The sequence below is a fragment of the Gobius niger genome, assembly GCF_951799975.1.
Source record: "Gobius niger genome assembly, chromosome: 20".
Taxonomy (NCBI): Eukaryota; Metazoa; Chordata; class Actinopteri; order Gobiiformes; family Gobiidae; genus Gobius; species Gobius niger.
This window is the reverse complement of record NC_136871.1, coordinates 4,168,296-4,312,474: the sequence shown is the minus strand read 5'-3', so window position 1 is coordinate 4,312,474 and position 144,179 is coordinate 4,168,296. Positions and strand designations below refer to the sequence as shown.

General features: G+C 41.1%; 3 protein-coding genes across 3 annotated transcripts in view; all 3 read right to left on the bottom strand.

The window, feature by feature from the left end:
- The window catches only part of LOC306980068 (serine/threonine-protein kinase 4-like), a 55,395-nt gene extending 9,171 nt beyond the window's left edge, over positions 1-46,224 (bottom strand). Inside the window, exons 1-10 of the mRNA XM_079579301.1 lie at positions 45,863-46,224; positions 37,935-38,015; positions 34,253-34,381; positions 30,889-31,003; positions 29,819-29,983; positions 29,515-29,682; positions 25,941-26,078; positions 22,871-23,002; positions 22,593-22,794; positions 6,763-6,905 (exon numbers count right to left, since the gene is read on the bottom strand). Coding sequence (XP_079435427.1) covers positions 6,763-6,905; positions 22,593-22,794; positions 22,871-23,002; positions 25,941-26,078; positions 29,515-29,682; positions 29,819-29,983; positions 30,889-31,003; positions 34,253-34,381; positions 37,935-38,015; positions 45,863-45,909 — 1,320 coding nt within the window. The 5' untranslated portion in view covers positions 45,910-46,224. The remainder of the gene's footprint in view (positions 1-6,762; positions 6,906-22,592; positions 22,795-22,870; positions 23,003-25,940; positions 26,079-29,514; positions 29,683-29,818; positions 29,984-30,888; positions 31,004-34,252; positions 34,382-37,934; positions 38,016-45,862) is intronic.
- Positions 46,225-48,664: 2,440 nt separating this feature from the next.
- On the bottom strand, positions 48,665-49,261 carry LOC306979837 (cytochrome c oxidase subunit 6C-1). The gene is made up of 3 exons (XM_079578970.1): positions 49,117-49,261; positions 48,897-49,027; positions 48,665-48,788 (listed from the first exon to the last, which is right to left on the bottom strand). The coding sequence occupies exons 1-2, from the start codon at positions 49,219-49,221 to the stop codon at positions 48,902-48,904; spliced, it is 231 nt and encodes a 76-aa protein (XP_079435096.1). The 5' UTR covers positions 49,222-49,261; the 3' UTR covers positions 48,665-48,788; positions 48,897-48,901.
- Positions 49,262-52,965: 3,704 nt separating this feature from the next.
- angpt4 (angiopoietin 4) lies at positions 52,966-128,145 on the bottom strand. The gene is made up of 10 exons (XM_079579295.1): positions 127,459-128,145; positions 67,459-67,614; positions 67,267-67,388; positions 65,156-65,240; positions 63,595-63,742; positions 61,841-61,953; positions 61,667-61,768; positions 59,351-59,517; positions 59,071-59,204; positions 52,966-53,232 (listed from the first exon to the last, which is right to left on the bottom strand). Exons 1-10 carry the CDS (start codon positions 127,837-127,839, stop codon positions 53,072-53,074), a joined length of 1,569 nt encoding a protein of 522 aa, XP_079435421.1. The 5' UTR covers positions 127,840-128,145; the 3' UTR covers positions 52,966-53,071.
- Between the last annotated feature and the right edge of the window lie 16,034 nt (positions 128,146-144,179).

The following is a 144,179-nucleotide window of genomic DNA, read 5'->3' as shown; positions in this document are numbered from 1 at the left end:
GTTAGTGACCAAATCTTATCTAGTGTTTAATTGAGAGCGTGCTGATATTTAACATAGTCTCTTGGTTTGGTCATTTAACTGTCAAAAACAAAGCTAAACTTGGCAGAGTTGTTAAACAGGGCAGTAAAATAACAGGCCAAGAACAAACCAGTTTATCTCAGCATTATAGTAAAGCAGTGCGTCGTGTCTGTATTAAGATCACAGATGACGATCGCCGCCCATTGTCCCATCACTTTGAGCTCCTTCCATCAGGGCAGAGATACAGACTTCCTTGTGCCAAGAAAATGTGTACAGGAATTCTTTTGTTCCCTTTGCCATCAAGGAGCTGAATAAGTTGTAAGTATTAATGTCGTTCAGCCAGTCTGTTCCTTTTTCCTCTCCTTTAATGAAGTGTACCTGCTGCTACTGTGTCTGCAGTGAACTGATTTTATAATGAACTGATTTTATTATGTACATTGCTGGGCAAATGTATTAGAATGTATGAGCAAGCCAAAGGCAAATTTCTGCCATCATTGTGTATGGTAGACAATAACGTTTTTTCTATTCTATATTGTCACTCCGGAGTCACTACCAAACTATGAAAAAAGTCCGGCAGATACAGTAGATAACCTAAGGCAGTCTCTACGGTACTGCTGACAGGGCAAGGTCTATAACCTAGGTCTATATAAACCTTTAGGGAGCGAGTGCCCTCTTTTACAGTTTAATGGTGTGTCATTGTTTATGCATCGCTCAGAGGTCTTGTCCCCTCTGTCACTTCACTACAGTAGGTCATGTGTTTGCTGAACCCAAGGGACAACATCCTGCTCCATGTACGAACATGTACAGCCAAACCTGCTTCTTAAAAGTGTAGTGAAGAGGCTTTTAACACGAATCCAGAGCAGATCACTTTGCCAGAAGACTATTCGTGCCAAGGTATGAAGGATGGATCTTACTTCCTGATCCATCAACATTTTCAGTGAGTCAGTTGATCTGTCTGTATTAGGGCTGGGAGAATATGGAAAAAGCTCCTCCAAAGTGTTACTGCCAGAAAACTGACCTAAAGATTAAAAGCCCCATCACAATTATTGAGATTGATGCTTTGATTCAGCCACAGCCCATGCTAGTACAGTGGCTTCGTATGACTGTCCGCCTTTATAGTGTACCGAGAGCTGTGTTTCGACCCACTCGCACTCCCACTCACATTTGAGCAATCTTTCAATCTTCCCTCAAGGCTATTCTAAGCAATGTAGTGGCAGCTATAGGAAAAAACTCCTCCTGTTCCCAAACAGCCCTTCCTGAGGTCCTAGGTATCCAGGAAAAGCTTTCCTCACCTCTCGATCTCTTGCTAAGCTTAATCCTTCCATCACTTAAAGAACACTCACATTAGCTTTACTCGCATGGCCAGTTTATATTTCTTCTTTTCCTATATTTTTCCTATATTAAAAAAGCTGTGCAACCAAGATGATAGAGGAGGGGGCTGTGGGTGACATATGAGGAGATCTATAAAACGGTTTAACGGTTTTAGATATTACATTTTCTAAGCAGCAAAGTGCATGAAGATGTGTTTGAGATCAATACCATATACCTGCAAAAAGCACAATACCCCCTCTTTAAGAATGGAAGCAGAACTTAGCCATGTGCTCTGGGGATTTGCTTTTTGGCCTCTTATCTTCAATAATGAATGAATGCTACAATCGACTCACCGTGCCTTCTATTCATTGTGATTAGCCAAACTATTGTATATTGTCCAACCCCCAGTCTGCTTGTGTCGAAACAAAGCTCCCTCTGATTGAAAAGACATACCTCGACATTTGTGCGACTGTGATGGAACCGTCCTAAAAGTAAATTCTGACTGTGTGAGGGTCTGTGTACATTCTTGCATTTGCTCAGCTTTAAACCAGTTTGCTGAGGGTTTAGAAAAGCAATAACAGCATCATAAAGAACCACCAAACAGCGAGAAGTCCTAGAGAAATGAATTACTCGAGCCTCTTACGATGTTTCTTTGTTGTTTATGAAAGAGAGCCCATAGGAGTTTCTCAGTGACCTGAATCTGTCACGTTTCCCTTAACGTGTGCAGGGTACGTGGATGGGAACTAACATGAGCGGGTTTGTCACTGCAACACCTGTGAAGACAAGTGTGTTATGGAACCAGGGAAGGAGCCATGAAGAAAAGGGTCATCCGGCGGTTACCTGTCAGTGGGAGTTACACAAGCAAGTCTCAGTGGGAACGTCTGCAATACTATGTACACACAGGAGACTAAACAGACGTCACATGAAGTCATTCAAAGTCCTACGGAAGGCTTTGGTCTAATGCAGGAGGAATTTCTTTGAAGATGGCGTGTCCTTGTCATGGCAAACTCAACGCACGTATAAGCTTCAGTGGGAAAGGGTGTTATGTCAAAGACTTAATAACCTTGAACTCCAATATACATCACCAATATATTGTCAAACCAAAAAAATAAAAGTGTGGTGCCCCCCAAGGTTTACAACACTGCGGTCATGCACTCCTGGAGACCAACAAATCTACAAAAAATGATCTTTGATGCCACCAGACATGACATAAATATACAGCATTGAGGTGGACTGGGGATCTCGTTGTCCTAAGCTGTGGCGTCATTGTTCTCACTTGATTCGTGTATATGTCGGAAAGTAGGGATTTTGATTTCACCAAATAAAAAAAGGCTTTTAACTAAGCTAAACATCTCAATTTGGTGACCGTGTCTCAAAAACTGAACTTTGGTTTGTTGGTTTTATAAAACATCATGTAGGTTTTCCTTTTCTCTTGCAATTATGTTAAAACGACAGCTCACACTGATCAAGAAACTAACTTAAAAGCTCTTATACCATGGTCTGGGTGAATACTCGATTCTGATTGGCTGGTGCATTATTTTCGTATAACCGCACACGTAGTCCGGTAGTTAAATCACTGGGATATCACTCCGCTGTGGGCATCGTCATAGCAACGCATGACACAGCTGAATCAGATAAACACGTAATTAGTGAAAGGAACGTATGAGATGGATTTCGTTTAATTTCAACGTTTTTGGCCAAAACATAATGTTTTATAAACGTGAAGTAGAGGAGAGTGAGCAGCTCGGTTAGCTACTGTTAATAACATATGAGCTTTACATTTCACATTGTTGTGTCGTTGAGCCTGACTGAGATCCTCGTAATAGCTGCGGAGAATGACTCGCTCTGAGACGAGCCTTGAGTGACCGGCTAATAACCCACCGAAAATAGTCCCGGTGGTCTGGCATATTTAGTGAGTTTAGTAAATGAAACAAATATTTATTATAAATGTTACGTTTGTGGGACCCTGGTATAAGCGGATTAAACAACGAGGAGCCGCATTAGACGTTATAATGCACTTCGCGGAGTAACACCACTCCGTTGCACGTTGTGGTGTTCTTGACTCCGCGTCGTGCATTATAACCGTCTAATGCACAGCTCCTCGTTGTTTAATCCTTACATATTAAACGATAAATAAACAATTCAGCCGATTTACTCTTCAGAAAAGCACAAGATATTATAAGATAAGACTATTTTGTAACAGTGCAAACGACAATAAATTCTATTCTATTTCCGAAATCAGGTGTGAAGTTCGGGAAGCCCAGTTTTCCCCATTTGTGCATTTTCCAGTTACTGAGGACCGCGTGAACGCAGCAATACATACATATAAAATGAACATATTTACGTCATGCTTTCATTGTTGTGCCTGTTATGCCTGAAGTAACTCACAAAGTATGAATGTATCATGCATTTTTAACCAGAAACTAAATAACTAAACAATTCACTAAGCCGGGACAAGACTAGAGATGCACCGATCCAGCTTTTTTGCTTCCAATACCGACACTGGGGGTTTGAGTGTCTGCCGATGTCCGATGTTAACCAATACCAAGAGACTTTCTGAAAAGTGGCTGCTGTGAGTGAAAAAAGTGAAGGGTCCTCGTTTCTCCAGAGAGAGATCAATAAAGTCTTATCTTTTCTTGCGAAGGAGATATTACATATCAGTTATATCTATTAATAAACTAATGGAAAAACATTACACAACGATCACTGGACTTTTCTACCTCAAATATCCTTGAGTAAAAGACAGGCTTTAGCTTACATTACTCACAACTCACATTAAGTGATCTGATCATTACACCTTGAGCATTACAAATAACCAATGCTACATCAGTTATTCATTAAAGGGGGGGTATTATGCAAAATGGACTTTTTCAAGCTTTACATCATGTTATTATGTCATTATGTTATTATGTACAGCCATTTTGAAAGAGCAATTTTATACAAGGCAGTTATTCTAATTTACTGCATTTACAGACCAACAGAAGGTTTGGTCATCATTGTAGTGTGATATAGACTGGTGCTATGTGATTGAAAAAAGCATAATACCCCCTCTTTAAGTGATCTGATCATTATACCTTGAGCATTACAAATAACCAATGCTACATCAGTTATTCATTAAAGGAACAGGCCACCATTTTGCCATATTGAGATATGTTCTTACCTGAGCTTAGACGAGTTGATGCGTACCTGTCTGGTCTTTGTGCGTGCGCTCAGTCACACAAAACAACCAAAGATGTTGTTAGCATTTGGCCTCTCCCAATGTATCTATAGCTCCAAACGGGGTGAAGTTTCCACGGGCACGCACAAAGACCAGACAGGTACGTATCAACTCGTCTAAGCTCGGGTAAGAACATATCACAGTATGTAAAAATGGTGTTCCTTTAACAGCATTTCATAAACTATAATACAAACACTTGGCCGCTCCGGCAGAGGCTACTTTATTCTATTAGATGATCCAATTAGAATTTCTGTCCCAACTTCGTGTAGTTAACAGGCTGCGACTAGCATTAGCATACTGTTGCTAACCGCAGCATTTTGCATAGCGATCAAAAATACGTAGTTCTAAGGTTCAAAATTACATTTACTGAGATCTAGTTGGTGAAAGTTGTGTTTTTAAAACGGTGAGACAAAACAGGTATCAGATCTGTGTTGGATATTTGTAGCCGATACCCGATATATTTCTTCCAGTATCGGATCGGCGCATCCCTATACAAGACAAGCACTAAACTGGAATACAAGTGGATACTTCCAGCCTCAAATCCAATTTCCTTGCGTAATGACACAATGACAATAAAGCTGATTCTGATTCTAAAAAGCTGCAGTTACTTACGTTTTGATGATATTTGAGCAAATATGAAACCAACGTCCCAAGAAAAAGAAAATCAATGCAATTTCCTATTAATACGTTGCTATATTTAGCAAATCTATGGCAAATATAACTCTGTCATTTGGCACTCTAAAAGAAAACATGTCAATAAATGTGACTTTGTTAAGCGAGTTGCTCAGCCCAGCAATGTAGAAATAGCCTTTAAGAAGCTTCTTGGAAATGACTTCTAGGCTTCAAGCTGTAGAATTCCTCAACATCTTCTAATGTTGTCATTGACACATTCATTTTTATTGTCTATACTGAGTGCTTCGCCTTCCCCCAGAGCAGAGGCAGCAGCGGGAGGCAGGAGCGGGAGGTCCAGGAAAAGCAGCACCTAGATTTAAAGGTCACATACTTAATATTTAATTGTAGCCGCAGTCATTTGTCCCGCTTAAGCGCTGTCGGCCGAAGACAAACAGCTGCTCTTTCCCCCTTAAATGCATCCTGTTTAAACTAAGACTGTGGTGCTTTCAGACAAGCAGGCAACTGAGACCAATGACAGTACTTAACCTTGGCTTTCAAATGCCACGCGAGACACAGAAGATTACGGCTTTGAAGCAATCATTCAATAGCAACAAAAACAGACAGGATTTCATCATAATAACAGCTTTTTTTGCTGAAAAACTAGTTAGTTAAAACCATATCTTGCTTGGTTGAGCAATATTGCAACGGCATATCACAAGTTACTTCTACATCATTCAGCCCTATAGTTAAGCAACTTCTTATTCCGTCCAACCATCCATTTTCTTCCGCTTTATCCGGGGCCGGGTCACGGGGCAGCAGTCTCAGCAGAGATGCCCAGACTTCCCGATCCACACACACCTCCTCCAGCGGTTCTGACCCCGAGGCGACGCCAGGCCAGCTCGGAGACACAGTCCCACCAGCGTGTTCTGGGTCTTCCACGAGGCCTTGTCCCAGGCGACCAGGCAACTTCTTATAATTTGCTATAATATGCTTTAAAATAGACTGCATTACCTAGCTGTACGTTTTTAAGTTTCCAGGGGTTTAAATTTGGCAAACTATTTGTGTTTCTGAATGAAGAAATTACAAACTCAGACACACAAGAAGTGTTCTTGTAATAAATGCTACCAAATAATTAATTAATCTAGTACCAATTATTGAAGCAGTGACCTGTAAATGACTGTTATTAATCTTCTTGTGAGTGCTTTGTCACTCTGGGGGAGAGATGATGATTGAGAGAAAGAAAAAGCCACGATCATCAACTCCTCACGTCACTGTTGTTAAATGCACACATTTAGACGCTGATTATGATGTTCGCTTTGCCATACCATGGGGCTGTAACTTTTCCAGCACAAGATAGGCTGAAAGAAAGTTTCTCCCCTTGTGTTCGGACAGTCTCCCACCTGTTTCAGAGGCTGCTGCTCTCTGTCGCAGGTCCTTTGTTCATTCTAGGTTTAAAAATGTAGCTCTAACGTGTTTAATGCCTTGGAAAAACCCCATATCGGACGATCTTCATCATAAATGTATCAGTTCAAACCCATTCCAGTATCACAGTTGATGCAAAAACTCCAAATAACTGATTTCCAACACAGCTGTGCAGGACTCACCACTTCCAGATCTCCGTCCGCGGGAAGTTTGCGGTGGTCTGCGTTGTTCTCTCCAGCCTCGTTGTGAACATTGGCCTCTTTCTCCTTCTGCTCAAAGTACTCCAGGAACGAGGGCTTGGCCGGCTGCATGGTCTCATCTCTCCCTAAAACACACCCCAAAAAAAAAAGAAAAAGAGTCAGCAGATGCACAGAGATTTGTGTCATTAACTCCAAAGATAAACGATATTGGCTTCGTTGAGAGAATCAGAAATTGTTACTCATCAGTGAATCCCTTTAATAATGTTTGTTCTGTCCTCGTCGGATCTGAGCTTGATCCAGAAGACGTTTAAGCTACAAGAGTGAGTAATGGTCTTACAGATGGCAGGATTTAAATCATTTAGTTTAGTGATTTCTGTTATTAAAACAAAAGGTTAACATAGCAGAGCACAGCTTCAGAGTCCAGAAGCAGTAACATTTGAGAGCGACATGGTTAAGCTAATGCAACAAGCACATTTAATAATAATAACAATAATACATCAAACTTGTATAGCGCTTTTTTGGACACTCAAAGACGCTTTACATGTGGAGTAAAACAAAACAAAAAAGGGGGTTTAGGAAAAAGCTAGTTTGAACATGTGGGTTTTGAGTACTGATTTGAAGGTTGGTATTGAGTCAGAGTTTCTGATGGGCTGCATTTCAGAAGATTATTAGAGAGTTCCCCTCCTGGAACCGCCACCTTAACATGGTGGAGGGGTTTAAGCGTCCGAATGATCCTGGGAGCTCTGTTGTCGGGGGCTTCGTGCCCCTGGTAGGGTCTACCATGGCAAACAGGTCCTAGGTGATGGTTCAGAAGCCCCTTATGAGAGACCAACAGGCCCGTTTAATCATGAGGTCGTCCTCCCGTGGACCCACCACCTGCAGGAGGAGCCATAAGGGGCTGGTGCAGTGTGATTTGGGCATTATATTTGCATTAAAGAGGACTGGTCAACAATGTAATCCAATATTTTCTCTTCATCTCAATTTCTCGAAACAAAACAAACAAAATCCTTGGTTTGCTGCTGTTTAATCAGAAACTACATTTACCAGTCCAAGAGATTGCTTATCAGAATAAAAGTGTCACAGAACTTAATTCAAACTACATCTGAAAATAAAACAAAACAAAATCAAACGTGAGGACCACTCCCCTTGAAACAACAGAGATACTCTAACCATTGGGAACCACTGCTATAAAGATCGAATGAAAATGCATCGAGCAATGTTCCCGTTGCTCCAGAATAAAAATGAAAAAGAGCACGTGGATTTAAGATGAGTCCAGGTGGCTTCATGAACGCACTGTATATGTTGCTCTCGAGACGACACAATAAAAACAACAGTTAGCCGTAATTAGCTTTGGGGCTTACTAAACAGCTTTTCCCTTTATTGGTTGTATGCAGCACGCCTCCTTAAAGTGGCCCCTGTGAGTCTATGGAAAGGCAAAGTGGTCCAATGCGCCTCACAGTGATTCATGGCTTTAATAACCGTCTGGCTCGAGCCTCCACCACTGCAATATACCTACAGAAATTGCATTATGTTTACATAGGGCCGCACAGAAAATAGTCCAGTAATGCCACTCGATCTCCGGCTTCCACATATCGCTTTCCCCCCAAGCACCTTTACCGTATAATTCTTATATTTCCATTTCCATTTTTACACCATGGCATGTACACACTGACACCTCGTAATCAAAATGCTAAGGCGAGAAACAAACCGTGGAATAAGGTTTTGGTTGACTGAATGTTCAATGATTACGAAAATAAAAAATCTACATCTACACTGCCTCGCCAAAAGAAGAAAAAAAAGGTTGCACGTGCTAATATTTTGTTTGAACGCCCTCATCTTATGATCACAGCACACATTCGCTGTGGTTGTTTCAAAAAGCTTTCAGAAAGATTTCAGATTCGATATAATTTGTCTGGCAAACATGATAAATTTACAAAAATATGGGGATCCTTTATTGAACATATCAAACAGAAGAGAACTTGTTGCTTCTTCTGCTTCTAGTGGTATGGACTGATAAGAAATATTTGCTGTACGGCACTGGCAGTGTTTGTGTTTTATTGAATTAGAAAAAAGAAAAAGAAAAAAAGAGAAAGATTTCAGATTTTAGGAAAAAAAAAGTCAGCACATATTTTAAGTCTTCACCTCTTACCCCCCGCCTGAACTGAGTGCATTTTCACCAGTTTGGCTTTACCCAAATCTAAAGGCTTCTGGACTGGACAGCAACAGAGGAACAATTTGAAAGCTAAGACCTACAAAAGTTACTCTAACTTTTTGTCACATTGTCGCCGCATTTTTGTCAAATTTTTGCCATGTTTTTGTTGCTTTTACATTCCTTGTTTGTGGCTTTTTGGCGAGTCATTCATTGCTTTGTCGTCGCGTTTTCGTCACTTCTTTGTTGCGTCTTTGTTGTGTTTCCGTCGCGTTTTCTGCGCTATTTTGCTTTTCCTTTGAGGTTTTTAGATTTGGGTAAAGCTCAGTTAAAGCGGGGGGCAAGCAGTTAAGAGGAACAGAAGAAAGAGAACCGAACAAAAATACATTTAGATTAAAAACCACTTAGAATATAATGCTTTTCAGTGACATTTAAGGCCTCGATTTAGCACAATTCATTCATTTAATGACTTCTAATGCCCCGCGGAAACCTTGTTATTCTATAAGCCAGTGGTTCTCAACCTGGGGGTCGGGACCCCCAAGGGGTCACGAGACAAATCTGGGGGGTCGCCAGATCATTTAGATAAAATAGCCATATTTTCATTAGCATGTAATCTAATGTTTTATTGTGGCATGTGTTTGCTATTTTACCAGAGTGACATTATTTGTTGCTGTTTGATGAATTTCATTTTAGCCATTTGTTTTTTTCCTTTTTTATTTTAAGAACTATGTGGGCCTATTTCTCACGGTGTCACGAACCCCCTAAACTGTTATAAAGGGGTCGCGGCTCCAAAAGGTTGAGAACCACTGCTATAAGCTACCGTATATAAACAGCTTTTGCTTTAGTCGACTAAAGCTAGACTAAAACTAAAAATGACTAAATCTAAGATCTAACTAAGACTAAACTAAAATAAGTTGTCAAAATAAGCACTGATTCGCAGGTGTATGGTGGGTGAAGTGTTTTGCCCGAGAACACAAGAGCAGTACGCAACGGTTGAAGCTGGGATTAAATCTGGCGAAATAGCAAAGCTTTGTTGTCGGGTAATTCACATAAAAAAGGCTAAGGTTCATATTATTTGAACATAACTAACGTGTGCAGCTCTAAATATTCATTTGAGTTGGACGACGTGAACATCTTGCTTTTACGAGTTCTGCAACGGGTTAAAATGAAGTCATAATGAAAGTAAATGAAGGCTGGTTTATCAGTAAAATTTGTGAATATTATTCAAAGTCCCCAAAAAACAAATATCAGCTGAAATGAAGCGCTGCGTCAGAGCTGTGGCAGTGATCAAAGACCAGATTAGATCTGCCCTCACAGGGTCGGTGCCTTCGTCATTTCACTGCTATTAAATAGATGAGAGTGTGTTTGGCTGCTGATGAAGTTCAACTAAAAATACTTATTCATTAACTTTTATATGAGCGCATCATGGCCTGAAGGTTTATCTCATTAAAAAGGCAAAAACACCAAACTAAATCTGAAAAAAAGTCCAAAGTTGGAGCATTGTTTTAGTCATAGCAGCAAATGGAGAATGTAATGGTTGTTTATCAGTGTATTTGGAGAAGCGTCTTTTTTCTTGAGGTTCTGGTTAGATTTGATAATAAAGATACATTTAACGGAAATACTGTAAGTGCATAAAATGACAAAATGACTTGAAAATTGAAAAAGTGAAAGGGCTCCTATTCAAAGTAAGAAACCATAATCACACTCTACCTCTAAGTACTTTTCCATTACATGTTCAGGAAAATGTTCAGGTAATGTCCTGTTTCAGATCAATACAGTTGTGCTTCATGTTTGCAGACATATTAAGGATACAGTCAATACACTCAGACTAAACTCATAAAGATGTAGTAGTTAAAGTACTGTTAAAAGTTGTAGTATTACAGTATTCTTTGTTTTAAATTTTGGGTTGAGCAACATGTCGGGGTTTGGTTACATCTTTTCATGATATTAATTTTTATTGAATGTTTCCCTTTTCTATGTTTAGTATGTCTGTTTTTGTTGGCACATTGAGCTACTTATATAAGAAATACGCCCGATAAATAAAGTTTGCTTTGCCTTGTTGTAAAATGTGTTCGTGCATTAGTGGTTTTTGTAATTGTTATTGTATTGGGGATCAGGTAGCCTGGCTTTACCAGACCCTCGTACTTACTTCGTTTCGTACAAGGGTCTGGAACTTCACAATTGAGCTCTGTTATCAGGTGGGAGGGGAGAACTCCTTTGAAACGATTGGATCTAATTTTCGCTAGCGTTCGGTCGTGACGTATGTAATGCGCCAAAGTGAGTGAAGCAACTCTATCATAGCTCTATCATAGCTCTATCATAGCTCTATCATAGCTCTATCATAGCTCTATCATAGCTCTATCATAGCACTATCATAGCTCTATCATAACTCTATCATAGCTCTATCATAGCTCTATCATAGCTCTATCATAACTCTATCATAGCTCTATCATAGCTCTATCATAGCTCTATCATAGCTCTATCATAACACTATCATAACACTATCATAGCTCTATCATAGCTCTATCATAGCTCTATCATAGCTCTATCATAGCTCTATCATAACTCTATCATAACTCTATCATAGCTCTATCATAGCTCTATCATAGCTCTATCATAGCTCTATCATAACTCTATCATAGCTCTATCATAGCTCTATCATAGCTCTATCATAGCTCTATCATAACTCTATCATAGCTCTATCATAACACTATCATAGCTCTATCATAGCTCTATCATAGCTCTATCATAGCTCTATCATAACACTATCATAGCTCTATCATAACACTATCATAACACTATCATAGCTCTATCATAGCTCTATCATAGCTCTATCATAGCTCTATCATAGCTCTATCATAACTCTATCATAACTCTATCATAGCTCTATCATAGCTCTATCATAGCTCTATCATAGCTCTATCATAACTCTATCATAGCTCTATCATAGCTCTATCATAGCTCTATCATAGCTCTATCATAACTCTATCATAGCTCTATCATAACACTATCATAGCTCTATCATAGCTCTATCATAACACTATCATAACACTATCATAGCTCTATCATAGCTCTATCATAGCTCTATCATAGCTCTATCATAACTCTATCATAGCTCTATCATAGCTCTATCATAGCTCTATCATAGCTCTATCATAGCTCTATCATAACACTATCATAACACTATCATAGCTCTATCATAGCTCTATCATAGCTCTATCATAGCTCTATCATAGCTCTATCATAGCTCTATCATAACACTATCATAGCTATCATAACTCTATCTTAACACTATCATAACTCTATCATAACACTATCATAACTCTATCATAACACTATCATAACACTATCATAACACTATCATAGCTCTATCATAACTCTATCATAACACTATCATAACACTATCATAGCTCTATCATAGCTCTATCATAACACTATCATAACACTATCATAGCTCTATCATAACTCTATCATAACACTATCATAACACTATCATAGCTCTATCATAGCTCTATCATAACACTATCATAACACTATCATAGCTCTATCATAACTCTATCATAACTCTATCATAACACTATCATAACACTATCATAGCTCTATCACAGCTCTATCACAACTCTATCATAACTCTATCATAGCTCTATCATAGCTCTATCATAACACTATCATAGCTCTATCATAGCTCTATCATAGCTCTATCATAGCTCTATCATAACTCTATCATAACACTATCATAGCTCTATCATAGCTCTATCATAGCTCTTTCATAGCTCTATCATAACTCTATCATAACACTATCATAGCTCTATCATAACTCTATCATAACACTATCATAGCTCTATCATAACACTATCATAGCTCTATCATAGCTCTATCATAGCTCTTTCATAGCTCTATCATAACTCTATCATAACACTATCATAGCTCTATCATAGCTCTATCATAGCTCTATCATAACTCTATCATAGCTCTATCATAGCTCTATCATAGCTCTTTCATAGCTCTATCATAGCTCTTTCATAGCTCTATCATAACTCTATCATAGCTCTATCATAACACTATCATAGCTCTATCATAGCTCTATCATAGCTCTATCATAGCTCTATCATAACTCTATCATAGCTCTTTCATAGCTCTATCATAACTCTATCATAGCTCTATCATAACTCTATCATAGCTCTTTCATAGCTCTATCATAGCTCTTTCATAGCTCTATCATAACTCTATCATAGCTCTATCATAACACTATCATAGCTCTATCATAGCTCTATCATAGCTCTATCATAGCTCTATCATAATGGAAGGTAGAAAATCGAAAGATGTAACGCGGCCACTGAGATCAAGCCCAGACGTACATGTAGGGAAATGATAATTGACCGGAGTTTACGGATGGCGAAGGCCAGGCTAGGGATCAGGATTTGGAGTAAAAATTAAAGCAGTACCGGTCGTCATTTTTCTTGCAGTAATCGCTACCGCAGTTTGGTTTAACGGTGTCCAGCCCTATTGGTAACGTCTGGTAAATGTTTATCAGGGTGTGTTTGTGCCTCACGTCTCTTTAATGATAACAAATGTGGAAAGGGCATTTTGCAGGCAGTTGTCCGCTCAGTTTAGCCTCCTCTTAAAACGCCTTATTGATCGAGTGCTGTGTGTTCACTGGGTCATAACAGCTTAAAGTGCTGCTCTCGTCTGTATGCACACACTTACAGGTTGTTTAGTCTCTGATTTTCGTCTCCTTACCAGAGAAATGAACTCCTTGTTTAGGGAAAATGCTGTAGCTTTAGAGGCACACTGCGTAACATTTTGGACTATACTGTTGCCATCCGTATAAAACATGCTCCTAATGACCAGCTCAACACAGAAAATGCTATTTTTGCAGTGGGTAATCAAAGAATGGATTTGGATGAAAACCTATTTAAAACTCATATTCTGCTGATTTCAGTCACATCTCCATGGAGACGAGTTGGAGACGTACCCACTCTGGTTAATGTTACAGTCTTAGGAGTGGTGAGCCGCTCACAGCAAAAGCACATGGGTAAAATTCTACGTGGTGTGGCTTTAAATAATAGGATGACTTCTCCAAAAAATATTCTGAAAGAAAGAAAAGCTGTAGGGAGCTAATGTCGGCCAGAGAGGGCTTGTTAAATCAGTCCCTCCAGGATTTCGCGACGTTGCGATCGCAACTATTAACGCAACATCAAGCAAACTCCGCGAAATCAGTGCGGAGTTGCAACTTTTCCAAAAGCCCGCAACTTTCCCGCAACTATTCCAAAAATCCGCAATTTCCTTCGCAACTTTTCCTTAAAGGAATAGGCGACCGTTTTTACATACTGAGATATGTTCTTACCTTAGCTTTGACGAGTTCTTTAGGACCTGTCTGATCTTCACCCGTGCCTTCTATCACGTAAACACAGCGCAGACGGCGTTAGCATCTAGCCTCTCCCTCTCTCCTCTATAGCTCCAAAACAGGTCAAGATAGAAGCTACCAAGCTCTTCCACGTTTTCCCTATTTAAAAATGGTTACGTGAAGTGTTACACAAGTGTTACAGTGTAGGCACATTGAGTTGCCTTGTGTACGAACTGCCTTGCTTTGCCTTACACTACAAAGTATAATCACACAAAATTAAACAATGTGGATTTTCTAAGCGGATAAAAGGGGGAACTATATTGTAAGGCGTAATAATACCAGGAGTAGTTTGGCATCGGCACAGTAAAGTGAAGATTACTGCGCAGTAAAGTGAAGATTACTGCGCGGATTTCAAATTACTCCTGGTATTATTACGCCTTACAATATAGTTCCCCCTTTTATCCGCTTAGAAAATCCACATTGTTTAATTTTGTGTAATTATACTTTGTAGTGGAACACTTCACGTAACCATATTTAAATAGGGAAAACGTGGAAGAGCTTGGTAGCTTCTATCTTGACCTGTTTTGGAGCTATAGAGGAGAGAGGGAGAGGCTAAATGCTAACGCCGTCTGCGATGTGTTTACGTGACTGAAGGCACGGGTGAAGATCAGACAGGTCCTATAGAACTCGTCAAAGCTAAGGTAAGAACATATCTCAGTATGTAAAAACGGTGGCCTATTCCTTTTTACATCGCAACTTATGCACAACTAAAGTGAGTTTCTGATCATTGAAATATATTTTACTTGTTACATTTTTGCGCATATGCCCAGCACCTCCGCCTCAGACTGAAGGACTTTCACATCTGCTCCGCCTCCTCCCACTCGGGCCTTTACAGCCTGACCCGCTTTGTGATCCTACCGCGCTCTGTCCAAGTTGCTTCTCTGCTACTGGATCTTTATTTGGTGATATAGGCTTTATCTTACAGATAAACGCTGCGTGTTAGTGTAGACGCTTCTTTCCCCCGTGATGCGGTGGTGTATGTGTGAGTGGTGCTTTTACTGCGTGAGCTTTAGAAGTCACAGTCCTGTTGAACCGGAGCCGAAGCTCAATGTGGATGTGTGAAATAAACATTCGTCCTTTGGTCTGTTCTCCTCAGATTCTCATTCATGGCTCTATCTTATCAGATTTGTGTGGAGTCAGACCCTGCGCTCACAGAAACAGGCAGGCGCCTTTTAGCCCCGCCCACTTTCTGTAGCTGAGTGGAGGAGTAGAGAGGGGAGGGGCGCACATGGTTCTGTTATTTTTTTTTTAATGATACAATTATCTAAAATAACTGATACTTTAAGTCTTTTGTTCTTCCCCAGAGTCTCTTTGGTTAAAACTGATGTAAAATACAAAGAAAAGGTAATTTTTTAATGTAAAAATATATTGTTTTAAGCAGAAAAAAAAAATCGCAACTTTTCATCGCAACTTTTGGAAAAATGGCCCGCGAAATCAGGCGTTTTACCCCGCAACAATCACAAAAAATGCCCGCAATATCCTGGAGGGACTGTTAAATCGAGAGTGAGAGGGACAAACTATGCAGAATAACTGAATTAAACAAAACGCAAGTCGAGAAACGGTTTTGTTGAGGGGAAAACATTGTTTGGGATATTTATTTTTGTAATAGGTTCAAGTGTAGCCCAATCTGTTGTTTTAGACCAGTGTGCCATTGATTGTTTATACTACACACGTTTCTAATTAGTAGTTGCCGGCAATCTATTCTAGTCGAAGCTCCTTCCTGAAATCACCACATTCACTTTAAATTTAATGCGCTTTCCCCCCTTGATAACGCTTGGCAATGAATAAAACATACACGCATTACGTTTACTCATCCGCCACTAAATCAAATAGACTCAAAACAGAGGGCGGTAATTATCGTATTTAAAAATCCATTGTGTTTGTGCATGGTTAAACTCTTCAAAAGAAAAGTACGCAAGTCTCTGAAGCAACTGTTTAAAAGCTTTAACAAGTTTTAAATTGAAGGGAGAAAAACAAAAGCGGAGTGCACAGGAGCGGCTGAACAACCCCACACAGAATGAAACTTTAATGACTTCAAATACGCAGGGCCTGTGCATAAAGGAGTCGTTAATGCCGTATCCTCAAAGCAGGTTCAAGTGCGCCACGGCTGAATGTGTGCAATACATTGGAAAGCATTAAGACAATTGAAAAGTCAAGGCTTTGACTAGATTATAATGTGAATTATTCATCCAATGTAAGCATAATGGAAGTGTCCCTGTGAATTTCAAATAACGACGATGCCTCTGGCTGCTCAGACAGTTCTATATTGTGCTTTATTCAGGCTTTTGTAAATACTTTTAGACAACACTGCAAAGGGATTTCTTGTTTAGTAAATTGCATGCTACCCGTCGATAAATGGTAAATGATCTCAACTTATAGCGCTTTTCCATCCACGATAACCCCAGATTTGAAATAAACATGTATATTGGGTGTTGGTCAATTGGACAAATAGCTTCTGTCAGCCTAAACTAGAGCTGCTCCATTACTGAAAAAATAGTAATCAAGCTTATTTTGGTCATAATTGAAAACCCGATTATTCAAGATTATTTGTTGAATTTAAATAAAAAGTCTGGCTTCATTTTATTTTATTTATTCATTAATCAAAAAACTATGCTGAATATTCTAGGTTTTTTGAACAGTCATAAAAGTACAAATGATTTCAAGATTGGCTTGATTAAGGAGAGGTCTCTGTTTCACACCCGCCCCCTGCTGGCCAGCCCGCACACCTGCGCAAGTAAACTGAGCAGCGCGGCCTGATGACATCATCACACAGCGCAGTTTGTTTTTGAGCCATGAAGGGAAAATAATCCCAGCGGCAAGAAATAATGTAAGCCTGCTTTGCAAAATAAATAAATAAATAAATAAATAAAAAATAAAAAGTTGTATTATTATTTTTTCTATTATGCTAATTTCATAAATCCATCCATCCATTTTCTTCCACTCGTCCGTTTCCGGGTCGTGGGAGCAGCTGTTGGAGTTGGACTCACATTGCACCAGCCCCTATTGCTCCTCCTGCAGGTGGTGGGTCCACAGAAGGACGACCTCATGGTTCTAACCGGGCCTGTTGGTCTCTCATAAGGACCTGTTTGCCCTGGGAGACCCTACCAGGGGCACGACAATATAGCTCCGAGGATCATTCGGGTGCTCAAACCCGTCCACCACATTAAGGTGGCGGTTCCAGGGGGGGTAATTTCATAAATCGTTTAGTTTAATAATTGAAATCATAATCGAATTTCAATTAAGCCCAAACCTAAACCACTTCCCCTCTAAAGAAGGCCTCCCCATATCTGGTCAGAGGGTCAGGCAATCATCCACGAGCTCAATATAGAAGGTGCAGTTACACATATGACCTGAGGTGGCAGTAGTGAGCATAAAATGGCCAACCTGAACAACGGAACAAACGGAAATCTTGACATCATAAATAACATTTTCTTTATGTACAGTATGTGTGAAGAGCACATCATATGACCTAAAAAATAGTGGTCTTCATTGTAACCATTAAAATAGCGATTTCAATGTCATTATTATGCGGCAGATTCATTGTTTTTCTAAATTGCAAATGACACAGATGAAAATTGTCTCTCCTCTTTGGAGCCAGCTGGATGACATTTTGTTGCTTTGACAGTCAGATATTAAATGTCTTTTCATTATTCCAATCAATTACCAAAGGATCGATATGTGAATGTTCTAATACTGTGGCCCACTAGAGAGGCATTCTTTCGGGACGCGTTACTTCGCAGACGACGGGGGGGCGGGCAAACTCTCCAGCAGCGGGTGAACAGGGATATCGGAGAAAAGTAATGTAATTATATTCAGCTCAATGTTCCTGTGTTAATGTGGTTTAAAGGGCCAGCACTGGAGATCCATACTAATACAATGAGAGCGCATAAAGCAGAAGAGGGGGAATATAGGGTCGGTTTGTGACTGAGCAAAATATGCTTCTATCATCGCTTCCTTCTAAAGTAGATACCGGGAAATCATTTTCAAGAGGTGCAATTCGCAAATCACAAAACAGGCAGTAAATAAGAAACAAAATCCTCGGCCATAAACTAAATATTCTCCCCTGAGGTCTACATAAATCTGGTGCTTGTAGTTTGTAGTTAGACCCTATACAAACGTATTCTGAAATGAATGTGATTATTTTGTTAGTTTTTTGATAAAAAATAAATCAATACATTTAATTTGCACTATAATTTCACTAGAATTATTCAACAATACGCCCAGGGTCCCATCTCCAGATGTGGAGCCAGGCTAATGGTCAGAATCACCTGGCTGGAGGATTCACCTATTGTATACATGCCTGTCAATGGTGTGACTTTTGTTGTTATGGCGGCCATTTTGAATACCGAAGTAGAATTATGCAGTACTACAACATGTAACAATATCTCTACTCAGGATATAAATGAAAGAGAACTAATTGACAGTGGCATTTTTATGTAAGGCAAGGCAAGGCAAGTTTATTTATACCGCGCATTTCGTACACAAGGCAACTCAATGCGCTATGTTCTTGTAATCATTGTTCAAGAAGAAAACACGGCCTCAGAGACGCACTTCTATGTGAAGAAACCATTGAGTAAGTGTTTAAACAGCTCAAGACGTTAGCATGCAGCTTCAACACGATAGACTAATAGTAACAGCTCAGCTCCGTTACTGTAGTATTTCCTCAGTGTTCATAGATGTGAGCCACACATGTGTTTATCGTTTTGAAGCCATTGACAGTTAATGAACTGTCATTGGTTGACAGTTGCTAACCGGTAGCATGCTAACGTCTTGAGCAGCTTAAACACTGACTCAGACTGAGACTCTGCTGACATGACAAACTGCAAAAATCACAGAGAAAGGTTTTCTGTTTCCTCTTTAATTAATTTAGTCTGTGGAGAGAAGCAGATCTTTAGTAAATCCCGCTGTAGCTCGACAGACAGAGCAGCTACGTCTGTATCACATTTGCTGGTTTCTTCACATAAAAGTGCGTCTCTGGGGCCGTGTTTTAACTGTTATTTTCTTGAGCAATGATTACGATGTACATAAAAATGCCACTGTCAGTCAGCTGTCTTTCATTTTCATCCTGAGTAAAGATATTGTTACATGTTATACTACTGCATAATTATACTTCGGTATTCAAAATGGCTACCGGAACAATGCGTGAGGTCATTGTAGGGATGCACCGATACCACTTTTTCTAAAACCGATACGAGTACGAGTACGAGTACTTTGATTTAAGTACTTGCCGATACCGGATACCGATACGAGTACAAGGCATTTATAGCAGCTATATTAGAATTGTGCTGATGCCATTTATTTATTTTATTTTTTTCATTCAATATAATTTTTAATTTTTATTGCACTGTCCATCATAGACAGAAAAGCGCATGTTCTAAAGCTCCCAATGCCTGAGCTTTATTCATTTATGTGTTTTTATTCAACAATAGTATTGAGATGTTACTTAAATGGTCTCTTTTCGTCTTTACTTCAGCTCCTGTAGATTTTCTCGTGTGTTTGTAGTAACTTAGCGAGTAGCTACAGCGTTTTCATTGTTCTGCTGCAGCTCATTTTCCCTCAATATAAACATGCTGTATCTCTTTAATTTGAATTTTCTGAGGACTTTTTGGTCGCTGGGTTAGTTTTTCAGATGAATAAACCCCTGGGCATAAAACGGCGTCAGAATGGCCAAAACTGCTAGATGCGAGTTAGCAACGTTAGCCTGTATGTTGCAGACGCTGCAGCACTAACAACATTAAGCTCTGGTTAAATCCAGCTCAGACTCTGATTTAGAGAGTGCAGTCTGTAATAAAGTCAGATCTATGTGGATTATTTATTTACACTTCTCTCCTCAGCTGAGAGCTGCGCCTCGTAGCTGCGCCTCTGTGCACTGGCCACATGTCAAATGGTATCGGTTTCTGGTATCGGGACCTCATGAATGAGTACGAGTACGAGTACAAGCATGTGGTATCGGCCCGATACCTGATACTGGTATCGGTGCATCTCTATGTCATTGGAAACAAATTTATGTTTTTTAGTGGTAGGGGACACTGGAGTAACCCAGAGGAAACCTCCGCAGACACGGGGAGAACATGCAAACTCCACACAGAAAGGCCCCGTTCAGGTGGGAATCGAACCCAGGTCCTTTTTGTTGTAAAGCACAAGCGCTGTGCAGAGTGGGCGGCGCCTTAACCACAAGCTCAAGTGGAACTTCAACTAGTTTCAAAAATGTTCACAGCCGCCTTTAGTCGCTCGGCTCAGTAAGTTTGGATTCACGCAGAGAGGAACATCATAATCAGTGCAGCGTCTCTTCGGGAGCCTATTCCTCGTGAGTGAAACAAACGCTTTAACGACACCTACAGACTGGAGGCACCACGTACTCGGTCCAACTCTGAGAATACACGGGCTCGGTGTCCAAAATCATCCAACGCTAAAACCTCCCACTCCACACAAAGGCTCCGACAGGCTCAAAAAGCATGTCTGATTTACATTTAATCACAAGAACTTCACTATAGAAGACTCATTTTCTACAGAATAACACACGCTTTATAACAATTCACATCTGAGTTCTGTGTGTGTATTAAAGAGCCTGCTCCTGTGCTACTCGCATTGCACTTGAGTAAACGCTTGGTAAATGACTGCCATAGTGCTGTAAAAAAAAGTCACTACAGCTGAACTTGGTTGGCTGTGGAAGCTCATTTGAAAGCAAAGAACCTCCAAAGTTAAGCACTGACACTGATTGGGACTTTATCGGGGACAAGCAGTAGGGTTGGGTCAGAATATAGTGACCACCAAGTATGGGGTGAATGAATAATGCAATGTAAAGCGTCTTTGAGTGTCTAGAAAAGTGCTATATACAAAACTAATTATTATTATTAATTGGTTTTGCAAGCGCTGGGGTTTTCTTTATTTCCAAACTAGTCCAAACTATAGGAGTAAACAATATGTTGAGTTGAGCTAATTCTGCTTTCTGATTGAATAATTGTCCTGAGACACATTTAATTTAATCACATTTACAAGGTATTAACACTCTACAGACCCAAAGTTGGAAAACAAATAGAAAATACTACATTTTCATATATTATTTTGTATTGTGTGATTGTATAAACCAGAAAACGATTAATCAATTAAAATAGAAGCCCTGTTGATAATCCTTGCCATCTTTATTTAATGAAATAGTCAACTTTACATAAAATTATAGCAGAATTAATAAGATTAAAAAATAAAGACAGGTTGGTTTTAATTTAAATTCCACGCAAAAGAATCTAATGCCAATTGAGCCATCGATTTTCCCCTTTACACAGTGGACAGGACAAATTCACCTGGAGGATAACTTGTAGTGGTCATTATGCGCCCTCTGGTGGTAAAAAGAGGTACTAGTAATTCTCAAAATGCTTTGAAAACATTGTAAGCAGAATCTTTGTCTGACTCATTTACAGAATATTTTGAACTGTCAATGGTCTGACTACTATGTTGCCTGTGATTTATAATGTAAAGCCTGTGTGACAGTGTTAATTTTGACAACATATTTTATTTTAGTTTTAGTCTTTTGACTAAAATGTAATTTAATTTTAGTCGAGATTTAGTCAAAAAAAACGTTTCAATTTTAGTCTAGTTTTAGTCGACTAAAATTGCATGTCAATTTAGTCGACTAAATTTAAGACTAATTTAGTCGACTTTGCATTTATAATATTCATTATAATCATATTAAATCAAGGTCCTCGACTTCATGGAGCTGCTCCCACATGAATAAAGCACAAACCTGTTCATTTGGCAATGAATTTAAAGGATCTGAGGCTCTTTCAGACTATCAATAGAAGTTTGGATGATTTTAGTCTCTCCTTTTAATTTTTATTTAGTCTTATTTTAGTCGACTAAAATATCTGGACATTTTAGTCATAGTTTTAGTCTCAAGAGGAACGTTTAATTTAGTTTTGGTCCAATTTTAGTCACAAAAATATCACTTTGACTAAAATTACACTGCTGTGTGAGCACAAAGACAAGGCGGTGGCACTAGTAAAGTCACTTCAGAGGTTTGAGTTTGAGCACAGCACTTCATTGTTTTATCTATATATCTATAAATGCATCTTCCTCATCTAAATCACCTTCCTCATCTGTTGTTCCCCATGCTCTATTGTGAACAACCCATTTGAAAACAGATCATTTTTCAACATGTTACAGGCAAGTGAACATTACTGTCACTAGCATCGTGTCTGCTAATGAGTAAGAAATAAAAGTTATTGTTTGAAAAAAAAAAAAAAGGCCTGTGTGCCTTACGTTTCATGGTGCCGCCGCCCTCCTCCTCCTCGTCATCGTCCGAGTTGATGACCATCGTCCCCACCATGGTCCCGGTGTTGTCGTCGTCGTCGTGTTCGATCATGGTGCGGGACGTCCCACTGAGGGAGCCTGTGGAGATGATGGTCCCCGTGTCCCCCGTGCCCGCCCGGACCATCGTCCCCTGGTCCACCTCATCTTCGTCCTCAAACGGGAAGAGAAAGAAAAGTCAACATGGAAAGTGGGTTGAGGGTTTTAACCTTGTGAGGAGATCATTTTACCGAGTTGTCGTCGTCGTCCGCGTCCTGCTCCCGTTGCTCCGCCTCCTCTTGCCTCTTCAGTTTGATCTCCATGGCGTCTGTGATCAGGGCCCTCAGTATCGAGCTGGGTCTGGACGACTTGATGAACGGATGCTGATCAGGAAAAAAGACAAAAGTCAAGAAACAACCACAAAGTAGGAGGAGAAATAGACAGACAAAACTAACATAACAGATAAAAATGAAGAAAAGGTTCATGTCAAATGACTTTAGTGGCTACATACACTAGATCTGGTACTAATCTCCAATGTTCATTTTGACAACATATTTTAATTTAGTTTTAGTCTTAGTCTTTTGACTAAAATGTAATGTCATTTTAGTCGAGATTTAGTCGAAAAAATCTTTTCAATTTTAGTCTAGTTTTAGTCGACTAAAATTGCATGTCAATTTAGTCGACTAAATGTAAGACTAATTTAGTCGACTTTGCTTTTATAATATTCATTATAATTAGTGATGCACGATAATGCCAATTTGAACCGATAACCGATAAGTCCGCATGTCCCGATACCGATAATGACACCGATAATTATGTATATATATTTGCACTTTATTTTGTGACAAGAACTCAATGTAACAGTTCACAGTTCTGCCCAAAATGTATTAACTCTACCAAGCAACATACAAGTGTATAAATATAAATCAAATAATGAGTTTTACTTTGGGTTTGAGTCTCCACATTTTTCTAAAGCTCTGGGTTTTTACAGTTCCATCATCTGAGCAGGTCTGTCTCTGTTCATCTGTGCCACATAAAAAAATAATAATAATAATATTACTACCACTACTACTTCCTTCCTAGTGTTTTTCTTTTTGTGGACATCATACTAATGAATTCTTATTTACAATACGGGAATATAGACAGTATTACAGTATTTCACTGAGTCTCGAGGCGTCTCTGACACAAGAGAGAAGTGATGCCAAATCTGTGACAGATTCAAGTTTGACTAATAATACGATGCTACAGCACAAAAACAAGACTATATAATTTATAATAATATTTAATCTTGTTCCTCTGCTTCATGGAGCTGCTTCCACATGAACAAAGCTCAGAGCTGATCCTTTGGCAGTGAATTTACATGATCTGAGGCTCTTTCAGACGGTCAATAGAAGTTTGGCTGATTTTAGTCTCTTCCTTTCATTTTTATTTAGTCTTAGTTTAGTCGACTAAAATATCTGGACATTTTAGTCATAGTTTTAGTCTCATGAAAAACTTTTAATTCTTAGTCGTCAAAATTAACACTGCTAATCTCAAACACATCTTTATCATTATCTTGCATTTTTTTTGGATAGAAAATGCCATACTGATCTAAAACGGCAAAAACTACAATATCCAGATGTTTCATGCAATCCCCCTTCTCTTGCTCCCCTTCATTGTGCAGCTGCTTCAATAAAAAAGGGAAAAAAGTCCCTGTGGTTCAAGTGAAGTGATGGCGAGTGTCTTAACATTGTGATGAGAGCATAAAATGGACACGTCATGCAGATGGAGCTTAAAAATAGACGTATTTACCGTATTTTCCGGACAATAAGTCGCAATTATTTTCATAGTTCGACAGGAGGTGCATCTTATACTCCGGAGTGACTAATATGTGATTCTTTTTTATAACTTTTTCAAATATATAATTTCACATGCCGCTAGAGGGCGCTGTAAGCTAATCGAGCAGCAGAAAGAAAGTTTGGAGTGAGCAAGAAAGCTGAGGCTACTCTCTTACCTCTCTTACAGCAAAGAAGAAAACAAAACAAAGCTAATCACGGGCTAAAAGCTCGATGGCCACAGCTAGAGGAACGAGTTCGCATATGAGAGCTACCACTTCTTTATGCTACACGGTAACATGCCAGACACCTATTTAGTTTGTTGCTTATGCTTCATGTAGCTAACAATCAATGTGCTACGTTAGCATACCATACGCCTATTCGGCATGTTGTTTTTTTCTTCATTAGGAATTTTATGGTTAGTGCGTCTTATACTTCGCAGCAAATTATAGTCCAGAAAACACGGTATATATTTTATTATTGGAGCCTCAGCTTTGATATTTTAAGTTTTATAATTTGAAAATATGTCTCTGTAAGAATTAATTAGTAACAATGAAATGCAGGAGACAGAGCAGGAGAAAAACTTGACTGGGGCTCCTCCTGCTGGCAGCTATAGGGATAATTTTCTAAAAAAACAAAACACAGAACGAGGCGCTGACACCGTAGAAGAAGAAACAGCTAAATTGAACAGCTTTGACCAGGGATTACTCAAAATTGTGTGAATGTTGTGAAATACTACTCCAGGCCTGTCTTTGACGAGGGAACAATGTTAAAACACGGTTTGAAGAGGGGGTATTCTGCTTTTTTCAGTCCCATAGCACCAGTCTATATCACACTACAATGATGACCAAACCTTCTGTTGGTCTGTAAATGCAGTAAATTAGAATAACTGCCTTGTATAAAATTGCTCTCTCAAAATGGCTGTAGCGAATGTCTTGAAATAGGCCTCTGTCTCTTTAAGAACCTCTGAGCCTTTCCGACACGCCCCCTCCACACGCTGTCTGTGGCATCAGTGGGGAGGGGGTTCTGCTGAGGAGCAGTGGTTGGTTACTCGGTTGGTGACGAAAGCTCGGAGGCGTCTCCAGGAGGTGGGGGCGTTCCTAGGAGGACTCAGGCAAACCTATCCCTAAAATGGCCGCCATCAGAGTTTTTACAGATTACTCAAAAATACGTGAATGTGCCAAGGCAACACTTCAGGCAGGTTTTTAATGAGGGAATGACATAATAACATGATGTAAAGCTTGAAAAAGTCGATTTTGCATAATACCCCCCCTTTAAACCTCAAGAAAGTTGATTTTGCATGATATGTCCACTTTAAGTTTAGCGATGTATTGAGAGGTGTGGAAAGCATTTCATAGAGCAGCTTTTTGGCCACTAAAAACTGTAGTCTATAAAACAAATAACAAAAAACATACAACACCTATCTTGTTTCTCCAACGGAAATGCACACATTTTAAGCTTTATGTTTCTAGATTGGGAATAACATCCAAAAATCCAGTGGACGTACCTGTAACAACTGTGTGGCTGTGGCTCTGTTCTCCGGGTTTTTGACAAGACACTGTTTAACAAAGTCCTGAAACGACTCGGACCACAGATCTGGATTCCTGAACGTCGGGGGAGGGTTTGTAGGAATCATGAAAATCGCCTGGAAAATACACAGACAACATAAGTTATATCACAAAGGAAAGTATAAGTGGACTTCTTTAAAAACCTAAATATAAAACATTTGATGTCATGATGGTAAATAATTAAACAGTTACGAATGTCTAGGAATCCTGGACAGTGTTGTAGCAATGAATGTTCTCTGTGCATGAATGAAAGGAACAGTGAGTGCTTTCTGCAGTTTTTCGGATTCTGAATAAAAAATTAAAGAGCAGGTGCTTCCAAAATCGTCATCCTTTTAAGTGAGGTTGGAAAACATTCTTCTGGACACCTGAGCATTGATATTTCACATTTTACAATTTTAAATAATGCCTATAAAAGGACTAAACAGGGGTGTCAAACATACGTATGTTAAAGTAAGTCCAGCCCAGGGGTGTCCAAACTTTTTTCATGGGGGGCCGCATACTGAAGCAAACTCGGGGTGAAGGACCATAGTTCGGTGGTTAGTGCCACGAAACCTTGGACTAGCAGAGGTTTAAATTGTGCCCCACACCTTTATTTATGCTTAAAACCTTCATGCCAGCTCTGTCTCACAGTAAAATATTAGTTGTTAGGTTAGAATTGTGTAGACTTATAACTTTTCAAATAAACAGTACAATCTCTGAATATGTGTACCGATTCAGTGACAAGGCTGAGGGCCACCAAATATTGGTCTGAGGGCCACATTTGGCCCCTGGGCCGCACTTTGGACACCCCTGCTCTAGCCCATTCCTGCGAGTAATTATTTTTTAAAGAATAACCAGAATGCTCATTCTAGCCACTAGGGGGCATTAAATAAAAAAAAGTGTTTCACACATGATCAGCAGAGGGCACTGACATAATAAGAGCACAGGATATGAACAACACATTAGCCACGTGGTAAATGGACAGTCTGTCCAAGGGCAGCTGTGGCTTCAATAACAGCTTATCACCACCGATTAAATGAATAATGACTTACTATGTAGTACTATGTAGTACTTTAAGGAACTTGTGACACAGGCTTGTGAAGTGCAATACAAGTGTAAGACGTTATTAATGAAGCTACAGTTAAGTTGGGGCTTTGACCAAATCACAGCTTATTATTATTCATTTTATTGGGAAATGTTCTCTATTATATACGGCCCGCGACCCAAAATGAGTTTGACACCCCTGACCTAGAGCAACAAAAGCCAGGGAGAAGAGATCGGAGCTTCAACGGTAGATGACAAAAGTGAAGAGAATGTATGACATGAAATACAAATTTATTAAATTTATTTAATGAAAGAGCAACATTACAACATGTTTAAAAGGCGAGACATGGAAAGTGACAAGTATTGATTATTCGGACTATGGGGGGATTTTTTTTTAGTTTTTTTCCCTTAACTGATCACATTTTCTCCAGTTTGGCCTTAGTCCAAATCTAAAAGCGTCTTGAAAAGAAGTGTCAGAACAGCAATGAAAATGAGACAAAAATGGGACAAAAAAGCAATGAAAAATGTGATGAAGAGTGATGATTAAAAACAAGTTTAAAAAAGTGACGGCAACACAGCAACAATGTGAGGAAAAAGATCCTGTGTAGCTGTGAAATGTGGCGTTACATGGGCCTATGGGCTGTAGGCTCCAGTTAAGATGTTTTAAGATTTGGGTAAAGCTGAACTGGAGAAAATGCATTCGGTAAAGGTAAGAGGTTAACATCTTAGTTTTCATGCTTATTTTATGATGTTTTGTTGCTTGCGAGGTGGATATATCCCAGAAGTAGCAACAACATTGCTTTGCAAAGCCGCGTTCCCCTCACGTACATTTATTCAAAAACATTGACATATTTTACATCCACGTGTCCCGCGAAAGAGATGACACTATAACCCAAATATGGTATTTTTCCTTCTGCGAGACGCCTGGTTTTCTCAAAATTATGTTTTTCTTCCACTCATACAACGACATAGCCACTACAGTACCTCCTACAGACTCCAAACTTTCCAGTCTTAGAGGGATGTTTTAATATCTAATGCCCAGCCTGATTTATTCAGCTTTTAACCCAAAAAAACAAGGCAAAATGTAAGTTTTTAGCTGTTTTAAAAGCTAAACAAGATCCAAAATCCCCTCTGAAAAAAATCTTTGTAACTAATATGTCAAGAAAACAAAACCATAAAATTTCATCCGGGTCTATCCGTTATTTAGTTTTCGTCGCTAAAAATAAAAGGCAATTTTGTCTATTTCTGTGCACAAAATGCCTTTCTTACATCAAAACAAAAAATTACAGAAAACTTCCCAGCCAGCAAAACAATGCTTGGGTTTTCCCACCTGGGTTGTAAGTGGGTTTGTCCGCAGTTTCCATGTGTGTGGGTCCATGTGGGCTGGACCTTTACAAGTCAAACTTAACCCTTTCTACTCTAAAGCGCAAGCTCTGGCTCCAGTTTTGGTCCTGGTATTTGAACGCAAAGGGACACAAGGGGGGGCCCTTCTAACCTTCTCAGTGCACATGTGAATTCACTTTCTTCAGAGATAGACTTTAGGTCAGACACCATGAGTGACAGTAACGAGACATTAAATACATTGTGTTATTTGTTTCCAATGAAAAGGCTGAGGCCTCATTGCTCTTCAGTCACAGAGACAGAGCGACAAGTAAAGAAGGAAGTCATGAAGCTTCTGCTTTAGACAGAACTGCAGATTTCTGCTATAAGAGGAAAAATCTGAAAGTAAAGTATGTAGTAAATAAATAAAAAATGGAAAGAACATTCTAATTACACGTTTTTTTGTAAATCACACAATTGATACTAATATAGGTTGAAAAAAATATCTATATATTATCTGATGTATTGTGATGGGGCATGTTTGTCCCAGTTCCTCTGAGTCGTGGTGGGTCATGGTGGACCATGACAGATGTGGACAGGACTGTGGTAGATCTACTTTTACTCTAGAGAAAATAGAAACTGTTAAAGGAATGAACCTCATGAGCTTCTTCTGAAACATCTGTCCACATCAGTCCTGCTGCACCACGACTCAGAGGAACTGGGACAAACAAGAATCTACAGCAGAAACAAATGACAAAGGTCTGTTTCTGTAGAATTAGAGTATTTTTTTAATTAACTGACAGATCCAAGCTCTGAGACTAAAAATAATTTTAAAAAACAGAGAAGAAAGGGTTAAGTTTGACTTGTAAATGTCCAGCCCACATGGAAACTGCGGACAAACCAACTTATAACCCAGGTGGGAAAACCCAAGCGGACAAGCAGGGCCCACATTGTTTTGCTGGCTGGGTTAAAACATATATATTTTCCCTCATATTTATATTAGCAGCAGTGTTCAGCAAAAGTTTCAGATTGATATCTCTAAATTACTATTATTTTCCCCTATTCACCTGCAATGTCTCGCCTTAAAGCTCAAACAGGAGATGTCTACTTTGAACAACATCTCCTGTTAACATAATAGTGCTTCTAATATAAACAAAGGCTCTGACTCACTCTCATGGGGTGTATATCTGCATATGGAGGTTTGCCCTCTGCCATCTCGATCGCCGTGATGCCCAGGGACCAGATGTCGGCCACACAGTTGTAGCCGATCTCCTGGATGACCTCAGGAGCCATCCAGAACGGGGTACCGATGACCGTGTTCCTCTTCGCCATTGTGTCCTGAAGGCACATCGAATATCTTATAAAAATCCTTTTGTGGTGAAGGGCCTGATTCTAATAAAAGCTTGAGTGTAGACGTGTTATTTGGCCTCACAAATTAAATAAAGCAGAAGGCAAGACAATATTAAGCTCTTACCGTGAGTTGTCCAGCAACCCCAAAGTCGGCGAGTTTGGCCTGTCCCTCTGTGTTGAGGAGGATGTTTCCAGCTTTGATGTCTCTGTGGATCTTCCTCATGAAGTGAAGATACTCCAGACCCTTCAGCGTGGCCTGCACGATGGAGCCGATCTCCTCCTCTGTCAACTGTCAACACACGACACCAATACGTAAAGGATGAGCTACACACAGTCGTGCACTTCAAGCTCCTGCAGAACAACTGGACGAACCATTTTAGTTACGGATTTAGGAGAAAATGCAACACTTGGTAGTTTTAGGTTCTAAAACGAGCAGCTTTATTTTTTCTGTGGCATTTTTATATGAAATATCCAAACAAAGAAAGCCATCAAGGCCTAACATTCATTCTCTTACTGAGAATTATCCAGACACAACAAAATGAGTAAATTACTATTCTAAACGTGCCTTTCCAGTAGGGCTGTGCAATTAATCGAGATTCAATTACAATTTCGATTATTACACTAAACGATTACAAAATTAGCATAATCCAAAAATATATATATTTAATTTTTATTTTTTTGCAAAGCAGATTATTTTCCCTTCACATTTCACGTGCCATGGCTCGTGCTTTTGCCTGACATAAAAACAAACGGCGCTGTGTGATGATGTCATCAGGCCGCGCTGCTCAGTTTACTTGTGCAGGTGTGAGGGCTGGCCAGCAGGGGGCAGGTGTGAAACAGAGACCTCTCCTTAATCGAGGCAAACTTGAAATCATTTGTACTTTTATGACTGTTCAGAAAACAGAAAATATTCAGCATAGTTTGTTTATTAATAAATATATAAAATAAATAAAAACAACAAATAATCGTTTGAATAATCGTGATTTCAATTATGACAAAAATAATCGTGATTATTTTTTTTAAATAATCGAGCAGCCCTACTTTCTAGTGTTTTAAAGTACAGGAAAACAAACATCTAAAACACAGCATCATATTAACCGTCAGCATTTCAAAAGCTAATATTAAACACAAATCTCACTCAGAAAGTTTCATTTCATAAGTGAAAAGTGTGGGTTCAGTGATTGTGAACGTTACCGTCTTGTTGCGTAATCGGATGATGTCAGACACTGATCCTGCCCCACAGTACTCCATGACGATCCACAAGTCGCTGTTTTTGAAGTAGCTGCCGTAGTACCGCACAACATGAGGACTGAGGAAGCAGCACAAACAGAGGAACCAGTCAGTCCATTACAGGCAATTACATTTTATTTTAGATTGCTAGTTGCCTCTAACCTTATCAGATCATGAGAACAATGTAGCACATGATATATTGTTTTATGAGTCTCCAAACAATGTAACATTATTACACCAGTGCAACTTCCTGACATACTTTGATACTTTTGTGCGTGACGGCACTTGGGACTGGGTTCATTCTATACATTAGGACATGGCTAGAACATGTAGGGGGAGGAAAATACTTATTTTTTAAGTTTTTAAACTCTGTATAGTCCCTTTAAGTAAATTTTATGATGAATGCTTTTTACTTTTACTCTCTAGAGCCTGTATCTGTACTTTCTACTCTGTTACATTTTTAAATTGGGTTAAAAGTAACAGTATATTATTTTTAAAGTGACCTGGTTTAGTCCCAGTTTAGACTTGGTTTAGTGGTTTGCTCTTTTAGAGCAAAACCAGACAGGTCCTAAAGAACCCAGGTAAGAACATATCTCAGTATGCAAAAACGGTGGCCTATTCCTTTAAATACATTTACTTTACATTTTACAATGCATATTTTTAAACTTTTACTTAAGTAAAAGTTCTAGTAATGTTTGTCCATGTATCTGCCCTTTTACGTTAAGTAATAATATTGAGTACTTCTTCCACCACTGGCAACAGTGACAAATATTTGTCTCTTTCCAGCTCAGTTAGCAGAGTACACCAAACCGGTAGAACTAGCTCTTTATATTCAGAATGCGATCACTTTAATAGTGTTATTCTTTAAACCCCTATTTCCATGCCTAGATTCTGCCTAAGATTGGATTTGTTAACTTTTTATGTTGAGCTACTTCTGTGCCTATTTATGCTTCGACTCAAAGCTATAAAAAGCTGAATGTTTTTATCTGATAAACGTGGGTGGGCATCAGCCATTAAGACGCGTCAACATTTGCTGAGTGATAAAGATATTTTTATCTGTGAAAACAGTGACTGCAGTAATTTCCCTAAATGTGTTTATGTCGACGACCAACGGCTGTGAACGAGTGGGCAACAGTGGAAACCCCCCCAGGCGGAAAACCAACTGTTGAATAAATACTTGACAAAAGAAGACTTCACTTTGACCATTTACTAAGAGCCAACACTGAAGTCATTTCCTATATTTTATTTCAGTGGTTTTCAACTTGTGTCGCATCGATGACAGACGACGACAAGCCACGACCTGAATACAGATTATGAGTTTAGAGCAGAGATCTTCTTTTGAATTTTTTTCAGAATTGTCTTGGATATTTGTTACTGTACTCTACAGATGACACATGTGAAACTAAAGTTGTTTATTAAGAACTAGTGACTTTATGTTTTAATGGCACCGAAACAGATCTGGTAATGAAAAACACTGCTATGTGTAGACATCTGTAAGCATACTCTGACTTTTTTCAATGGCACTTATCTGTTTTTAGAAATGAACTCTTTAAATTTTTACTTCAGGCCACACTGCAGTTTAATTTCTGGGAAAGCCTGGCACAGAAATGGCTGTAAACCTGTCGATTATTAAGTAGTGATTGCGATTTCGATTAAATTTCGATTAATGGCCCGGCCCTAACTTCACATTTATAGAGCGCTTTTCATACAAAGTTGTAAAGCAAAGTCCTGATTCTTCACATTGATGAGTTTATTGGCACATTTCTCAACTTGCAGGTTCACTTTTCAGGGCCACTGTCACAGAAATAGGGACGATAATGAAATTTGGGATCACGATTATCTTGGCCAAAATAATTGTGATTAATGATATTATCGCGATATTTGCCTATGGTTTAAAAAATCACTGAAACTGCAGAAATGATGAGGATTGGGCAATTATTAAGTAACTAAGTATTATTAATTATTAAGTATTTAAAGGCACACTGTGTAACATTTTGGACTATACTGTGTCATCAATACAAACGTGCATCTCATGAGCAGCTCCACACAGACAATGCTATTTCTGCAGTGGGGAATCAAAGAACTGACCTACTGAAATCTAGCAAGTAGTGAGTGAGTGTGTGGTTGGTGGTGGTCGGAAGGGCCGATGGCGCAAACTGGTTGCCTCGCTTCCGTCAGTCTACCCCAGGACAGCTGTGGCTACAATAGTAACTTACCATCACAGTATGGAGTAAACAAATAGTGCAATGTAAAGCGTCTTTGAGTGTCCAGAAAAGCACTATATATTATTATTATTATTCTCTTAAACACTGCTGACTTTAGTCACATCTCCAGAGACGTACCCACCAGTGTTAATTTTGACAACATATTTTAATTTAGTTTTAGTCTTAGTCTTTTGACTAAAATGTAATGTAATTTTAGTCGAGATTTAGTCGAAAAAATCTTTTCAATTTTAGTCTAGTTTTAGTCGACTAAATTGCATGTCAATTTAGTCGACTAAATTTAAGACTAATTTAGTCGACTTTGCATTGATAATATTCATTATAATCATATCTAATTCAGGTTCTCTGCTTCATGGAGCTGCTCCACATGAACAAAGCACAGACCTGTTCATTTGGCAGTGAATTTACATGATCTGAGGCTCTTTCAGACGGTCAATAGAAGTTTGGATGATTTTAGTCTCTCCCTTTCATTTTTGTTTAGTCTTATTTTAGTCGACTAAAATATCTGGACATTTTAGTCATAGTTTTAGTCTCATGAGAAACTTTTAATTTAGTTTTAGTCCAATTTTAGTCGTCAAAAATATCATTTTGACTAAAATTAAGACTAAATATTTTAGTTGACGAAATTAACACTGATACCCACTCCCGGTAAAGTTACCGGCACTGGTTGTCTGATGGATTTAGCGATTATCTTCTGGCACGATAATCAAGAAATGTGGCGTTCGATTAATTGCTGAATTTTTTCATCGCGATAAACGATATTATTGTTTATTGTCCCATCCCTACACAGAGATACTAGAAACGTAGCCTGAGAGTTCATGAAGTGTATGCAAATGCTTTATGACTAGATGGACAGTTTTTACAATATACTTGTGGACAAAACTAATGTTGTTCTACGTATAGTGCCTTTAACCATCCCTTTATTCAAAATGCTAAGCTCACTACATGGACACTTACAGTTTAACCTTTCAACTTTGTCAAAGCTCTTATTGGCTTCTTTACAACGCTCCAAGTCTCCCTCAACTAACTACTTGACAAATATGAATTAAAATCTGCGCTAATAGATCAGTCTGTGAAATATAGTGTATATTGAAACACAACGATACCTGTTGCACTGCTGCATGATTGAGATCTCCTTAATGATCTCCTGGAGGTCGGACTCCACGGGGACCTGCTTGATGGCCACGATCTCTCCCGTTTCTTTATAATGAGCTTTGAACACACAGCCATAGGACCTGCGAACACAGGAAACAAATCAATACTTCATTTGTGGGTAAACAACAAGCATGCAACGCAAAAGTACAAACAAAATACTTCATTACGACTTTGGTCTACGATTACTTTCATGATAAAACTACAACAAAACTACTACTACTATTACCACACACAAGGGATGGTGTGTTTTTAGCCACTTTAGCAACTTATTGTTTGACAAATGGAAGAATAACAATATATTTTTGGGCTCAATATTTATCGTCTGTACATTTATTAGCAGTTTTCCCTCATATTTCTCTATAATACTTTAATAAAACAATTATTTCCACTCCTTCGTTATTTCAAATGTGAGGAGCATTTAGAAGTAAAGCTTATTGTGGGCCTGTCACGATAACACATTTGTAGTTCGATATATTGAGGCAGGAAAGTATCGCAATAAATGATATTATTAACTCAAACGATACTAGAATCTGTCAACGAAAAATGACAGTAAACCTTTGTTCTAAAAGTGCATCATCATATCAATTTGCTTCAGTGAGAAATCAAAGTGTTACAAAGGAAAAATAGGGGGGAAATGCTAATAAATGTACAGACGATAAATATCGAGCCCAAAAATGTATGGTCTATGTTATTTATTGAACCATACGTCGATATAGTTTCGTGACTGCCCTGGTTTATTGTCGTTGTTATGCTTTAAAGTAGGGGTGTCCAAACTACTTTTAATTGGCCCGCTGCAAATTCTAAAAATATATCCTTTTTTTGCTTTAATTGAATATATATAAAATAAATGAAAATACATTAATAGAAAGCTGTGACGAAGGCTGTTTTTTAACTTTAAAATGGACTAGATGCAAGTTGGTCATTTTTATACTCACTGCTGCCTCAGGTCTTACCTGTAACTGTTCTATATTAAGCTCAGTGATGTACCTGAACGCGTTCATTGAACGAAAGTTCATGAACGTGTTCATATTTTGGGCGAACGTGAACTGAGCGCACTGGATTACTGCCTGATGAACGAAACCATGAACGCGTTCATTCTGGTGTCTGTGAACGGCATTCCCGTTCTATTTACGTCCGTTCAATATGGTGCCAGATTTCTTATATCAGTGAATATAAAATCCCGCCGCGCCGTCAGAGTTTACCAGCGGCTCTAAACTCTGGCGGGTCCACGGTGTAGCTCGCGCTCGCTCCGCCCCGCCCCCGCGGCCACGGCCCGACTGTGTCCAGTCCTGTGGCGGTGAACTCTGCTGTTCATGGCCCTGGCACATGCCCTGGCACACCGGTAACCAGCGGGTCCGCACGGTGCCGCAGCAGCCACAGAGTGAGGCTACGAAGCGTTTCCCTTGTGTAACGTCTATCGCTCCAAACTCCTCTGCTCCGCGGTGCCACTCATTTGCATAAAGCCACAATGTGGAGTTTTTTAACTTCAAATTAGCTCCTAAAACAATCTTATTCTCATAATTAATTCACCAAATTAACACAAATTTAATTGAATATTTGTAGCTTTATTTTCCACTAAGAATTTACCAATTAAACTTAAAAAAATATATATAAATATAATAAAACAAAATATGATTAGCAAAGATATCCAAAATCCACTCTGAAAACAGTGACTGGCTGACATGAAAGAGCTTTAACACTAATTGAGGAGGCCATAATATTTTTGACTCATGGCTGAAGTCAACTTTCTCCAGCTCTCCCAAGGTTGGCAAAAATGCATCTCATAATACTTCAGATTGTTGCTTTAAGATATGGAATATAAAAATATTTCCCTGAGAGGGGAACTATACTTCTCACCTATTTCACCCCTGACCCGTTTTCATGCCTAAAAAATAGTTTGCAGCAAAAAAAGAAAAAGAAAAAAAAAGAACTATGAACTAGTTAATTTTTGGAACTATGAACAAACTATTTACTATACACAATTATGAACTATGAACGAACTAGTTCATTTTGCAATTTGTGCACTGAACTTTGAACTAGTTCATGTAGAAAATGAACTTTCCCAACACTGATTAAGCTCATGCATGACGGCAATTTGGACCCGAATTAACACCTTTTTGAGTGACAGTGCAGGATTTTAGAGGCAGTTGTGGTGAACAGGTCTGGGCTCATTCTACACATTAGGGGTCCTCAAACTTTTTTCTCTTTTTTCACATTCTCGTTCCAGACTGTGATGGGGGCAGGGCCGGGCCGGGTTGGCTATAACATAGATTGTATGACCCAGACCAAAATGCAGCAAGTCTCATTGTGAAGTAGAGATGACTCGCCTGCACAGTCGTCCCGACAACCATATACCGCAAGATCAACACTTGATTCAGGCACATATTTGTTTAGCTGTAGTGGTTTACAAAAATAGTAATCAAGTCTTCACGCTTCTTTTTAATTTGAAACACCACAGGTATTCCATTTATTTTCATTTTTAAATAAAACACAATTGCGTAATGTGACCAAAGTAAGTGGTCACATTATTCACTCACTCCACACTCGGAGGTGGTTAGCTCTGATGCCTCCGGGAGGCGATATGTCGTCCCCCAAAAGAAAAGAAACCGCTATTCAAAATCCTTCATTCCGACTGCAGTCAGAAATTTAAATGACAACATCTAGGAAGGCAGTGTTTATCTTGCTCTTTTTTCCAACCTCATTTTTTTACTGGTCCCCTTGTGTCCTGATGCACTTACAGTTCATGACGTCTGTATATGGTTGTATGTGTCTCCATTTACTGTTTTTTTATGACCAGAGAGCAGTGAACAGAATTGCCCATTGGGATGAATAAAGTTGCTTTGATTTGATTTGATTCATTTACCACGTGGCTATAATGTGTGGTTTATATCCTGATCTCTTATGTCAGTGCCCCGGCTGGACACGTGTAGAATTCTTCTTCATTTATTCAAGCTGCCCCCTAGTGGCTGGAATGAGTATACTGGTTATTTAGTTTAAAAAAAATCATAACTCCGCACAGCAATGGGATAGAGACTTCCTTATTTATTTTTTTACATACTCAGGGATTTGTGCTCTACAAGTCAGGGGCCAGATTGAATCATCTCACGAGCCGGATTTGGCCCGCGGGCCGTAGTTTGAGGACCCCTGCATTAGGACATGGCTGGCAAATGTAGGGGGAGGAAAATACTTAATTTTTAAAAGCATATCATTTTATTGAATTTGCCAACTTTAATACAATAGAGGTGAAGTTATATCTGATCTCTACTGAGTGTGGCCCAGTATATTTTTCTGTATGTGGTCCTCAGTGAAAAAGGTTTGGATACCCCTGCTTTAAAGTTACAGCATAATTAATGGAGACATTTCTTGCTTCAATATATCGAACTTAAAATGTTGTTATCGTGACAGGGGCTTTGTGATTTTTAAATATAAATGACAGGGGGAAAAAAGCAGGCAGACAGGCCGGTGGTTAACAGCGGGCTTTGCTGCAGCTGAAGTCAATCAGGCGCAGAACAGGAAGTGCGTTGAGAAACAGGAAATGAAGAGGCTGATGAGCCGCACAGACAGACGAGGGGCGGGGAGGACGCACAAGGGACCGACTTATGACAGTGAGTGCAGTCCGGTTTAGTGGCTCACCCCTCGCCGAGCTTCTCCAGGACGTCGAACACTTCCTCCGGCTGTTTGGTGAGACTGTCCTCGCTCAGCTTCTTCAACTGTCTGTGAGCACAAAGACAAAAACACCACCATAATTCAAAAACACTCATCGAACATGGCAATTCTTCCCTCATATTGCTCCTTTTCTAGTCACCATCACATTAATCTGTCCTAACAGGCAAATTGTGCAAGCTCTCACTGTTCTTTCAAATCTAGACAGAGATCACTTTGAATAAACAAGTTGAGCATTTGATGAGACAGAAATAGCCCAAGTGTACAAGAATAGAATACAAGAGAATACAAGAAAGCTCCCGTTTCAAAACTGAAGGGGTCCAAAAGGGTCATTTCTAGCCTAAAATACCCCACTCTTAAGTCAGTGTTTCCAGGTTAAAGTCTCGCACAACAGCGCTTTCTCCAACCACGAACCCAAAGTCAAAGTCTGCAGCTTCGTGCCACTGGCCACTCGTGTTTGCTCAGCTAAGTTTAATAACATGCCCCTTCACGTTGGTGCTCATGCTTCGCTTCAGCGTCGCAGAGACAAGCCTTCCTCGGAGTTAAAGTCGTACTGTGATGTCGGCTGGCCCGTGTCGTGGTCAAGCCGGGCCTACATTTACGTGATAGAGTGTGTTCTATGGAGAGACGGCGGGAGGAGATGAGCAATAACCTCAAAACGTGCGTCTAGGGAGAGCTTAGAGCGCGGAGTCTTTATAATGGGAAGGTAATGAAAGGGTTGACTTTGATGCACTTTCTGGGACTCAGTTTTGTTTTGTTCTTTTCATTTTAAATGCATCCAGGAGCATTAATGTCGGAGCAGAGAGAGACGCATGAACTGCTGAACTAATATAAAAATCACATGCTTTTGCAAACGTCTAAACTTAAAGAGGGGGTATTATGCTTTTTTCAATCACACAGCACCAGTCTATATCACACTACAATGATGACCAAACCTTCTGTTGGTCTGTAAATGCAGTAAATTAGAATAACTGCCTTGTATAAAATGGCTCTCTCAAAATGGCTGTCGTGAATGTCTTGAAATAGGCCTCTGTCTCTTTAAGAACCTCTGACCCTTTCCGACACGCCCCCTCCACACGCTGTCTGTGGCATCAGTGGGGAGGGGGTTCTGCTGAGGAGCAGTGGTTGGTTACTCGGCTGGTGACGAAAGCTCGGAGGCGTCTCCAGGAGGTGGGGGCGTTCCTAGGAGGACTCAGGCAAACCTATCCCTAAAATGGCCGCCATCAGAGTTTTTACAGATGACTCAAAAATACGTGAATGTGCCAAGGCAACACTTCAGGCATGTTTTTAATGAGGGAATGACATAATAACATGATGTAAAGCTTGAAAAAGTCCATTTTGCATAATACCCCCCCTTTAATAATGATGCTTTTAGCAGTCGACTAGTCGGAGATCAGTTTCATGATTAACCTCTCAATTTTGTCCCATTCAGCTTAACCCAAATCTAAAGGCTTCTCGACTGGAGCTTACAGCCTGTAGACCTGTGACTCATTTGAAAGCTAAGACCTACATAACTGATCTAAACGGATCTTATTCCTCGCTTTGTTGCCGTGTTGTCATAAAGTCGGATGTGATTTTTTTTTTTCTATAGCATTTTTGCCACTTTTTTATTGCTTGTTGTCGCTCTCTGGTTTTCGTCTGGTTTTGTCACTCTTCTGTGGCTTTTTTGTAACTTTTTTCTTTCACTCTTGTTTCTTTGTTTTATTACATTCTTTTTAATGTTTTTTAAACCGTGCAAGATGGGTTGAAAGGTGGCATCTGCACAGTAAAGTGAAGATTACTGCGCGGATTTCGAACTACTCCTGGTATTATTACGCCTTACTATATAGTTCCCCCTTTTATCCGCTTAGAAAATCCACATTGTTTAATTTTGTGTAATTATACTTTGTAGTGGAACACTTCACGTAACCATATTTAAAGCAGTACTAAGTAACTCTTCCCCCTAGAGGCCATAAGCGCAACTGCAGGTGTAGTAGCAAGTTACGATTTTTTAACTTATTAATTGTCTTGGAGAGTAAATACTACGCTGGCAGGAAAGGCGAAGGGAGAGAGGGTTACTGTGCATCCAATTATACAATGGACTTTTTTTTTTTTCACTCAAACCTGGCTGTAAATACTGTTTAAAGTGACGTTAGCCCGCAGTTAGCTTTGCCCGTTAGCATGTTAGCTTCTTCTTCGTGATTCCATTAGTGTGTATTGCTTTCTCCGCACCGGTGGCAGAGAAGTTGCAAACATGGTTTTCTGGTTAGAGACACCAGGGGGAGATGAAAGACCCTCCAATCATCCCATTAACACTTGTATTACCCCCACAGGGACTACGGAAAGGATTTATTGAGGTAAACACGTTACTTAGTACTGCTTTAAATAGTGAAAATGTGGAAGAGCTTGGTAGCTTCTATCTTGACCTGTTTTGGAGCTATAGTGGAGGGAGAGGCTAAATGCTAACGCCGTCTGCGCTGTGTTTACGTGACTGAAGACACGGGTGAAGATCAGACAGGTCCTAAAGAACTCGTCAAAGCTAAGGTAAGAACATATCTCAGTATGTAAAAACGGTGGCCTGTTCCTTTAAGAGAAGGAAGGGAAGTCTATCACTTTTGGTTTCGGAGATACAGTATCAACCTTTTTATTGGGCCGATGGCTGATACTGAAAACATCCAAATATCGGTCGGGCCCTAAATAGAAAAGACACATCAGATCAGCCATTTCCAAACTCCATGAAGTCACGGCCCCCCTAAATAATAATGATATATTAACTCTTTTATCTTATAGTTAAAATATATACATATACATCTTGGTTTAAAGTAGTATAATGTGGCAAGTAAATTTCAAAAGTGAATGTATTTGTTTCGTAGACGGGGGTGGGGGGTGTCACAGAAAGATGGGTATTATAAAAGTATTACTAAGCTGTAATTAAACCAGATACTAATTCTGTACTTCTGGAAAAAAATAATAATAATAATAATGGCAAACCTCAAAATAATATCCCGTTCCTTTTTATTTATTTTTCCTGTCATTATCCTGATACAAGTTATGACAAAGCATCTTTCCACACACGTGACTAATGTCGACGATCAGCTGCTGAACGACCCAGTGTTGCAGGAGTTTAAATGAGGAAACTCTGGACGCCGTGATTAACTCTGTGGTGACTTTTACTGGAGCAGATAATTGACAGAATAGGAACTCATCACTTCCTACTAAACCAACCAGCTACATTTAATGTCCAATGTTGGATATTACTTTGTAACTTTAGCTGCTTTACCTCACCCGGAGATCTGCATTGTGAAGGAATGGTTGGTTTGTCAGAATAAAAACTAGAGTCATCACTATAATCCCATACACGTGTTGAGATACTAAGAAAAATAAAAACACAGCAAAATTTAAAGGGGGGTGTATTATGCAAAATCGACTTTTTTCAAGCTTTACATCATGTTATTATGTCATTCCCTCATTAAAAACATGCCTGAAGTGTTGCCTTGGCACATTCACGTATTTTTGAGTCATCTGTAAAAACTCTGATGGCGGCCATTTTAGGGATAGGTTTGCCTGAGTCCTCCTAGGAACGCCCCCACCTCCTGGAGACGCCTCCGAGCTTTCGTCACCAGCCGAGTAACCAACCACTGCTCCTCAGCAGAACCCCCTCCCCACTGATGCCACAGACAGTGTGTGGAGGGGGCGTGCCGGAAAGGCTCAGAGGTTCTTAAAGAGACAGAGGCCTATTTCAAGACATTCACTACAGCCATTATGAGAGAGCAATTTTATACAAGGCAGTTATTCTAATTTACTGCATTTACAGACCAACAGAAGGTTTGGTCATCATTGTAGTGTGATATAGACTGGTGCTATGTGATTGAAAAAAGCATAATACCCCCTCTTTAATACTGATTTTGATACTATGGGGCACAACGTTATAGCCTATAACAACACACATAGAGATTTAATAACCTATAATGCAACTTTTAGCGCAAGAATACACAATACTTCATTTGAAATTCTACTTTACATTAAAGCTGCATTATGCAACTTTTTCTGAGAAAAAAAGAAAGTTGATATTTGTGCATATTTGACCTTGTAGTGAGTGACCCAGTGGCTGTGTGAGTGGTCAGCGTGGCGCCTTTACTTTGGATCACAGTGGTCTCTTGGACGCTCCAGGATCAATTGTTTGGAAGGTTTTCACTGCTGACGAGAAACAAGAAAACCTACAATCCAAGTTATCCTGGAGCGTCTTAGAGTCCACTGTGATGGAAAGTACTATTTACTATTTATACTACATGTACTATTTATAGCGTCAGAAACGAAGATAACCCGTCTATATCAGGAAAATTGTTGTTGTCCTTCCAGTGAGCTTTCGCTTTGCAGATTTGGGAAAATGCCTCAGACAGTGATCATTATTAAATTCATAAAACTGCGGCGAGAGTGAATCTATTGCAATCTGCCACCGGGAGCCCCGTAACACACTGTGTCATTGTACGGAGGTATCCGGACACGGCTTATGCTGGCGGTGCCGCTGCTCTATGGAGCGACTCGTTACATTCTCCCTCAACCCAAAGTCCCACATCAGCATTTCAGCTAAAACGCCAACGTTAACTTACTGCTATAGAGCTGTGGAGACGGTCACGCAGGTGAGTCAGAGGTTCGAAGCAGTGTTAATTTTGACAACATATTTTATTTTAGTTTTAGTCTTAGTCTTTTGACTAAAATGTAATTTAATTTTAGTCGAGATTTAGTCAAAAAAAAACTTTTCAATTTTAGTCTAGTTTTAGTCGACTAAAATTGCATGTCAATTTAGTCGACTGAATTTAAGACTAATTTAGTCGACTTTGCATTTATAATATTCATTATAATCATATTTAATCAAGGTCCTCGACTTCATGGAGCTGCTCCACATGAATAAAGCTCAGAGCTGTTCTTTTGGCAGTGAATTTACATGATCTGAGGCTCTTTCAGACGCTCTCACGTCTCTCCTTTTCATTTTTATTTAGTCTTATTTTAGTCGACTAAAATATCTGGACATTTTAGTCATAGTTTTAGTCTCATGAAAAACTTTTAATTTAGTTTTAGTCCAATTTTAGTCGTCAAAAATATCACTTTGACTAAAATTAAGACTAAATATTTTAGTCGACGAAATTAACACTGGTTCGAAGTATTGCTGCTTTAGAGACACTAAAGGCTTTCTGCTTTCTTAAAATACCCAAAACATGCCCAGACTTCAGGCTCGGTCTCTGAGACTGATAGATCCTGCGCTGTCGTGTCGGACATGATTCCAGCTTCGAGAAAGTTTTGTTTTGGTTGTAGCTACAGAGACGGCGGCTCATGAGGCTCACTTTGCCTAAACCGCGGGCGCCGTAATCCACCGCGGTAAAATATTTTTTCAAAAACAAGACGGTAATTATTATTGTCAACATTTTTACCGGGGTTTACCGCTACACCGGTAACCGTGACATCCCTGGATTATACTGACAACCGTAATCTAACATTACATACAATTTGGTTTGACATATCACAATTCAATTTCGTACCATTCCATATCACTCGTCCAGTCCTGTTCTTTAAATGATGTCGTACTTATGCATATAATAGTAATAATAATAGTGGCTGATCTATCCTCCGCTTAAGGCCTGTAATCATTTCACAGGCAAAATCACTTTTCCCTATTGGGCAAAAAGCTGAAAATGACGGGTTTATTGCCACATTTTGGAACCTTTATTCTATACGAGGTAGAGGTGGACACTGTAGGTTACTCATGTGTGGACAAGTTCCAACAAAACAGGGGGAAAAACAATTAAATGAACATAAATTATGTGTCTAAAGGCCTCGCTTGCCCTTCCTGCGTCTGTCTGTGGCCTGTAAAGTGATCCGTTTAAACCGAGCGGGATCAAATGGATAATCCCGGGTTCACCAGTCTAAATACTCTGGATTACTGCAGCTTTGATAGAGACAAATCCACGGTACACTGGCATTCCTTTAACAGCTGACGGACGTCGTGTTGGGTTTAACTCTGTGGTTACAGTTATACTACCCCAAAGCCGGGGTCAGATTCTCAGCTGGGGAAGCTCAGGTTTGCCATGGGTACATTTTGGCTAGTTTAAAGTGTCAAAAAAGAATGTATTATTGTCTTAAAAGCGGAAAAAGCCACAGGACATTGAATAAATATCTAATAGAAGTATTTCCATTGTGACTATATTTGCAATTACACATTTCAAACAAACCCAGGTGCATCAATATACGAGAGAGGATTGAAATCAAAACTAAAACATTAAAGTCTGAACTGGTTTAGCATAATTTACACATGAAGGAGACAGACTAGGAGCCATTCTGGTTTTCAGATGACTAGATCATTACTTGCACACAGTAATTGCAGTTTTTGTGATTCGTCAATTGAAATCGAGCCAGTCCTAGTTTCCATAGGCTTGGTCTTGGTTCTTTAATGCTTTGAATTTTCCACTATGTAGCAAACAAATCACATAAAACAAGCTGTAATAACGTGTCTCACTAAAAACAACGTGTCATTATGCAAGGATACATGTATGAAATTATTTATTTTGACTTAATTTTTTAGCATCAAACAGTGTTAATTTTGTCGACTAAAATATTAAGTCTTAATTTTAGTCAAAGTGATGTTTTTGACGACTAAAATTGGACTAAAACTAAATTAAAAGTTTCTCATGAGACTAAAACTATGACTAAAATGTCCAGATATTTTAGTCGACTAAAATAAGACTAAATAAAAATGAAAAGGAGAGACTAAAATCATCCAAACTTCTGTTGTCCGTCTGAAAGAGCCTCAGATCATGTAAATTCACTGCTAAAGGATCAGCTCTGAGCTTTGTTCATGTGGAGCAGCTCCATGAAGCAGAGGAACAACATTAACCCCTTAACTCCCACCTGAACCGAGCACATTTTCTCCAGTTTGGCTTTACCCCAGTCCAAAAGCTTCAGGAAATAAGCTGTGAAAAAAGCAACAAAACTGAGACGAAAACAATGATGGAAAAGTGACAAAAAAGTGAGAAAATATTGACAGAAAAGTGGCAAAAATGTCACAAGAAATGGACAAAAAAATGGACGAAAAAATGACAAAAATGTATAAAAATTTGACAAAAAATTTACAAAAATGTGACAAAAAAATGACAAAAAATTGATAAAAAATTGACGAAAATATTGACAAATATGTTACAAAATGTGACAAAAAAATTACAAAAATGTGACAAAAAAGTGATAAAAATGTGACAAAAAAATGACAAAAAAATTGATTAAAAAAATGGACGAAAAAATTGACGAAAATGTTACAAAATGTGACAAAAAAATTACAAAAATGTGATAAAAATGACAAAAAAGTTACAAAAGTGAGTTGAATATCCAACAAAAAAATGATGGGAAAAAAATCTGATGACATGAGGAAAAAGATCCTCTCGGTTCAGGAGGGAGTTAAGAGGTTAAATATAATTATAATGAATATTATCGATGCAAAGTCGACTAAATTAGTCTTCTATTTAGTCGACTAAATTGACATGCAATTTTAGTCGACTAAAACTAGACTTAAATTGAAAACATTTTTTCGACTAAATCTCGACTAAAAGGACATTACATTTTAGTCAAAAGACTTGAGACTAAATTAAAATATATTGTCAAAATCAACACTGGCATCACAGCACTTGCAGGCTGCACATACTTCCTCCTGCATGGTTACTGCACGCACAACTATCCCCCATATTATTTTTTTAACAAGTCTCCACGCGAAATCGTGTAGTGTTGCACGTCTGAAGCCTCGACCCCAAGCTGCCCAGTGCTATTTTAAATTTTTATAGCCTCATTTTCCCCCTGTGAGCTGCTAAGTCCACAGCCAAATCAATGGAGATGTCAAAGATCACTAATGCTCGTCTTCAAAATATACATGCTCTTACCTGCGTGGATTGTGCCGCATCTGAACTTTATCCTTATCGTACTCCATGGTGTCTCCTCCAAAACAAAATCAATTAATGTCCACGAACAGCCTCGCGGAGCACAAAGTCGATGCTAAAAGTAAAACCCCTCGTATTAGCTGCTAGGTGGCTAACGGCGGCTAGCCCCTCTCTCCGGTCGCGTCCAACTTCTTAAATACTTTGTTTTTTTTATCCGCGTGTCGTTTTGTGAAGCCACGTTTTCGCGCTGTCAAAGGTTTCTCCCGGGTGCCCTGTCCTCTCTGGTGGGGTCATCCTCGCCCAGGATCGGGACAACTTTGGGGCTTGTTTGGCAGGGCGCTCTGTGACATCCACTTGATCGAACCAGGAAGTGGAGAGTGGAGAGAGTGCGGCGGAGGCGGCGCGGACAATGACGGGACGTAGCGCGGCCTGGTCGGTAGGTGGCGCCAAAGGGACAGGTAATGACGTGTTCGATTAAAAAAGATTAGATGTAAATATTTAAAATTCCCAGTCCCGCCAAACATGAAAGAAATTCAATTTAAAATACTCAATAGGATCTATCCAACTCGTCGTTTTTTAAAACAGAGATTTAAAATGGATGTAGGATGTTTTGTGAAAGTGAACCAGAGGATTTAGATCATCTTTTTTGTTTGTGTGAAGTTGTCCAAAGGTTTTGGCTGGACCTTCAACAATGGATCGTCTCCAAAGGAACTCAGATTATCAATCTAACAATTAATGATATAAAATATGGTATTTTTCGCAATAATCATAATGATTTTGGTCTTAATATTATTTTGTTAAGCAAACATACATTCATGTCGTTTTTTCAAGACAAAACCTAACATTACTCATTTGAGGAATGAGCTGAAACTTTTTTATAAATTTCTATTATTGATCAACACCCAAAATGCAGAAAAACTGGCTTCTTTTATATAGAATGAAATGCCCCTTTCCATTTTTCTTTTTTTTTTAATAATGTGAATTTATACCATGTTCTTTTAAAAAAAAAAAAAAATCTTTAATATGTGCACTGAACATAGTGAGGTCATTACGCTGTACCTTTTTGTTTGTATTTGAATTTTAAAAATGGCTTTACCCAAATCTAAAAGCTTCTCGACTGGAGAGCAATTTGAAAGCTAAGTGATCAGGACTTTTTTTTTGTCACGTTATCGCTGCGGTTTAGTAACATTTTTTAAACATTTTTGTCTGTCATTTTTTTGTTGCTTTTTCATCACTTTTTCATCATTTTATGGACGCATTTTGTTGCTCTTTTGTAACTTTTTTGTTTCGTTTTCGCCACTTTTTGTTCGTTTTTTTGTTGCTTTTCAGGCATGTTTTGTCTCTTTTATTGTTTTTTGTGCTCATGTCAGGAAGAAATATTTATGTTGCAAGTCATATGGTCTACACACGTTTTTGCTTTTTTTTTCCATTTTTCACCCGTTCCCTCCACCCCCATGCCACACGTCTCAAAACCCAGACAAAACACAGAAAACTGAAATTAAAACAACTATAACACAACAACACTATATAGACAGATTGAGAAATAATAAATAAATAAAATAAATAAATAGAAAGAATTTAAAAAAAAATCATTAACAATGACAATAACATCTGAAAGGCCTAGTTTTCAAACATCTACGTATGTGTAGACAAGTAAATTTACTGGGGTAGGTTTGGGAAACATTGGAAAAATTTAGGAAATAATATGAAAATTTGGGGCAGATTGGGGTAAACATTGAGGAATGTAACGTGAGAAAATGTGAAGATATGTAGGGGGAAAAAATAAATAAATACACAAGAAAATATGAAAAAATTGGTGGTACGATTTTTTTTATTTTTATGTTTTGTCTCCTTTTTGTGTCGCTTTTTGTCGTGTTTTTGCTGCGTTTTTATCCTCTGCTTTGTTACATTGTCATCCAAATTTTCAGCACTATTTGAAATGTGCTCTGTTCAGGTGGGGGTGAAGAGGTTAATGCATTTGAAATATTCCCCATAGTACCTACATTTATTTTTGAAGTATGCAGGGTTTTACATTTACAACATGAATTTTAGCTTAGAACTTGCCACATACTGTAATATGCTTAGGCTTAACCAAGTGCATTTTCTCCCATTCAGCTTTAACCAAATCTAAAAGCTTACAGGCTTGTGTGATGCCTCATTTGAAAGCCGACCTACAAAACTCATCTAAACAAATCTTTTTTCTTGTGTTGTTGCCGAGTTGTCGCTTTGACATTTTTTTTCATCGCTTTTGTCACATATTTGTGACATTATTTATTTTTATTATTTGTTGTGTTCTTGTCACACATTTGTCACTTTTTTTTAGCACTCTTGTTGCATTTTCATCCTCGTTTTCTCATTTTTGTTTTTTTTGACACATTTTTTCAAGAAGCTTTTAGATTTGGGTAAAGCAAAACTTGAAAAAACATGCTCGGTTCAGGTCAGGGATTCTTACCGGTTACATACACAACTTTTATATCATGTAAAAGGTGCTTGTGCTTAAATACATTTACAATTGTTCTCTGCAAAACATTTGAAAAACCCAATATCAGTGGATCAGTATTTTATTAATGAAAAAAAAAAATTCTGTTCATGTCCAAAAGCTATTTTACAGAATGCAGGAACTGTACTAAAAGTAAAGTATTTGAAGATTCACCAGCTTCACTAGGCAAGCAGAAGCAGATGTTGACTCAAACTGCAACTGCAATCAGTGATACTATTATTAGCAGTGGGAACTTTAGATAATTCAGAAACCAAACTTGATGCAACGTAAATGTTTTATAGCAAACAGGAAAAAAAACAAATACATGTCATTAATAGAATAGTTTATTTAGTTGAACATAACATAGCAATGTTCACATCTGATCAGTAAATAACATCCGGGCAGCAAAGGGGACTCTTCTTACAAGGAATGAACAACAGTGAAGGGGAGCTACAGAAACATAAAAGACATTAACTTATTAAACTGTTACGAGGAATTTAGCTACCGTCATATTGAATTGAGAACTAAATTGTGAAAAGGATGAAATTAAACGCTCACCTCATTTACTCCACAGATGGCCGTACGCTCTCGAAGACACCAGCTTCCTTCATGGCGTTAAACTCTTTGGTGGCATCATACTGCTTGTAGAAATCGGCATAAGCCTTTTTCCTGGGCTCTGTCACGGCATACTGAGAGAGATATTGGGTATTACGGTATTTGTATTGATTGGTAAGATGTTTCAATAGAACTGGCCTGCTTTATTCAAATTTTAATATACCTTGAAAGCAATGGCAGCCACCAGAGAGAGAGTGAAAGCGATGGGCAGGTGAAACCTCAGACGTTTCCCCAATAGGCCCCTCATCACAGGCTTGGGCAGAGACATGACCAGCTGTGGGAAATAAACACGACCAAGTTACAATGGCATGTTCACGATAAGCTCAATATGTGATAAATGGTAGATGGTCTAACTTATAGCCCATTTAAATCAAGGAACCATTCACCCTGTTATTCATGCACCACTGTTCACAGACACTGGAGACAAGGTGGGTGAAGCGTTTTGCCCCCACTTCACCCACCTTGGGGGTGTGTACCTGCAGTAGCCGGGATTCGAAGCCCTGAGCTTCGAATCGGGGCTCCCAGATAGTAACCACTATCCGGGATTCGAAGGTCGGGGTTAAATTAGTACATATTGCAGATATCAAAAGCCTGTGTTTGGAAGCAGTGTTAATTGTGACAACATATTTTAATTTAGTTTTAGTCTTTTGATGAAAATGTAATTCGATTTTAGTCTAGTTTTAGTCTAAAAAATATCTTCAATTTCAGTCTAGTTTTAGTCGACTAAAATTGCAAGTAAATTTAGTCGACTATGCACTGATAATATTCATGATAATCATATTTAATCTTGTTCCTCTGCTTCATTAAGCTGCTCCACATGAACAAAGCTCCGAGCTGATCCTTTGGCAGAGAATTTACATGATCTGAGGCTCTTTCAGACGCTCAATAGAAGTTTGGATGATTTTAGTCTCTCCCTTTCATTTTTGTTTAGTCTTATTTTAGTTGACTAAAATATCTGGACATTATAGTCATAGTTTTAGTCTCATAAAATTGTTTTAATTTAGTTTTAGTCCAATTTTAGTCGTCAAAAAATAACACTTTGACTGAAATTAAGACTAAATATTTTAGTCGACGAAATTAACACTGTTTGGAAGCGCATAAATGTAACACGAATCGATATCATAGTTAAAATATACACACATTTTTATAATCTCATTCCTCCTGCAGGTACACACTGTCGTTGTGTCCTAGGGCAAGACACTTCACCCACCTTGCCTCCAGTGTCTGCGTACATTGGTGTATGAATGAGCGTGTGGATGGGTGAGTGGTTCCTTGATGTAAAGCGCTTTGAGTGCTAAAAGCAGGTACAAAAGCGCTATATAAATGTGACCGTTTATTGATCATTTACTTTAAGCACAAACGCTGCTTTAGTTGTGCGGACGTGCGACCTTATGGACGGGAGGTGACGTGAGTGCATTTGAGGGCACGGCGCCATCATTCACCGCTGCCAAGTCAGGTCAGCACTGAGACACTGTATAACTTCACATGAGGTATAAACGATGCCAAAGGGATGTTTAAGAGCGTCCAATCCAATGATATCCACATCGTATCTTCAGTTAGCCCCCTTCAGTTAGCTGTGTCAGGCTAACGTGCGCTTACGATACGAAAGCGCACGTTAACCTGACACAGTTAACAACCCTAAAACCACAACATCTTCCTTCATCTTAGAGAGTGAACATGTTAAATCAGCTCAAAGATGTTAAATGCAAATCGATTTGGACGAGAAACGCTGCTATGCTCTTTATTGTTTACTACGGAAGGCGTTAGCACAATGCTAAAGTGGCATTAGAGCTATGCTATCCTCCTTTAGCTCGGTATAAGTCACCTAGCGTCATATTTGTGAAATGGACGTCAACCCGCGGGTGTGTGATCAAAGGGCAGACTTTAATTAAATTGAATCTGTTAAAATATCCTCAGTAAGACGACATTTGAAGAAAGAATACTCACATTTTTAACTCACGACCTTCACACAAACCACTAACGCCGATCCGCTGTATTTCTGTACCGGAAGAAGTTGCGACGGGAGCCGGTGAGGGACAAAACTCGCGCGTTTATGCGAACGGGCCAGGTGCCGAAAAAAGCACGCCATGAAAAGGAGACAATGCTTTGTTATAAATCAATACAAAACAACAACAACAAAAAACAACCCTTTATATGAAAGTTACACATACGTACGAGTTAATATTTATTTATAATCTTTAGTTGTATGTGTGGTAAAAGGCCGCAAGAGGGAGACAAAAACCAATAGGCTACTACGAGCCCAAACTTGTCATGAAAAGAAACTAACCTGTAAACAAAAGTCTTTTATTGTACAAACTGTTGCATCATACATATGTCATATTTTAAAAAAGACAAAGTTTTACTGTGAATATTTTGATGTAACGAGAAAGCTATGGCCGACATTGAATCGTATATTTACAGGTATGTAACAAAGAGATCACCGATTCGTCTCACTAAAGTGCATTTGTGAAGATAGTCACATAACATTTACACACTCAGAGCAAATTAATATATTAACAAAAACATGTTTCCATCCTTGTTATTACTCTTCACAAAATGTAGTTCATTTGCCTATTATTATTTTTCGTCTTTTGACCAAGGGTGTCCGTTTCCGGTACGAACTGGCACCAGGAAAAGAGGAGATAGTACAAGAAAAAGTACAATACCAGTCCATTGTATAAAATATTTGATCAGTTCCTACGTGAAGACACAAACAAGTGGCAATCCACAGACAAATATATATAGCGTTTTCCAGCTTGGAGTGGTCCATTGGTCTATGTTTGCTTTAAACATTTCTGCTTTGTATGAATATGTAACTATTTCAATGTCCCAGTACGATGCAGTTCAACACAATCCCGATCTCTACAGGACTGCTCTGCATTGAAGACGTGACACCTAGAAAACATTGTAACTCATCATTTGCTTTACTTTGTCCATCCATCCATCCATTTTCTTCCACTTTATCCGGGGCCGGGTCGCGGGGGCAGCAGTCTCAGCAGAGATGCCAAACTTCCCGATCCACACACACCTCCTCCAGCTGTTCTGGGGGGACCCCGAGGCGACACCAGGCCAGCTCGGAGACATAGTCCCACCAGCGTGTCCTGGGCCTTCCATGAGGCCTTGTCCCACTAGGACATGTCTGGAACACCTCCCGCGGGAGGCGACCAGGAGGTATCCGGAACAGATGCCCGAGCCACCTCAGCTGGCTCCTGTCGACGTGAAGGAGCAGCGACTCTACTCCGAGCTCCTCTCGGGTAACTGAGCTACTCACCCGATCTCGGAGGGTGCGCCCAGACACCCTGCGAAGGAAACCCATTTCGGCCGCTTGTATTCGCGATCTTGTCCTTTCGGTCATGACCCAAATCTCATGACCATAGGTGAGAGTGGGGACGTAGATCGATCGGTAAATCGAGAGCTTTGCCCCGACTCAGCTCCCTCTTCACCACGACAGACCGATACAGCGACCGCATCACTGCTGACGCCGCACCGATCCGTCTATTGATCTCACGCTCCATCTGCCCCTCACTGCTTTACTTTGTATCCATAAAAAGTTTATCGTCCTTTAGCTGCCAGTGTTAACATGGACAAACTGTCAAGTTTTGCTTGAGCACTCAACTAAACGAAACTGACTTCAGTATTCTGTTCATAAAACAAACAAAAAACATACCATAGCTCATATTTTATTGGCTGCAATTAGCAAAAGGCTGCAATTGTATGGTATTATAATTCCTTCTGCATTACAGCAAAATATCTCCATAGGGTCATATTATGTATAAAAACCGCTGATGCTGTAGATTAGGCCTCTAAAATGCCGGTGATAATTTGCTGGTTTATGTTTCTTTTCACAAAAGCAACAACAAATAAATAAATGTTCTATATTACAGTAACATAAGCAGGAAAAAGATAAAAAATGACTCATCTCATGTTCATCCTTCGTGCTCTATTTATGAAAAATCGACGTTCCACATTGCTGTTTTTTTACTGGATCAATTTTATCCACGTTGTTGTTTTAGTTCTTGAGGATCACATTGTAACCTCCAACACTCAGTTAGTAGTTGTAGGCTTGCTGTTTTGTATACCCTGGTTGAACCTTTGTGTTTTGAGACCGTGTGGCGGGATCAGAAGTCGTAAGGCCGGACCATCATGGCGGTGGACCTCAGGGAGTAGCTGGGCCCCCTGAAATGGTGCCACTTGATGCCGTTGAGTTTTCGGATGTTGTGACCAATGGAGTAATAGATGCCGTTTAGGTTAGAGAAGCCGCAGGCATCGAACCACCAACCTGTAAGGAAACGAGACACGTGTATCTTTATACAGAACGGGTTTGATGTGTCACATTATCATTAGTTGTTATTACAGTACATCGTGAAACACTTGTGTGAAGTTAGCCCCCCCATACTGTCCGATTTGCTTCAAAATGGTGTCATTCGTTTGTGCTTCGTTTGTGCAAATAAAATTAGCGTTTGTGCACTTCGTTTTTGAGATATTGATTGACTGTGGATCCTTCCGCATCAATAATTGGTTTTCATGTTCTTTATCTTTTATTAAACGTCCGTCTTTTTCCTGATTTTCAGCAGTTTTCAACTAACGACTAAAACTACGACCCGAACCAAGACCTAGACTAAAACCAAGACCCAGACCAAGATCCGAACCAAGACCCAGACTAAAACCAAGACCCGAACCAAGACCCAGACTAAAACCAAGACCCAGACCAAGATCCGAACCAAGACCCAGACTAAAACCAAGACCCGAACCAAGACCCAGACTAAAACCAAGACCCAGACCAAGATCCGAACCAAGACCCAGACTAAAACCAAGACCCAAACAAAGACCCAGACTAAAACCAAGACCCAGACCAAGATCCGAACCACAACCCAGACTAAAACTAAGCAAAGACCAAGACCCGAAACAAGATCGGACCAAGACCCATACCAAGACCGGACCAAGACCACAACTAAGAACCAGACCAAGACCCAAACCAAGACCAGACCAAGACCCGAACTGAGACTAGACCAAAACTCGAACCAAGACCAGACAAAGACTAGACCAAGACCCGAACCAAGACCCGAACAGTGGGCACATAAAAATACGTCTAGTGATCCCACAGGTCTATGCTACAAAAGAACATCCCACTCAGAATACTGATAGTCATGTCGCTTTAATCCCAGCGTTTATGTAAGATTTATGGGTAAAAGACACTTATCATGAATCCTTTTTTTTTTATCAAGCAATTGTTTTTAGCTAAACTGTACAAGTATCTGACTTGTGTGAAGTTAGCCCCCCCATAGTGTCTGATTTGCCTCAAAATGGTGTCATTCGTTTGTGCCAGACCAGACCAAGACCCAAACAAAGATCAAGACAAAGAACCAAACCAAGACCAGACCAAGACCTGAAGAAGATCAGACCAGGACCAAGACCCGAGCCAATTACCAATCAATGATCAATATCTCAAAAACGAAGTGTGCACAAACGCTAATTTTATGTGCACAAATGAAGCACAAACGAATGACACCATTTTGAAGCAAATCGGACACTATGTGGGGGCTAACTTCACACAAGTTCTAGAAACATAGTATTTCTAAATTTCTCATCCCACTGAACATGCTGGCCCATTATTGCATTTCAGGTGCCCTATATTTCTGTTGTTTTCCCAATACATCACTCTCCTCTGTAAAGTCTATTGTAAATGGCTGCGATTATAGCTGACTGTCTGACAAATGTCGACCACTTCAGCCTGTTCCCCAGAGAATGCTTTTTTTTTTTTTTTGCTGTTGTTGCTTTTATTACTAAGACTATTACAGTAATCTGGACCAGAAATCTTAAGGGGAGACCGGAGTTGTTTGTCTTGGCTTGGACACAGGGTGAGGGCCAGTGCGCTGCTGGGTGACGCACACAGGGTTCTAGGGAAAGCCACCAGGCCACTGATGCTGCCAAGCTGACTGGGTATTTCTGGACTCAAGACATGAAATGAAGGATTAGTTTAGTTAAGCTATCTTTAATTTTGACGTGGGATACATGCAGGTGTGTCATTTGTGGCTTTGCATAGGGACAAGAAAATGAGAAAATTGTGGGCGTCTGATGAAGGGCCAAGACGCCCGAAACGTCACCTAGGTTTAAAGGAATAGGCCACCGTTTTTACATACTGAGATATGTTCTTACCTTAGCTTTGACGAGTTCTTTAGGACCTGTCTGATCTTCACCCGTGCCTTCAGTCACGTAAACACAGCGCAGACGGCGTTAGCATTTAGCCTCTCCCTCTCTCCTCTATAGCTCCAAAACAGGTCAAGATAGAAGCTACCAAGCTCTTCCACGTTTTCCCTATTTAAATATGGTTACGTGAAGTGTTCCACTACAAAGTATAATTACACAAAATTAAACAATGTGGATTTTCTAAGCGGATAAAAGGGGGGACTATATTGTAAGGCGTAATAATACCAGGTGTAGTTCGAAATCCGCGCAGTAATCTTCACTTGATTGTGCGGATGCCAAACTACTCCTGGTATTATTACGCCTTACAATATAGTTCCCCGTTTTATCCGCTTAGAAAATCCACATTGTTTAATTTTGTGCAATTATACTTTGTAGTGGAACACTTCACGTAACCATATTTAAATAGGGAAAACGTGGAAGAGCTTGGTAGCTTCTATCTTGACCTGTTTTGGAGCTATAGAGGAGAGAGGGAGAGGCTAAATGCTAACGCCGTCTGCGCTGTGTTTACGTGACTGAAAGCACGGGGGAAGATCAGACAGGTCCTAAAGAACTCGTCAAAGCTAAGGTAAGAACATATCTCAGTATGTAAAAACGGTGGCCTATTCCTTTAAAGGGGGGGTATTATGCAAAATCGACTTTTTCAAGCTTTACATCATGTTATTATGTCACTCCCTCATGAAAAACTTGCCTGAAGTGTTGCCTTGGCACATTCACGTATTTTTGAGTAATCTGTAAAAACTCTGATGGCGGCCATTTTAGGGATAGGTTTGCCTGAGTCCTCCTAGGAACGCCCCCACCTCCTGGAGACGCCTCCGAGCTTTCGTCACCAGCCGAGTAACCAACCACTGCTCCTCAGCAGAACCCCCTCCCCACTGATGCCACAGACAGCGTGTGGAGGGGGCGTGTCAGAAAGGCTCAGAGGTTCTTAAAGAGACAGAGGCCTATTTCAAGACATTCACTACAGCCATTTTGAGAGAGTAATTTTATACAAGGCAGTTATTCTAATTTACTGCATTTACAGACCAACAGAAGGTTTGGTCATCATTGTAGTGTGATATAGACTGGTGCTATGTGACTGAAAAAAGCATAATACCCCCTATTTAATAAGGCTTGTAGTGCTCCAATGATTCCACCAACAATACTGCTCTAAAACAGCCCCTCTCCACTATGACCTCGGCGATCATCATCCCAGGACAAAAAGCCATGACACAAATAAGTATACATTTTTTCAACCCATAAAACACTTTTCTGTATATTATTGTTTATCTAAAGATTTAACAAACCCAATGAAATAAAATCATATCAAAAGAACTTGACACCAGTAATTTTAGACTCTGGTGCATTTTCAGTGAAATACTTTGATGAATGTTCTCTTACGAAAGCTTGACGTCTCCGCCCACTGAAAGTGGTCCCTTGACCCAGTTTTAGGTCCCAGCACTAATGAACTGGACAGGAGAGGGATGCACTTTGCTAAGTACTTGGCCTTTAAAACTGTTATTAATGGCAGTACCGATAAATAGAAAATTGTTGTATACACTGGAGTAGGAATAATCATTTTAAAGGGCGTGAAGTTAGAAGCAACCAACCTCTTCATGTTTAATTTTGTGCAACTATACTTGGATCGTGTAACTGTTCACGTAACCATATTTAATTAGGGGAAACGTGGAAGAGCTTGGTCGCTTCTAACTTCACCCCCGTTTGGCCCCATGGAGGTACGCATCAACTCGTCTAAGCTCAGGTAAGAACATATCTCAGCATGGAAAAAACGGTGGCCTGTTTCTTTAAGGAAGAAATGACATGAAATGACTTGAATTAACCTCTTCACCCCCACCTACACCATATTTTCTACAGTTTGGCTCTACCCAAACCGAAAAGCTTCTTAAACAAAAGCGTCAAACCAGCGTTGAAAACGAGGACGGCAACACAGCAAAAAAACAAAACAAAAAATGGAATGAAAAAGCAACAAAAAAACGACATAAACATGACAAAAAAGTGAGATAAGAACGTGCTGGGAAAGCAACAAAAAAGCAAAAAAATGTGACAAATATGTGACAGACAACGTGCCGAAAAAAGAGACGAAAACACGACAAAATGCTTCAATAATGTGACAAATGCTCTTCAGTTGAGAAGCTTTTAAATTTGGGTAAAGCCAAACTGGAGAAAAATGTGCTCAGTTAAGGTGGGGGGTAAGAGGGTAAGGGATTCAATCTTAAATTTGACTCGGTTTGGTCTAGTCGCAGATGAGATAAAATCTCTTTTTGCCAATGGAACAAGGAATTTTGTATAATTTCAAGTGAAAAATAGATATTTCTTAAAGGGGCTAGATGCAAGTTGGCCATTTTATACTCACTACTGCGAACAAATGTAACTCCCGCACACTGGGAAACTTGCAAAGTTTCCCAGTGTGCGGGAGTTACATGTGTTCACATGTTACGAGCTTTACCAGGGGCGGACTGGGACTGAAAAACGGCCCTGGATTCTGACCAGCCTGGCCCAAATTAGCGTAAATGCGACACTTTTTGACCAAAGAGCAGCGGTGTAGTGCCTGATTTGAAAGCTAAGACCTACAAAAGTGACACATTTTTGTCATGTTTTTTGTTGCTGTTTCGTAACTTTTTTAGTGTGTTTTCGTCACATTTTTCATCACTTTCTGTGTGTGTATTTATTGTGTATTCGTCACTGTCTATTTTGTTGGTTTTTCATTGCTTTTCTTCATTGCTTTGTTATGTTTGTGTCATGTTTTTTTTTTTCACTTTTTGTCTTTTTTTGTTGCTTTGTAGTTGTGTTTTCGTCACATTTTTGTTGTGTATTTGTTGTTGGTTTTTCATAGCTTTTTATCACAGCTTTTAGATTTAGGTAAAGCTTGGTCAAGGCAGGGGATAAGAGGAGAAAATTGAAAGGCCGGACTGGCCCTAGAGCCAGTGGCCCTTCTGTGCTCTTCCAGAATGAACATATGGCCAGTCCGCCCCTGAGCTTTCTTCAATACTCACTACTGCCACCTCAGGTCTTATGTGTAACTGCAGCTTCTATATTAAGCTCGTGCATGATGGCACATCGGACCCGAAGTTTTTGAGTGACAGTGCAGGATTTATTTATTTATTTATGGTTTATTTGGTAGGGACAGTGCAAGTTAATGAACAAGCCACACCGGATTGAAGCCTTAGGCTAATTTTCATCCGTCGTCCCCCATGCGCACTCTCAAACACACATTTTAGAGGCAGTTGTGGTGAACAGGGGAGGAAAATACACATTTAAAAGGGGGGGTATTAAACAAAATCGACATTTTCAAGCTTTACATCATGTTATTATGTCATTCTCTCATTAAAAACATGCCTGAAGTGTTGCCTTGGCACATTCACGTATCTTTGAGTAATCTGTAAAAACTCTGATGGCGGCCATTTTAGGGATAGGTTTGCTTGAGTCCTCCTAGGAACGCCCCCACCTCCTGGAGACGCCTCCGAGCTTTCGTCACCAGCCGAGTAACCAACCACTGCTCCTCAGCAGAACCCCCTCCCCACTGATGCCACAGACAGCGTGTGGAGGGGGCGTGTCGGAAAGGGTCAGAGGTTCTTAAAGAGACAGAGGCCTATTTCAAGACATTCACTACAGCCATTTTGAGAGAGCAATTTTATACAAGGCAGTTATTCTAATTTACTGCATTTACAGACCAACAGAAGGTTTCGTCATCATTGTAGTGTGATATAGACTGGTGCTATGTGACTGAAAAAAGCATAATACCCCCTCTGTAAAATTTTAAAGTACGTATAGTCCCTTTAATGCAAAAGTGAGGAGGGATTCCAAGAGGGATCTATACTTGTTCCATTGGCATTAACAGTTTTATCTGATTTCAGATTTGTTCACTGTATGATCCGTCCCAGCCCTGGTGTATAGCACAGGTTGTCTGGTTTACCTCCAGTGAGCATGAGCGCACACTTGCAGTGGTCGCAGTTGTCGTTGTCCTGGTCTCTGGTGCTGAAGCCCATCCCGTGAGTGGCCAGGCTGCTCTGTCTGCCCGCTGTGCCGCTGTAGCCCCGCAGATACAACCTGCAAACAAAGCAGCTAGGTTTGTCAGCAGTGTCGAGCTGGAGGTTTGAGCATGTTTTAGTTGCTGGGGGGGGATTACAGGTCCCAGATTAAACTCATCCAGACACAGTGGGAGATGATGCTGATGTTAATACGCCTGTCCATACCTGTACTGCTGCCTCTCGCTGGCCAGGCTGAAGCGGTCGTATTGGGAGAAGCCTGAGTTTCCCTCCCAGTCCTGCAGCTCCACTCTCAGAGAGTACTGGCCCTGAGAGGTCATTCGGTACAACACCTCGTTCCCCAGCCAGTGCTCCCCGGACACGTCGCCAAAGCCCTGATTGGAAACAGCGTTTAGCATTAATTCAGTTGTTAAGCACTTGCGCAATAAATACAAATGAAGAAAAGAGGTTAACAACAAAGATGGCTTGATAGTTTCAACCTGGATGATAAGAACTTGATGTTTGCCAAAAAAACGGACACCCCAGCCATTTATGACAAGGGTGTTGAAACCTGTCGAAAAATCCATTGGCCATTCAAACAGGTTTGCTTGGAAGTTTCCATCGGGATAATATGAAGTTGATGCTTGCCAAAAAATGCATCCTGTTTTTTCTTGGATCGGCACCGATATCCGAAACCATTGGTGTCGGTGCATTCCTACTTGAAACTGCTTTCAAATTCATTCAAAGTTATTGTTATTTTATTTATTTGGATTGAGCGAGTTGTTCTGGCCAGTCAGGCTTTGCATGACTTTGAGTTAAATGTTTATGAATGACAGTCTTGGTCTCGTAGAGCAGTTGTTCCAAACTTTTTTCGTCTAGTCTACCCCTTGGACCTGTCATTTATTCTGCAAGTAGCCCTTACATCAGTGGTTCCCAACCCTTTTTCCTTGAAGCCCCCTTGCATGTGCTGTAGTCAGGCCACAAATGTATCAAAACATGAAAATAATTGCTAATAAGTATTTTAAACAAATAAGCTGAAATTGGAGTGTTTAATGCACCTGTAGTCCTTGCTCAATCAATCAATCAATCACATTTTATTTGTATAGCGCCCAACAACAACCAGAAGGTGCCCAGAGCGCTTTCCAGGATAAAACAAGAATCACAGAAGACAGCAATAAATACAAAAACACATAAAAACAGCAGTCGAGTCGGTGGCTATGTATCGAAAGCTTTTCTGAAAAGATGTGTCTTCAACTGTGATTTAAACACACTCAGCTCTGTGATGTTTCGAAGCTGTACTGGAAGTGTGATCCACAGCTTTGGGCCTTGCACGGCAAATGACCGGCCTCCAAACGTTTTGTATTTGAACTTGGGAGTGACGAGGGAGGTGTGTTCAGAGGAGCGCAGAGTTCTGGCTGGTTCGTAGACCGTTACTAATTCGGCGAGGTCGGCCGGAGCCAGACCATTGATGGCCTTGAACACAAACATCAGGAAAGCCATAGAAATCAGGAAACGGAGCACCGACACCATCAACCGTGACGAAGGAGCGTTTCTCCTGTCCCACACCTGGGACACCCTCCTCCAATGATTACGCCCCCTGTCGCCCTGAATCCACCGGGCGACAGGGGGCGTGGCCAGTCTGTCGGACCTGCTGGGACCGTCAGACTGGTCACGCCTCGGAAGTAAGAACAGCTGATAAGTGACACGTCACCGCACGCCGGTGATACTTCTGATGACGGCCTGCAGATGGCGCTGAAACATGTAAAGGTAAACGATCTTTAACATCCCTAACCTTAGTGTCTGACCAAACGAACAAATAAAGTGATACTACAAACATCAGGACCTTAAAGTCCACCCTAAACGCCACCGGGAGCCAGTGGAGAGAGCGGAGGACTGGGCTGATGTGTGAGCTGCTCAGTCATATTTGATGATTTTATACCATTTATTTTGCTCAAATAATGTAATTTATGACCTGACCCTCTGACCAGGCAAAGCTCTGGGCCCCCCATTATGGGTGTGGCCACTTATAATGAAAGTGATTAACAAAAAAAATCCTTTTTAGTTGTAAAAAGACAATGTGTTGTGTTCAAATAAAAATTACTCTGAAATACATATTGAGTATGTTCTTTTTGACATTCCTTAGAAAGCAATTTACAAATATTCTTTATTCTTCTTTTGGGAGAATAAATAAAGAACAAAGTACCCCTTGAAAAATGCTGCGTAACCCCAAGTGAACCCCTGGTTGGGAAGCACTGTCGTAGAGCAGGGGGTATTTGGGGTTCCCATATTAAAAAAAAGTGAAACTGAGTAGAATTTCAATATAACTCTCAAAGAAAAGTTAGTTTTAATTATGTTCTTCAGTTAAAGCTTTGACTTTTACAGTATATCAGCTATACTTTGAACACAACACTCGACTAAATACTGAATAATCTATGTTGAGTTGCTCACTTTGTTAACATTTTGGTAGGATCTTCGAGTTAGGGGGTACTCTCGGAGTAGACATGAATGTGTGGGAACCGCAGTCGCAGAGCTCCACAAACTCACCATCTTGTAGTCCCTCCAGCTCCTCTGGAAGTCCACGCTGCCGTTACTTCTCCTCTGAAACAGTGTCCAGCCTCCACCGGCCGTCTCCATGTCACAGAACACCTGGAGACGGGATCATCAGTTGAAAATAACGTGTAATAAAAGTACAGTCATGGTGTACTGTCCTCGCTCTACCTGCACTGGCTGCGTCCTGTTGGTGACATAGACGTGATAGAGTCCACTGGTGGAGTGACCCGCTCTGTAAACGTCGGCACAGTCTCTCCACACATGGCTCCTGACAGGGGGCGCTAGAGAGACAACGTAACAAGAGCTGAGAATCAAAAATTATTTTAAAATGACTTTTTTTCCGGAATTACATAAAAAGGGGTGCAGTGAAAATATTTACACATTTTCAAAGGTTGTTGTTTTGCCATCTTTGTGCAATTTTCTGTATTTGATTTATTTTTCAGAGGGGATTTTTGATATATTTTTATACTTTTCATTTTGCCTTGTTTTTTTTAATTCAAAACTTAATAAATCAGGTTAGGTACTACCTTCAAAATATTGTTAAGTCCAAGACTGTAAAGTTTGAAGTCTGTAGGAGCGACTTGTCGCACCAATGTGATAAAAAAAAAATGCATTTTGAATTTGCAGGTGAAGTTTTTATCAGCTGCGTGTTTTAACTGAAGTAAAGCCTTTTTTAAACCGCTCAGACCTGGAGAAAACCATCCACGCTTCTATCAGTTCATGAACTGATTATTGTGGAGTTTCCCAGTCCTGTCTTAATCGTCTTCAATTGGTGCATAATGTTGCAGCTCGTTTTTCAACAAACACACCCAGACGTCAGCACATCAGCCCAGTCCTTTTTTCGTTGCATTGGCTTCCAGTTTCTTTTAGTTTATTCTAAAATCCTTCTTTTTGTTTTTAAAGCCCTCAATGGTCTTGCCCCTTCGTACTTGTCTGACCTTTTAACTGTTCGTGAGCAGCAAGTCCAAGCACTGGGGTGATCGGTCCTTTTCAGCAGCTGGACCCAGACTCTGGAATAAGCCGCCCCCTGATATGCACCATCACTGACTTTGGCCCTTTTAAATCCAGCCTCAAGACGCATTTATTCAGACTGGCTTTTAACACTAAGTAGCACGGCGACACTTTAGTACATTTTCTCTGTTTTATTGTTTGGTTGTATGAATGTTTTTAATGGATTTTATGTGGTTTTATTGTAAAGCACTTTGGTCGCCTTGAGTGTTGTAAACAGCTCTATAAATAACATTTGATTGATTGATTGATTTGATTGAAAAAACGGCCCTTGAAATTACAATTTGTCAAATAAATCTATGGAGAAACATTGAATCAATGATTGCAAACATGTTATTGTGAAGATTAGGTATTTATTTTGTTTCCAGGTGAACTTTATATGTTAAAGCAGAACTAGGTCACTCATGCCCCCAGAGGCCATAAGCGCCACTGTAGGTGTTGTAACATATTGCGTTTTTTTACTCATTATTTGTCAATGAGAGTAAATACTACGCTGACAGAAAAGACAAAGGGAGAGAAGGATATTGTACATCCAATCACACAATGGAGATACTTTTTTTTCACTCAAACGTGGCTGTAAATCATTGACAGTGTTTAAGTGACGCTAGCCCACAGTTAGCTTTGCCCGTTAGCCTGTTAGCTTCCTCTTTGTGATGCCATTAGTGTGTATTGAGCCTCAGACCCGGTGGCAGCGAAGTTGCAATTGTGGTTTTCTGGCCAGAGACACCAGGGGGAGATGAAAGACCCTCCAATCATCCCATCAACACTTGTATTACCCCCAGAGAGACGACAGAAATGATTTATTATGGTAAACAAGCTACTACTGCTAAGACTGAGCAGTAATCAAGTTTCTTCTCCTAAAATGCAGCCCTACTATTGAGTAACAGTCGCATGGTGCTGAAAGGTCGTGTTACCCGCTGTGCTGGTGACCATGTTGATGAGCGTGTGCACCGACTCCCTCAGCTGCTCCTGTTGTCTCTGCAGAGCCGTGTTGTTGCTGCTGGCGTGTCTCAGCTGCCTCTCCAAAGCCTCGATCGCCGCCATCTGTGTCCGCACCACAGACTGGCACAAACAAATCGCTATCACATTACAGATATTTCTATTTCCCTTTTGATAATTCACTTTTTATTACTTGCAACAATGTGATAATACAACTGTATCTGCCCTTTTCAAAACACACTAAACAATCCTGTACCTTTTTGTTTTTGTACAGTGGGATAAATGTTTTTGTTTTTCAGTATATTTGGGGGAAAGGCTTTTGTCAATTAACCTCTTAACTCCCGCCTGAACCGAGAGGATCTTTTTCCTCACGTCATCAGATTTTTTTTCCATCATTTTTTTGTTGGGTGTTCAACTCATTTTTGTAACTTTTTAGTCATTTTTTAGTCATTTTTTGTCACATTTTTGTCATTTTTGTTTTCAATTTCTTATCACATTTTTTGTCATTTTTTTGTCAAATTATTATCAAATTTTTGTCACATTCTTTGCGTCAATTTTTTATCCAATTTTTGTCATTTTTTTGCTACATTTTGTCATTTTTTGTCACATTTTTAAAATTATTTGATCAATTTTTTATCACATTTTTGTCATATTTTTGTCACATTTTTTGCGTCAATTTTTTATCCATTTTTTGTCATTTTTTTGCTACATTTTTGTCATTTTTTTGTCACATTTTTAAAAAAAAATTGTCAAATTTTTATCACATTTTTGTCATATTTTTGTCACATTTTGTCATATTTTTGTCACATTTTTGTCACATTTTTTGTGTAAATTTTTTATCAAATTTTTGTCATTTTTTTTGCTACATTTTTGTCATTTTTTTGTCACATTTTTAAAATTATTTTGTCAATTTTTTATCACATTTTTGTCATTTTTTGTCACATTTTTTATCACATTTTTGTCATTTTTTGCTACATTTTGGTCATTTTTTTGTCACATTTTAAAAATTATTATGTCATTTTTTTGTCACATTTATGTCATTTTTTCGTCAATTTTTTGTCAATTTCTTGTGACATTTTTTGCCACATTTTCATCAATGTTTTCGTCTCAGTTTTGTTGCTTTTTCACAGCTTTTTTCCAGAAGCTTTTGGACTGGGGTAAAGCCAAACTGGAGAAAATGTGCTCGGTTCAGGTGGGAGTTAAGGGGTTAAATTATTAAACATTTTATTGACTGAATCATGAGATCAATGTCCTTTTGTTTGGTTTTACTTCATTTGCCTTCTATGGTCAAAGTGAACGGAAAATGGACTGTCCCAAAATACCAGACGAAACCTGGCAGAGGTTTTGGAAATCTCTGCAATCCTCACCGTCTTCAAATTATGTGGAAGTAACTTTGACAGTAATCTTCAAAGACAGAAAAACGAGTCTGAAAATTCAGTTTGAAAGTTGTTGAGTAAATCGTGGCTTAATCCACAGGGACTGAGGTTGTGTAATGATAACCTTTCCCACAAATGTGTTCTCCTGTTGTAGAGTTACCTGTAATCTGTTCTTCTCCTGCCTCATGTCCTCCAGCTCTCCCCTCTGCTGCGACTCCAACAGCGCCACCTTGCTCTCCAGACGACTAAAAACACACAAGATAAAAGATGATTCATTAGCCTCAAAACTTCTGTTGTTTTCGTTCATTTGGTCGGGATGGTGCCTGTTTAACAAACACACGGGACGCATCCTTGATAATACGCACTAGATTGATGCTATGAGAAAATGCTAATCTATTTTTCCTGTTTGTCTAAGTGCTATATCTCTATAATTGTGGCCCAAAAGTTTGCATGTTCTCCCCGTGTACCACTAAAGACATGTGTATTAGAGTGTAAGGGTCATAGATCCCAGATATCTTCTGCCTGTCACAACAATAGCGTTGTTCAAGATGAATGGTAGCCTGAGGGCGACGCTTAGAGAAAAGGGGTTGGCCATGAACAGTGCTGACCACAGTGAGCTCTTCCTCTTTGCCCTCCAGCCTCACGCATGTTATTAACTCAGGACAAACTGCAAAATGTTTCTCTCACTGTGAGTTAAACACTGTCTTGCATTAGCGCCAGTATTCAAGAGCGTGGGGCAAACCGCACGCCACAGAAACGTGATCAAAACACCAGCGTGTGCAGCCGCCATGCCCCCCACACCCACAGTAACTGACAATCTTTCAGTCTATTACGGTCTATAGGAAGTAAAAGCTTGTCCAGGCACTCACTGCGCCAGGTAAGAAGCCCCCTGTCTGCCCCCTAGTCTACAGTCTGCATTTGTGTGTATGTGGGAGTGAGTGGTTGGTGGTGATCGAAGGGTAGACAGCGCAGATTGGCAGCCTCGCTACCGTCAGACTACGGAAGACTTATATACTTCGACACCACAGTTTAATTTTGAATTCTTCAACCACAAGGATTTAAATACAATTTCAGTGTAGTTTGACCAATATATCTCTGAGAAACACCTTGCATGAACCTCTGAAGCCAAAACCTGCCCTCCATTACACGAGCTGTGCATATACTTTGGAAAAGTTGATCATTTCTTGGAAATGTTTTGTCATGAATGACATCTGGTCTAATTCCTTTCAATTGATGTCAAAGGCCATTGCCCCAGGTCCATTTGGGCAGCGCTCTGGCCTCACAGCAAGAAACTGTGGAGTTTGATAACAACCTTTTTGATCTGTCAACATGGTTTTATCTGAAAACAATGCACAGCAGATCTCCAGTGGAGCAGGCAATCTTTCTCAAGTCTTTTAAATTCCATTGCAGTAATGTTTGTTCACATTTTATTTCACATTCTTTTGACCCAGATATGTTCGATAGACATGCTCCATGGTAGAAAGTTTTCATAAAGTCACCTTTCATTCAATTCAATCAATTCAATTGTAGGTGCAATGAGCCGATAACTGGGATCTATGACCTGCTGGTAGAAGGACAATCATCTCCTCTCCTCTGTCGACAGTGTCAGAGAAGTCAAATTTCAGATTTGTGAACTGCCCAAATCTGTCAAGTTGGGCTAAGTAATCAAGTGACTGTGAGTGTTGTTTTTGGTCTGTTGTTTAGGTGATTCTTCTGCCAGTGCTTCTTGTTGATGCCTGTGGGAAGTTTTATCTGTGTTATATTTTGTATGGCCTTTAGTAAGAATGGATATTCCAAACTGTATAAACCTGCTATCTGTGGTGCAACACAATGTGTCGCCTCCTACATACATTACAACAGCTTTCACCCAATCTCTAGCTGTAACTGGGATTGTCTTTTTCTAATAATGCAATTTCTTAGTATATTAGCATAGTATTATAGTTAGTATTACATAACCACATAACCAACCTTGCCTCGTGATGTTTTAAACTTGTGAATCTAAGATAAACATTATGACCATCTCTGCAGCTGAACAAACAGCGCGCGCTCTAAAAATAGACTTCTTCTGACCACTGTTACGTCAACAAAGAGGGCCACGAATGCAAGCTAAAAAAAAGCAGATTTTCTTTACTGAACAGTTTGCTATTGTAACAATGCATATAACTAATACAAAAAGTTAAAAGTGTAGTCAGTTGTGGTCCAATAGCCTGACTTTCATCATTTCTAATGTGTCAGTTGTTCAAAGGGATGAGTTTCTCCAGAGCGTTGTACCTGTTCTTGTCTCTGAGCTGGCTGATCTCTGTGGTCTGCAGCAATAGCTCCTTTTCCAGCTTGTTTGTGGATAATGAGTTCTCCAGCAGTTGGATTTCTATTCGAGATGTGTGGTTCAAAACCTGGAAATTAAATTCAAGAAAATTCAGAATACGTCGAAGATAGAAATTCTGAGTTTTGCGTTACTGTTACCTTTGCTTCGACCACGTTGAGCTTCCTGCTCTGCTCGGCCGTGCGCGTGAGGAGGTTTGTTCCGATCTCCAACATGGCCGCCGTCTGGTTGTGAACGGCGTTAGACTGAACGTTGGAAATGTCCGGCCTCAGACTCCTCTGTATGAAGTTTTCTAACTAGGGGGGACAAAAACAAACTAGTTTTAGCCATAAGATCTGGCAACCCAAGGAGCGGATAATAGTCTTGAAAACCAAACATTTTTTAAGTCATACTTGTTCAAGATTAGGTCTTCAAACCCGCTAATAAGGTTTTATCGAAAAGTCTTTTAAACTGGGCAACATCACACCAGTGCTTTTGAATACCCACTTTACCACTTTTAAACACTATCATGAGAAAATAATTTGACCTCTGTTAATCAGTGCTGACAGAATAGACCCTGAACTTTGTGCCACTTTTCATTTTGTCAACTAAAATGTTTTGTTAGAACTTTTAGCAACATATATTAATATGTGCTGACTAAAAATGAACAAAAACTAAATTAAAGAAAGTAAAATGTTATTTATACCAACTAATAAAAACTTAATAAAGATGAAAAGAATGGCTTAAAACAACTTTTAATTCATTTGGATTGTTTTGATGAACTGAGTCTGTGTCTCTGCTGTGATTGGCCGCTTGGCGCTGATTCCTCGGGTTCCACATGAACGTGCTCACACATCTGCAGGGAAACCCAGGGTTTACTAAGGCAATATCAACATGAAGACAAAACGCTCATATTTTCAGAAACTCTCTTTGTAAGCATGAAACCAGCTTAATAAATGTGTTCGTCCACATGGGTCGACTCAGGTCTGTTGAAACGGCGTGATTCATCTTCCAGGCCTGTGTGAGGCGCTGTGACGCTAACACATAATAGAACAACATGTAGAGGGCACATGCGCAGTAAACTTTTGTGGAATGTAAACAGTGAAAAGTAAGTGATTTACGATCTACAGAAGAGATGAGGAGGCGAGTTTATTCTTCAGACGTAACGGGACTAAAGCAGAAAAACCTGTGAGTGACTTTTACTGTCAGTCCAAAAACACAGACTGACTCGTGTTTTTCTACTTGTCACCTGTGGCTTGTGGACTGCAGTGGAGCAAAGAGGAGCGGAGTAAAACCATCATAGATCCATGAGGAAAAGTCATTCTAAGGTCAGTAGATTATGGATTACAGACACCACTCTGCAGCTGTGATATCATCGCTTTAGTAAAAGTTGCAGAGACGTCGTATCGTAAAGAAGAAGAAGAAGAAGAAGAAGAAGAAGAAGATCTTTATTTATATAGCGCCTTTCACAGACATATTGTCACAAAGCGCTTTACATGAGACAATTGTACATTCACTCCACACTCGGTGGTGGAAAGCTACGTTTGTAGCTTCAGTTTCCCCTGGGGGAGACTGTCAGAGGCGCTTTCGCAATTACACACGTCTGCGCCAACGGACCCTCTGACCACCACCTTCACTCACACACGATTCATCCTGGCCTACTGTGCATGTTTTTAGTGGTAGGGGAAACCGGAGTACCCGGAGGAAACCTACACAGACACGGGGAGAACATGCAAACTCCACACAGAAAGGCCTGTCCAGGTGGGAATCGAACCCGGAACTTCTAGCTGTGAAGCGAGAGCACTAACCACTGCGCTACCGTGCCGCCCGTAAACAGCATTTTGAGATCTTTCCACTCTGGGACCTAGTTTAGAAAATGTTCGTTTACAGACCCCCAAAACGCCGGGCTCGTATGGACGATACACAGGATTGATAAAATATCTTTGCGTTTGGTCCTCAGCTTGACTTCGTGTGGACTAAACCGACTGATACCGGACACTGCTTTGTAGCACCACTTATCCAATACTGAGCACCAGAATACTTCGCATCACCATCTGCAGCCTGACCACAGCCATTCTGTCCCTAATTCACGTCTTACATAAAACGGGCTGTATCTCTGGGAACATACACACTGGTGCCAACCCACACTGCCACCTCGCAGCCCTAACCTCGGACACATAAATAATCCCAGCGTCCTTTTGTCCCTTCAGAGCCCCCGTACCCACGATATCAGTGCCACGGACCGGCCCGATATATCCCTGCACCAACAAACAGTACGGCCCGGAGGGACAACGTCCGCACGGGAGTCAAACCAACGATCACCTTGAGAAAAAAATAGAGCTGTCGAAGGGACGGGGCAGTCACGTAGGAGTTTTAAACTTTGAAAACGGTTTGTTCTGCATCGGTCTTTGGTGAGCAAAACCAAAAGGATGTTTTTTACATATTGTACTTTCAGATCGGATTCATTTTTAATAACTAACTACTACTATACTAGCCTGGTTTCACCATACCCTCGTATTCATTGCGTTTCGTACAAGGGTCTGGATCTTCACAATTGAGCTCCGTTATCAGGTGGGAGGGGAGAACTCATTTGAAACCATTGGATCTGATTTTCGCTAGCGTTTGGTCGTGACGTATGTAATGCGCCCGGGTGAGTGGAGCAACTATCATAACTCTATCATAACGTTTGGGAGCATTCCTTGCGCTTTCCAAGGCTTCAAATTTTAATTTCTGGATATTTGGGAGCCGAGCCAGAACGGATTGAAGAGCTTCCATTACTTTTGTATCCGCCGCCGTTGCCAAACTACAACCAGCAATTGCTTGACGTCACCTACAACACCCGCCTCCCCCGCTCGCTGAATGGTAGGTTGAAATTCTATCGATGTAACGTGGCCACTGAGATCAGACCGAGATGCACATGGAGGGAAATTATAATTGACCGGAGTTTACGAGCTACTACTATACACATCATCCAAGATGGGTGCATCCCTCTGACAAGCTTTTAACAATTTGTGACTTTTCAGAGATTTTCAGATGTTTTTTCTTCCCTTTTTGTGTGAGGGAAAATAATAATTCTGCACATTGGATTTAGAGCATGGAACCGCTTTGATCTCACTTCCTCTAGTTACAAATATCACCTGAGATGCTTCCTTCTGTGGACCCACCACCTGCAGGAGGAGCCATAAGGGGCTGGTGCAATGTGACATGGGCAGCTCCAACTGCTGCCCCCACGACCCGGAAACGGAAAAGTGGAAGAAAATGAATGGATGGACCTGGGATGCTTCAAATCAACAGCCTTTCCGCTTTTCACTGTTTGGAGTTTGAAGAGAAAACAACAATATGGCAAAAGAAAATATAACCTCACTTTCGTAATAATTGAGTGAGTGTGCACTCAATTGTACATCTCCACCTGTTAGTCTGAGTATTTCCAGAGAAATAATGGATTTCTTCTTTTCTGATGGCATATTCTGGCATTGTCATCTCAGAATATGCCATCAGCAAAGAAGAAATCCATCGATGGAATAACCTTCGGAATGTCCTGGTCGTCAGTGAATACCGTAAATTCTCTAATACTGGCCTGTATTCCCTTAGCGGCCGGGTCTCAAACAGAGGCCGGGTCTCTAACAGTGGCCGGGTGCGCGGCTGGCGGAGGCAAATTAAAGCCGGTCTCTAAAACAGGCCAGGGCTTTTATTAGAAACTATAGCGGTAGAAATATTCCCCATGTAAGGAATTTGTCTCATGCTTGTGTAAATGAAAACTCACGTGCAGGAAGTAAACAAGCGGGTACCCGGGCCGAGGAGGACGCTGCGGAGGAGCTGATCCGAGCGTAACTTTGACACAGATTTAGCCACTTTTCAAACCTCCTGTGACGATATTTGGAAACAGGATAAGCAACAAATGTTGTGTGACCCTCCAGGGTTTTAATAAAGTCACCATTGCGTCTTCAAAGCACGTCCAGCTGCTCCGTGTGCAGGTCAGTCCCACGCCTCAAAATAACTAATCAGACGCGCGAGCGTCTCGTCTTCTCTCGGGTCAGTCTCATGATCGATCACAAACACAAACGCTCCGTCTAAACTCGCCTTTTACACAAGATAACAACAAATAATCCGGTCCGCAGTAAAAACGAAACAGAAACCTGCAGTGACATTGATGTCAAAGTTCCACTAACAGCAATGAAACACTTCCTGTTGTCCCGACAAAATAAAAGGCGTCAATGTTCCAGCCGCTGGGAGAGGGTTTGAAATGTTCATTAATAAATGAACCTAATATTTTAGGTGCAAATGGACACAAATCTCGTTTTTCTTCATTTTCCTGGTCGTCCGTTTTGCTCAAATAGAAATAAAGGCCTGTCTCTAATTGTGGCCTGGTTCCAATAAAGGCCTGGTCCTAGATGCCCTTGAGTAAATAAAGGCCCCGGCCTATATTAGAGCATTTACGGTACTTTGAGCACACGTCACTGAATCTAGACCTGACAAACTGCAGTAACCCCAGCTCAGAGCAGCTAGTGAAGTCCAAGTGGTGAACTACAAGACTAAACAAGGTCTGAACCAGAACTTGACCAAGCCTAAAACTAAACTAAATGCCTACACCTTCAGCACAATGATCCACAACTGTATAACACTTGGAGCAAGCTGAACAGAAGCAGTAAAAGTACTTTGATGCTCTATTGAAGTACAATGATCGTGAAATGCTTTACACAAGTAGATTTTCCTTTAACTCTACTTAGCTCATGGCAGACATAATGTGTATAAAAATAAAGATCACTTTCATACAGACATAGTAAGTTAAGATTAGATTTGGGAGTTTCAGGTTTCTGCAATATCTTTAAATAAACGTTGGAGAGAAACGTCCTTATCTCCACCTGGATCTGAGTTCAAGCAGAGATCAGGTGACTTCCACTGATCACAAACCAAAACAAAGCCATCCTTTTCCTGAGCATACGTTTGGTCAGGTTTACATTGAAAATAAGCAGCCTCGGAGATTTGTTAAATGAGTTTATTGTGAAGGAAGGAGGGTGACAACTGATACAACATCAAACCAACTTAATCCAATGTTTTATTCGCTTATTGTTGGCCAAAAGATTCAAATTCATGACCGTAATCCGACCGAGCGTTTCAAATCCAATCAGAAGTTGGCCAAAGTCAAGCCTTAAACTGATCAAAGGTCAAAATAGACATAAAACTTTCCCACAGAATTCTGCTGAGCTGTAGTGACAATATTTACGAATCACTTTATTTCAATGGTAAATAAAAGTATTGAAATTAACTTTAGTTCAATACGTTTCTTTATCTTGTGGGAATGGGAGTTGCAGGGTCATTTACTAGTTAGTCAGTAAGTTGATAGTTAATAGTTAGCTAGTTTACAGTCACCTAGTTGGTAGTTAGTTAGGAGCTGGTTGGATAATTAATAGTTAGCTAGTTTATAGCTAGCTAATTGATAGTTAGCTAGTTGATAGCTAGTTGATGGTTAGATAGTTGATAGTTAGCTAGTTGATAGCTAGTTGATGGCTAGATAGTTAACAGCTAGCTAATTGATGGTTAGCTAGTTGATAGTAGTTAATAGTTAGCTAGTTTATGGTATGCTAGTTGATTTTTAGCTGGTTGATAGTTAGCTAGTTGATGGTTAGTTAATAGTTAGCTAGTTGATGGTTAGCTAGTTGATAATTGGCTTGTTGTTAACTAGTTAATAGTTAGCTAGTTGATGGTTTGCTAGTTGATAGTTAGCCAGTTGATAGTTAGTTAATAGTTAGCTAATTGATGGTTAGCTAGATGATGGTTAGCTAGATGATGGTTAGCTAGTTGATGGTTAGTTAATAGTTAGCTAATTTATGGTTAGCTAGTTGATAGTTGGCTTGTTGTTAACTAGATAATAGTTAGCCAGTTGATGGTTAGCTAGTTGATAGTGAGTTAATAGTTAGCTAGTTGAGGGTTAGCAAAGCCACTAGCATTTTCGGAAGAAACACTTAATGTGCATATGACAGGTTTTAATGCTTTTGAAAATATGACTTATTCAGAAGGATAACATCAGTTGCAAGTTCAACAGCTCCAATAAGGAAGTGAAACTACAAACCTCACGAAAAAAGCCAAACTATAGGAAGCTGGGTACAATCTTTAGCCAAATCTAAAATATAATTGTGTTAACTATGTTTTAGCAAACATTGTGTCTATTGTGTCACATGTACTTTAACTCGAAACATGGTGCACCTGTTCTAGATAAACCATGACATTGGGCAATAGTGTAGAGCAGTTTTTCCCAACCAGGGGAACGGGGACCCCAGGGACTCGAGGACTTAGCAGCAGGTACTTTGAACTATTTCAGATTTAAAAAGGTGTAACTGCACGTTTTGAAAGAAATAACTATGTTTTGCAGTAATATAGTCATATATTTTTGGAAGAATTTCAGGTTTATTTTGAATACAACATTGTCTTTCTACTTACAGATAGTGATTGCTTTCTTAACAAACTGCAACACTCTTGAGGTAGGGGGTACATTGACAACCACTGAAGGGTCCAAGGGGGCCAGGCAAGACAAAAAAGGTTAGGAACCACTGGTGTAGAGTAGACCATACTTGAGATTGTGAGTCAGGATTTTGGAGTACCTAGGATTAGCTCTGCAAGTTTTAATGAGGGAAACACAGAGGCAATCCACTTGACTGTTCTATTAAAGACGGAGGTATTATGCTTTTTTTTTGCAGTTCGGCAACAATCTCAAACACATCTTTATCACTATCTTTAACATTTTTGGTTAGAAAATGCAATATTCAGAAAAAAACAAAAGTCAGTGTGGCTGTATTGAAGCTATTGCGAGTGTTTTTACTTCGCGTTGAGAGGATTAAGCTTAGCAAGAGATCGAGAAGTGGACATGTACGACTTCAGGAGGAATCTTTTGGGAGCGGTCGCCACTGGAGAAGATCCAAACATATTAAAAAATGCAGGAGTGGTGAAACACAACCCCATGTGTGTTTTTGATGAGAGAACAACACTGCACAAATGTATAAGCTTTCAATTCAAATCCTACCTAATTAAAATGATAACACTACAAGTTTGACATGAGTCCAGCACTGTTTAAAATGGGTTGAACCGAGGTCATACGCCCGTCGCCCCGCCCACCGAGGGGACATTAACTCAAAACACATGTTGCTTTGGTTCTTTCTGTGACTCCAGCAGCATGGGACAGGAGAGTGGAGGGGGTAAAGGTGGGGGGCATGCACATAACAGCAGTGACACGCAGCCAAACACCACCGTCCGCGAAACAGATCTGGGGTAACAAGTGCACCGTGGGTGAGTGGAGTGCGCCGTGATGCGATGGGACAGCTCGGGCTGGGACGGCGGAGAGGAAGGAGGCCAGTGTTTGTTTATGGTCGGTGACAATCAGGAAGTGGAGGGGACTTTAATGGAGGAGCTGGGTAACTCCTACAGCGCGCCCATGTAACACTCAGGAGTCATTAGCGCCGGGATAAACAGTCAAGAGCGAATGAGCCTGAAGCAGTTTCAGACTTATCATTAAAACATGTGAAAAGACAAGCAGCGCCGGTCGAATGTATGAAAGGTTTTTATACAGGTTTACGTCACAGTCACCCTTATAAACAGTAGATCGTTTATTTGGCTCTTGTTCAGTCTCTTTGAACCTGATCCCTATGGAGCTGAACAGCCCCACCCTCCTACCAGTGCTGGAGGTAAAGATCCCATTGAAAATCTCAAGAGCAAATCTAAAGCTTCTTGAATAAAGTGTCAAAGCACTAAAAACAAGAAGAAAATGAGGATGAAAACGCAGTAACAGACCTCTGTCACATATTGTATCCAAGGCTAGATGTTTGGAGTGTGGTTCAGGGCTTTCTCTTGGAGAGGTCAAAGCCGAGCTGCTGAAGCTAAATGCTAACCGGTAGCATGCTAACGTCTTGAGCATTTTAACTGTCATCTTGAGCAATGAGTATGAGTACATTAAAATGCTGCTGTCAATCAGTTGTCTTTCATTTTGTTACATGTTGTAGTACTGCATAATTCTACTTCGGCATTCAAAAGGGCCGCCATAACAACAAAGGTCACATGACTGAAAGGCGTGTATAAGCTCTCCAAGAACCTTTTAGTTTTGGGTAATGCTGAACTGGAGAAAATGCGTTGGGTTAAGGCGGGTGGTACGAGCTTAAAGGAATAGGCCACCGTTTTTACATACTGAGATATGTTCTTACCTTAGCTTTGACGAGTTCTTTAGGACCTGTCTGATCTTCCCCGTGCCTTCAGTCACGTAAACGCAGCGCAGACGGCGTTAGCATTTAGCCTCTCCCTCTCTCCACTATAGCTCCAAAACAGGTCAAGATACGTTTTCCCTATTTAAATATGGTTACATGAAGTGTTCCACTACAAAGTATAATTACACAAAATTAAACAATGTGGATTTTCTAAGCGGGAAAAAAGGGGGAACTATATTGTAAGGCGTAATAATACCAGGAGTAGTTCAAAATCCGCGCAGTAATCTTCACTTTACTGTGCGGATGCCAAATTACTCCTAAAGAACTCGTCAAAGCTTAGTTAAGAACATATCTCAGTCTGGAAAAACGGTGGCCTATTCCTTTAATAGTTACAAAGCTGGATCACTTATCGGGGAAGCTCTCTATGGTAGTTTGCCCCCGAGTGCCTATCCTGCTTTGCATCAGGTTGAGTATATTTGAAGTAAGAAAACAGCTGTTTGGCCAATCAGAAATAAGGGTTTAGTACATCGATGTGTCTGGTTGGAAATGACAATGAGGGAAGCAGTGACGATTGCTGCTTAGCATAGACTCGCTGCCACATAGACCACAAAGATGTCCAGGGTCACCTCATCAACTTGATAACCCACTTCGCAGTACCGCTTATCCAGAGGCGATCATGTCAAGGTTTGTTTTTGCAAGTCAAGATGGCCAAGATGATTTGAAATATCCCCGGGAGAAATGGTGAACCGCAGAACCTCTTGCTGTCAGCTTCCTAACTCGTGTGACATCACAGTTTTCCCTTCATTCTTAAGGTCAGGGCAACGGTTAGAATTGGGGTTGGGTTCCGTCGGTGGAGGAGGCCGCGGGGAACGTGGTCTGTGTTAAGGTTTGAGGATCTGGATATGGGATTAGTGAGAACATGGGAAACATTGGCACTTGTCGGTGTCTGCAAGGTATGTAGGCCTTTTCTAAGGCGCTTACAAGACGTTGACTCTCACCAGTTTCGTGTGTGTAAACAGAATGAACCTTGAAACCATGTGCAAAAAGTGTGTATGGCTGTTCACATGACATCACATGAGACTCTGTTTGCTTCTCTAATGCCTGTTGTATTAGTGCAGCGAGCCTCTGAAGCAGCAGATGTTTTGGCTGGAAATCAAGCGGAGCTGGACCATCAGAACAAGTCAACAGCCTCCAGCAAAAACCTCTGATCCACCCTCCGAAAGAACAGGCTCTGCAGGTCGGTCGGTCCACGTTGTCCCAAATTGGCATCAATGCATAAAAAACAACCGCTGATTTGACATTTCTGTGTTTAACCACGTTTTAAATGCTGCTCTCTCATAAAAAAACATACAGCATCACTAAAAAGAGTTCAGAGTTATTTTTATTATACATATAGTCACACTTCTAATACAACTTCATCCGCCATTCACACCAAGTCTCTACGACAAACAAACTTTCGGTTCAAGAACAAGCTGTTGCTGGAGGAGAAACACCTGCTCTGCTCCTGGTTTCCCAAAGGAGGATTCATTTAAGGCATCATTTCCTCATAAATCTCTGAATTAAGAGTGTAGCAACTTTTCAGATCCCCCAAAGAGCCGACCGGGGGTCACGCAGATTCATGGATTAGCAGAGAATGGGACACAGGAACTATTCAAAGTATGCCACATTAAAGTGACCAGCGGGAGGAAAACTATTAAACTGAGTGAACTTGTGGTGAAGTGAGGGTCAGGGCAAAATGTGAATGTTAATGTCCACTGCTGCCTTTCCAATCGGTTTGTAAAAGGTGTTGAAAAAGTTTGTGGTGTCTTGCAAAAAGGCATGAATGCAGAATATAGAAGAGAATAAAGTCTACAGAATGTCTTTTTCTCCACAAACCAAAATACTGAATGAATGAAGTAAAGCAGCTTTACACTCAACTCAAATTAAAGCACATATACTATGACCTGAAAGTGTCAAATTTTGTGGAAAAATGATTGAAAGGAATCAGTTTATGTTGGAACAAGCCTTTGTTTTACCTTTGTTTCAACCCATTTATTCTTATTTAACAAAATTGTTGACCCATAAAGGATATTGTAATGGCAAACATTTGTGAATAATGATATTGCTGCATGTAGAATGCTTTCTGTTTTGACACAGTTTTGATTTGATTTGCTGTTTTAGGTCTATGACACGCTGATGCTGTTTCTGCTCTGAAGGCTTTGAGGGACCTATAGAAACGTGATGGGGTCAAGTCAAATAGAAACATTCAACTTTTTCCCTCTGACTCTGTTTGAGAAAGGCAGATATCAGGAAGCGATAGGACTTTGTTTGTTCGAACAGATTATCATGGTTTTAGAGAAGTTTTCCAGTTCTTTAGTCATAGCTCCTCCATAGGTTTGGTTCTCATATCCAGAAATCCGAGACCACCGCCACCTACTGTATATCAGATCTGTTAGGTGTATTTACATTTTTCTACTTTTTCAAATTGATTTGTCAGTCATCATTTTTTTTCCATAACAGGATGTACAGACAGGTGTTTTCAGAAACTTTACACTATAGAGACAACCCTTGGGAATCATGGTAAAAAAAACAGACTCACTATGAGGCAGGTGGGACTTTCCACACATGTCCGGAAAATAATAACTTGAAATAATTCAAAAAGCAATTACCGTGCCAGCAGTTGACACAATTAATAAGCAGAAGGCAGAAGGGCCACTGGCTCTAGGGCCACCAGTCCCGCCTTAACCGAGCTTTACCCAAATCTAAAAGCTAAAAAGAAAAGCATCAAAATAGCGACAAAAAAGAAGATGAAAACAAAGCTAAAATGTGCCGGAAAAGCATCAAAAAAAGTTACAAAAATTCAACAAAAAATGAAAAAAATTTGACAAAAATTTGACAAAAACTCAAATAAAATGTGACAAAAATTCAACAAAAAATGACAAAAATTCAACAAAAAGTGACAAAAATTCAACAAAAAAATCAACAAAAAAATCAACAAAAAAAAGACAAAAATTCAACAAAAAGCCACAAAAAGTAATGAAGAAACAACAAAACTATGACAAAAAATGCGGCGACTTGACAAAAAGTTACAATCACTTTGTAGGTCTCAGCTTTCAAATGAGGCGTTAAATTGTTGCTCTCCAGCCGAGAAGCTTTCAGATTTGGGTAAAGCCGAACTGGAGAAAATGCGCTCCGTTAAGGCGGGTGGTAAGTGCACATTTACGCTAATTTGGGCCAGGCTGGTCAGAGTCCAGGGCTGTTTTTCAGTCCCAGTCCACCCCTGGGCCTGTTGGTCTCTCACAAGGGGCTTCTGAACCGCTCTTTGTCTGACCCGTCATGTAGGACCTGTTTGCCATGGGAGACGCTAAGGTGATGCTTCCAGGAGGGGATTTTACAAACAAATTACATAAATTGAAAAAACATATTTATTTACTGTGCTTGCATCAAAACTGGTCAAATCTATTTTTTGCCACAACTAATGTCTGTTCATTTCCTGGAGGTTGTTTCTGAGATTACGTAACTGAGCAATCATTTTGAACCAAATCATTTGCTTATTTGTTTTTGCTGTGCCAGAGTTAATTTTGTAGACATGTAAGAGTGGGAAAGAGTAGAAACTTATTATCCATGAGTCATTTTCATATGAGGGCACGACACAAACTGAGCAGGAACAACCTTGTGACCTTTAAGCCCTCATATATAGTCCTGGGTTTGTGTGGCCTTTTTCTGTGGAGCACATGTTCTCCCCATCCCTCCAGGTTCTGCCCTGAGGCTCCTCATCTTCCCTCATATTGCTGGAGGATCTGCCTTCTCAGACAAACGAAGAGCCAAACTTCTGTTCTAAATCCGTTTCATCTTCACTTTTCGTTTCGCGACGGACGCATTTTCAGTGTCACTAACCCAAACACGTCCACTCACTGACCCCCGCAGACGGAGAGGTTCACAGCTCTGTGTTTATTTTCTATACGAGAGTGATTGCTCCATGTCCGTGTTCATTTGTGTCACTGTCTGTAAGGTCAGCACCAGAGCCCGGCAAACCACCATGACAAATGTGAGCACAATTAGGAGCAGATGGGCTTCGGCTGAATGAATGAGTGCGGATGATGTACTAGTGTATTATATTAACACCTTTTTCACTTACATAACAGACCGACATGCATTCTTTAGGATTTTGTTTAACTACTTTCGGGAATGTCAAACTAGAGAAAAGACCAGTGATGTGTATGGAAATAACTCTATGTGTCCTTTTGAACACTGGGATTAGTGTCTGAGGCTCAATGCAAGTTTGTGATTTTATACTCACTACTGCCATCTCAGGCCTTATGCGTAACTGCAGCTTCTATATTAAACTCGTGCATGACGGCACTTCGGACACATGTAGAGGGAGGAAAATACACAAATTCAACATTTTTAAACTCCGTATAGTCCCATTAAAGCCAAAATGCGGAACTTTCCTGGTCATATATTGTTATGTGGCTAAAAAGAATTACACCCTTAATGGTGTAAGAAACTAATAAACAAAATGGGAGCTCTTACTGCTGTGCGGACCCTTGCTTTAAATCACCATATATTGTTTTGTAAAAAAAAAAAACATGAACAAACATGACAAACATACCACTAAAACATGTACAATAGGCATTGTGACAGCAAATGAGGGTTAATGGTTGGAAATTAACATGTATATACTTAGTAACGTTCATTGTGTCTACTTGTATTACTATAACTTTTAATATTCAGTTCCAGACACTAGGATTAGAGGTGTTGAAATCTTTACCTTTACCTGTTCCAGCCGCCACCTGCAGGCCGTCATTAGAAGTATCCAGATGGCGGCTGAAACATTTAAAGGTAAGGATTTCCTAGTGTCTAACCAAAAGAACCTTGAAAGCTATACTAGGTTAGAAATTAGCCCATGGATACCATCCAACGTGACATGTTTACATGCATGTTCATTAACACGCACTGCCAAAACAAAACAAAGTACACAAGTGCATTTTCAGGTACAAGCTTCATTGAGGGTATGCAGATGATGAAGCATCATGGCAGCAGAACGTTCCATCCATTTTATTTTGCTTTATCCGTGGCCGGGTTCGGGGGCAGCAGTCTCAGCAGAGATGCCCAGACTTCCCGATCCACACACACCTCCTCCAGCTGTTCTGACCCCGAGGCGACACCAGGCCAGCTCGGACACATAGTCCCACCAGCGTGTCCTGGGTCTCAGAACGTTGAGTTATGAAATATAAAACTTCAAACAACCAGCAGGAGAAATTTGCAGCTGAACCGATTTTCTACAGAGGTTCTCAACCTGACGGAAAGACCCACAAGATCATTTCACAGGGTGTCCAGATCATATGGGAGGCATGTTCCCTTTGTTGTCTGAAAACATGTTCTATCATTTGTTAGCCTGAGGGGCATGATTTAAAAGAGAACTGAGAGAAACAACCACATTGTTGCACATCAAGCAGGGGCGGATTGGGACTGAAAAACAGCCCTGGACTCTGGCCAGCCTGGCCCAAATTAGCGTAAATGTGACACTTCCACAAATACATATGTTTACCTCTTACCCCCCGCCTTAACCGAGAGCATTTTCTCCAGTTCGGCTTTACCCAAATCTAAAAGCTTCTTGACTGGAGAGCAACACTGTAACGTCTCATTTTTTTGTTGCTTTTTCCTTACTTTTTTGTGGCTTTTTGTCACTTTTTTGTCACTTTTTCGTTGTGTTTTCGTCGTTGTTTTTTGGGTTTTTTGTCATGTTTTTGTTGTTTTTTCATCGCTTTTTTCATTGCTTTGTCGTCACGTTTTCGTCACATTTTGTTGTGTTTTTGTCACTTTTTTGTTGCTTTTCCAGCGTATTTTTGTTTTTGGATGCTTTTCTTTTAACCCATTAACTCCCACCTGAACCAAGCACATTTTCTCCGGTTTGGCTTTACCCCAGTCCAAAAGCTTCTGGAAAAAAGGTGTGAAAATAGTGACAAAACTGAGATGAAAACAATGATGGAAATGTGACAAAAAAGTGAGAACAATTTGACAGAAAAGTGACGAAAAATTTATGAAAAAGTGGCAAAAATGTCACAAAAAATGACAAAAGAAATGACAAAAAAGTGACAAAAAAGTGACAAAAAAATTACAAAAATGTGACAAAAATTGGATAAAAAATTTACCAAAAAATGACTAATATTAGACGAAAAAATGACAAAAATGTGACAAAAAAATGACAAATAAAGTTACAAAAATTAGTTGAACTCCTAACAAAAAAATGATGGAAAAAAAATCTGATGACGTGAGGAAAAAGATCCTCTCGGTTCAGGCGGGAGTTAAGAGGTTGAGCTTTTAGATCTGGGTAAAGCTCGGTTACGCCCGGGGGTAAGGGTAAGGTAAAGTGAGAGGCCAGACCGGTGGCCCTAGAGCCAGTGGCCCTTCTGTGCTCTTCCAGAATGGACACATGGCCAGTCCGCCCCTGACATCAATTGTAGCGCAGCCCATGAAGTTAAAATGCTATACTGCGATAAAATAATGGCTCAATTCCAAATAAAAATGCACAATCTGTTGTTCTGTCAAAATAGCTGTAGTTCAGATGAAGTCTAGTTTTTGCGTGTGCACAGTTGAGCTCTTAGACAGGGCCAAAGAAATCAAATTATTCAATATTGTAAATGCTGTATCAACAAGGCAAGAACGCAAGTGTAGGGCAATTTTATCACTCTGAAACTCTCAAGGCCTGATCATTTTCTGTGGATTATTAACATTTTACTGCCTCATAAACAGTGTGTTTACAGAGAAATCACACAAATGTTACTCAACCATTTCTCTTCCCTCCCTTTAGACATAATAAGTCCCTGGACAATTACATATTTTGATATGAAAATGCCTTCTTAACTTGTTCTCACAGAGTTTCAAGAAATGGTCAGAGAGATTTCACCACTGAAGCTGACTCCCTAATGCTGGTTTCTTACCACGTTTCTTTTATTTGGCCGAAACCTGTTTCTGTGCTACATTGAGACACTCACCTCAGCAAGGTCCTGGGTTAGATTTTGAAAGCGGCCAGGCTCTTCTGTAGGATGTTTGCATCGACCTTAGCTTTTCTCTGAGTTCCCCGCTTTCCTCTGCTGCTAAAAACATCTAAGTTATGTCATTGTACAACTTACTAAAGATTGCTTGTGATGTGTTTGTGAAATGTTCTGAGGTTTACTACAAATCAATTGTCCTTTGGGATCAGTAAAGTTTTATGGATCTAATGAACATGCACATGACGTTCATCTTTATGGAAACTTAATTCAGTTGATGCCGAGAAGCCCAGACTTCCCTGTCCACACTTCCTCCAGCTCTTTTGAGGAGATCCAGAGTCGACATCAGGCCAGCTCAGGGACACGGTCCTTGCCTCATGTCCAAGGTCTTCCCGGCAGCACAGAAAAAGCTCCTGCGTCACCTCCTGATCTCTTGCTAAGCTTAAACCTTTGATTGCAGAGTAAAAATATCGCCATTGATACAGCCACAGAGGCTGCACGGCCGTTTTTCGTCTGTAGTGAAACAGAAATGGGAAGCAGGAGGAGGAGGGCAGGAGCGGCTTACAGAGAAATCTCTTGAAAATTAGGAATAATGTATATTCCAGACTATTGAGCATGTCTGAATATAAGCCGCACCAGAAAAATGTAAAAAAAAAAATCAGTCAAACCAAAGCGCTGCCAGTCCTCGGGAGTGTGGCTGTGTTTAGAGCCACCCTCATCGGGATGCCCTGGGAGTTTCCCATCGTCTGAATGCATCGCTAAAGACTGGCTTTTGATGAATTCAACCCGACATTCCCTTAATAAGTGAGGGACGGATGGAGCGTGAGATGAACAGACGGATCGGTGCAGCGTCAGCAGTGATGCGGTCGCTGTATCGGTCTGTCGTGGTGAAGAGGGAGCTGAGTCGGGGCAAAGCTCTCGATTTACCGATCGATCTGCGTTCCCACCCTCACCTATGGTCATGAGATTTGTGTAATGACCGAAAGGACAAGATCGCGAATACAAGCGGCCGAAATGAGTTTCCTTCGCAGGGTGGCTGGGCGCACCCTCCGAGATCGGGTGACTCGGGCATCTGTTCCGGATGCCTCCTGGTCGCCTCCCGCGGGAGGTGTTCCAGTCATATCCTAGTGGGACAAGGCCTCGTGGAAGACCCAGGACACGCTGGTGGGACTATGTCTCCGAGCTGGCCTGGTGTCGCCTCGGGGTCCCCCCAGAACAGCTGGAGGAGGTGTGTGTGGATCGGGAAGTTTGGGCATCTCTGCTGAGACTGCTGCCCCCGCGACCCGGCCCCGGATAAAGCGGAAGAAAATGGATGGATTTGCTTAATAATATTTCAGCGGTGAGAGAATCAAAAGCATTTATTTTGCCCCTGAAGCCACGTTACAGCGCAGGAGGGCATCCTAAACACCAGGGACAGAGGTAGAGCCTAGAGCACATGTGTCAAGGTCAAGGCCCGCGGGCCACATGAGGATGATTTAATGTTGAAGAGCACGAATTCCTGAGCATGTAAAGGTAAGTCTCTAGCCCATTCCTGTGCGGAGTTATGGATTTTTAATGAAACAACCAGTTTGCTCACTCCAGCCACTAGGGGGCAGCTTAAATTATAAAAAGGGAATCATTCCACACGTGTCCAGCAGAGGTAACTGCCATAATGAGATAACAGGATGTAAACCGCATATTATAGCCATGTGGTAAATGGTCAGTCTGCCCCAGGGCGGCTTTGGCTACAAGCTTTACTGCCATGGAGTGTGGAATAATGACTATATTTAGCACTTTGAGAAACATGTGACACAGACTGATAAAGCTCAATAAAGGCCACAGTCCTTTACAATATATGTGCTGTTTAAGTGTGGGGAAAAAGTAGAAGCTCAACACTGCTTCTTCTAACCAACAAAGTGTAAGATTACAGATGTGCTTCATTCCAAATACCTGTAAAAAAACAAACAAAACAAAAAGACTTAATGCCCCCTCTTTGATGCATAGCAGAGCATCATTGCATAAATAGAAACTAAATGAATCACTTGCCATCTCTCAACACTTTTGCCCCAAAGCAGATTTTGTGTTGTTTGTCTACCCTTGATAAAATATAGGAAGTGTATCAGAAACACGACAAATAATGTGATTTGCTTGTGAATGTCCGGTGAAATGAGCCGACATTAAGATGAAGCATAAACATTTGGACATCTGCGCTGGTATAATGTGACTAAACAGGGATGTGCTGAGAGACGGGCGTGTCACATTACCTACATATGTCCTAATGTATTGACTCTGATAATAAATACGGCGGCGGATGACGAGGTGTTGCCATAACTCGCTCCCCGGTGTGTTTGCACAGATGGAGCTGGACGAACGCCACAGTGTGATGAAGCCATTACCAGATGACAGACAGTGAGGAAACGCGATTTAAGTTGAACAGGCGCGTGATGTCAGCGCTGGAGAGGGATGAATGGGAAGTCATGACAAAAGGCTACAACAGATTTGCTCGTTTGACACACTCCATGCTGAAATGCTAAGAATGAGTTGACCAAGTTTTAGCGGACACCAGGACAAGCAGAGGAGCATGCTAGCTAAAAGCCTTCAGAACTAATAGAAATAAAACCGCACCCAATGTCATCCGATTTCACACAGCTGCAGAGCGATAATGAAGGATTAAGATTAAAGGAATAGGCCACCGTTTTTACATACTGAGATATGTTCTTACCTTAGCTTTGACGAGTTCTTTAGGACCTGTCTGATCTCCCCCCGTGCCTTCAGTCACGTAAACACAGCGCAGACGGCGTTAGCATTTAGCCTCTCCCTCTCTCCTCTATAGCTCCAAAACAGGTCAAGATAGAAGCTACCAAGTTCCGCTACAAAGTATAATTACAGAAAAAATTAAACAATGTGGATTTTCTAAGCGGATAAAAGGGGGAACTATATTGTAAGGCGTAAAGGAGTAATTTGGCATCCGCACAGTAAAGTGAAGATTACTGCGCGGATTTCGAACTACTCCTGGTATTATTACGCCTTACAATATAGTTCCCCCTTTTATCCGCTTAGAAAATCCACATTGTTTAATTTTGTGTAATTATACTTTGTAGTGGAACACTTCACGTAACCATATTTAAATAGGGAAAACGTGGAAGAGCTTGGTAGCTTCTATCTTGACCTGTTTTGGAGCTATAGTGGAGAGGGGGAGAGGCTAAATGCTAACACCGTCTGCGCTGTGTTTACGTGATTGAAGACACGGGTGAAGATCAGACAGGTCCTAAAGAACTCGTCAAAGCTAAGGTAAGAACATATCTCAGTATGTAAAAACGGTGGCCTGTTCCTTTAAAGGGGCTGGAAGCAAGTTCGCCATTTTATACTCACTACTGCCACCTCAGGCCATATGTGTAACTGCACCTTCTATATTAAGCTCGTGCATGACGGCAATTCGGGCCGAAGTGACACATTTTTGAGTGACCGTACAGGATTTTAGAGGCAGTTGTGGTGAACAGGTCTGAGCTCATTCTACACATTAGGACATGACTGGAACATGTAGGGGGAGGAAAATACTTAATTTTAACATTTTTAAACTCCTTATAGTCCCTTTAAGAAGAACTTTATTTGTATAGCACCTTTCACAGAAATGGTCACAAAGCTCTTTACATGAGACCATTCCACATTCAGTCCACACTCTGTGGTGGTAAGCTGCCTTTATAGCTTCAGTTTCCCCTGGGGGAGACTGACAGAAGCGCTGTCGCAACTGCACACATCATTCATCCTGGCCTATTGTACATGTTTTAGTGGTAGGGGAAACCAGGGTGCGCAGACACAGGGAGAACATGCAAACTTCACACAGAAAGGCCCCGTCCAGGTGAAAATCGAACCTGGAACCTACCATACCGCCCTAAGGCTATATCCACTCGAAGACAAAACGGGTATAGTATCAAAAACGTTCTCTATGTATAAACACGGAGCCAGCTCAGTAAATGTGTGTATCAACATAAAGCCACCCAAGTCTGTAATATGCAGCAATTCATCTGCCAGGCCTGTGTGTGGCGCTGTGACGCTACCACAGATAACAGAGTAAGATGTAGATGCGCTGGAAACGTTTTGGAAAGTAAACAGTAACAGCGGCATCAAGGATTTTCAACGTACAGAAGTAGAAATATTGTCAGTGGTGCCATGTCAAAGCCGTTTTGAGGTCTTTCCGCTCTGGGACCCACTGTGGTTTGGAAAATGTTCGTTTACATGTTCGTTTACCCCCAAATGCCGCTTTCATGTGAATGATGCGCTGGATTGATAAAATATTTCTGCGTCTATTCCTGAGGCCACTGTTTTTACATACTGAGATATGTTCTTACCTGAGCTTAGATGAGTTGATACGTACCTGTCTGATCTTTGTGTGTGCGCTCAGTCACGCACAAAGACCAAAGATGTTGTTAGCATTTGGCCTCTCCCAATGTATTCCTATAGCTCCAAACGGGGTGAAGTCGGAAGGTACCACGCTCTTCCATGGGTACAAAGACCAGACAGGTACGTATCAACTCGTCTAAGCTCAGGTAAGAACATATCTCAGTATGGAAGAACTGTGTGCCCTCAGTCACGCAAAAAGACCAAAGATGTTGCTTGCATTTGGCCTCTCAGAATATAACTGTAACCTAACCTCTCACAGTATAACTTCGCAGTGACAATGGTGAGACAGTTACAGGATTGTAATTGTTAAAACAGGAATTGTTTATCATTGCAGCAAACTAATTATGCTGCACTGATGATCAAGAATATCTCACAGCTCCGCAATCATACATTTTCTGGAGCGTCTACTCTCCACAAGCAATGACAATAATAATAATAATCAATAAGCCCCTGGTCTGTTCATCCAAAATATTATGCACATCTCCATGGATTCGATAAAACTACGTTCTTCAGTTGGCACAAAGTAAAAATGAAAATGCTGGAACTCAGTTTACATCAGGGACTCTTCAAAACATCAATACGGTTTGAAACCAAGGCTGATTTTCAAATATAAATTCTAAGCGCAAAAAAAGAGAGACTTTATGGCCGAATGCAGGAGGTCAGGATTTTAAGAGCCTTTGACATTTGCTCCCATTGGAAAAGGAAAGTATCTTTGCAACAGAACTGGGACCAAAGATTATGTCTAAGTAATAAAGTACGACACTAAAATGTCTCCAAAGCAAATGTTTTTAATCAGATCATCTGCAGAGAACCATATATCAAATATCTGAAAAAGATGTCATGTTTGCAAATCAAAAACAGATTATTGTGGCTATGTTCTAAGACAAAACATTTTCTAATGTGCAAATTATACATTTCAGATACACATTATTGTCTGTAAATCGGAGAAAAGACAGAACAAGTCATGATATTATGGTAATGTGTACGTGCTACTATCATACAATCTTCAGCTTGTAGTTTCTGACTAAGATGCTGGCTCAGTCCTGTATATGGACAAGGTTCCCCAAATTATAGGAGGGTGGATTGATTGTACGTACAATATATAACCCGCTTTCCATCAGGAACTGTGAATAAATAATCAACCTTAATTTAAACATTATGCGTCATTAAAACAAATTATAACAATAAACCTTTTTACTATACACCTTAGCGATGGTGTTTCATGTTTCAGAAACATGTGCATAATAAAGTAAGCACAAAAAATGGCTGACACAGACGCAGTGTTAATTTTGTCGACTAAAATATTTCATTTTAGTCAAAGTGTTATTTTTGACGACTAAAATTGGACTAAAACTAAATTAAAAGTTTTTCATGAGACTAAAACTATGACTAAAATGTCCAGATATTTTAGTCGACTAAAATAAGACTAAATAAAAATGAAAAGGAGAGACTAAAATCATCCAAACTTCTATTGAGCGTCTGAAAGAGCCTCAGATCATGTAAATTCTCTGCCAAAGGATCAGCTCTGAGCTTTGTTCATGTGGAGCAGCTCCATGAAGCAGAGGAACAACATTAAATATGGTTATACTGAATATCATCAATGCAAAGTCGACTAAACTCGTCTTAAATTTAGTCGACGAAGTTTACTTGCAATTTTAGTCGATTAAAACTAGACTAAAATTGAAGATATTTTTTTGACTAAAACTAGACTAAAATCTAATTACATTTTCGTCAAAAGACTAAGACTAAAACTAAATTAAAATATGTTGTCAAAATTAACACTGCACAGACGGGAGGTGAAACCATTGAAATAAAACCCTCCCAATGTTGAGGCAAGCTGCGAATTCAAGAGTTTGAAGTGATCAGTCAAACATCAGTGTAAATGAGCAAGAACTGTAGAGATCTATATGGGACATAGATGGAAAGAAATGTATTTGTCACATGCACTGTTAAATAAAGAGCTGTCTCATTATAGCAGCAAAAGTAAAGATTACCCGAAAAGACTCCTTATGGGCTGTGAAAAGCCATAACCATGATTCCATAATAAATAAATGAGCTAATCACATCGCACTCGCTAATGCTAACATCCACAGCAGCTTATAAATACCCCCACTGAGGAGGCTCTAAAAATATAATTATTGCAAAGAAAGAGTGTTTTCATGTGGCAATTAGAGTAGAGTCAGAAATCCTTTACAGTACATCCTTTTTTGGTGGAGTATATTAAATAGCCATGTGCTCCGGGTGCGACACAGCCCTTTAAGATGTAGAACTGGTAAGACCTTTAGTTACTGATAGGACAAAAATAGCCCGTGTCTGTCACTGTGAGGGTTATAATACTGGTGCCGATTCAACAATGACCAAGCAAGTATTCCAGAGGAGAGGACTTGCTGCCAGATATTCAAGATGTTATCGTCAGAGGAGGCAATTTGAGCATGGAAATGTTGAGTGTGAGTTTGTTAAAGTTGCCTAAGCTTTAAGAACCACAGACATGGCGCTTGTGTTGAGCTCTTGAGACGGAGACTGGACAGGATCTCACAAACATGAATGAAACTAAACACAACTCCACGCACTATATGTTCAGGGAAAAGTTCAAATGACACACAAGCCAACTTCAAATTCTTGTCTGTCTCTTGTCTTTCGTTATATATGACTTGCCCCTGTTGCTATTTGCTCACTCCGAGCTCCCGCTTGTTTCTCCAAGGGTGAAGTAAAAGAACAATGACTTTCATATGTGAGATAGTGATCGAGTTTGGACTAGCAGCTGCCCGTAAAGATCCCCGCGTGGAGCGATGAGGCCTGGACCTGGACTCGCTGGCTTGTTAGGATGTGATAAAAGGGGGACTGTGGTGCTTGGCCCCGTTCCAGGAGCGAGTGTGTGATTGTGTGAGCAGGAGAGAGAGGGAAGGTTTTCTAAGAAGCGCCATGTTGCTGTGGTCAGTTTGGCTCCGGTTCAAGAATCAATGGGAATCTCGCGTTTACTGGCCTCTTTATGTCCAAGCTCCTTTTTAATCTGCTCTCCAGAATGATCAAGTTCAGTGGTTCTCAAACAGTGGTACAGGACTCGACACACACGCATTGCTTGCAAGTCCAAATAGAGTTTTGAGGTGGCTGTTTTAGGAGAGCTTTGAGGAGACGGCTGTTTGCTCGATGTGACTGAGTGAGTTGTTCTTTATTGTGAAGCGATGTAGGAGAGGTAGGGATGCACCAGTACCAGTATCGGCTACCGGCATCGCTCCTACCTAGGGCTGGGTACCGTTAAATGGTACCTACGTGGGATCGACTGAAAAGCTCCGGTAGGGGGCGGTATCGTAAAACTTATTTTTTTCTGTGCTAATTTTCTGTACTTTTTTCTCTCCAAACGTCAATAAATGATCCACAGTGAGTCTAAAAAAGCCTGAACTCATGAGCAGCTTCAGCGCAAATGCAGAAGCGAAGCAAAGCTGTAACTTACTCACACTTCAGTCATTATCAGAGATGGCAGAGCCGCGGTCTGAGCCAGGACTAAACCAGGACTTACAGTAAACTGGTTAAAAAGCAGGACTAAACCAGGACTGAATAAGAAACTAGACTCTTAGACAAATAGAAAAGCAGTGACAAAGAGAAACACATGGGCTTTACCTTTAGCTTTAGCCGCAGAGCCTGAAGTTACTGCTGTTGTTTAAACTCCAGCTGCACCGGAGCGTTTGGGATCAAAGATTGTCTCTGGAAAAGGTGAGCGCTCACTCTGCATTAGCCATGTTTGGAACAGTTATGGTGCATTGTCAGTGACAGAGTGAGCGCTCTCACTATGTAACAGATCTGTGACGTGTGAGGAGCTTTCACTGTGGAACAGCTCAGTGAGTTTAGAAAAGTTTATCTTCAGTAAACGGTCCTGATGTGGATCTGGTCTGTTCCTGCAGCTCAGGAGGTAATAATGTCCTTTCTCTCTTTTTATCACGGCTTTAGTGGGAATTCTGCTCAAAACATGAAGTTCCAGGTGACACTGCTGCTCCTGTTTTCTGATGTGCCGTGTTTGTGCTGTTTATTCTCCTGAACAATACTTTTTATACACATTATTTTAACTCAATTAAAATAGGTATCGAAAAAAGTACCGTTAAGGCACCGGTACCGAAAAGCTGGTATCGTTTAAGTAGTGGTATCGAAAAAAAACGAACGGTACCCAGCCCTAGAAAAGTAGCCTGGGAAAAGCCAGACTGCTGTGTGCGCTCGTATCATTTCAAACTGCACAGCAGCCTGGGGACCATGGCCGAAATCCTCACATGGATTTGGGAACCAATCACAGAACGAAGAGGGACAGCAAGACGATAACGCATTGTCGACATACGGAAGCTTGAAAGTTTATTTACGGATAAAAAAAAAATGTATTGACGGATCCAACGTGACAGCAACAGACACGGCTCCATCTATCAAGCTTTAGGCCGTGTTCTAAATAGTTTAGCTCCAAAGTTTACAGCGGGTACGTCATACGTCATTGGATACAATTGATACGAGTGGCTGTGGCTACGTGCAGACACTTATGATAGACATTCGACGTGCACAATACGACTATGGACGATCGTAAACCACACCTCTCCTATGAGAAAAGGAATTGGTGGTGCCCAGACTAAATACAACTTGTGATATTTTGGTCTGGTGCGATGTTATATACGACCCGGAAACGGAAAAGTGGAAGAAAATGGATGGATGGATATTTTGGCTGGGGATAGCCAGGAGCCAAGAGAAAAGAGCAATAACCTGGAGAATCCTTTAGTGGAAAAAACAATATTCCACATAGAGGTGACTTTATTACAGACTACACTCCTTAAATCAGAGTCTGTGCTGGATTTAATTATCATACCAGCAATTTACTACAACCTTTATCTTTTGGATCTGGACATTTATTTTGAAATGTATGTCAATATATGAACATTTGTGGATATTACTCTTTATTAGCTTCTACAATTATGACTGTATTTGCACTAAATCGGCACCAGTTATTAACCTGAGCTAAATGTTTTTGCTGCTCCAGCGTGGAGTCTGCAGTGTTTACAAGATACAGGCTAATGTTGCTACACTAGCCGCTAACTCGCGGCTAACGGCTGTGGCGATTCTGAAGCCGCTTTATGCCCAGGGGTCTAACTCATCTTTAAAACTAAACCAGTGACTAAAAAGTACTCAAACTGAGCTGCAGCAAAACAATCAAAATTCTGTAGCTACTGGCTATGTTGCTATAAACACACGGGAAAATCCAGGAAATCCGGGAAAAGAGACCATTTAGCTAAAGTAATAAGTAACCATCTCAATACTACTGGTGTTCGGCATCAGCAAGTACTTATATCAAAGTACTTGTACTCGTATCGGTTTGAGAAAAAGTGGTATCGGTGCATCCCTAAGGAGGAGGCGGGGAGGCACCTTCATTGACAAAAGAAGCCCAGTTTTTGTCTTTTTGCTGGATTAGTTTTGGTATATTTGACTGGGGCAAAACAAAGAGCTCTAAAACTATCAGCATGAAGCTTCTTGGCACTGGCTGTGGACCAACCTACTACGCTTCTACGTACTTTTATTTATGGGTTTGTTTAGGATCAGAGTCCAGAGTATCCCAGGGAAAGGAAAAGAATCTCCGGCAGCCTGTTGCTTGCCAGAGAATCCCGCCTCGCTTTCCAGTGATAGATGGTGGACACACAGATGTAGCTTCTAAGAAGGAGTGACTGGACTGTGAATGGGGACTGCGGGACATGACCTAAAACAGGGTATCCACGTGTTTTTTTAACGAAGGCCACATATTGAAGTGTACACAGCATGGAGGGTCACATATCGATGGTCAGTGCTGTCAAACATTCAACAGGGTACATTCAAGATTTAAACTGTGCCTCAGGACCTTAGTTAGGCTGAGAATCTTTGCAGTACCGTTTTAGTTTTTGAGGTCATGGTTGTGTCGAGTCTTTAAACCTGCAGTAAAAAGTCCCATGCTAACATCTTGAGCAGCGCGGCCAGTGCACCTACGAGGCGCAGCTCTCAGCTGAGGAGAGAAGAAGCAACAAACTGGAGAATTCTTTTGTGGAAATACAATAATCCACATAGAGCTGACTTTATTACAGACTGCGCTCTCTAAACCAGAGTCTGAGCTGGATTTAACCAGAGCTTAATGTTGTTCGTGCTGCAGCGTCTGCAGTGTTTACAACATACAGGCTAACGTTGCTAACTCGCGGCTAACAGTTTTGGCCATTCTGACGCCGTTTTATGCCCAGGGGTTTATTCTTGTGAAAAACTAACCCAGCGACTAAAAAGTCCTCAGGAAATCCAAATTAAAGACATACAGCATGTTTATATTGAGTTGCTACAAACTCCACAGGAGCTGAAGAAAAGACGAAAAGAGACCATTTAAGTAACATCTCAATACTATTGTTAAATAAAAATACATAAATGAATAAAGCACAGGCATTGGGAGCTTTAGGACATGGGCTTTTCTGTCTATGATGGACAGAGCAATAAGAATTAAAAATGATATAGAATGAAAATAAAATAAATGGAATCCGCAAAATTCTAACATAACTGCTCCTAAATGTGTCGCCTACTTTACTTAAGGAAATGTACAGGAGTAAATTAACTAATTACAAACCAATTTGCTGTGAAAAAAGTAAGAAAATGCCTTGTACTCGTATCGGAATTCGGTATCGGCGAGTACTTAAATCAAAGTACTCGTACTCGTATCGGTTTTAGAAAAAGTGGTATCGGTGCCTCCCTACAATATTCATTGTATATGTGACGTTTCATCTGCTCTGTTCCACATTTTTGACTTGTCTAATATTTGAATCCAGCCGTGTGTGTATTTTTCTATTTAGAAGCAATATTTCACATTTGAAACACATCAGGAGCGTCCACATTTAAGAGAAGACTTCTACGTATTGCTTCTCTAAATCACGTTTGTAGAGGTCTAAAGTAGCTAGTTGGACACAGGATACCTTGTTGTAAGCTGAATATCTGACCTAAATGATTCATTGATAATTTGCAGGCCCAGACCCGTGTCTTTTGAGCCACTCTCAGATCGGAACAGTCACATGAAATTTCTTCACAGACACACAAATCCTCCTTCCTTTGAAAAAAAAAACACTTTTGTATATCCAACCCTGTTCAGCCATGTTTATTTGTTGGTCATTTTAGGTAAAAGAAACAAGTTCACCTGCGTGGCGCACACAGACACACACACATGAGATAACATCAAACAACAAGCAGGATTTTAATGAACTTCACTTCGCGTCCTTAAATATTTGTGGTCTACGGCCTCTTGTGTTTACAGTCATTTCCTGTTTTTAATCATAAACAAAATGAATGAAGAACGCCTCTCCGCTGCAGCGCTTTGAGAGGTTTGTCAAAGCTCCTACAGCGCCATATAAATCATTATCCCCCAACACGGCATTGTTTCCCCCCCCATTTTAAACAGTCAAGCAACATTAACCAACATCCAAACACTCTCTGCATCCTACACCCCTTTACGGCGGAGCAGGGGTTTGATTGCAGTGGATTCCAGCCGATTAATTGTGTGTTATGATAAAAGTTAGTCCCGAGCCCGTAGTAGATTTTCTTGTTTTCGTTGCGATTGCGCTCATGCTTTTCCCCCCCCGAACTCAGCTGAAAGTGCTCTGACCCGGTGGATTCCTCTCTCAGACCCGCATAAACAAACACGCGCTCAGCGGCCAACAGCAACTCAGGCATTTTACGCACCCGCGACTTCTGCCAGTTCAGCTTAAATTTAACAACTCCAGCACTTTGAAAATACATAAGGCGATAAGTCTGTCAAAAGTGGGGTTTGGAGTTTTACTATGGGAGCAGGTTGGTGAAATAGTTTGAATAGAGCACATCGGGGGACGCAGTATTACGACATTGAAACACAGCCACATTTCAGCTGAAAAATTGAAACGTTTTAAAGTCAAAATGTGAAAACAAAATCAAATTGGGCACTCCTCCCACGTCATAATTCTCTATTTACATTTAAATACCCTTTATTGTGCCGGCCTGATCTACAATCTTATCGTATTGTCTCCAACAAGCCTTTGTCAAGAAGTCAAAATGTGCCTTATTTTGTTCGTAACTGCAAAAAGTAATTAACTAGATCAGTATAAACATCTCAATTTGAGAATAATAATCCAAATTTTAGTTGTTTTGACTGGGTAAATTGTTCTTGGGCATTTTTCCTAGATTATTTCACTTGTTCTGAGATGTTTCTGACTCGTTTCAATACATTTCGTTCTCAATTCAGGTAATTTTCTTTGCCAATGGGGTAAGAAAAACGGTCTTATCTCATTGGCAATTTTACTTTCTTATTTCAAGCGAGATTTACCTTAGAACCAGTCTGAAATGTCAAGCAAAGTAAACTTGGTCCGATCAGGAAAAATGTCTAAATTAGCGAAAAACAAGATATATTTCCTCAATTCAAGTCATTTAAGACAATGCTTGATATTTACTTTTTGCAGTGCAGGCCAATAGATTTTCAAACCAACTTCCAAGAGCAGGTTTGGATAAAATACTACATAATTGTTAAATCATTGCAATATTAGGGCGAAAGACAGAACCACCCAGTCAGAAACTTTTACACCCTGGAGACTCCTTCATGTGTGTTTGGAGAGGACATTATCAATTATATAACTATTGCATTCAGCAGCAGCAGAAGCACACACACACCAGGGCGAGGTGCGATCGAGGTGCAGCACAAACAAGTGTCCCTCCTCTTTGCAGTCTCGCATCTCCTACTCCCTCGTTGTTTATAATCATCGTGTTGCATTTACAATACTTTTTTATGCACAATAGGTAAGTGCCTCTCGAAAGTATTAATACACCTTGAACTTTTGCACATTTTGTCATGTCAACCATAAAGATAAAGATTTTACTGAACGTAATAGACAACTGTGAGGTGAAAGCAAAATGATACATGATTCTGTTATTTTTCAAAAAACAGAAAACCGAAAAGTGGGGCGTGCATAAGTATTCATACAGCATGAATGAATACTTTGTGGAACCCCCTTTTGCTGCAATAAAAGCAGAAAGTCTTTTTTGGTCTGACTGTACAAGATTATCACATGTAGAGAGTGACATTTGAGCTCATTCCTCTTTACAAAACAACTACAGCTCTGTCAAATTAGAAGGAGAGCATTTGTGAACAGCAGTTTTCAGGTCTTTCCACAGATTTTCAATAGGATTTAGTTCAGGACTTTGACTGGGCCATTCAAACACATTAATATGTTTTTATTGAACCATTCCATTGTAGATTTATCTTTGTGTTTAGGGTCATTGTCCTGATGGAAGGTCAATCTCTGCCCCAGCCTCAGTTCTCCAAAATGTCCCTGTATGTTCATATATTCTTACAATCTTCCCAGTGCCCGCTGAGGAAAAGCAGCCCCACAGCATGATGCTACCCCCCGTATATTTGACACTGGGGATGGTGCACTCAGGACGATGAGCAGTGTTAGGTTTGCTCCATACAGAACGTTTTGCATTTGGGCCAAAAAGTTCAATTTTTGTCTCATCTGACAAAGCTCCTTCTTCCACATGGAGCTGTGTCCTCCATATGACTTCTAGCCAACACGATTTCTCACTCAGAAAAATGCTGTATGAATACTTATGCACGCCCAACTTTTCTCTTTTTGGAAAAATAACATAATCATGCATCATTTTGCTTTCACTTCACAGTTGTGTGTTAAACATAACCAAATGTGCAAAAGTTCAAGGTGTTTTAATACTTTCGAGAGGCACTGTAAAATGGTCACATTTACATAGCGCCTTTCTACCTGCTTTAGGCTCTCAAAGTGCTTAACATCAAGGAACCATTCACCCATTTACACTCATTCATACACCAGTATACACAGACCACTAGAGGGGTTTCGAACCGCCGATTCTCCAATCACAAGACTACCCGCTCTACAAACAGGAACCAAACTACTGTGTTAAGCCACTGTGAGTTAAAGACCCCCTCCCCACAGGAAAAAGGCTACTTATAGCTTAAATTTTTATTAGAGACAACAATAAAACAAAATACAAATCTTGAAGCCCGACCCAACCCAAACCCGACTCTCATGCGTGATATCTCGGGCCTAAGATCTAAACTAAATTGTGCAGCTCAAAGAAAAATAAACGCCGCTGACTCCTGATGTCCTGCACTCAGGCAAAGACATCGAACACATGTTGTGTGAACATGTGTTCAAATTATTTCTTCATGAGTATGTGAGACATTTCTTGAGAACAGACAGTGGGCCAGATCTTGTGGCGGCGCACGGGGCGGCGCAGGCTCTTAGCGAATTATTTTCCGAGTGGCGGCGCTATATGTGCCATTCGCCTCCGCCACCTGTGAGGGGGCGTCACAAGAGGAGGTGACTGTACTGATGGAAACACGGCTGACATTCACTTCCTGGTTTACATTGCGCTGTCTTGCGTTCTTTCTTAAGCCTTAGGCTCTCACAGGTCAAACTAAAAACTTTATTTACCCCATCGTGAGCTAAACCATGTTCACGTCTCCAGAGAAAAAGAGCTACAGCGTCCGCTGTGGCGCCGATCGGCCGTGCTTGGCGTGAACGCGAAGCAAAACAAAAGCACATGTTCACCCCACACAACCACTCTCCTGGACGCGGAGTCGATCTGGTTGGAGGAAAAACTTAAATACGCTAAGTCTGGAGTGGCAAGATCACAAAGTGCGCTCCTACTGAGCGCAAAATGTCACACTATCGTCTCCGTTTTGATGCACAAGATCGGGCCCAGTGTGTCAATCTAATTTCAGTATTACTAATGGGAAACGCTGTGTGAAAGGTTTCGAAAAAAAGTCTGTAAGGTACAATAATTATAACTACACAAATCGAGACTGTTTTATCATTTGTAAAACACAGACATATTTCGCCGAACAACGTATTCCCCCAAGCAAAACATCCATCTCCCAGGACTGAGGACCTTTCTCAACTCTGAATGATCGCTCTAAAATACTCTTGATAACCCCGTGGCCTTACAACAATCTGCCCGGAGATACGGATTCTTGTGCGGACACTGCTGCTCCATCGAGACCACTGTGTCCAGACTGCAGCCGAGTGGGAGGAAGACCGGTTTATCTTTGCTATTTCCATCCTGAAGTGCTCCAATTTGACATTCTGGGTTCTTCGACAACAGAAATATGCGGGGCTATCACGCAGAAAGCAAAAACTGTCCACATCTGTGTAGCTTTACAGGCCTTGTGACTCCCAAAGTAGCAGCATCTAGAAAAGCGTAGCTCGTTGGATGTACTGCTGCGGAAACACGCCGAACTGTTTATTTCGATGTCGCGATCAAAGCTTAGAGACTAACTGGAGCAGCACTCGGTCATTAGGAAGTGAACTTTCCACTAACAAAACGTGACGGGAGTCGGTCATATCGTGTCACACTTGAAAGGAAATGTAAGTGGGGTTTCCAGTAAGTGTCAGTGGGGGTAACAAAGAGTTTATAGGCAATGATTGGAGAATAAACAAGCAGAATCTATGGCAAAAGTAAGTGTCATTCGGAGTGCACGGGCCCAACTTATTTGTAGCGAGCAAACCGGTACTAAAAAAGCTCCAGAACCCTAATAATGAGCATCTACCGTAAAATGTCTCTTTGCCAAACTAATCTTCATGAAATGTCCTTCCTTTAATTATTGGTTTACCCCTTATTTCTTACTGACATTTTCCCCAATGCCTTTGTATCATACCAAAGTCGCGCCGAGCTCAGCTTTTCCTTGGACCAGGAAGAGCGCAGACACTTGAATGTTTATCAAGCGTCTCGAGTCAAGGGATGATTGAGAGATAATAGTTTATTAATGGACAGAGTGTACAGACTAAGGCAGACTGTATTTGTCTGTCAATATGAAAGTGTTTGGAACATGATATAGAGCGTGAATTAAAACTAGGCTTATGCTATGTTATGCAGAATTTGTATAGATTGTGTTTTCATAGGAGATAAGAAGGAATATCAACATTTTTCACAAAGTAGGTATAATGTTCATTAGAGATGTGTGCTGCAAAATGTCTCGAAACTATCGGACACATTTAGTCTGAGGAGTTACGTGACTGTAGATACAGTTAATAAATTGAGGTAAAATGTCCTTGAAAATGTCTGTGAACTTTGCAAGGCTTTAAAGTCTTTCATTAAAGGCACAAATATACACTTTTGCTCTCTGCTCTCCTCGCATGTGACGTTTGAAAATCTGTGTATATTCCATTGACTGAATTAGTCGCTGATGATTTCAATGATCGAATAGTTTTTGCAGCCCAAGATTTTAATCGTCATATCGCCCCCACTTTATTGAACAGAACTAGTGTATAAACTCTGAGGGACCGATCTTGTGCTTCTAAACACAGGCTGCAGACTAGACCTTTGCGCTGAGGGGTGCGCTCTGTGAAAGGTTCAGCTTCAGACTTGACGCAGTAAAGCCGTCGTTCCACAGAGCGCGACCCAACCGCACACGCCCCGATCTACATGCACGTTCTCGTCACGGCTTAGAAAACTTTTAATGATGATCTGTACGGCGTGCTCCTCTGTGGGGGCGCTTCCCACAACAAATGCGGATGTGTGTGCGGTGGAAAAACAGAAAGGTGTGTGGGATAGAGTCAATACAAAAGTGGACAAATGCTGCCCTCTGGTGGGACTTATGGAATCATTCAGAGGTGCCAAGCTGCATTTAAACAGAAAAGAAACCGCTAAATACAACTATGAAGGTAAGCTACATGCAAATGTTATGCTAGCACCATCTAAAGCTGTGCTAACAGTGGCTACATTCTAATAACGGCAAAATCCCCTTATAGCACAGCCGTATGATGTTGTGAAATACTAAATCCGTATGACCAGAGTGCTAATAGTGAGGGCTGTCCACTCTCTCATTGGTAATCAGAGGCCAGCAGTCTGTTCACGTCACATCAGACCCGGGTTGGTGCTCTTTGACCACAGCCAGAGGTCGGTCCCAAAACCTATCAGATCTCTCTGGTCTGGCCCTGGCCTTTGTTATGGAAAAGCTCGACAAAGCAGGTGAAACAGCCATCCGGCTGACATTCGGCTGACATGTGCCTGAATGCTGAAAGACAGCTTCAGTGGGCTGGTCGTGGGCTGGACAGACACCCACATGCGAATGCCGATGTTAGGTATTACAATAGTTGCTCACAAGCTTCTTCCGCTTAGACATTTACGCATACCAGGGATTGCACTTGCTGGTGTTCTGATGACATCTCTGTGTGTGCACAGCCACACGCTCTTCAATACCAGCGCCAAAGTGAGCGGACAGTGTTTAACTCACAGTGGGATGAATAAAGTTAGTTTTGTAAGAGCTTAAAAGCCTAAATGCTGAATGAAGAAGGTTACATGAGAGAAGAGGTTGCTGCAAATGGTAGGCAGCGGATTTTGCGCTCTTGCAGCACACCACACCTCAGTCTGCCTTTTTTTCCTCTTTTCTTTCCTTTTCTGGTCACAAACAGGTATGTGCGCGCTAGATATCAGGCTCGCACGGACCAAAGCTGTTGTTGCACCATGCAGAAGATCGGGCCCTGAAATTCATCATAGATTGAAGATTTTGAATTTGCAAGAACACTGTGGCTTATGTGAACAAGCACCGCAGTGTCTGAACACAATCATTTACAGAATTAAAAAGGTAAATCATCTCAAAATACTGATCAGATTGCGCACGTAGCCCCCTGCTATAATTTAAATGAAAGCCTTTGTAACAACTCAATTATTACAAACACAAACTGCACGTACCATATTACTCCAAACTAATCTCGGCCCAAAAGACGTCAGTGGGGGGACTATCAGCCGCTATCTGGAGAACTGGCAACCTGTAGCTGTTATTGTATCTAAGTGCGCATTCGATAAGTTTGTAGTTTTGGGCCGTAAGACGTACAGTGATGGATTTTCACTCATTTATTCATTTGGCTGCAGGCATCAAATAAAATCACATTCAGCCTGCAGTGCGGCTCTTAATCTGTGTTTAATAACATAATATCTGTGTTTGACTTGGACCAAACAACACCAGCTAATCAACGGTGTGTAAAAGTTTCTCCTACAGCAACTTGTGCTGTTTTCACTCAGGGCAATTGTGATACGGTTCTGAGAAAGCAACACAAAGTAGCTGGAGTTCAGCAGCTGCGTGTAATCATATAGTGCTGTTAGTGAGGTCAGGGTTGCATCCTCATTCAGCATCCTGAATATCGCGGTAGGTATAGGTCTACAATATACTTGTTGTTTTTCCGTTCTACCAGAAAAAATAATAATAAATCAGTGCCTTTAAGGGGAGACACTGCAGGCAAAACTCAATTTTTTCAGTTTTCAGGTTTTGGGCCAGATTGGTCTCTGAACATACAAGCTTTCACCCGGAAACAGAAAATATCCCTAATCTTCACAATAACATGTTTAAATATTGCGCTGATTCAATGTTCCCCCATAGAGACTTATATGGGACAATGCAATTTCAAGGGCCTTTTTCTCAAACACATTTTTCTGTCATTGTGGCTTCAAATTTTCCAGCCTTGGACTGAACAATATTTTACAAGATTTTTTCAGAGGGATTTTTTATTATTTAATCCCTAAGCCCCATTTATTGAGTTTTGAATGTCAAAAAATAAGGCGAAAATTACATTTTTACAAATTCTTACACTAAAAAACAGCTTATTTTAAAACTAAACAAGAAATCCAAAATCCCCTCTGAGAAAGTCTTGGTAACTCATTCATCAATAAAATGAAACCATGAATTTGAATGTAGCTCTGTCCATTATTCAGATTTCGTCGCCGAAAAGATGGGAAATTTGGGGCATTTTTAGGCATAAAACACCTTGTTCTTATATGAAAAGATAAAATGACAGAAAACTTGCAATGTATTTTTTTCTCACATTTATGCCAGTGATCGACAGCAAAAGTTTCAAATTGACATCTGTAAATATAATTTTTTTCCCCTATTCACCTGCAGTGTCTCGCCTTGAGACCTACTCTTGGGTCCCATCCCATCATTTGAAAACCACTGGTCTAAATGATAAATACAGTTAAAAACCTGATTACGCCTGCAAAATGTGATATTTTTTCATCTTGGCTCATTACTTCTTCATACATATAATATATGTAATATATCATAAAATGAGTAATCATCATATTATGATTAGTGCGTTGTGGAAGCTTGTTAGATTACAGACCACAAAAAAGATGCATAAGTAAACTGTGGCTGCCCACTTTTCGCGGTGTTAGTCTGGACCAGAAGTCGCTGATTCATGTTCACCCAGCTCAAATGGACCATAATCATTTCAGCTCAGTTCAGTTTATTAGCCATTTGAAAAAATGCATGCAATATCTGAATTATCATTATCATATACAGCCAGTCATCCATCCATCCATCCATCCATCCATCCATCCATCCATCCATCCATCCATCCATCCATCCATCCATCCATCCATCCATTTTCTTCCGCTTTATCCGGGGACGGGTCGCGGGGGCAGCAGTCTCAGCAGAGATGCCCAAACTTCCCGATCTACACACACCTCCTCCAGCTGTTCTGGGGGGACCCCGAGGTGACACCAGGCCAGCTCGGAGACATAGTCCCACCAGCGTGTCCTGGGCCTTCCACGAGGCCTTGTCCCACTAGGACATGCCTGGAACACCTCGACCAGGAGGCATCCGGAACAGATGCCCGAGCCACCTCAGCTGCTCCTTTCGACGTGAAGAATCAGCGACTCTACTCCGAGCTCCTCTCGGGTAACTGAGCTCCTCACCCGATCTCGAAGGGTGCGCTCAGCCACCCTGCGAAGGAAACTCATTTCGGCCGCTTGTATTCGCGATCTTGTCCTTACAGCCAGTCATAATATCATAGTATAGTCACAATGTGCAGCAGTAAAAAAGGATTGGAAGCAGTCTGGATCGGCTGGATCGTAGTGAAGCTTAAATCGTCGACTGAACTGGGCGTTTATATTCACACAAGCTTCTCAGGCCTTCATATTTGGAGGCCTATTGAGGTGAACGACCCTGTTTGTTATTGCCAATGAGTCGTCTCTGCCCACAGTTGACCAGACTTATAATTACATTTATTCATATAAACAACTTGAATACGTGTGCGATGGCAGTTTTGGTTCCCTCCTTCTGAGACTCATACAGACCGCTCTGGTTTTGGTTCCAGTGTCACATTCTGACCACAAGAGCTAAGAAGAAGCTTCTGTGAATGAAGAAGCAAACTGATCTCAACTCATCCTAACCCAGTTCAGTCGACAATTTCCAATTTCCTGGTTGAATGAGAGCGTTCAACGAGGAAGTTAATGGTTTGATGACATGGAGTCAAACAGGTCACGTCTGTTTCAATGAGCGTTTAGAGCGGGACATACATATCTTAAAGAGCGGGCAACAACAAGAAGAAAATATGATGAGCATGAAATAGCATAAGAAGCATCAACAACGTCTACTTCTTCTGAGAGAAATAAGAAAGAGCATTCAACACTGTCAAAAAATGAAGACAATTTGTCTCAGCCTCTAAGTTGACCACACGGAAAAGCATTAGGCAGGTGCTTTCTTGTTGAGTATTGTTCCATAACGAGAAAATAAATAAATAAAGTGGCTACCCCTTTAGTTGGTAGAATTCAAATTGTTTAACCTAAAAATCTGCTCTCATCTTGCTAACCACGAAACGGTACTTGACATCCTTGAGAGAAAACACTTCTAAGTCCGAGGGTTTACACAAATAGTGGTTCTCAGTCAGCCAAACAAGCTCCAAAATGATAAATATGGGCATTTTAGACTCACTTCGGTCACAGTGATTGAAAACGCTGCCTTACATCACACACAGCGGCTCGAACTTCCACTCTACGACCCTGAATAAATAACACATTGAGGGTGGAGGCGTGTCCCGGGGCAACACGGGGGAACCGGCCCTGCTCTGGGAAGGGTCCAAAAGCTTCTCTGGGAAAGTCTCTCTGATAAATGATGGCAGTAAATATGGACATCCAACGGGAGTCTTCAGCTGTAAATCTGTTATTTGTTTTCATGACCAGGCGTAATCAGAGTGAGAGCGGCCGATGTATCTGGGTTTACTTAAGAGCTATTAAAACGTCTCGATTTATGAAGTAATCAGCAGGACATAAACCAGCATTGATGGAGAAAGATTCTTTACTCATTACTAATTATAAACTTCCTCACTCCAATACTATTTTCATAATTGTGCCACTAATGTGCAAACAACTACTTCGAAAGTTTCCAAAAGTAGTAATTTGAACTAGCAATTCAAGTAGGTAGTTGTTGTTGTATTCAAGCAACAATTTCACTGGTTTGAATACGTGTGCAATGGCAGTTTTGGTTCCCTCCTTCTGAGACTCATGTAGACCGCTCTGGTTTTGGTTCCAGTGTCACATTCTGACAGGGTTAGGGAACAGAGGCTTGGTCGAGGGACATTTCTTCTTATTGTCTGAAGACCAAGGGCGGGACACTCCAATTGTGCGCCGAAATAAAGCATCACTTTCTACAAACGCCAGTGTTGTACATCATGAATGGAATCATATCATAAAGGTGTACTGCTCAGACGTTTTGAAGAAATTGACAGTATTTTTCACATTTCTATAGTACTTTAACAGGCATTTGTGTAGTTGTGTAGTTAAAGGGATATTTCAGGATTTTTGACATAGGGCCTCATTTCCTAGTTATCCAGAGTGTAAATGTTTGTGTCGATAGAATCATTTTTGGAATATAACTGACCTGCATCACATGAATGATCGCATTTTGAGGGACTATTTTCCAGCAGATCACTCCGCCGCTGCGTAGCTTATACAAACACGAAGCAGATGCTGCTCAAATATAAGGTATTTTAAATGCAAAATGTTAAAATTATTCTATCGACACATTTATATGGTTAGTCTGGGGTTATAAGTGATTTGCCTCAGGTGCTCTGTGGAGCGGGTCACACTGTTTTTAATGCAGGCTAGCTGATGTCGTAGGAAATGCGCTAGCCTTGCACTAGCCTAGCGCCACGAAACTCTTAAAACATAAAAACTGCATGAATTACAAAAAAAAAAAATATCTCCAGGTATCAGCAACACTCTGGATAACGAGGAAATGAGGCCCTATGTCAAAAATCCTGAAATATCCCTTTGATGTTCACAAAGGGGTTCTATGATGGAGGGCTCTGATGTAGCCTGCCCTGCTTTAAAACAAAAGTACAAAAAAGTAAGTGCTTTATTTTTCATTGTACAAGCGTACAACTATATTGTGTTCAGGTGTTAGTCCTGAGCCGCTGCCACTGAGCCGCTGCCACTGAGCCGCTGCCACTGAGCCGCTGCCACTGAGCCGCTGCCACTGGGCCGCGCTGCCACTGGGCCGCGCTGCCACTGGGCCGCGCTGCCACTGGGCCGCGCTGCCACTGGGCCGCGCTGCCACTGGGCCGCGCTGCCACTGGGCCGCGCTGCCACTGGGCCGCGCTGCCACTGGGGGACGACCTGACCAGCATGTTATTGGAGGTAGAGGAAACCTGGCTGGCAGCCTTCGGTCTCCTCTGATCCTCTGAAACCGTGCACCGCCTCTTGGGTTTGTCCCTGTTTCAGAGCGTGGTGTCCTGCACTGGTCAGCTCCTCGTTCCTCGTCCTCCTGCGCAGCTCCCTCCGTTCCACATCAGTCTTTCACCATCTTCTGGGAAGAGCGAAGCAGATCATCTGTTTTATTCTCCAGTGAACGTCCATTAGCCAGAACAATAGAAGGCGTGTGAGGCTTAGCTGAGTCTCGCCCGGATACCTCCTTGTTTGTCCTTTTTTTGTTTCCTGTTGTGCCTCTTGTGATGTGACGATATGACCACCATTGGGCTGATCAGTTCAAATGATGAATCTCATTATCGTGAGGAGGTGGAGATTGTTGTTCAGTGGAGTAGAGAAAACAACATGTTTTTGAACACTTCAAAAACATGTGAACTTGTTATTGATTTTTGTCACAATAGGAGTCAGTTGCCTATTACTCTCCATGATTCTGATGTGCAGATTGTTGAGAAATGTAAATTCTTGGGTGTGACTCTTTCTCATGACTTGAATTGGAGCTCTCATACGATGAACTCTGCTATGAAAGCGAGACAGCGCCTCTTCTTTTTACGCAGACTTCGAGAGTTTACCCAAAATACTAGGATTCTTTTGAACTTTTATTATTGTGTAATTGAGAGTGTCCTGACCAGTTGTATCACAGTGTGGTTTGGTCTCACTCTGAAAGAGAAGAAGGCTTTGAACAAAGTGGTTCTCTCAGCCTCAGGACCATTGGCTGCACTTTGCTGCTCCTGGAGGCCACATATAAAGCTCGACTACTGAATCGAGCTTTACAACTCGCAAATGACGCCTCAGGCCGCCCAGCTAAGGCCTTTTTTGAGATGCTTCCTTCAGGGAGAAGGTATCGCTCTGTCATATGTTCTACTGATCGACATATTAACACTTTCTTTCCTCAAGCTTTGATCACTTTAAACAAGGCACTTTAAACTAGGCGTTTCTATTTATTTATCTGTGTGGACTTTTATTGTACAGTATTTTGCCCTTCGGCTTTTAATGTGGCAGTGTTTGTTTGTTCTGTTTTTTATATTGTGTCTTTTTACGTGTTTTACATTTCGCACTTTGAGCTCTTTGCACATTTTTTTCCAATGTGGTTTTTCAAACTGCAAATGGCCAATAAAAGAATCTGAATCTGATGCCTCCAATAAAACAGAATGAAAATATTCATACATTCCATAAACGCTTATTTATTTGATATTATTATTTATTTGAGCCGGGAAATAAAAAAGGTGTCTCTCTTGTTTGGAACAGGTGCGTAAGAGGAGGCACATATGGGCCACACAAAGAACAGGAAGAAACAGTTTACACACAGTACGCTCATTCCATACAGATAATTTATTCTTTTTTTGAAATAAACGCCTCTACAAGGGGCCTAAAACTCCTCGTTGTCGTGTCTCCCTTATTTCTTTGTTGTGGCCCCTGTTTTACAAGTAAACCCTGTCTGAGGATGTTCAAACCTTTTTCTATGTGGGCCATCGAGTCCGTCTCCCATCACCATATTTGTCATAGCGCTCTGACTTTATTAAAAAATGATAAAAACCCAAAACTGCCTGAGACAATTTGGGACAATTTAACAGGACGCTAAATGGCCAACAAAAGGTCTATATTTGGTCCTTGTGCCATAGTTTGGGAACCTCTGCTTCAAAAACAAGTCTCTTCCTCTTTTCCCTTGATCTGAATGAGTTTCACTTCTCACTTTTGCCCCCGGTCTGGTCTCAGTCACAGCTGCCGTCGCCTCCACAGTGTGAGCTAATCTTATCTGTGCCAGCAGCCGCTTTGTTCCCTTCTCTGCCTCCACTTCAGTCGGTTTGAATGGATTTATACACTGTCAACCACCATCAGGTCATGTGAACTCAACCTGGGCCAAGTCTAAAATGGGCATAAACCAGCGGCAGTGTTTCTCAAGGGTCATTACTGTAATGTTCGGACCACTGAAAGCACCTGAATACATTTAAAAATAAACATAAATTGCACATATATGGCCGCATTGTTGCAAAGCGCAGTTAAACGCACCATCAGCACTGGAAATACTGGCCTTTTACCTCTGTGCACCATCACACTATAATAAACAACTTCAAAGTTAAAGGGATATCTCAGGATTTTTGACAGGGGGGCTCATTCCCTAGTTATCCAGAGTTGTTGATTTCTGGATATATATTTACATATATTTTTTAATTCATGCAGTCCTTATATTTGAAGGGTGTAGTGGTGCTAGGCTAGTGCTAGGCTAGTGCATGTCTATGGTAACTAGTAGCCAGCATTAAAGGGGGGGTATTATGCAAAATTGACTTTTTCAAGCTTCACATCATGTTATTATGTCATTCCCTCATTAAAAACACGCCTGAAGTGTTGTCTTGGCACATTCACGTATTTCTGAGTAATCTGTAAAAACTCTGATGGCGGCCATTTTAGGGATAGGTTTGCCTGAGTCCTCCTAGGAACGCCCCCACCTCCTGGAGACGCCTCCGAGCTTTCGTCACCAGCCGAGTAACCAACCACTGCTCCTCAGCAGAACCCCCTCCCCACTGATGCCACAGACAGTGTGTGGAGGGGGCGTGTCGGAAAGGGTCAGAGGTTCTTAAAGAGACAGAGGCCTATTTCAAGACATTCACTACAGCCATTTTGAGAGAGCAATTTTATACAAGGCAGTTATTCTAATTTACTGCATTTACAGACCAACAGAAGGTTTGGTCATCATTGTAGTGTGATATAGACTGGTGCCATGTGATTGAAAAAAGCATAATACCCCCTCTTTAAAAACCTCTTCATCATGGGGTAGTCCTCAAAGTGTTGCAATATCTGATTTGTAAAAAGCTCCTCTGTGAATTCCATGTGTAGTAATGCCGGCCGCAGGTAAACAAACTGCTGTAGATCCGGTAGCCTAGCAGATCACTCCGCCGCTGCGTAGCTTACAACCAGGAAGCCTAGCCTCACTAAACTCTTCAAATGTATGTAGAATCCACATGAAACAAAAAACGTCTTAAAGTTCATTGTTTCCTCTGTCAACAAATATGAACCGATGTGTAATCATTTTCTCTGAAAGGCGTCCAAAAGTAGTGACAAACTCGGAAACATGAGCGTGACGTTGGTCAATAGGAAGGACTTTCAGCCATAAAAATAATGCGGCAGATTTGTGAATCACTGTCAAACACTGATGGTATCTCTCCCATAGAGTTGCATTGACACCTGCCCTTCTTGGACCCAGGTGCACTGTTATTGAAAACATAACACAATTCAGTATGACCGTGAAAATCTATACATTAGCCACATCCTTATGTTGCCGGAAGGGTCAAAGCATGAGGAAAAAGTAGCAACTTTTGGTCCATAAATCACGTTGATCAATGTGTGACCTGTGCACCCCCAGACTCTTCTGCCTGATCTACCCCGGCTGTTCTGAAGCTCCAGCAGAATGGGACCATCTATAGCCTGTCCCTCTGTGGGAGTAAGATCTCTCCTTCAATGTGGTTCTCCTTGAGATTTCTCTTTTTAGTTCGGCGGCACAACACAAAGACCTTGTGTCATGACGACTCAAACCATCGCTGGAAATAACCAGTTTGGTATAAATATGGTATTGGTGCCTGGCTGGAAGACGTTTTGTTGGCATAACCATGTAGGGAAGTCCTTTCCTTTTACTAACAGTAGTTCCTGTTTTCTGGCTCTTTTAGGTCTTAGTCATCAAATTATTGCTACCAAATAAGAGAAGTCTGTTACTTTACTCATTTGCTACTCATAAAGCCTATTAATAGCACTGAGATACTGTCATCAGCATTGGGCCAGTCAAGAAACACTTACTTAACCTCCTCATTATATTTTCTATGACGTTGCTGACATTTGTAGCAGAGTGGCCTGAACGCTATAGTTAAAAGCCTGTTTTATTGTTCTGCCTTTTTATTCTTACGAAGGCCATAATTAACTCACCACTATTTGTTTTATCATTATTAAAATGGAAACTGAATGGAGTAACATGGACAAACATGTAGTTTTAATGTCTAAGGTGATTGTGCAACACTTTGGAAGCGGTTTTCATTTATAAAATGTGCAAAATATATTTTGATTTGAAGTTATGATTATATGTACATAACATAACAGTCCTATTACTTACTTAACCGAGGGCCACGTCTCAGGTCAGCATTGCCCAAATCTAAAAGCTTCTTGACTGGAGCCTATTGGCCAGTGTAGCGCTTCATTTAAAGCTGAGTCCTACAAACATTACTATATATTACTAAATTAGTTTTATTTTCCCGCGTTGTTCACTTTTTTTTCATCACTTTTTTGTTTTGCGTTTTCATTACATTTTTTGTGTTTTTTTGTTGCATTTTCACTTTTTTTTTCATGCCTTTTTTGTTGTGTTTTCATTACATTTTTAGTGATTTTTTGTTGCATTTTTGTGACTTTTTGTGATTTTTTTGTTGCATTTTCACTTTTTTTCCCATCACTTTTTTGTTGCGTTTTCACTACATTTTTTGTGATTTTTTGTTTAATTTTTGTGACTTTTTGTTGCATTTTGTGATTTTTTTGTTGCATTTTCACTTTTTTTTCATCACTTTTTTGTTGCGTTTTCATCACATTTTTTGTGAATTGAATTTATGTGACTTTTTCATTGCGCTTTTGTGGCTTTTTTGGGTGAAATTACAACTAAATAAGTCCTACTTTTTTTCTCGCGTTGTTCTTCAAAAAAAATTCCCATTACTTTTTTGCTGCGTTTTCATCACATTTTTTTGTGACTTTTGTGCTGCATTTTTGTGACTTTTTGTGATTTTTTTGTTGCATTTTCACTTTTTTTTTCATCACTTTTTTGCTGCGTTTTCATCACATTTTTTGTGAATTTATTGTGATTTTTTTCTGCATTTTTTTTTATCCTTTGTTGCATTATTGTGACTTTTTCATTGAGTTTCTGTCGCATTTTTGTGGGTTTTTGTTGCATTTTTCTAACTTTTTAGTTGCATTTGTGACTTTTTGATGTGTTTTGTGACTTTTTCGTTGCATTTTTGTGACTTTTGCTGCGTTTTCATCCTCACTTATGTCTGGGTTTTGTTGCTATTTAGAAGCTTTTTTTCCCAAGAAGCTTTTAGATTTAGGTAAAGCCAAACTGGAGAAGATGTGCTCGGTTCCGATGGGGGTTCCGATGTTAAAAGAGTGTTCATTCATGTGTTCAAATGAGCGTTTTAAGCCCATTGTGTTTTCTGTGCATTGGGGTTATCTCCACTGTGCTTCTCCACCACTTCAAAGCCTTGGATGGAGCCCAGGGCCTGATATCCTCCTCAGATCTGACCACGAGGGTTTCCTGCGAGTCTCCGAGGAGTGGGGCCATTTCAGCTCAGTCATTTGGCAGAAAGCTAAACACTGGGGGCCTTGTTAACTTCCTCACTTACTGCTGTTTACAGGCAAGCTCCTGTAAAGCAACAAACCACGGGAGAGGCTGCACAGTTGGGGTGGGCGACGTTACCAAAAAAAAAGAAATCATGTCACAGTTTTCTTTAGTTTAGATCAGGATTTAGCTGCGTTAAGTATCTGTGCATCACCCTTAAAGAGGGCACTGCAAAAAGTTATTAACTAGATCAGTATAAACATCTCAATTTGAGCATAATAATCCAAATTTTAGTTGTTTTGACTAGGTAAGTTGTTCTTGGGCATTTCTCCTAGATCATTTCACTTGTTCTGAGATGTTTCTGACTCGTTTCAATACATTTCGTCCTTATTTCAGGTCATTTTCTTTGCCAATGGGGTAAGAAAAACGGTCTTATCTCATTGGCAATTTTACTTTCGTATTTCAAGCGAGATTTACCTTAGAACCAGTCTGAAATGTCCTCAAACAAGCAAAGTAAACTTGGTTCGATCAGGAAAAGTGTCTAAATTAACGAAAAACGCTCAAAGCAAGATATATTTCCTCAATTCAAGTCATTTAAGACAATGCTTGATATTTACTTTTTGCAGTGGGGGTATTATGCTTTATTCAGTCACACAGCACCAGTCTATATCACACTACAATGATGACCAAACCTTCTGTTGGTCTGTAAATGCAGTAAATTAGAATAACTGCCTTGTATAAAATTACTCTCTCAAAATGGCTGTAGTGAATGTCTTGAAATAGGCCTCTGTCTCTTTAAGAACCTCTGAGCCTTTAGACACGCCCCCTCCACACGCTGTCTGTGGCATCAGTGGGGAGGGGGTTCTGCTGAGGAGCAGTGGTTGGTTACTCGGCTGGTGACGAAAGCTCGGAGGCGTCTCCAGGAGGTGGGGGCGTTCCTAGGAGGACTCAGGCAAACCTATCCCTAAAATGGCCGCCATCAGAGTTTTTACAGATTACTCAAAAATAAATGTGCCAAGGCAACACTTCAGGCATGTTTTTAATGAGGGAATGACATAATAACATGATGTAAAGCTTGAAAAAGTCCATTTTGCATAATACCCCCCCTTAAAGAGGAAGCTCATCTGCTGCCTCGGAAAGTTCACATTGATGGTTGACCAGATGGAAGGGTGAGTGAGTAACTGGTTTTACTGATGAAAAACTGCATCCATAATAGCTTCAACCTTTATAGGGCAAGTGACTAATTGTGCCAAGTGATGATATATGTGTTGGTTTTGGAGGATGTAGTGAAATAAGTGAAATTACAGCATGAAAAAGGCAGGCACCATATTTGATCATACTTCACTTAAACCTAAAGTTGATCAGTTTTGTTCATATTTGGACATGCCCGTTGCACCTATTATTGATACTAACAGTTGTTGGTTTTGACAAAAGAACCAATAAACCCGAGGACTATGTTTTTATGTTGCCAAAGGTTTATTTTTAGAGTGCAAGTGCATCAATGGTCTGAGAAATCGTCAACGGTGCTCTTCAAGGACAGGGCTTTCTTGTGGGACAACTTGTCGAGTGGAGAAAGCAGTCAAAAGGCAAAAAAATGTCCTACGCGTTTCGACTGCACAGGTCGCCCTGACGAAGACTTGTGCGGTCAGAATGCGTAGGCTGGTCCATGTTTAAATAAAGGACTTTTGTTTTGTTATAGACTCGAGTGCCTCGGACATTTGTTTTCCTTTTGACAGCTTTCTCCACTTGACACTCGTTGTCCCACAAGCAAGTTCTTAGCTTACTTTGTCTTGGAGCTTTAGCCTTATTTACTATGATGGGATTTAGCAACTGTAACCTGCTTTAGATGCGGCTACAAAGGTCCTTTTGAACATCTGATCACAAAGAAATAGTACATTTACTCTGAATTTTCATTAGTGTTGCCTTTCTGGCATTATGATTTTTTTTTTCTGGCATTATGATTTTTTTTTTCCTACACAATGAAGGCTTACTTTGAATATAAAAATACCTTAATTTTACTTGTAGAAATTGTAAGATAAGATATTTATTTTATTTATTTAAATAATGGGACAGTGCATGTTAATTAACATGAGTCCTCAAAGTCCACATGTAAATATGCCAGAGTTAGCCACAATGGCTAATTTTCATCTGTCGTCCCAGGGCAGGTTTCTGTCTTCAGAACAACAAGCACAACAGACATGAACAAAAGACAAGATAAAATGGTTAGTAAAAAGACATTATAAACAAAACGACACATACAAAATAAGAGATTTTAAACACTATTGGTAAACAGCCTACATGTTCACACTGTGACTGCAGGTTTGATTGTCCAGCAGCCAAAGTTTTACTGATCTAGTGAAGGCTCTCAGTGTTGGGATGTTCCTGATGTGAAGGCTCTCATGAGATAGCCTTTATTGATCTCACAATGGAGAAATCTACTTGTTCCATTCAGCTCTTAGAAACACTCAGGGAGTGCAAATAGACAGAAAATGTGAAAAAAAAGAAAGAAACTATTAACTAGTGGTATCTTGTATACAATGACTGCCAAGGATTTTGTGGGGACAAAAGTATAAATAGTAAATAAATAAGCAAACAGATGACAACAACAAAAAGTCGGTATGAGCAGTGCAGGTTAGTGGTTGATAAAGTGACGGAGAAGTGATGTAAATACAGGGATTATTGCATGTATTCTGCAGAGGGGTTATTGCACATGTTACTTTACAGTCTTGTTGTACAGTCCGACAGCAGTGGGGATGAAGGACTTGCGGTAGCGCTCCGTCCTGCACTGAGGGTGTCTCAGTCTTCCACTGAAAGAGCTGCACAGCTCTTCTACAGTCCCGTGCAGTGGGTGGGAGGTGTTGTCCATGAAGGAGGTGAGTAACATCCTCCTGTCCCTCACCTCCTCCACAGAGCCCAGGACGGAGCTTTCCCTCCTGACCAGCTTGTTCAGTCTGTTCTTGTCCCGCTCTGAGCGGCCCGGGGCCCAGCACACGGCAGCATAGTGGAGAGCAGAGGCCACCACAGAGTCATAAGAAGTCTCAGTCTCTTAAGAAGGTGGAGGCGACTTTGGCCCTTTCTTCCTCATCCAAATCCATTCTTTGATGATTACCCACTGCACCAGTATTATTCAAAATGTTACGCAGTGTGTCTTTTTTAAGGAGTTGAATATGCCACCAATGGTGACAATAAGGACATATGCTTGTTATTATGGCGTTACACATATAGCACAGGCCGCACCGCATTAAATAATTGAAAAGTGTTGTTTACATGTTCAGAACAGCACTCAGAGCAGGTCAGGGGCGGACCGGGACTGAAAAACAGCCTTGGACTCTGACCAGCCTGGCCCAAATTAGCGTAATTGTGCACTTCCACAAATACATATTTTAACCTCTTCCCCCCCGCCTTAACCAAATGCATTCTGTCCTCTTTTGGCTGTGTAACACTTCATTTGAAAGCTAAGACCCACAAAACTGACCCTTTTCCTCGTGCTGTTGCTGTGTTGTGTCACCTTTTGTATGTTTTTTTCTTCTTTTTTTCTTTTTTTTTCCATTTTTGTTGAATTTTTGTCACGTTTTGGTTGAGCTTTTTGTCACTTTTGTTGAATTTTTGTAATTTTTTGGTTGAATTTTTGTCACATTTTTGTCACATTTTTGTTACATTTTTGTTGAGTTTTTGTCACATCTTTGTTGAGTTTTTGTTGAATTTTTGTCACATTTTTGTCACATCTTTGTTGAATTTTTAATTATTTTTTTTATCATTTTTTGTTGTGTTTTTTTGTCCGTGTTTTTCTCATGTTTTCATCCTCTTTTTCTCGCTATTTTGATGCTTTTCTTTTTAGCTTTTAGATTTGGGTAAAGCTTGGTTGAGGCGGGACTTGGTGGCCCTTGAGCCAGTGGCCCCTCTGTGCTCTTCCAGAACGGACATATGGCCAGTCCGCCCCTGGAGCAGGTGCACTCGTCCGCATCATATTGATTCAAGGGATGGGGTTTAAAACCGAAACAGTCCTGCTCAAGTCCAAGTCCAAGCCCTTGACTCAGGACTCACTGCCCCTCAGAAACTCAGAGTCCCGAGTCATGTGTTCAAATTAAATCACAAATCCTGGAAGTGATCTCTGGCTGATTGTGATTGTGATGCCCATGTGTCTGTCTCATAATAACTTCACTGCTGCCGTGTGAGGTAGGTCGTTTCTGGGATAACCTCCCTTCCCTCAGACATGGCTCGTGGTTCTCATGCGGTCAGCAGAGCAGGGGAAGTCACAAATCAGATGTTACGGCTGCTATTGGAGTTCACACAAGCACAAAAAAAGATAAAGAGAAATCTCACACGGCTCGGTTCACATCACTGGCTTTCAACTACTGCAGAATCTAGATTTGCGATTTCACTGCGCTGATAACCGCTTTTGAAGGCTCAACGTTACAAAACGGACTGAGTTAATTGTAATTATTTTCCAGGAGTCAGTTCCAGATGTACTTTCTAATGTCAAAAACATTTAAACCGGCCAAGGAGACCATTGTTCCTTTGTCTAACTAACGCAATTTCACAGTTTTAGGGGTTGTGATGAATATGATAAGTAATTAACATGAGGAAAGTATCAAGGCAGAACTCCAGATACTGCACATGACAAGAGCGTATGGGTCTTGTGATTCTCGGTGTAAGCTGTAGAGCAGACGTTTGGGCAGGCAGGTGGCTCCTTGCAATCTTCAGAGTCATACCTGATGCAGGGAGTGGGCAGGACAGGGTTGTGGCACCGCCGCCTCCCCATGCTTTCCCCAGAGGACTGCTGGGGAAGGCGGTCGAGGGTAGTTTGTAATTTGTCCCGCAAAAGCTTTATAACACAGGAAAAAAGGTAAATCAGGCAAAAATATTGAAGAAACACAGAGCAGACCAACGTGGAGGGAGCAACCGAAAACACGGGTGCAGGAGACACGGGCTTGAGGCAAGAACATATGAAAGCCGCAAGTGACAATGAACAGACATTAAACCGACTGGAAACGAGTCTGAAGGACATCACAGACAAAATAATCACGATAGAACAACGAACAACCACAGTAGAGGAGAGACTCGGGGATACGGAAGACAGAACAGCGCGACTGGAGGAGGCAGTACTATTTCTCCTCGAAAGAGAAGCAATTGCTAGCCACGCAATGTGACGAACTAGAGGCAAGATCCAGACGAAATAATATCAGGATACACGGCGTCAAGGGGAAAAGTGATGAGAAGAATATGACAGGAATTGTTAAAGATCTCATTGGAACTTGTTTAAAATTGCCCATGGGCATAGACCTGCAAATTGAGAGGGCACAAGGCTATGAATCCTACCCACCTGCGCGTAATTGTTGCACGGTTCCTCAATTACGCAGTCAAAGATCTTATCTTGCAAGAAGCATGGAAACAAAAACCAACGTACGACGGACGCCCAGTATACTTCAATCAAGATTATACAACCGGTACTGTCAAGCAGGGGTGGACTGGGACTGAAAAACAGCCCTGGACTCTGACCAGCCCGGCCCAAATTAGCGTAAATGTGACACTTCCACAAATACGTATGTATTAACCTCTAACCACCCGCCCTAACAATAACGAGTGCATTTTCCCCAGTTCGGCTTTTTATTATTATTATTTTGACTGAAAAAGAACGGAAAAGGTGATCGTAGAAACAGAAGCAAAATCATTAATATAAATAATAAATAATAATGGACCCAAAATTGAACCTTGTGGTACACCATACTCCACGGAATTCCTTTTAGATTTATGTTTTTTTGTACTGGGCTTTACCCAAATCTAAAAGCTTCTCGACTGGAGATCAACAATGTAGCGCCTCATTTGAAAGCTAAGACCTACGAGAGTGATGGAAACTTTTCATCACGTCGCCACATTTTTGTCATATTTTTGTTGTTTTAAAAAAAAAAAAATTCTATAATTTTTTGTTGTGTTTTTTTGTCCGTGTTTTTCTCATGTTTTCATCCTCTTTTTCTCGATATTTTGATGCTTTTCTTTTTAGCTTTTAGATTTGGGTAAAGCTCGGTTGAGGCGGGACTAGTGGCCCTCGAGCCAGTGGCCCTTCTGTGCTCTTCCAGAATGGACATATAGCCAGTCCGCCCCTGCTGTCAAGAAGAGGAAACGGGGGCGAGAGGTAATAAAACTTTTGAAAGAGAAAAATATAAAAGCTTTATAACATGCGCAATGTCTAATAAAGCATACAGAAATAAAGCTGTCCCTCCGCTCAGTTGTGCAGCCACTCGCTGTAAAGTCCGATCCGAGATGAGTGAGAGGCGGTGGGGAGTGAGAGGCAGTCGCCCTCTGCGCGGGACACCACTCAAATACACACATTTACCCTTTCTTAATTAGAAGGGAAAGGAATCTTATTTGTATAGCGCTTTTCATATGACACAAGCCACACCCAAAGCGCTTCACCCATGAAAGGGAGGGGGCCTCATTCACTCCATGCTGGTAAGCTACATTTGTAGGTACAGTTTCCCCTGGGGTAGACTGACAGAAGCGAGGCTGCTCACATCTGCGCCAACGGTCCCTCCGACCACCACCAACCACTCACACATAGGTGAAGGTGAAGTGTCTTGCACAAGGACACAACCACAGTCTGCACCTGCAGGAGCTTTGCCTGGCCTGCCAGACACTCCTCCCTTCTGTTCAAAGGAAGAACCAGCTCCTCGCAGCCGATCATCTCACGATTTTACCCACATCGGTCCAATCACGCACCGAGAGGCGGGACTTCATTCCCCCAGGGGCGGAACCCGTCACCACACTCCAGGGGCGGACCGGGACTGAAAAACAGCCCTGGACTCTGACCAGCCTGGCCCAAATTAGCGTAATTGTGACACTTCCACAAATACATATTTTAACCTCTTACCACCCGCCTAAACCAAATGCATTCTGTCCTCTTTTGGCTGTGTAACACCTCATTTGAAAGCTAAGACCCACAAAACTGACTTTTTTTCCTCACGCTGTTGCTGTGTCACCTTTTGTATGTTTTTTTTTTTCTTTTTTTTTCTTTTTTGTGACATTTTTGTTGAATTTTTGTCACTCTTTGGTTGAGGTTTTTGTCACTTTTCGTTGAATTTTTTTATTGAGTTTTTGTCACATTTTTGTTTAATTTTTGTCACATTTTTTTTGAGTTTTTGTCACATTTTTGTCACATTTTTGTTGAGTTTTTGTTAAATTTTTTAGAGTTTTTGTCACCTTTTTTTTTTATTTTTGTCACATTTTTGGTCACATTTTTGTTGATTTTTTGTTGAGTTTTTGTTGAATTTTTGTCACATTTTTGTTGAGTTTTTGTCACATTTTTATTGAATTTTTGTTGAATTTTTGTTGAATTTTTGTTGAATTTTTGTTGATTTTTTGTTGAATTTCTGTCACATTTTTGTTGAATTTTTGTCACTCTTTGGTTGAGTTTTTGTCACATTTCTGTCACATCTTTGTTGAATTTTTAATTATTTTTTCTATCATTTTTTGTTGTGTTTTTTTGTCTGTGTTTTTCTCATGTTTTCATTCTCTTTATCTCGCTATTTTGATGCTTTTCTTTTGAGCTTTTAGATTTGGGTAAAGCTCGGTTGAGGCGGGACTAGTGGCCCTCGAGCCAGTGGCCCTTCTGTGCTCTTCCAGAACGGACATATGGCCAGTCGGCCCCTGCCACACTCTACCAAAACAACAGAGATGGCGAGTGATACGATGTTTTCTTCTGCTCTTTCGTCTTTCAAATCATTTGAAAAAAAAATGTAATCCCTAAAACCGGAGCAAGAGAAGTTGCAGAGTTATACAGTGGTTGTAAGGAAAGAGGAACTGGAACAATTGCGCTACAGGTTTCTTGGAATTGAAAGGGCCCTGTTTGTGAAATGCACTACTTCTTTTTGATTTGTTTTAGTCATCAAGTAAGTCAGGTAAACAAAATGCCAGCTGATCAGGCCTATAAATTTCTTCTTCTGAGACACTGAAGCCGGTCTCTAAAACAGGCCGGGGCTTTTATTAGAAACTATAGTGGTAGAAATATTCCCCATGTTAGGAATTTGTCTCATACTGGTGTAAATGAAAACTCACGTGCAGGAAGTAACAAACGGGAACCCGGGCCGATGGGGGACGCTGCGGAGGATCTGATCCCAGCGTAACTTTGACACAGATTTAGCCACTTTTCAAACCTCCAGTGACTATATTTGGAAACAGGATAAGCAACAAATGTTGTGTGACCCTCCAGGGTTTTAATAAAGTCACCATCGCGTCTTCAAAGCATGTCCAGCTGCTCCGTGTGCAGGTCAGTCCCACGCCTCAAAATAACTCCTCCCATCAGCGCGAGCTTCTCTCGGGTCAGTCTCATGATCGATCACAAACACAAACGCTCCGTCTAAACTCGCCTTTACACAAGATAACAACAAATAATCCGGTCCGCGGTAAAAACGAAACAGAAACCTGCAGTGACATTGATGTCAAAGCTCCGCTAACAGCAACGAAACACTTCCTGTTGTCCCGACAAAATAAAAGGCGTCAATGTTCCAGCAGCTGGGAGAGGGTTTGAAACGTTAATTAAAGGTATAGCGGAGGATGTTCTATTTCCGGGTGGATCATCAAGACGATTGGTCCTCCTAATTGTCAATCATTCTGGTGATATGCCTACTTGAGGCCGTCGTGCGCGCTCGCCCCTTGTTAATTTCTGCGCATGTGCACTTTCAAGCCTATGTGAGTTACGCTGTTAGCCATTCATTGCTGCTGCAGAACGCACCGAGTCGTTTGAAAATGGCAGAGGGGCAAGAGAAAAAGAGTCTTTGAAGTGTATGAGAAGAAGAGAAAGGCTTCAGAAGAGAGAAACAAGACCAGAGTGTTTTTGGGAGATTCTTCCTCCTCGGAGGCAGGTAGAGCGTTGCGCATGCGCATTTTTTTTTTTTTAAAGTGGAGAGGGCGGTTCTTTCCTAATATTCGGGACAATCCTCCTGTATACCTTTAATAAATGAACCTAATATTTTAGGTGCAAATGGACACAAATGTTTTTCTTCGTTTTCCTGGCCGTCCGTTTTGCTCAAATAGAAATAAAGGCCTGTCTCTAATTGTGGCCTGGTTCCAATAAAGGCCTGGTCCTAGATGCCCTTTAGTATAAAGGGCCTATATTAGAGCATTTACGGTATACACACACACACACACACACACTGGTTCATGTTGCCCTGTTCATGTTGCATAATTGCAAGAGAGGAGGCAACAGGCTTATTGGACAAAAAGAAAGAATGAACAACAATTCTTAGCCAAATCACTTCCATGTGTTAAGACCTGCAACCAATTCATATTCAGGACTGAGAATGACTCACCAAGACCATTGCAAAAAACCTGACCAAACTAGGACTTAACCAAACCACTATGACTTTACCAGACAACCTTTCACAGAGTCAGCGGAATGTCGCATGAGAACAGCCAAAGAGCCGCACTATGTTGCAGATGCCCTTTGAAGAGGTAAGTCTGAAAGATTAATCACAATCACATCAACTAGTTGTGGAACTAGGTACAAAAAAAAGAAAGAGAGAAATATTTCAGGCCTGAAGAGTCCACAATAAAAGTGCAATAAATGTTATAGAAATACAGTAACACCGCTGAATACCGCTAAACAGAGACGAGTTATACTATATATGCTGGTTGATTTGTTGAAACTGCCCTGACGTTGCAGCAGTGAGAGGACACGGTGACGTCGCGGAGCCGTGGGGTGATCAGAACCTGACGTCTGACCCCGCGTGAACCCCAGAGGTCAGAGGTGACGAGACGGCGCTCTGTCTTGTGTCGTTATTTTCAAGACCTCGGCTCGGGACGTGACCTGTGTCTCCTCTGAGCTTTGACGCCGTGGGTGGTTAAAACATCCGTCTTTCTCTGGAGTTATTACTGAAAATGTGTCTGAAATTTGCCGGTTCGTATCGTTTTCGGTGTTCATTGTATCGGCCTGTAGTCTTGTATGAACTGCAGCGAAGTGACGTGTCGGGCATTCTTGCTGAAATTCACTGTCAAGCACTTTACAAGGTACACACTTGACAAAATAGGCCTTTCTTTGAGTGGAAACACAAACCATCCAGACCAGAAGCCTCCTGTCAACTCCGGTGGGCAGCAGAAATAATGAAATTCTCACTCGCTCCATTAGCACGCAGGAATGTATGTAACCCTGTAATAAAGAGTGGAAATATGATCTACTGTAACAGAGAGTGACTTTCTTTCATTCCATGTGTGTCTAATAACTACAACCCAAACATCATTTCTCAATGGACTATTATGTGAAGCTGTGATCACCAACTCTTGTTTCGCAAACTTGAGATCTGGTAAGGGTCCCTGGGTCCTCTTCTTCCAAGCCTGGGCCAAATGCAGAAAGCAAAGCCTGCCTAAGTCTTAATATATCATTTGATGTGTTATATAAAGGTCATAATCTTACGACAGCCTATGAATCATGATGAGATTAACTTGTCATGCCGCATTGCTTTCAAAGGTGTAATGAAGCCCATTTCTTCCCCTTTTCAAGCCTTGAAAATCAAAATTAGTTGAATATAAATGGTCTGTAGTGTGGTTCACAAAATATACTTTGGCCAAATTGACATCGTAAGCATCAATTGCAGCACATTTGGGGCTTTGTATTGATTTGGATTTCACAAATCTATTCTATTCACTTCACAAGGGCCCGATTCCATACAATTCAATTTACATTGAATATAATTCATCCATCCATCCATCCATTTTCTTCCACTTTTCCGTTGCCGGGTCATGGGGGCAGCAGTTGGAGCTGCCCAAATCACACTGCACCAGCCCCTTATGGCTCCTCCTTCCACGGAAGGACGGCCACATGATTCTAACCAGGCCTGTTGGTCTCTCATAAGGGGCTTCTGAACCGCTCTTTGTCTGACCCGTCACCTATAGGACCTGTTTGCCCTGGGAGACCCGACCAGGGGCACGAAGCCCCCGACAACAGAGCTCCTGGATCATTCAGGCGCTCAAACCCCTCCACCACCTGGATATGGAAGACATTCTCAGAAGAACAATTGCTGCAAATAGTAGAAACTAACTCTGACTTTGTGGATTGGTAAAAAATCTGAACATTTACATTAAGATTGAACCCAATGCAGTTGCATTTATCATTTACGTTTTATTTAAAGGAACAGGCCACCATTTTTACATACTGAGATATGTTCTTACCTGAGCTTAGACGAGTTGATATGTAACTGTCTGGTCTTTGTGTGTGCCCTGAGTCACGCAAAAAGAAAAAAGATGTTGTTAGCATTTAGCCTCTCCCAGCATATTCCGATAGCTCCGAACAGGGGTGAAGTTAGAAGCGACCACCCTCGTTCATGGGCACACAGACCAGACAGGTACGCATCAACTCATCTAAGCTCAGGTAAAAACATATCACAGTATGGAAAAACTGTGGCCTGTTCCTTTAACATGACCTTACCAAAACAAAAATGCAGGAAGTCACATGCATGATGGGAAAAAGACGAATTAAAAGGATCAATCTAACCTATTACGTCTCCCCTGATCAGGGATTAGGTTATGATTAGGGTTAGGAACAACAAATGTAATGTAAGTTGTGTTTCTCTCACACAGATCTTACACATGTTTTTACATACTAGAAGGTCTTGGCTTTCAAATGAGGTATCACACTGGCATATAGTCTGTAAGCTCTCCTGTCGCTTTGACATTTGGATATGCATAACTGCTAACCCTAAGCTGACAGATTTTAATCAATATCGGGCTATTCATAGGAAAATTAAACCCAGCCTTAGTCACGATAATTACTGTATATCGATTCATCGCTTGATCGTATCGATTCATCGCTTCATCGCTTGAAGTATAATGAAGGACGACAATATTTCTAGACTCCCATGAATGCATAGATACAGACGGCATCTCGTCAAGGGGGCGTGGCTTCGCCGAGGGGGAGAATAGAATCTTTCTTTTTAGCCTTTTTCTGGTGGAATATGAACTTATTTATCACACATGAATAAAGTCAAATCTAAATCGGGCCCATATGGATATTTTCTCACAGCAGATTGTTCAGTAGAAGTGAAAAAACGGCAGTTGTAGCTAGCGCTAGCTAACCGTTAGCATTAGCCTGATGCTAACATGAAGCATCAAGTTAGCATTCTCCATTATTTATGGGCTGTTTAACCACTTTGCTCCTCTCCATGTCGTTGTATCTTTATTTAGTAGAAAACTGCATTCATAATGAAGGGTTGGTTAAAGTAGTTTTTTAATAATTAGAGAAAGTTTAGATTTTTCTCCAAATTGTTTTCCCCCTTAACTGTTTTCAAACATGACCATATATGGGCGATTCCAGAGATGCCGTCTGTATCTATGACATGCTGTGTGATAGATTTTTAGATCGATTTTTGTTCCGCCTTGATACGACTACAGATTCATGGACAATTATCTCAACAATGTGTGTGTTCTCTGTCCACCCTCACCCTCCAGGCCCCGTCGTCCCCCTTGAACACGCACAGACTCACGGAGCTGTGTGTAAACGCTCCACGCCCGGTGCAGCCCATGATGGATCAGGCCTGCGCCGGCTCAAGCTGTGGCATTAGTCATTCCCCCGTATAATGATGATGAATGTGAGTCAGGCTCCTTCAACCGCTGTTTTCTTTAGGCATAATCGGATTGAGGAGATCGGCATCACCTGTTGGAGCCGAAATCACTCCCGCCTGTGTGCGAGCCTCGCTGTCACCGGCTGAGGAAGTGCAGAAGGGGGGGGCAGAAAAACTGTTCATTAAGTCCTAATGCTACTCATCTGGCTCTGGGCCACAGCTGTGCTCTCTCTGAGGCGCAAGACCGGGAACTAAAGGTGGAATAATGTTGATAAGGTGGAGAAAGAGAAACAGTTCATTTAGGGAAACGAGATGGATTTGGTAAAGGCGATTTCAAGCAACAGAAAGATAGAGTGAAATTCTACTGTACCAGAATAAAAGTGTTCGGGGGCATGGCTGTTTGAGTTTGGAAACACAGGAGCCCAATTGGGATACGGCTATTGTATCACCTAATATCGCAATACAATATTTTTTATTGCGATATATTATGCAGCCTTAATGTCTGTGCACTGTGTAAGATCTCCATCGTGCTCCATAACAGCTTCTTGTTTGAGAGGCAACACGTCCAGAGGAAAGTCCATTGACGACGTTTTAAAAACCTTTGCCACAGTGTACTCAGTCTGCAGCCCACTTTTGCGATTCAATCTAGTCGAGATGAGAAGAAAAAAGTGTGAAAAACACAGTCCAACCAGAGCACGCCTGTTGAGTCTGGAGTTATTTGAAGGAAGGGGCACAAGAAGCGGCTTTGATCCAGAACACTTCAGGCCGCGTTATTACAATGGAAGTAATTATGCATCATTAGTGTGCGTAATTGGCTTCTAGTCCCCCCATTTTCCTGCTGTGACATGTTGCCATTTGTGCTTAAGTGAACCATGATCATAATGCTTAAGCGAATTGTGCTCAGCCAAGAGGAAAGAACTGCCACAGTCAAGCAGAGAATCGTCGATAAACTATTGAGTCTTCAGTTGAGTCTTCAATCCAAGGTCTATCAGTGACATTGGGTTCTGTCAGGTGCTCTCATTTATAATTTGTATATTTCCCACCCTCACCTGTGGTCATGAGATTTGGGTAATGACCGAAAGGACAAGATCGCGAATACAAGCGGCCGAAATGAGTTTCCTTCGCAGGGTGGCTGGGCGCACCCTTCGAGCTCGGGTGAGGAGCTCAGTTACCCGGGAGGAGCTCGGAGTAGAGTCGCTGCTCCTTCACGTCGAAAGGAGCAGCTGTGGTGGCTATAGGGCATCTGTTCCGGATACCTCCAGGTCGCCTCCCGCGGGAGGTGTTCCAGGCATGTCCGAGTGGGAAGAGGCCTCGTGGAAGACCCAGGACACGGTGGTGGGACTATGTCTCCGAGCTGGCCTGGTGTCGCCTCAGGGTCCCCCCAGAACAGCTGGAGGAGGTGTGTGTGGACTGGTAAGTTTGGGCATCTCTGCTGAGACTGCTGCCCCCGCGACCCGGCCCCGGATAAAGCGGAAGAAAATGGATGGATGGATGGATGGATGGATGGATGGATATATTTCCCTCAAATGGGCAATGAATTTCTGTGGAATTAGGGGTTACTCTCAACATTTCTGATTTCCCCCAAACACCCAAGTCCTGATCAAACATTGTCTAAGGCCTGGAAATTGCCAGCACGCAAGAATAAGCACCGTCTCATTCATTAGTTCAGAAGTTCATTAGTTCAACTTTCTTTATGCCAAACTGTCATACCGCCTTTTAGGGATGGGCGATAGCACATTTTTTGGAACCGATACGATACCGATACGATACTGGTCATTTCATATGGGTGAATGTATTTCAATCAATATACATTTCTAAAACAAACAGAACCTAAACCAGAATGATATGCCCGGCTCAGTTCAATCCTTTGCTGTTGTGACTGTTTTGGCTCAGAACAAAGAAATAAATCATCCTTTTGGGTTGACAATTGCTGCCCCACCTTCCTTTTACATATGCAAATTAGTATCAATACTTTTTGCTCAATATCGACACTTAAAAAGTAGCCGTTTGGTATGGATATATCAATACTTTGGTATCGCTCCGCCCATCCCTACCGCCTTTGCTCTGCCCGATCCCGTCAAGCCTCGGAAGCTCAGCAGGAAAGGGCCTGGTCGGTACTTGGATGGGAGACCGTTTGCTAACACCAGGAAGCCTGAGGAATGCGGTGAGTGAGTGAGTGGTCGGTGAGGGTCGGATGGGCCTCGCTTCTGTCAGTCTACCCCAGGGCAGCTGTGGCTACCACCACCAAGTATGGAGTGAATGAATAATGCAATGTAAAATGTCTTTGAGTGTCCAGAAAAGCGCTATATAAAACCGATGCATTATTATAATTATAACATAAATATATTATTAACAGACAAAACTGAGTCCCCTCACTCTTCTCCCTGACTCGTCGCTAAAGTTCGGCCCTGGGGGAAGTTGCCGCGATGATAAAAGCCTTGGGATGTTCAAGGACATATTTTGCCCCATGGATCGGTGATAACATGGAACTTTTCTAATGTTGTTTTTGTACAACAAGTCTCATGCTTGCGTAAGCTTTGCTGCTTGCACGAATGTCTAAAGCTACTCCTGTATTAGCCAACTAGTTTATTCGAGCATCCTTTTTATTATTGAAGTTCTTTTCGGGGAGTTTGTCCTCTCACACTGCAACAAGTGGAAGCCTACTGTTGTCATCAAATAAAGTCAGAGCGGACATGTTAGCATTACAGGGACATGGATGAAGAAACTAAAGAGAATGGAACTGGAAAGTCCGCTTTACACCACAATGAATGAACCACAATTTGAAAATTACTGCTTTAAATTACAACACACTGACGCAAATCCACTTCTGTTACACAACGTGGGTCAATGACAACATTTTTTGCCCTTGTACTGTCATACCTGTTTCTTCTCAACACTTACAGTATTTGTCATGGCTCGAAAACTTGACTAAAACTCTTTCACATTAATGCACTATAACTTACAGTGTCCGGGCAGCCTGTTTTATATTTCATTCATTCATTGAAGAGCAGCATATGAGACTGTAAGACCAGAACAATGGCAAACTAACACTAAACATGTGGCAGAATGAATATAGGCTGTTTTGTATACATTTCATTCAAGGTTCTTCAGAAAAATGAGAATGGGAGAGCAATGTCTTCTTTGGGTTCTCAGAAAACCAGCTTTAAAGCAAATCACCAGGAATTGGAGAGAAACAATGGATCGAACATGGAGAGACCGCCTCATAAAATGAATTATAAAAATGAGGCTTGTCTATGGGATGTATTCAATGTAATAAGTAAGTGGGCTGTGCCTGTGAGTGAGCAAAAATGAGACGAGCGGGAGGTGTTGAACAAGAAAATACCACACTGAAATGGTTTCCCTGCACATGCATTAGGAAATATAGTGAAGGATTACTGCTGTTATTGTGTTCTTTCGATACACAAGAAACACATTAGGGGCCCGATCTTCCGCCAGGCGCTAGAACAGCGTTGGTCTAAACAAAACTGTCATCTTGCATGTGCGCGACTGTAGCGCCATAGTTGCTCCAGTGGCATCATCTTTTCCTCCTTAAAAGGAACAGGCCACCGCTTTTACATACTGAAATATGTTCTTGCCTGAGCTTAGATGAGTTGATACATACCTGTCATGGCCTATTCCTTTGAACACATGATCACGCAGCTCTGCCCAAAAGGTCTGCAGAACACCAGACCGGACAGCCCGTGCGTGGAGTGCTGCAGAGTCAGACCTGACTGAGGCGTGCAATCATATTTGTGAGAATGATGCTGCGGGCGGGGGCGGGGCCACGTTCACGTGTGCACTGCATGCTCTGCTCGCGCTGCTTAATAACAGTTGTTACTAAAGTTTATGTCTTTCCACAAGAGTAGTAAACTATTCGTCCATTTTAAAGAAGGTTATGATCAGATTTCGTATTAATGAAACTAAAAAGGTGATGCGTGTAACTCGGGCCGGGCTCGGGCCTAAAATCTAACCTCTAGATTGAGGGCACGCACAAAGACCAGATAGGTACGTATCAACTCGTCTAAGTTCAGGTAAGAGCATATCTCAGTATGTAAAACGGTGGCCTGTTCCGCTAACATCGCCATTCGCCATGGGTGTCTGTCCAGCCCATGTTCAGCCCCCGTTCAACCCACTTACTTAAGTCTGGAGCTGAAGTCTGCGTTTGGAAACCAAGAAGGAATTCACCATGCACACCAGCAGCAACTTAACCCACATGGCACAACTGATTGCTTACATGGCACTTTTTTCCCCCCAATCCGCGCCTTACCTTCTGCAGCCACAGCGTGTTGTTCTCCATGGTGTTCTCCAGCCTCTGTATCTTCTGCATGGACCCGTCGCCGTCTGCTGCTGGTGCGGGAGGAGGAGGGGGCGAATCTCTTTGGACCACACCGGCCCCCGCAGTCCTGGGCCCCGCGAGCTGCTCTCTGCCCTGACAGCCGTCCAACTCCGGCAACACGAAGGTGTAGCTGCACTGTCCATGCTGGATGCGATGCAGCCTCCTCCTCTTCTCCGCTCCCCCGCCGGACTTGTCCCTCCTCTGGCTTTTCCCGAGGCCCCGGTCCGAACTTGAAGCCCCCGCGGCGTCGGCGACAACAGACGCAGTCCACGCTACAAGCAGAGAGCACCAAATGAAATTACAACGCTTCATGTCGCTCTTTCGAAGGTAGAGACGTTTCACTTTAGGACATGGTGCATTTGGAGTCCATCCATGCTTGAAGTCGCTGAATTATCCCTTTCTGACAAATGCGTTAACTTTGTCTGCGAAAAGCACATTTAAGGGCAACAGGTGTCTCCACATCACACTTGCTGTATCCCACTGAAAATGACATCCATTGTGAAAAAGCAATCACAAATAATTCATGGGTGTAGGAAAAATGTGAAAGCAAACTGCAATATCCAGAAAGAGAGGTTTGTCAGTGTCCTAAGTGGCCAAGAGAACTGCTTCGGCTCCCCCCTGCTCTTATCTGGGACAGGCCAAGGAAACATGTGAGAGAGACAGGACAACCCCACAGAGGAGGAGAAGGAGGGGTGAGAGCGGGGTTTGTGGACAGAGAGAGAGAGAGAGAGAGAGGGGAGCTAAAAGAAGGATTGGGCAAATAAGAAAGAGAATTGCTGGTGCCACTGTGTTCAACATTTTGCTGCAGTTTCAGGGCTAAAGATGCACTACTTCAAATATCCTGTTTTGTGTAAGTCGGAGGTAGTCGAGCAAATCTGAAACACAGACCGATCTGCTCATCCCAGTTAATTGCATGCAGTTTCAAAGCTCATGTGCACGGTGTTGAGAAGTGACCTATAGCCCTTACCGCCAATAAATACACTGCACTTATAGATTCTGGCTTCCATATTTGCAATGTTTAAACCAAGTACTTTCATCCCCCTACATGTTCCAGCCATGTCCTAATGTGTAGATTAGAATGAGCTCAGACCTGTTCACCACAACTGCCCAGGGGCGGACTGGGACTGAAAAACAGCCCTGGACTCTGGTCAGCCTGGCCCAAATTAGCGTAAATAAGACTCTTCCACAAATGCATATGTTAAAAACCTCTTACCGCCCGGCTCAAAGGGGTGAGATGCACGTTAGCCATTTTACACTCACTACTGCCATCTCAGGTCATACGTGTAGCTGCAGCTTCTATATTAAGCTCGTGCATGGCGGCACTTCAGACCAGCATTAACACGTTTTTGCGTGACAGTGCAGGATTTTAGAGGCAGTTGTGGTGAACAGGTCTGAGCTCATTCTACACATTAGGACATGGCTGAATCATGTAGGGGGATGAAAATACATGATTTTAACATTTTTAAACTCCTTTTAGTCCCTTTAACCGAGAGCATTTTCTCCAGTCCGGCCTTACCCAAATCTTAAGGCTTCTTGACTGGAGAGCACCACTGTAACGCCTCATTTGAAAGCTAAAATCTAGAAAAGCATTTTTGTTTGTTATTGTTTGTTTTTGTTGCTTTTTGGCCTGTTTTAGTCACTTTTTTAGTCACTTTTTCGTTGTGTTTGCGTCTCTTGTTTTTCGTTTTTTTTTGTCATGTTTTTGTTGTTTTTTCATCACTTTTTTCATTGGTTTGTCGTCACGTTTTCGTCACATTTTGTTGTGTTTTTGTCACTTTTTTGTTGCTTTTCCAGCACATTTTTGTTTTTGGATGCTTTTCTTTTAAGCTTTTAGATTTGGGTAAAGCTCGGTTGTGCCCGGGGGTAAGGGTCAGGTATAAAGTGAGAGGTCAGACCGGTGGCCCTAGAGCCAGTGGCCCTTCTGTGCTCTTCCAGAATGGACATATGGCCAGTCCGCCCCTGCAACTGCCTCTAAAATCCTGCTCTGTCACTTAATTCGGGTCCGAAGCATAGACTGTAAAAAATAACTCCTCCCCGTTTACCATAATGACCACGCTCGTGGGGGAATTCATGGCGGATTTACAGACTCCTCCTCCCCAGCTCTGACGAAGCATGTTCCTAAAAAGGGCATAAGGGCGGGATCTTCACCGTAGACTCCGCCCTTGCGTGACGTGTAGCTCGCGCTGCTCCAATGCAAACAGTCCGAGCCTCATTAAGTACGAGATTTCAAAAATTCATATTACGAAAAACCAGCCTGGTTTCATATATTGTGATTAACCCAGCGTTATCTCAGGAGGAACATCTAGCCTAGTCTAGTGTTGAAAAAATTGAAACCAGGCGTTAAAGTTGTTTTTAAGGGGTCTAAACTCCAATGCTTTTCAATGGGGGACTAGCGGTGATATGGAGGTACTACAGCAATGGCAGAGCAATGGCGGCCCCCAGTGTCGTGGTCATAAAGCAGAGCAGCCAGCGGCCATTGGTCCGAAGTGCCGTCATGCACAAGCTTTATATAGAAGATGCAGTTACGCATAAGACCTGAGGTGGCAGTAGTGAGCATAAAATTACTAACTTGCATCTAGCCCCTTTAAAGCATTTGTAATACATGTCTTAGGCATGAATGAATACTTAATATGCTTCATCCTTTATTAAAAACTTTTCCTATCTAAACAAACAAAGAAACAAAGAAACAAACAAAATTTGACTCGTTTTGGTTTTTTTCCTAAAACGAGTCAAATTACTATAATGTTTCAGCTTTGCTTGTCTTGATAAAGCCACCCTACATCCATTTTCTTCTACTTTTTCCAGGGCGGGGTCATGGAGGCAGCAGTCTGAGCACAAATGCCCAGACTTCCATATCGATTCACAACACATCTAGTTATTCTAGGGCAGTGGTTCTCAACCTGGGGGTCGGGACCCCCAAGGGGGTTGCGAGACAAATTAGGGGGTTTGCCAGATCATGTAGATAAAATATACAAAGTTTTTTTTAGCATATATTATAATATTTTATTGTGGCATGTGTGCTATTTTACCAGAGGGCCATTATATGTTCGTAATTTGATGAATTTTATTTTAGCCCTTTTTTTTTTATTTTTATTTTTTTATAAGTATCTAGGCTAATGTTCCGATTTCTCACGGTGTGACCCGAGCAAGGGTTCATGAACCCCCTTCACTGTTATAATGGGGGTCGCGGCTCCAAAAGGTTGAGAACCACTGTTCTAGGGGATCCTGAGGCGACACCAGGCCGGCTCAGAGAGTCCCTTTAGTGGGTCTCCTGGGTCTGGATGCACCAGAACACCAAGGGAGGCGACCAGGGAGCATCTGAAAAACAGATGCTCGAGCCACTCAACTGGTTCCTCTCAACAGGAAGGAGCAGTGGCTATACTCCGAGCTTCTCCCAGATCTCAGGACCATAGGTGAGGGCAGGAACGTCCCTCTTCATCCACCATCCACCAATCCGTCTGTCGATCTCACCCTCTATCCATCCCTCACTCGTAGACAAGACCTTGAGATACATAAAATTCTCCATTCATTTAAAGCCACAAATCGGAAAATTGCAGGTTAGGCCTCTGTCTTACTTCAACTCACTGCAACGACTATTTTAACAACACTTTTACTTGTTATTCTACTTACTGGCTAAAATGTAATGCGCAGTATGGCTTTAAATATGGGAGGTATCTTCAATCATTCATACATTCTTAACAGTTTTACAGAGAAAGAGCTCTTGGGGAAAGTACCAAAAGAGGAGGACTGAAAAGGGGTGAAGTGGCAGAAGAGTGTGACACTAAACACAGCAGCTACTCTGTGATTTACGAGGCACTTTGTCCCCGTGTCCTGGACAAAGCGATGCTCTGCAGACCAGATCCCGGCACTTTACCGACCAGTGAAGGATCGGTCTGGACGCTGGAGCAGATACTTCATCCTACAAAGTGGAGAGATAAGACAGAGAAACAACAGTAAAAGAGAGATAAGATAATCCTTCATGATTTAGAAAGGATTCTGAGCAGCGTACTGAGAGTAACTCAAAGTGGAAATGCGAAATCGACTTTCTTGAGGTTTAAATCATGTTTTAACATTGTTCCCTGGTCAAAGACAGGCCTGGAGTAGTATTTCACAACATTCACACAGTTTTGAGTGAATCCTCGGACAAAGCTGTCAAATTTAGCTGTTTCTTCTTCTACGGTGTCGGTGCCTCGTTCTGTACTCCCTGATTACAACTGCGACAACTGTCCTCCACATTTTAAAGCCCAGAATCCAACATGATCAAAGTCCGTTTATTGCGCACTGCTGGAGCTGCTAACCACGCCGTATCCAACCTGGAAGTTATTTTTTAAAGATCATTCCAATAGCTTTAATTCTTAATTTAATTCTTACAGAGACATATTTTGAAATGATTAAACCTGAAACATCAAAGCTGAGGCACCAAAATAAGGTTTTAAAGTCTATTTTTAGGCTCCATATGCATGACATGTCCACTTTTATGTACATATAGAATTGAATCATTCTCAAACCCATGACACGAGCAAAAACTGAAATCTAAACACTATATTTGCAATACATGTTTGATGATGGGGGTACTTCACAGCAACTATGACACATTAAGTGTTACATTAAAATAACTCACATTAAATGAACAGGCCACTGTTTTTCCATACTGAGATATGTTCTTACCTGAGCCTAGACGAGTTGATGCGTACCTGTCTGGTCTTTGTGCGTCCGCTCAGTCACGCACAACGGCCAAAGATGTTGTTAGCATTTGGCCTCTCCCAGCATGTTCCTATAGCTCAAAACGGGGGTGAAGTTGGAAGCTACCACGCTCCTCCGCAGGCACAAAGACCTGGTCCATATGAACTCGTCTAAGATCAGGCAAGACCATATCTCAGTATAGAAAACCGGTGGCCTGTTCCTTTAAGGATATTTGTCATTAATCTGTCATTTCCAGTTATATAATCTGCAAGTGGAATGTGTATATGTAATTTGTTGGATCACTTTTAGCTTTGATTACAGCACTCATTCGATGTGGCGTGTTTCATAAAGCTTCTGCAATGTCAAAAGCTCCAGTCCTGCATTAATGTTTCACCAAGATCTTGTGTTAACGGGAGAGTGTGACCACTGCGCAAAGCCTTCTCCAGCACATTCCAAAGATTCTCAATGGGGTTAAGATCTGGACTCTGCGGTGGCCAATGTGAAAATTATATTAAGAACCACTCTTTCACAATGTGAGCACGATGAATCCTGACGTCGTCGTCCCCCAACATGCCTGTGTCATCAGGGAAGAAGGAATTAATTGATGGACTAACCTGGTCATTCAGGTTAGTCACAGTCAGCTGATCTCATTCTTTGGGCACATGCTGTAAATACATTATTTTTAGAACAAGGTGTTACTGAGATTTCCATTTTTAAGTTGCTTTCAGTGGCATCAAGTGGTCCTCAATGTTATCACAATATCACAATCACAATATTCTCCTGCCTCAATATACTGTATCTAACTTCAAATATTTTTTCTTTACACCACGTGCACACTTCCCTCGACATTATATCTGCTAAATCAGACACAAAACATCACCCACAGAGTTCAGCATGTGCCTCTCGTCTGTCCTCAGCGAACACTGAAAACATACAGAGATTAGTTCCAGACCCGTCCACAGAAACAAGCTCCACACCAGGAGGACACTGTGAACTGTTCGCTCATGTTATCACTGATTATGTCCACAACTGTACAACTGTACAACATGATGTGAAGTTTGAGGGTTTAGATAGTCTTTTTCTGTTTGTTCTGCTTATTCAAAAGCAGTATGTGGAGCCTTCACTTCTTTTTGTATAATGTTAAAGGCTTTGAATAACTAGTTATGTTTAAATTGTTTACTGAAGCATTTAAATGATCAAATATGGAGATTTTAAAATGCCCAAAAAATATACATCACTAAGTAAAATCACATACGCTAGAGCAGCATTTGCCCGAACAAAAGTTGACGTATCGCCACAAAACCATGTAGTTTCTTGTCGGCTTCCACAAGATCGTCGGAGCGACTTTTTACTGCCTGCTCACGAACAAAGCCCTCAACAACCTGGCTCCATCATATCTCTGTGACTGGCTAGAGTCTAGACCATCCTCTCCAATACCTCCACCTCCCAGGACCTTCTCCACACGCCGTCTGCTCATCTGTCCACCACAGCTGCCCCAATCCTAAAATACTAGCAGCACTAAAAGAGCAACAGTGCTTTCTTTGGACCAAGGTTTGTATTGATGATGGGAGCAGTGTTAATTTTGACATATTTTAATTTAGCTTTAGTGTTAGTTTTAGTCTAGTTTTAGTTTTGACTAAAATGTAATGTAATTTTAGTCGAGATTTAGTCAAAAAAATCTTTTCAATTTTAGTCTAGTTTTAGTCGACTAAAATTTCATGTCAATTTAGTCGACTAAATTTAAGACGAATTTAGTCGACTTTGCATTTATAATATTCATTATAATCATATTTAATCTTGTTCCTCTGCTTCATGGAGCTGCTCCACATGAACAAAGCTCAGAGCTGATCCTTTAACAGAGGATTTACATGATCTGAGGCTCTTTCAGACGGTCAATAGAAGTTTGGATGATTTTAGTCTCTCCTTTTCATTTTTATTTTGTCTTATTTTAGTCGACTAAAATATCTGGACATTTTAGTCACAGTTTTAGTCTCATGAGAAACTTTTAATTTAGTTTTAGTCCAATTTTAGTCGTCAAAAATATCACTTTGACTAAAATTAAGACTAAATATTTTAGTCAACGAAATTAACACTGGATGGGAGAGTGTGGCCGCCGCAAAAAGCCTTCTCTAGCACATTCCAAAGATTCTCAAAGGGGTTAGGATCTGGACTCTATGGCGGACAATCCAGCTCCTCCTCCGGATGTTCAGCTGATCTCATTCTTTGGGCACAGAGTGTTGATGAACCTAGACCTGACCGACTGCAGCAACCTCAGATCAGGGGGCTCTCAAGGTGGTATTTATAGAAAACAAACTGAACGTGAAACTTTGCGCTTCTCCCCACAAACTAAATAGCTGCAATATGAGGAACGCATCTTTCAGAAACACTGCTGAGAAACGTGGGAGGGGAAGCCACTTTAAGGAAGTCATGTCTGGTACTTTTGAAATAGTTAATTTCTTCAGAAATGACAAAGATAAGAATGAAATCAGCACAAGCAACTTCTCACGATATTTATGCAAAACAACTTGTTTGTGTGCTTGAGTTCTTGTGGAAGGTGCGCATAAACGTGCACGATCATGAACGCTCATACTCGTGCACGTGTGCGCACTGGAGCTGAAGCCTTTTAATGGGAAGCAGGAATAATCCCACTGGAGGCTCATGTGCTTTAACTGACTCATCTCTGGACACAAGTCTGACCAACTGGGTTTCGGGCCAAATCGATTGAAAAGTTTTATTGATGGAATAACAGAAAGACGTGCGATCAGAAGAAGAGTTCACTTTTCAGTAAGGCAACTTTATTCACGTATACTGCGCATTTCGTACACAAGGCAACTCAGTGCGTTTTATCCATCCATCCATTTTCTTCCACTTTATCCGGGGCCGGGTCGCGGGGGCTGCAGTCTCAGCAGAGATGCCCAAACTTCCCGGTCCACACACACCTCCTCCAGCTGTTCTGGGGGGACCCCGAGGCGATACCAGGCCAGCTCGGAGACATAGTCCCACCAGCGTGTCCTGGGTCTTCCCATGAGGCCTTGTCCCACTAGGACATGCCTGGAACACATCCCGCGGGAGGCCTTTTAAATGGGAAGCAGAAATAATCCCACTGTAGGCTACCAGAATGTGCTTTAATTGACTCATCTCTGGCGGATTTACAGACTCCTCCTCCCCAGCTCTGACAAAGCATGTTCCTAAAAAGGGCATAAGAACGGGATCTTCTCCGTAGACTCGGCCCTTGCGTGACGTGTAGCTCGCGCAGCTCCAATGCTAACAGTCCGATCCTCATTAAGTACGAGATTTCAAAAATTCTTCTTATGAAAAGCAGCCTGGTCCCCTTAATTGTAGCTAACCAGTGTTATCACAGGAGGAATATCTAGCTCTACATAGTTCTAAAAAAATTGGGACCACGCTTTAAATTTGTTTTTAACGTGTCTAAAGTCCAATGCTTTTCAATGAGAGACCAACGGCGATATGGAGGTACTACAGCAATGGCGGAGCAATGGCAATGGCATAAAGCAGAGCAGCCAGCGGCCGCGCATTCGTACACAAGGCAACTCAATGTGTTTTATAAATTAGCAAAAAAAAACTTTGCATACAGAATTTTACATTACTTTTCTATGCACTTTCAAAGTCAGAATCTCACTCACAGTTTCATTAACTGGAACAGTTAAATCCAGACGCTTGTTGTTTTGGTAATGCCGTGTTCAGAATAATGACATAAAGCGGTCTTTGTTCACAAATATTTGCAAAGGAACAAAAAGGATTTCACTACGAGACTAAATGTGAGACTGTAAATATACAGTCTATAGTCTTTTAAATATTACAGAATAACTTCAAGCGCTGTTTGAGTAAAAACAAATAGGATAAAAGATTTAGAAGAAGACTTCGCTAAGACCTCAACATCTCACCACCCACTTCTATTTTGACTTGCTCCGAGGCCGTCCTTTGCCCTTCTGTCTAGTGTTACAGCTCTGCTCCAGCCCTGGCCGGTCCGGGGTCGATCTCTTCATGTTGTCTGATTGCTCCTCTGGGGGGAGCGCCGGGGTTACCCTGAGGCTGGCTCCTGGCCCGGGACAGGATCATTCTCATGGGAACAAGGCCTGAGAGAGTGCTGAAAGAGAGCAGCTATTCAGGCTTATAAAAAAAACAGGCCAAACAGGACAACAAATACATTTCATAGCAGTCAAGAACAACTCTTAAGGGTCTGTTTCACCGGCCTGGAGACTGGTTGGAGACTCAATTTGCCGCTTCACGTGGAGATGTCTCCAAGACGCCTCCAAGAGAGAAGGGGCCAGATCTTGTGGTTCATAGCGCAGGCTGTAGAGAAGACGAGTGGCGCTCCTTGCAATCTTCAGTGTCATACCTGGCGCAAAAAGTGGGCAGGACAGGAGGGGGGGACAGACTCGCATTGTGATGTTGTGGTGCCGCCCCCTCCCCATGCTTTCCCCAGACCTGCGGAAGGCGGTGGGTCGGGAGGGGGGGTTCTCTTGTAAACGTGTAACATGCATGATGCAGCGCAATGTTTAATAAAGATTAAAGAAATACAAGTGTCCCTCCGCTGCTGCAGCCACTCACTGCAGATCCAAGTTGAGCGGGCGGGACAGAGAGGCAGCAGCCTCGCGCTGGACACCGTTCGAATGCGCAAAGATACGAAATATACAGGATTTAATAGATCAGAAACTGTCATATCGGCTGTGGAGGAGTTGCAGAGTTATGCAGTGGTTGCAAGAAAACCATAGCGTATTGGAACATTTGCGCTACAGCTGCAGGATTCTTGGAGCGGCTGAATTGGAAAAAAAAAAGTTGCTCTGCACAAGGAGCATCATCAGGAGGTAAACATTAACACACGATGGAAATGTCCTTCAAACTCAGATTAGACCTGGTGTTGTGGCACTTGAAGGCATATGTGGTTTATTTATGGAAAACTGTTGTTGTTTTGGTGTTCGGGGTGTGCGTGTTGATCTATCAAAGTAAACCCGTGCGTAACCGACGCTCAAACAGACTTTTCAAGGCAATTTCGCTTTTGTTTTCAATTGTGCTGCTTGTATTGAACCACGGCCTCTCCCCAGCGGCGCAGCCTTTAGCGCAATACCTACGCCACATGCAAGATCGCGCGTGCGCCTCGTTGCATTTAGAGTTGCGCACGGACTGCGCCAGTCACAAGATCTGGCCCTATGAGTCTCCAGGCAGTCTCAGTGAAAACGAACAAGTTTGATTTCAGCGGACCATGTGGAAACTTGGAAAAGTCCCATGGTCTCTGAGAGGTCGACGCGGTCTCAAGCAGTTGTGTCATGAATCTGTTGTCCTCAACCTGTTAGACGTTTCTGTGACGTCCCTGCAATGTCTCCGAGACATGTCAGATACCAAGGAGATCTCAAAGAAACTCCATACGACTCTTTGAGATCTCCTTGATATCCGACAGGTCTCGGAGACATTGAACACAAAAACGTCAGGTTGAGACCATGCGGAAACCGGTTAGTTTTCACCGAGACCCCTGAAGACTTGCCTTATCTCCAGGGGACGTCTCGGAGAGATCTCTGTATCAAAAATGTATGAACATAATCTGACACAATAAATAAGCCAAAGTCCTACGAACATGAGTTGGTTGCCCCAGAATATTAACACAAAAAAATTAAGGGGGCTAGATGCAAGTTGGTCATTTTATGCTCACTACTGCCACCTCAGGTCTTACACGTAGCTGCAGGTTCTATATTATGCTTGTGCATGACGGCACTTCGACCCGAATTAACACCTTTTTGAGTGACAGGGCAGGATTTTAGAGGCAGTTGTGGTTATTAAGTCTGAGCTCATTCTTCACATGAGGACATGTAGAGGGTGGAAAATACATCATTTTAACATTTTTAAAGGGGAGGCATTGTGCAAAATCGACTTTTTCAAGCTTTACATCGTGTTATTATGTCATTCCCTCATTAAAAACATGCCTGAAGTGTTGCCTTGGCACATTCACGTATTTTTGAGTAATCTGTAAAAACTCTGATGGCGGCCATTTTAGGGATAGGTTTGCCTGAGTCCTCCTAGGAACGCCCCCACCTCCTGGAGACGCCTCCGAGCTTTCGTCCCCAGCCGAGTAACCAACCACTGCTCCTCAGCAGAACCCCCTCCCCACTGATGCCACAGACAGCGTGTGGAGGGGGCGTGTCTGAAAGGGTCAGAGGTTCTTAAAGAGACAGAGGCCTATTTCAAGACATTCACTACAGCCATTTTGAAAGAGCAATTTTATACAAGGCAGTTATTCTAATTTACTGCATTTACAGACCAACAGAAGGTTTGGTCATCATTGTAGTGTGATATAGACTGGTGCTATGGGACTGAAAAAAGCAGAATACCCCCTCTTTAAACTCTGCATAGTCCCTTTTAGCATCTGGGCAGTTCTTTGTGTGAAATTCTGAAGACCTCTAAGGGGAAATAATTGGAGAAGTCAGGTTTTGTGTTAACAGTGATCGCATGATGCAAGTTCTCCATACAGAGCAGTCAACCGAGAAATTACGCATTTACATTTACGTTTGTATGTTAGTTACAGATATTTGTTTCAGAGCTGATTTTAGATCTTGATTAGCAAGCAGTTTTTAAGTGAAAAATATTCCAATCAGTGTTAATTTTGACCACATATTTTAATTTAGTTTTAGTCTTAGTCTTTTGACGAAAATGTAATTCGATTTTAGTCTAGTTTTAGTCGACTAAAATTGCAAGTAAATTTAGTCGATTAAATTTAAGACTAATTTAGTCGACTTTGCATTGATAATATTCATTATAATCATATTTAATCTTGTTCCTCTGCTTCATGGAGCTGCTCCACATGAACAAAGCTCAGAGCTGATCCTTTGACAGAGAATTTACATGATCTGAGGCTCTTTCAGACGGACAATAGAAGTTTGGATGATTTTAGTCTCTCCTTTTCATTTTTATTTAGTCTTATTTTAGTCGACTAAAATATCTGGACATTTTAGTCATAGTTTTAGTCTTTAAATTTAGTTTTAGTCCAATTTTAGTTGTCAAAAATAACTTTACTTTGACTAAAATGAAGACTTTATATTTTAGTCGACGAAATCAACACTGATTCCAATAAAGTAATTGACCTTTAATGAAGAAATCCCTGTCCCTGAACAAGACTGGAAAGTTTGGAGTTTGTAGGATTTACGAAAATTCAGATGTTACAGGAGTGTAAAGAAAATGTCAAGTTTTGTATACCGTCTGCACATGCGCCGTATATTTCTACGCTCTTTAGCCGCAACGGCTTCCCAGAAAGGTTGAATTACAGCGTCATCTCAATCGCCTTTCATGCCACACTTGGATACCACTTGTCAATATGTCGCCAGAGAACAAAACATATGAAAGTATAGAGTAGTATTGTGGGGTCTACTTCGCACTCCAGCCTGTAAAAGGCCCCTATTGTTTCGTGTATCTGAACTTTCACCCCTGACATCACGCCCACAGAGGAGTCAGACCATGATGGCCCCAAGCAGAGAAAGGGGAGCGCACTAGCCGGACTGTGTTAAGGCGCTCTAGTATCGATGTGTAAAGCAGGCATCAAGCAAGACGACTGGGAGAAGTATTGCAGGCACCAACTTGCTCCAGAGACGCACGTTTGTGTGAAAAAAAAAACAGTAAATGTGGCACAAACGTAGCAGCGCTGTCTGTCGAGCTACAGCAGAATTTACAAAAGATCTGCTTCACTCAGACTAAATTAAGACATGAAAGAAGAAACAGAAAACCTTTCTCTGTGATTTTTACAGTTTGTCATGTCAACAGAGTCTCAGTCTGAGTCAGTGTTTCAGCTGCTCAAGACGTTAGCATGCTACCGGTTAGCAACTGTCCACCAACTGTCAAAACACATGAACACTGAGGAAATACTACAGCAACAGCTCAGCTCTGACCTCAGTCACATGTTGTATCCAAGGTTTGGAGTGTGGTTCAGGTCTTTCTCTTGGAGAGGTCAGAGCTGAGCTGTTGAAGCTAAATGCTAACCGGTAGCATGCTAACATCTTAAACACTGACTCACTGGTTTCTGGGGCCGTGTTTTTACTGTTATCTTCTTGAGCGATGATTACAATCGATCAGTTGTCTTTCCTTTATATCCTGAGTAGAGATATTGTTACATGTTGTAGTACTGCATAATTGCACTTCGGTATTCAAAATGGCCACCATAACAACAAAAGTCACATGACTAAAAGGCATGTATACATCATAAGATCTAATTATTTAAGCCTCCATCTGCCACAATAGCAAAGGAAAAGTGTTGCTTACTTCTTGAATTGTTGAGTTGCCGACTTATAATAAATCAATGTTCAGCATTCACTAAATCTGAAAATGCCGTGTCAAAAACGAAAATGCATGTCACGCCGCACACCGCTAATGGGGACTGCGCTGCCGGAACATCTAAGACGAGTCATAGCATTTTCACTTTTCCCGTCGATTTGCATGAGATGTAATCAAACAGGAATGCACTCAGACGGGGAGTAAAGGATACCTAAAGAAGAAAGTTCAAATACTTCACCGGGATGGACGCGCAGTTCCCACCATTAGCCGTGATAGTGTTTATAGCGCCATATCAGCTTTGGCTAAATGTTTCACAAAAGCGATGCTGATAATAGAGGATGGACGAGGTCAAGCAGAAACATTACGCTGCAAATACGGCAGAAATAGCCATTGTAATTTGAATGTGTATACTGAATGATTGTTTTACGTGTTTTAAAATGTGGTGTTTGGTTTGACAGTTGTGAAGTCCGTCTCTCTGCGGGTTTGACAGGTTTTTTTAAATCCTAAAATAAACAGAGAACTACTCCCTGGTCTGTGGGCGAGCGCTGACTCCCCCTCTCCCCCATCAATCAAGCGTCATACAACCGTCGGATTTGAGACTGAGAGGGAACACCAGGGGCCTGGGGGAATGGTGTGTTTGTGGTTGGTTTTTAATATCTTGACTGTACATGATCCACCAACTTAAACCACATTTCTAACATTGAAATGACGTCAGATTTTTAGCCAACAGGAAGTCTGGGCGTCTTTCTACAGAAAACCACAGGAAACTGGTATTTGCAACAGAAATGTTTCAGATTTTGAGATTGCGTTAAGAAAGAAATGTACCAGTATCAAAGTAAATGAAAGACGGCGGCGCAGTTGGTAGAGCGGGTCGTCTCATGATCGGAAGGTCGCGGGTTTGACTCCCAGCTCCTGCAGGTGCACACTGCCGCTGTGTCCTTGGGAAAGACATTACACCCGCCTTGCCTCCAGTGTCTGTGTATGAATGAGAGAGTGAGTGGGTGACTGGTTCCTTGCTGTAAAGCGCTTTGGGCCTTTTGCTTAAGTTGAGACCATTTTCCATTTAAAATTATGTTGAAGAGCACTGAGTATTCCAATACGGACGTACATACAAGCTGCCTGTTCTCATCTTTATGAATATGGAGAGGAAGATTGTACAACTAAGTGACATTTCTACCAGAATAAGATAATCCTATAATAAATATACACTGTAGAGGGTAATGTTGTAATGAGGAAAAGTTTATTGCACCATAAAAATGTAGATACAGGCGGCATCTCGGGAATTGCCCATATATGGTCATGTTTGAAAACAGTTTGAAAAAAATGTAAACTTTCTCTAATTATTCAAAAACGACTTTAATAAACACTGAATAATGAATATAGTTTTCTACTAAATAAAGATACAAAGACATGGAGAGGAGTAAAGTGGGTCAACAGCCCATAAATACATAAAAAACGGACAATGCTAACTTGATGCTACATGTTAGCATTGGGCTAATGCTAACGGTTAGCTAGCGCTAGCTACAACTGCCGTTTTTAACAAAAACAATCTGCTGTGTAAAAATATCAATATGGACCCGATTTAGACTTCAGTAGGAGTTCATATTCCACCAGAAAATGGCTAAAAAGAGTGAAAAATTGCGTTTCTGTAAAGATTATATTTTCTCCCCCTGCAAAGCCACGCCCCCTTCTATGACGAGATGCCGTCTGTATCTATGGATATTTTCTCACAGCAGATTGTTCAGTAGAAGTGAAAAAACGGCAGTTGTAGCTAGCGCTAGCTAACCGTTAGCATTAGCCCGATGCTAACATGTAGCATGAAGTTAGCATTCTCCGTTATTCATGTATTTATGGGCTGTTGAACCACTTTGCTCCTCCCCATGTCTTTGTTTCTTTATTTAGTAGAAAACTATATTCATAATTCAGCGTTTGTTAAAGTAGTTTTTGAATAATTAGACAAAGTTTAGATTTTTTCAAAATTGTTTTCCCCCTTAACTGTTTTCAAAAATGACCATATATGGGCGATTCCAGAGATGCCGTCTGTATCTATACCATGAATGGAAATCATTGTTTTTCTTGTTGGATTCACAGTACAACTTTCAAAAACGAGTCCTTCAAATAGATATGAGAAGAAATACATCTGATGAGTGACTTCAGTAGTGCAACACAGGGCGTTTCCTTGGATTAAACAACAAACCAAACCAAAATAAATGATTGCTCAATCCGGAAATTTGCATTCATTTCTTTGATAGTATTTTCCATTTCTGAGGGTTCTGGGCAGATGACAATACAGGATACAACCTTTTATGGGCATGAGAGGCAGACGTGAAACAAAGGGGAAGGACTGACTTTGGTGATATATTTAACAAATGACAAACTGAAATATCACCAGAGAGAAAGACATACCAGCACTTGTAACATGAGGATTGTACTGCTCTTTGTCCTTCTCACCTCAGGTAAAACAATAAATTTTTCTGGACCTTTTTCTTTTCTTTTTTCCTCTTATTCTTAGGCATTAATTTGGATTGTCTTTGAAGCGTAAAGTCGTGAATTTGTGAAAACTGCCTTCAGTTGAATTTTAAAAAGACTTCGATAATTGCTTACTCTTTTGACTAAAATGAAATTCGATTTTAGTCAAAAAAATATCTTCAATTTTAGTGTAGTTTTGTCGACTAAAATGGCAAGTAAATTTAGTCGACTAAATTTAAGACGATTTTAGTCGACTTTGCATTGGTAATATTCATTATAATCATATTTAATCTTGTTCCTCTGCTTCATGGAGCTGCTCCACATGAACAAAGCTCAGAGCTGATCCTTTGGCAGAGAATTTACATGATCTGAGGCTCTTTCAGACGCTCAATAGAAGTCTGGATGATTTTAGTCTCTCCTTTTCATTTTTATTTAGTCTTATTTTAGTCGACTAAAATATCTGGACATTTTAGTCATAGTTTTAGTCTCATGAGAAACTTTTAATTTAGTTTTAGTCCAATTTTAGTTGTCAAAAATAACACTGTTGTGAACCACCTCCTCGGTTCAGTCGAGCATCAGAAATCTTGGAGTTTTGATTTGACCAGTCTTTGTCTCTTGAAGCCACTCGAGGCATCTGGTCAAAAGGCATCCATTTGAGAAACAAGTTGAGGCTGTTTTAACAAATCGGCTTTGAATCGTCTTCAAATGGGTCAAAATGCTGCAGCGAGGCTTTAAACTAGATCTAGCAGACGGTCACACATTACTCCTATTTCATCCTCTCTGCACTGGCTCCCCACTAAATTTCGAATTCAATTTTAAATTTTAGTTTTGACTTTTAGGTCAGGCTCCCAAAATACGTGTCTGACCTGCTGTGCTCCTACTCCTCCGGTCGCACCCTTAGGTCCTCGGGCCAGAACCTCCTCCCTGTCCCAGTGACCCACTTTAAAACCAGACTTGTCTTTTGAAGCTGTTGCTCCTAAATTGTGGAATGACCTCCCTCTGTCGCCACGTACGGCCGACTCTGTGGATTATTTCAAAAGCAGCTGAAGACGCTGCTTTTCAGACGAGCTTTGAGCTTTTAGTTGACAAGGCTGTGATTGTGATTGTTTCTATGTACATTTTTCTGTAATGTAATGCTATTGTGATCCTTTGTGAAGCACTTTGTGATTTTATCTGTGAGAGGTGCTATTTGAATAAAGTTTCTTCCTCTAATTTTCAGTTCACTC

Excerpts from the sequence above, each read along its gene's own strand:
- LOC306979837 (XM_079578970.1), bottom strand. The coding sequence starts at position 49,221 with ATGTCTCTGCCCAAGCCTGTGATGAGGGGCCTATTGGGGAAACGTCTG. Across the intron at positions 49,028-49,116 it reads TGGCTGCCATTGCTTTCAAG|TATGCCGTGACAGAGCCCAG; the intron begins GTATATTAAAAT and ends TATCTCTCTCAG.
- angpt4 (XM_079579295.1), bottom strand. The coding sequence starts at position 127,839 with ATGAAGCGTTGTAATTTCATTTGGTGCTCTCTGCTTGTAGCGTGGACT. Across the intron at positions 65,241-67,266 it reads CAGCTCAGAGACAAGAACAG|TCGTCTGGAGAGCAAGGTGG; the intron begins GTACAACGCTCT and ends GTGTGTTTTTAG. Across the intron at positions 59,205-59,350 it reads AGCGAGAGGCAGCAGTACAG|GTTGTATCTGCGGGGCTACA; the intron begins GTATGGACAGGC and ends CTTTGTTTGCAG.